Genomic DNA, 114,852 nt, shown 5'->3' on the forward strand with positions numbered 1-114,852 from the left:
TATTAGCATGATTCTGGCAGGATAGCATATTTCCAATGCAGCCCATTAATTTGCAGGTCTGAGAGCACCATCATCAGCCATGTGGTTACCTGATGATCAAGCCTCCCTAGACATAACGAGCAGCTATTGGAAAGCAAAGCCTTTGCATGTTTAGCATCCCCACTGTCTTTAATTTTTTAAAACTGAGTTTCTTGACTATTCAAGGTCCTTACTCAACATTTACAACTCTCAGGACAAAGTCTGCAGGTAATGTGTGACCACATGCAGGGTTATAATGGTGTAACTGGATATATTATTTCTTTGCTGTTCTTGAAACTGGGCACAGCACTACAGACACAGTCCCACAAGTGCCAGGTGGATGATCCAGCATTAAAAGATTGCAAAGAACTGGAAAAACAACACTTTCCAATCAGCTGCACTTGCTGGTCATCAACAGTCAGTAATACCCAAGAGTACAGCTGATTTTGGTGCCTTCCTCAGGATCTATGAGAAGATTACAGAGCTGAAGTAGCGATTTCCAACACTGTATTCATACCTTAGCTCAAGAAGGTTGTTGCTCTTCCTTACTGGTAGAACCACCTTCTTGTTTCCTGCAGCAGAAGAAGGCAATGGCTCCAGCCTTTTGGCCCACTGTTGACTTGCCTCAAGCAGGTTTTGGTCTCAGGTCATGTGCTCTGGCCATGGAGGCTGTGACTGTTCTCTTGCCACATATGGACAATTACATGTCATTCCTGCTCTAAAAGCCTGTCAGTCACCACAGAACAGTGAAGTTCCCTGAGGGTTACACTCCTCTGCACTTACTCAGAACTGCCTGTTAAAGGATGCAGCCCCAGGTCCTCCATTTCTGGGCAGGCCCATTGTTTATGTCAGCAGGGCTCTTGCACAGCAGCATTTCTGGGGCATCTCTTCATTGCTACCGAACACACAGTCTGAGCCACCCTTTCCCTCTTCAGCCAGAAGACAACCTTGCCATTTTAGCAAAGCAGACGTGTCCTCCCTGTTTTTCTGAATAGTTCCAAAGAAAACCACCTTCAAACCATGAAAGTCGATAACTGAAGAGACAAAGGCAGGGCTACAAATCATTTTTCTTAACCTGGTCAGCAGTGGGCACTTTATCACCCAGACCTTACTCATCAGCAGGGAAGTCCTTTGTATCCTCCATCCCTGCTCTGTCTGCTCCCATTGCCTTTTGTTTTCCCTAGCAGAGATTTTTTTACCCCCTGGAAAATGCAGATTATCTTCAACAAAGTGGACACCTCTCACCACCAGACTTCCTGGTGTATCCTGGCGTTCCTACCCCAAAAAATCACCTAGTCAAATTGGTGTGAAAGGACTGAGAAAGCATCCTGCCTCCCACCTTTGAGATAGTACAACATTTTGGCCCTGTTCTGCTCCAGATGCCCATCACATGGGCATTCATGCAGCAGGGCAGAGAAAACAGGGAGACTTATCATTGCACTCTTCTGGTGGCATCTGCCAGACACTTCCCTGTAGAGCATGAGAAGGTTCAATATTTGTCAGGGTTCAATTACAATTAAGCCAAAGAAGAGACAGGGAAACCCAGGTTCCTTCCATGCCCTGTCCTGTTGCTCTGCCAGGGCAAATTCCACTGTGGGGTCTAGCAGTAACCCCATGGTGACAGGACAGGGTGCAAGGGCCTCTTTGCCTGGTCAGTCCCTGTGCACAATGACACAGCAGTAGAAAAGATCCCAAATGCATTCAAGTAAGTGAAAGATGAGATAGGAATATATCTACATACGAAGGCAGTAATCAACCCTAGGAGTTGTAACCGGGGAAAAAGGAGGTATAATGGAAATAAGAAAAACAGAGAGAGACAAGTGTCTGCAGCACTCATGGAACCATGAAAACACAGCAAAGTGGGTTTGTGTTGAACTTTTATTCAAGAGGATAACCACAGGTGGATAAATTGATGCAGGTCTGATATTAAATGGCATAGAGGCCTGTATGGGAATGTAGGTGACAAAAAAAGATTGGCATATATTATGCTTTCAGCAGTACAGACAGACTGATAATAAAGTCTCTTTCTTGATAAAGGCACATTTGATTCACTGCTTTGTGGCATTGAGAGGATTAAAACTGGTTAACTGATTGATTTTAGAAAGTCACTGTAGGGGCATATCATTACCAGCTCATTATCCTGGGGTGTCTGCAAAGTTCTCCCATGGTAGATGTTGTGGGTGGTAAATAGTGAGTGTAAAAGTGGCCTGTCTCACTCTGCCCTTGGTATTAATGAGCCTAAATGCAAGATCATTCACTAGGGAAGAAAACTGAAGATCACATTTTTGAAATGCTGGACTGGGCCTGCAGAGAGGGTCTCCTGGGTGATGATTCATAGCAGCTCCATCAGCAGCTTCCTAGGCTAATCCATGGTCAGCAGAGCAAACCAGGTCCTCTGCTCCATCAGCAGAGGCATCACAGCTGGAGACATGATTTCTTCCCTCAGCATTTTGTGGGAGACCATCCATGGGGCACCCCTCGGGGAGCTCAGCTCAAGATTCAGCCACCCAAAGGCGGGTGTCTACCCATGGGTGGGGTGTGTAGGCAGCACTGAGGGTACCTGAGACATTCTGAAGCATCCTGCCTGACCTTGCTGATCCCTAAAGACCAGTCATTCCCCCTGGGCCACTCCTGCCAGCCACACATCTAGGTCCCCCTGAAGCCTCTCAAATGGCACCAATATCCATACTTAGATAACTGAGTCAAGCCATTCAATATGAGATGTCTGGATATCTAAATGCATTGCCATTATCTCAAACCAAAAACACTCACTGTGCACAGTCCCATCAAAAAAGGGTAGAAAGGATGTTGACGATGTTGGAGCAGTTCAGAAGACAGCTCCAGGGCAGAACAGAGGCTTACAAGCCTGCCCTGGAGGAAGAAACTGGAGCAAACTGTCCAATTCGCTGCTACTGAGAAAGAGTTGGGGAGCAGCCAGGTAACCACCCTGACCAAGTAGTGCTATAATCAGCCAAGGGGTAAAAAGTCATAAGATCTTACAGCTTTGAGCAGTCATCAGAACATGGGTTTCAGAATGAATATATTTCTCACCAGTTGTAATTATGCACTGAGCCAGCTCTCCTGGGCATACAGTAGATTCCTCAATTCCCAGTCATGATTTCAAGACTTCACGTGACAGTTTTACTCAGGCACATTATGTTTTGCTCAGCAGTTACTGGCAAGTTTCACTGAGCATAAAAGGATTACAATGAATTATTTTTTTAGTCCTTTTGCCTGGCATCCAACAAGATGGTCTTTCTTTGGACAGCAGGCTCAAGGGCTTGCCAGGAGCTAAGTCCCCCCTAGCTATGCCTGTTGGCACACACAACTAAAAAAAAAGGGGGGGAAAATCTTCAAGATAAAGTTTTAACACTGAAAACATCAATAAATAAATCCCTGATATTTTGTGTACAGCAAAACACTCTGATTTCATGTAAGTCCAGCAGAAAAAAAAATTAAAACAGGAGACAACTCTTACCAAGAGAGACCCACAGTACCTGCTCCACCACATATTGCCACGACTCCCTCTTGGGGGTTCAGTGACCTCTAGCATTATCAGTGAATGCTGAGACATAAACAATTCCTTTAAAGGATACAGCATTTTCCACACTCCCTTCCTTCTAAAACCCTTAAACAGATCGATTCTCTCCTTTCCCACACCAGCCCCCAGGGAAGAAGAGGGATTATTTTGTTTTATTAACAGATATGTTTCTGTGTTTCTGCAGCTGAATTACTACTGGTGTTTCCTTCCTAACAGAAACTGGGAAAGCTTCCACTATGTAAGCATCCTAGATCAATGACAGATGGATAGAACAAGGCATTATATGACCACTCTTTGCTTACACTGCATTGTGGAATTGCATCTCCTCTACCATTTTCTACGATAGCTGCCTTCCCTGTGACTGGTCCCATCTCTTCTTTATCTTTTTCTGTTATTTTTTAGTGTTAGTTTTGAGTTCCCATCTATTTGCTTTTCTCCAGTGCTGCCACATAAATTTCTCAGGACAAGAAAATTTGCATGCTCTTTCCACTGGAATCCTGCTCCCTCCGCACCTTGGCCATGAGGGGGACCCGCTGAGCACCAGACTTGCTCATCCACTTCCATTCTCATCTGCCACAACTGCCCCATATCCAGGGCCCAGTGCCTCAGCTCCCAGCCCATCAGGGATCCCAGCTCAAAAGCAGCTTTGGAAAGCAACATGTACCCCATGCATGACATATTCCTTCCCTGGCCACAGTCCTGACATCCCAGCTACATATATCCAATGATAACACCTAATGTCTCCAACTCTATGCAGTGACAACACAGGTACATGACAACCTGGGAATGAAGTGATTTCCTAAGGTCACAGTGCACAAAGGAGATGAGAGTGCTCCACAGCTACTATTCTGTCTATCATCTCTTCTCTGTGGTGCTCAGAGATGCTCTGCTGCAAAGTTAATGAGCACAGGCAGAGACCTCAGAGCAGCAAGGCTGCACAAGGTAAAGGAGAGATGGTGCAGATGATCCACACTGTTTGGACTTTGTATGCTGGTCTAATAAAGCCATAATCCTTCTTGGAAATGTCTGGGTGCTGCTTGAAGGGAGAACAAGACTTCACATGGGTTAGCAGACCCGACACACCCAAACTGGGGAGGAGTAAAAGAGACCAGAGCTCCTTTCCTTCTTCCTTCTGATTTTCCTGAAATTCAGGCACCCTGGTGCCTTTTTTTTTTCTGTTAAGATGGTCCGAGCTCCTTCCAATAGGTGCTCTGGCTCTAAGCAGAACACACACTTCCTCTGTCTTGTGCTGGCAGTTATCAAAACACTTTGCAAAGGAAATACTAGAGGTGGAAGGCAGGTAAATGCCACCCTGACACTCGATCCCATCACATCTTGGCTCCTTCACAGGCAACATAATTTTCAACTACTGAGGGAGAAGAAAAATGTTTCAGACCATGGTAATACACCAAAGAGAAGTCTCTGCTGACAGCTCTGCCTTTTCCAGCTTATGCAAGACCAGTCTCTCTCCTGTGTCTTCAAAGAGCACCACTGTTAGTTTGACTCTTCTGACTATGTTTTGATTCCTTTTCTGCAGTTCTTACCCTTATTTTCCTCAAACAAATAATGTACTGCAATACTGTATACAGGTGCATGCCAGGGCTCCTAGGACAGTGTCTGCCAGCAGGTTCTGGGGGAGGCTGTGGGACATGGTGATATGTGGGAGCAGGGCTAGGATCAGTACCATTGTTCCCAAGCAATTCCCCGTTATCACAGTTGTTGCTATTGGGAGATAATAAGTGAAGGAAAGCAAGAAACTGATAATAAAGCTAAAATATCTTGGGAGCCAAAGCTCAGGCAGTGCCCTTGTAGGGCTGAGCCATCAGAAAAGCAAAGAGCAAAGCATGGAGTTGCACACCTTTCACAACTCCTGGAGGTTAGACACAGACATGGGTCTACTGAGGATGAGGATCTCCTCCATCTCACCCTGCATGGTACCTGCTATGCTGCTGAACCCCAGCACAAGCACTTGTCACCCACTCTGAGCCTGCTTATATCTTGTATTTTCAAAGCCATTCACTTGGCACCAGGGTAGAAGAAAGGCTCTGCTCATGCCCCACATGTCCCATTGCGCTGCTTCTACAAAATTTCTCTCAATACCCTGTAAATAATCTATAGCAATAACCTTAAAAGCAGCCCATGCTGGTTTCACATGGAAGCACTAATAAAATTGGAAGATGCTAGGAATTGTGAGGAACATATACCCACAACTGCTTCATTTTTCAAGTCAGTCTAACTGATTGCAGCCACAAGTCATGCAACATTTTGTTAAATAAGGAAGACAGATGTATTGAGCTTGCCTGGCAAGCCCAGAAAGAGTAAGTATGGCCCTTTCAGGGGGGATAAGCTGGCCCTGCTCCCATTCAGTGTGGAGTGAGGTGAACAGCTATCATCTGCTCTGATGTGGCCAAACAGAAATAGAGCAAAACCAGACATATTCAGCAGTTGGGCATTTATACAAGTATCTGACGATGTAAAGAGTAACCACCACCCTGCTCTCAAACCAGAAAAAGCATTTGGCTGCCTGCCATGGCTGTGGTCCAGGCCTGGAGGGGCACAGTGCAGCCACTGATACCTCCCTCCACAGCTCTTACTCATCCTCCAGAGCCAGCTGGGGCTTTTGATGCTAACTTTGTGGGGTGAGCCCAGACTCCAGTGGGTGATGTGCAGTCCCCCTGCAAGCTACAGCTTCAAGGTCAAGGTGAGAGCCGTGAACATTGTTAACTTCCAGAGGCAGTGAGGTGAGATGTGGGCATCTCCAGAAAATGCTTCAAAGCACCATTCCTTTGGCTATTAACTACTCTGAGCCAGGTAAATTTAGGGCAGGGACTAAGAGCGGCCCCGTGCACTGCTGAGGCAGGAGGAGGCACATCCCCACTGTGTCAGGTGCACAGCAATGCTGTGCTTACACCACATAGCCTGTGTGTGCACACAACAAAACCCATGTCAGCAGCAGCAGGTGGGCTGCAAACCTCTGAGTTCCTTCTGAAGTGCCAGGCAATGGCATGTCTCATGGGCTGGGAATTCTGTACCCTGGTGCAGAAGCAGCAGCTGGCCCCTCAAAGACTCTGGCCCAGCTGTCCAGTTGGCAGAGCTGAGTAGCAACCTCTCAATCTGAGAGCCTGATCCTTTATCTCCTGTCACTGCCCAGGCTGCAGCAACAGAATCCTCAGGGGTAACAAGTAGCACAGAGGAGGGCAGCCTTCAAAACTGGTCAGGCACAGCCAAACCACCCAACAACAGCAGTCAGCAGTGGTGTTTACTCCCAGGTGATCAGGACCTGGCAGGGAGGACAGTCACGCAAAAGGAAGTACTACTGAGCTGGGCAGCCCTCTCCATCCCTCTTTTGAGCTTCTCCTGGATCTGATCCAGGCTCTGTGTCAGGTTCAGCACTGGGCAACAGCCACCCTTGGTACCATCAGTGACATGTCCTGGTGGTAAACACAGGATTTCTCAGACATGCACCACTGTCATGTTTTCATCCTCCCTCAGTGCCTGACACTGACTGAAGCAGTAGCCCATTTCCATGTACATCTGTGTTTCAAACTGTGTAGTGCCAGAAATGAAAGTCCTGATGGCTGCACCCCTGGGGGTCTACTCCTGACTCCAAAAGGTGACACACTTTAGATGCTCAGTGTCTGAGAGGTGCTCATCTACTGAGGTGATAGAAAACGGTGACTTCTGTCACAAAATTGGACAAACATTTCCCTGCTCCTTGCTATCTCCTTTTCACAGGCTTCCAGAAGTCACATTTTATGAGCATATTTTCAGATAGCTTCTTCTCATTGTTTGCTCAAGCCAGCTTAATTTCTTGTAACATTGTACAACCAGTTAGGGTTGATTTACATTTAGCATTGTAAGAAAAAACTACTCCTGACAGACTGAGTTTAGCAAGAGGAAAAGCATGATGAAGTTGGGATTTTTGTTGGGTTTTTTGTACCTAAAGCCTATTTAGCCTCTAGGTAGTGAGATAGAAAAAAAAAAGTTTCTAATACAGAAAAGCTCTCTGGTCTCTATTAAGCATTAAATGGCTGATTTATTCACTAGAGGGAGGGGTAAGGGTTTTTCACTTGCAATCCTTTCCAGATGATTATTATTCTACTTAAAATGCCTTCAAAAATCAGCTTTTGGTTCTAATCCATGTTAAACAAGAGCTTGGGGAAAACTTTGTCTGGTGAGCTAACAGAAGCTTCATTTCAAACTCAAATAACCTCTTCGTGGGAAGCTCTTCTGGAAACAGTATAAAAACAAACATTGAGGGGGAAAAACAAAAGGGAAGAAGAAATCATATCCTACTTCTTCCCCCAACTGACCTCTGCTATTGATACCCTCCATGTTGTGAAGAGTCCTTTTTGTGATCCCCCTTAGCTCAGATCATGTGCAAATCCCAAGCCTATGTGCATTTATTAGCAAGCTCAGGTATCTAAAGATTAAAAGACTTATTTATAACACGAAAATTAAATACATTGAGACTGCAAGAAAGCAACAACTTTCTTACAAATGACTATACCAACAGTCAAAACTAGTAGGAATAAGCCATCATACAACTGTTTTAAAAGACCAGACTTTTCCTTTTGTTTTCCTGTTTTTTAAATGGAACAAGAGGAAAAGCAGTAGAAATCTTCAGTAAGATGCCTGTCAATGCCAGCTTGTGTTTGTAACACAATTTAGGTTCCTATGATGTTGTTTCAGTGTGACTAATAGTATTTAAAATAAAGTCTGTGCAATAGCCACATCTGAAATTCATACAGAAATCTGAGTATTACCAAAATAGCCAAAGAAAGCTAAGTAACAAACCAAAACCCTGAGAATATCTCATGTCTCAGCAGGTGATATAAAAGTAGTTCTTTAGAAGAAGTTATTGAATCCAACTTTAAAAAGGTCTTTGTTCCCCTCATGTCTTGAACAACATTTTAAGGATCATCTATAAAGCAGCACACTCTAAAAGTCAGTGGATAATTCTTGTAGCTAATAAAACCAAGGCAACTTTGGTACAATATTAAAGCAGTCACTGTTAATGGATTACAGGATTTGTAAACTGTCCTGCTGCAAAGGCATCCAAAGCACTGCAGGAATGTGGCAGTGTTCCCCAGCATGGGCCTGCGGGTTTCAGTCCAGGATTTCCCCATCTCACTAGGTGGTAGATCATTCAGATTATGACCTCAGATTGGTTTGCTCTTTCTTTTTGCTAGAAACACTGCAAAAAGCAGGCCAGAGACAGTGGCTGAGGCTGTAAGTGTCTCTCTTTGACTAAGTGTCCAGCTCCCTTGCTGGGGTAGGGCACTCCATGCCAGTCACACCACAGAGTAACCCAAGGATGAGAAAGTTCCTCTGAGGTGGATAGAGAAGGCATCACCACTCATACACATAGGGATGGCCACAGGAGCACAGGAGGATCTGATGCTTGGCACATTTTGCCTATAATTTGGACAGCATGGTCTAGCATTGTGTGCATCCCCAAGGCACCAGTGTTGGGATGTGGACATTTCTCAGATGACTGAGTGACCAGGAGCTGTAGAACTGTGTCTTCAGCAGGCACAGCAGGACCAACTTTGCTGGGTACTGCATTCACGTACAAGGGGCACGTACCTGAAAGAAAGAAAGATAAATTCAGTCATAGAACACGAATGAAGAATAAAAACTAATCTTCTCGCCCCAAGGCAGAGACCCAGTTCTGTGGTTCTCGCTGTATGTTTCCCATAGACCCCAAGAATCTCCATGCTATTTCAATAGATCTTCAAAAATCAACAAAACCTATTGCCACAACAGCTGAGGCTCACATCTCTAAGATAAGCATCCTTTGGGGACCCATCACCTCAAAACCTGCATGAAGGTCTGCTGCATCCAACCCAACAGCTTCTGAATTGCTGCCAACTGTTGAGCAGTCTCTTTCCAAGCACTGACTCAGCTGAAGGCAGCACTGCATTAGACTGCCTTATGGGCAGGGAAATACACCACCATCAGCACAAAGGGAGTCCACGCACAAGGTTTTATAGCACACAATTTATTATTTCCATCCTCATTACACCAAGGTGTCAAGCGAGATCCTGAAGTTAAAACGGCAGCAGTTAGCATGCTAATGGCTATGCTCATTTTCAGCCCCGCACCCAACTCCACAGCACACAAACCACTCAGACTGGGAAAAAAAATGCAGCCTGCTGCTCCAGTGTTAGCACTTTGCAATTAAATCCTCACCTTGCCATCTCTCGCTTAGAGCAGTGTTGCCAGAAATAGTGCAGCCAGGCCTGGCTTCCCACTTTTCTCACATCTTTACTCTTCCAGCAGGCTGCGACCACTTGGTGTGTCAGTGCCAGCAGTTCATAAACCCTTGCTCTATGGGGAGCCATATCCTAATAGCACAAACCCACACTGACAATGCTCTGTTATACACAGGCTTTGAAAGCTTTGTGGTTAAATCCATTAACCATGTGCATTTAGAAGAGATGCAATTACTCTGCCTGTAACTACAACTCAGTGAGCCATCAGGCAGAAAGAAACACTGTGGACATTCACCAACAATCACCATTCCAGGCCTCCCATAAGAAAAAATGTACTGTCTCATCTGTACCTTGGGCAGCACATTGCCAGCAAAGAAAAGTGAAGGCAGCTTCTTCCATGACCTTTGTTACTGCAGTTTTAAAGGGGGAAAAAAACCACATAAAACTTTTAATTAAGCAAGCCTATACTTACTTCAAAACCAAACCCTACCCACATTAGCAGGAGATTTAGCATTAAGTTCTTCTGGGGATGAGGGAAGCATTTGTACCAGCCAACAAAGCATCTCTGCACTCTCTGCTTTGCCATTTACAGAGTTGAGGTAACCACATCCACCCTGAGAGGGGCAGGGAATATTCATTAACTGATGGTTATGCAATGCTTTCAAAGGAAAGTCATGTGTTTACAGTTTCCTTTTGTCATAATTAGTGTCACATACTACAGAAACATCTCCAGCACTTTAATACCCAATTTGTGTAAGGGGCATTTCAAAAAGCTCAGCAAAAAAAAATTCCTTGTTATTAAACTATTCCCACATAAATATGCTTGGCTCCTACAGGTGCCCTGACATGTCTCAGAGGAAGCAGGTAGTAGGCAAAAGTTTGACTTGCTCATGACTCAGTGATATTAAATCAACTCACTTTAACTAACTGTCTCTGACTCAGAGAGCACTATTTATCACACTGCTAAAAAAAATTAAGAAACTAAAAGAATATCTTCTGCCTTCACTGAAAGCAAGCCTGGTTCAGGTGGCTATCTGAGCACAGGAGGGGAGGAAATACAAATTTATTGGTGTCCTCTGTGCTAAAAATTCCAATATATTTTTCAGGACTGATCAACGGAGGTGCCAAAGTTGTGCTGTTTATTGTGAGACCTGAGCTGTAACTTCACTGCAATGTGTCACTGGCCCCAGGGCAAGGCACTGGTCCGTCTTGGGCTCAAGGCTCCTGAGCAGATATGACAATGAGCTTCCATATGGCCTGTTAATGAAGGTCACTAAAAGTTCTCAGCAGAAATATCTTTTGATATCTCCTGGACAAAACCATGTTTCTGTTTGATCACTGTCAGATGTCATTTGAGTACTAATCCTTAGAAATACCTGAGGCACTTGACCTTCTTATGGGAACTTCTCCCCATGTTTTGCAAACACAGACTTGACTGCAAGCACTGCTGAAGTGTTGCTGACATTTCATGCCATCCTGGAACTGACTAAACAGGGACAAAAGTTCTAGAGGAAGAAAAGGAAGGATTTTTGCAGAGATGATGTCCAGGTGGTATTGTACAGGTATTAACCAAGGGCATAAAGAGTTATTTAAGGTCATGATGGGGACCAAAGTAATAAACAGTTCAGACCTACAGAAAAGCAGATTAATGGTAGAAGAAAAACACATGTGAAAATAAAGGCAAGGAGTACATAATGTGACAGGTCCTATCATTTTGTTTGAAAATATTTTTTATGCAGAGCATTTCTGTCCCTATACAGTACTCCCCAGAGATACTCAAAACTGGACAAGACCCTGAGCTTGCCCTGCATTGAGCAGAGAGTTGTCCAGAGAACCTTTCAGGTGGGACACCTCTAGGACATCTCAAATGGTTCTGTTTTTCCATGTGGAGATTCAGTTGAGCCACAGTTTGCCGGAGTCTCTGCTCCTCCGTGAGCTGGAGAAGCAAAAATCTTCCTTGCCAGCAGTACTGATTTGCCAATCACCTCTGTTCCCAGTCAAGTTACTTCATGTTTTCAGATTTGCAGTCACTGAGTTTACAAGAGCCAAACCCTTGGATCTGTGACCCACAGTTCTGGGAGTTCACAGAGAAATCCTGTCTTTCCTCCTTCCCCTTTTGTAACTTTCCAGCAGCATGAAGGTGAAGGCAATGCCAGTCTTTGGGCTCCGATACCTCAGGTCTGCCTTCTGGAAAAGCACAGCTTGACATTTTTAGGTACATGCTGGAAGGTACATTGCACGTTAGCTACCTGCTGTGGAGGTCAACTTTTTTATAAAATAAATACTTTTCAAATCTTCCTTGACACTAATGCCTTCAGGTGTGAAATACCAAAAATTGTACAAGTTCTTTCAATTAGAAGAATGCAAAGGCTTCCTCTGGAGGTAAAACCCCATGATTTTGCGCATTAAAGCCAGGGTAGATAAAAGGAAGGTCTCTTCACAAGCAATCTGATCCTGTTCACCCCACCCTTTGCAGATAAAACTCCAGGAAATCCTGTCCTGCCTCTCCCTCAGTTCACCCAGCTCGGGTCCCCCCTTCACTCCATCCAGGAGACGGCTACGCTCTATCACAGCCCAGCTTCAGAGATCTTCCTTACAAACCTACTTCATCTCTGCAGCTGGTTAGGTGACACAGGTTTGCTACCACCAGGATAGGTCCTGCAAATCCTGAAGGCACCAGAAAGTATCCCCTTACAGCCACTGAGTGAGTTATTTCATGGCCTGGGCCATAACACCCAACCTTACCCAACTGCATGCACTTAGGTCATCTGTGAGGCATGGACACAGCTCAGGCCTGATGTGGGCTAAGGGCAGAGGGACAGCCAGGGAGCAACCGTGCCAGCTTCCATAACTCAGGTAGGTGTATGCCTGAATACCAGGTCAGTTTTATTACTTGCTGGTAAGGCATTAACCTCAGCTGTTTTCTTCCTTCCTGCAAGTTAAACCAGTTTGAGTGCATCTATATTTGGTGGTCTTTATCAGGCTTCCCTGCACAACCAGGGCTTGGCCCTGACTCTTCAGAGCTGAGTATTTATTTAATAACAGGAGTCCCAGTTTGGTGGTGATAAAGGGTGCAGAGATGGAGGCCACCCAACCTAACAGGGTCTCAAGTCACAGTAGTTGACATTTGCCCATGATCCTCTATGACCCCTCTTGCAGGGCTCCAGGCTACCAGGCTGGAACAGAAAACAGAGGTGGAGGTGTCAGAGAAGAGATGTCCCTGGCCAGAGACATCTACAATAGCTCAGATTTGCAAAGGTGACCAACAACAATGTCAGACATCACTGCTGCCTTTTGCTCCCTGGACAAAACATCACCAGACTGCAGCATCTCTGCGCTGGGCAGGCAGCCAGGGAAGTGTCCCTGTAGCCCCTTGCCCTCTTCCAAGTGGGAACAGGGCAAGAGTCACAGGACAATTGAATGTTGTCCAGGCAGCACAGCAGTTTCTGCCATACAAAGCCAAGCCTGGTGTCACCTGCCTGCTTCCTTACACCATGCCTGATGTCACCCCAGGCTTGTGCAGGTCTGCTGAGGCCCAGGCCCAGCAGCTCTGCAGCATCTGTAACTGTTGAACTCTGGGACATAGTGCCTTAGTTAAAATCCCACAGCCTGCTGAACACTGGGGATGTTGGCCTGTCCGAGGTCAGCCAGTCTTCAGAGACTTCAACCCTGCCCACTGAGGATGAGAAATAGTTTTCACAAAACTGGAACAAGAACAAAGTTTCTGCTGGAATGGGAGGTTCATCTCTTGCTGATTAGCTTCACACACCCACAGGATCTCTGCAGATCTTTCTGCTTCCCTACACCCTCATGTTTACGCAACAGAGTTAGAAACAACCATCTCTAAAAGCCACCCACAAAGTCCTACTGTGAGTATCAGGACAAAGAGAGGAGATTTACATGGCTTGGGAGCTTCAGCAGGAAGCCCAGCAGGGCTCTGCAGGAGGGCATCCCGCTTGGGATGGGGCAGAAGTGCAGGGTCCACAGGGCATTCCTGTTTGGAGACACAGTGGGGTTGGGAGTCACAGTGGGAAAGGCCAGGGGAAGCCAGGATTGAAACAAGAAAGCTGAAACAAACTCAGAGGGGCTAAGTGGGGCCAAGGGAGACAGTTATGCTACTGATAAGGCAAGTATACCACGCAGAGAGCTTGAGTCATCCCCACTTTGGTACTGCATCCATACTGTGGTCAGTGACTAGAATCTGCAGTTTGAGATTTAAGTTACTGATGAGAACACAGCACTACCAGGTGGACACCAGGTCATCTGCATGGTATTCTACCTTACCTGCCAGAGTTTCCCTGCCCTGCTGCAGATGACAATGGGATTTTGGCCTTTTTTCGTTGTCTGGACATAGTTTGAGCCTCACACAGGGACTCAAAAGAAAGGGCTTGTCTTATAAGCACACAAGATGCTCATAGAGGACATACCATCATACTCCAGCTGTCTGACAGCTGCCTCTCCTGGGTGTGGGGATGCTCAGGCAGAAGCCAGCTGCAGCTGCCACTGGCAGAACCACTTCCATGGCCTGAGTCCTCTGTGCTCCCAGAGGAAAATCTGCAGAAAGACAGCATGATGGGAGATATGAAATGCAACTCTTTGCTGGGACAGATCTTTATTCCTGTGTTTTTGAACAAAGCAGAGCCCTTCCATTAAAATGTGGGAAGCTGAGAGAAAAAAAGTGTTTACTGGCAATGTAGTAAAATTCAACATATCTTGAAAGGACACTCCTAAAAAACATGCTTTTATATTTAAATATCTGTTCTCAGCAGCTTTTTGCAAATTAGATGAGTCAAAGCCCTGGGCCAAAGCACAGCTCCACTAATAACACAGAGGTAACCTCTGTCCCTCCTCTAGCTGTGTTTTCTCCACTTTGTCCTGGTCCCATCCTGCTGTAGGATGGCTCTGTAGCAAGCGAACTGGTGTTCCCTGCTGTGAAGCACCCATCTTTCCACCTCATCTCAGCTGGTGAAAGGTACATTCAGCACAAGGCAGCATCTTGAGCAGCAACAGAGAAGAAGCAGGAACATTAACTCCCGACCATCACCTTCCAACTCAGCCTCTTGGACCTTTCCCCTCTGTGTCTCACTGGGCTCTCTCTTGCAGTTACTTTTCTCTGGACAGCATTTGACAGCATAGCCAATTTCCACCTCCTGCTCCCCCTTTGGCTCCCCAAGGAGACAGCTCTGGATCTGTGTTCTCTTCTCAAGCCCAGCTTTTTCTATACGCTGCATTTTACAGCACATCAGGTCAGGATGGGGCTCAGACCTCATAGGACATGAGGTCTCTGCATCAAAGCAAACACCTGAAAAACCATAAACATTAGAAATAAATTTTTCAGGAGGTTTTGAGTCAGAACTGTAGAAAAACCCAAGTGAAGATAATATCTGGGAAAAGGTTTGGAAAACCAAATGATGGAGGCTGGCTCTGCAATGTTCACATTGCCTTTGCCAGACACAAGTTAATGCTAGAAAGGCAGATTAATATATAAACCTGTTTACTGAAGGGTAACACCATGCCAGCAGTTCGCAGTGGGGAAGATGAAGGTTATCCTGCTTGCTCCATGGAAGCCAAATCTTACTATATTTTTTTTGGAGTGTGGCAAAAGCTGTTTAAGCTACTTTGAAATCTAAACAAACTTCTGATGGACATTCACTGCTTCTAACAAATCCACAGTACCAAGATCACTAGGCTCTCTCCAGATGTGCCAGGGCGTGCTCACAGTGCAGGAGTGGCCAGGTCCTGGCAGTGGCCGGCCAGCATCTGTGCCACTGTGGAAGACAGCCAAGAAGATGCAGCATCTCCCCATGCCACATCCCAGGGAAGCAGATACCCTGTGAGGGGATCTTGGGATGCCTGGGAAGCACATGAGAAGTCACTCTTTTAGTCAGCAAGCAAGAGGGAGAGATGCATTTTGATATTATGTATTTTAACTTTGACTTTTAATCCTTTTTGTGGTTAATAAAGGTGACCACAAAAACCCCTGGTAGAACTATTATGCCAGGGATCCTACCTCTCTCTGTTGAAGCCTTAATGAAAATACACCAAGTATTAGGAAAGAAAACAAAACCTAAACACATGCTATGATACTGTTACAAGACCAGCTTCTTCAGTGAACTACCTACAAATAGCCTAGAAAATTTCTGGTGGGAACAAAAACCTGAAAAAAGAGCTTGTCCTCTGTTCTGATTTGGTTACTGTATCACATGGAGCCCGTTATTTTACCCAGCAAGAAAACGCTTCACGTGTTTGGCTCTCTGCAGCTGCCCATCATGCCTCGCCGAGGTGAACAGCAATACAGCCCAACACACATCCCTCCCAAATGCTGGTGCTGGGACCCTCTTGGGGTGTTGCCCCTCCCAGGGGAACCTATCTGTGGGGCACAGGATGTGTTGGTGTCTGTCTTCCATCCTCCCTGCCCCTTCCTTGCACTAATGCTGCTGAGTGCAAGGGCTGGGCTGGGCTGGTCCTTGCACTGGCTGTAGCAGTGAAGCGTTGCTTCAGGGGCTGGAGCCAGAGAGCTAGACCTGAGGAAGCAAAAAGCTCTGGCTCTGCATCAGAGGGGAACAATTCCCTGGTTTCAGTAGAGAAAAAGCCTGGACTATGGGGTGTCACTTTGAGTTTGAGATAAGGGATAGGATAGGGCCTCTGTGACCATCCCACAGCAACCACGGGCTGGGGACAAAGCAGTGAACAAACAACTTCACTGGAACTGGCTGCAGTTTTTCACATGCCCTGTCCCTTCACAGATGAAAGATTGTCAGGAGAGAAAAGTGTGATCAGAGCTAGTGGCTTGAATGAATAATGATGATCTTAAAATAATCTCACATTCCTCAAATAAATGTGATGGTTTGGACAAGACTTGGGTGTTAATATGTACAAGTATAAAGATATGTGCATATGCATGCATGCATTTATATCTCCGTAATTGAGTCTTTTATAAGAAGGCGTGATTGCCAGGTTTGAAGAGTGCTGTCTAACAGAGGTAGGCATCCTTTCGCACAGAGCATACATCCTTTTCTTTCCCGAAGCAATGGCTGAGGGTGCCAGCACAGCTGGAGTCAGGAGAGGCCACCCACAATGTAACTCCAGCATCATCATCCAGAAGAGCTCCTGGGCTCTCACAGGATTCAGAAGCCAAAAGCCAGCAATGCTGGCTCTATCAAGACTGTGCTTTGGATGCAAAGGCTTCTGGCTCATTGCTGGCTTGGCTGGGTGCCATCCAAAATTGATCCACATGCTGTACTTGGCACTTGCACTACACACTTCCAACCCTTGCTCTGGAAGATCAGCCAAGATATTACCCAATGGCCCTGCTAGTTAAAAGCCACCAGTCCATCATAAAGAGGAATCTGATAGCTGATTTTCATTGATTTTCCTGAGGAGTCATGTATTTATCAGGCCTTTAGCTTTTGGAAGATCTTCTCTTTAATTTTCAGCAGTCCTTTAGAAGCAGAAAAATATCACTGAATGACCTCAGAGTCCTTTGGTGTCACTGCTAAACCACAGCAGCATTTGAGGTCACTGTCAAACACTTTCCTGGCTTCAGCAGTGATCTGCTTCAAAACACAAGGCGTTTGGCTCGTTTTGACAGCTGGTTTATGGAGCCAAGTGAATTCACTTCCAAGTGAATCTGAGGGACTGTCCTGGAATGAACTGTTTCCATGGGGGCAGCCAGGAAACTTTCCAGGAGGCTCCAGTCCTTCAGAGACAGCCTGTAGGGATGGAGGAGGAGGAGAAATTTGATCACTTCTTGTTGTGAACAATTTTTGTCTCTGATGCTTGCAGAGCCTGTCCCCTTGGGACATTTTGTTTGGGGCTATTTAATCCTACATTCAGCTTCACCATCTACTCCTCAACAACCAGGCCTTATCACTTCTCCTTTCTCAGGACCTGCCTCAGATCCAAAACAACTTTATGACCACCCTGGCCATGGACCCAGGCCCTGTATGTGACATCACACCTGCAAACTCCCAGATGATCTACTCTTCCTGCAAAACATCCTTCACAGAGTCACCGAATGGCTTGGTTGGGAAGGGACCTTTAAAGGTCATCTAGTCCAACCCCCCTGCCATAAGCAAGGATACCTTCCAGCTGACCTGGTCTCTCAGAGCCCCCATTCAATCTGACCTTGAATGTTTCCAGGGATGAGGGCATCTGTCACCTCTCTGAGCAACTAGCACCAGTGTTTCACCATCCTCATTGTAAAAAATCTCTATATTTAGTCAGAATCTTCCTTCTTTTAGTTTAAAACCATTACTCCTTGTTCTGTTGCTGAGGGTCTTGCTAAAAGGTCTGTCCCCCAGGTCTTTCTTAGAAGCCCCTGTTCTCAAGAGATCATCTCCTCATTGCCTTCCCTCCTCCAGTCCCTCCATTGTGAACTCGTGGTGATTTAGGAAGAACCATTAGAAGGAAAGGCTGGTAGACACAATCATTGCAGTCGGAGCTGAGGAGCAGCAAGAACAGTCACACCTCTGCCCTTCCTGCGTTTCTCAGCCTCTGGTTTGGAAGGAGGGGAGCAGCAGCCCTGCGGGACCTGCTCTCCCTCCCACGCACCTGCGTTCTGCAAACAGGGGCTGGATGGAAACCAAGCAGCCTCTGTATCCCCCTGCTCTATCCTCTTGGGGGGAATGAGAGTCTTGCCTTTAATAGGTGCTGTTTAATTTGAGTGATACCTTTCAGAGTGCCCAGCAATCGCACAGATATTTTACTGCTGAAAGCAGAGAGAGAAAGGAGCAGTCGGGGATGGTTGGGGGATCAGTTCCCCAAGCGCGACAGTCTGTTGGGAAGCAGAGTGACTCCGTCTGTGCGAATGGGCTAAAGGGGTGTCTGGCTAAGCCACCCTTTGGATGGGGGCTTCACCGAAACCCCACTCCTTTCACTGCTTAGTTCCTCGACCCAGGAACACTGTGCCCCAAACCTGACCCAAATGGCATCTCCCGGGATGTGTTATTTTCCGTAGATCTGCAAGACTCGTCTGCGAGAGGTGTGCTTGAGTTCAGACCCGGACTGCTGTTCCTACTGCATGATCCCCGAAGATATCAATGTCTTCTCCCCAGCTCCGGCAGATGTCTGTAAGCATCTGGAACTAGGGAGGGCCGAGCTAACGGGCTGGGCCGGAAAGTTTTGGAAGGAAAAGGGGAGCGCGGCACCCTGCCCAAAAAGCTTGATCAGAAACTGCGGTACATCCCTCCCCTGCGCCGCCGGCTCCCTCCCCCGGCCTTAGGGCACTCCGGGGTGGGATTCTCCCACCTCAAGGTTCCCAGAGCGCTGCCGCCGGCACAGCCCCGGCCATGGGCAGCGGCAGCAGCCGCCGGCGGGGCGCGGCGGGGCCCGCGGGCAGAGCGGCGGAGAACCGGGAGCTGCCGGAGCCCGCGCCGGCCGGGAGCGAGGGAGCGGCGGCGCCGCCCGCCCCCGCCCGCACAGCCCCGGCCGCCGGCGGCATTCCCGAGCCCCGGGCCGCCGGCAGCTGCGGGGAGCTGCGGGGATGCGGCGGCGGGGCCCCGCTCCAGCAGGCGGTAAGTGCCCGCCCCGGCCGCGACCGGGACCCCGGACTCCCCTGGCGGCGGCCCCGGGACCCCCGAGCCCAGCCCAGCCCAGCCCAGCCCCGGGTCCCCGCCGGCCGTGGCCGGCGCCACCCACCGCGGCTTCCTCCGAACATAAACGGGACTACGTTCTTTTGATCTTCGCTGCGAGCACGCCTCGATGCTTTCTTTGCGTTCCCTCTTCGCGTCTCTCTTCGTGTTTTCTGTTTCTTGCTCAAGGGAAACACTGTCCTGAGAGGGGCCATCCCGTTCTCCAGTCTACTGGTGCTATTGAAGTTTCTTTTCCTTCCTTATGGAAATAGCTCGACTTTATAGTTCGGCTCCTGCTTTTCCCTGGGTCAGGCTTGTAAACAGAAGTTTAAAAATGTGAACATAAAACTGCCCTTTAATGTTTGCTAGTCAACTGCAGCTGCAGTCTGGCTCTTCCTAAAGGTGCATTTCAGTCTGTTTCTCTTTAACAAATAACGGATTTGCCACCGATGGAGTTGAGATTTATATTTTGTGGATTTTTTCCAATCCAAAAATAACAGCAGCATCTACATCATCTGGTGATGAGGCCAAAAATCACCAGCTTCTTTCATCTGAGCTTGGCTTTGGAAATTGTGTGTTGTTTCTAAGATAAACACTGCTCTCCACAGATGCACAAAAGTCATCAGATTAAATTAATAAATTTAAAACAGAAAGGAGTATTTAGGACCCAGAAACTTTCTGTCTTGCATGCCTCTGTTTTGCTTTTCAAAAGTGTATCCCTTCCATCACTGAATGTTTGTCCATGGGGTAAGGATAACTTTTATACAAAATAATTTTTCCATTAGGAAACTTGGCAGGGTTCAGTATGAGAAGCCTTTTTTTACACAAGTTTTAAAGAAAAGCCTCAAAGGAAATAAGGTTTAGAAATGGGAAGAAATGGAAGAAAAAAATAGACATCTTGTATTGACATATTTTTTCTTTGCTCTTTTTTGTGCTCCAAACCCTCCTGCAGTATGAACAGAAGCTCACTGTTTTCTCCTCTGAGGGACTCATTTGTGAGCAATCCTCCTAACTTCTCCCATTTATCTTTATTTATGGGAACAGAGGTTGGTGGTATCCATTTTCCCTCTGTGTCCACATATGACTATCATGGCTGGATCTTTAAAAATAATAATGATATAAGCTCTGAGTTTTACTGTGAATAAAGCAGTATTTTAGCTCTATTCTGAAGCAATATATATTCTAAGTATTTACACAGAAAGGCAATGGAGGTGTCCTCATCTTTCTTTACTAGTATCAGCAGAGAGACAGTCCACTTAAGCAGTAGATACTAGTGAACTAATGACAAAGAGCAAACCAGAAAGGCTGAGGAATTCAGGATGTGGCCCTTGGGGAGGTGGGGGGGGGGTCACTGTTCCCGCTCCCTCCTGCAGACCTCTTCCTCTGGCAGAAATGATGGTGAGAAACCTGTTGCATCCCCTCAGCCACCCTTGGTTGTGGTCACCCCTGGTACAGCACAGAGATGTCTGTGAGGGTCCTCAAAACCCATCCTGGAGCAGGCATGTGGCACCGTGGTCATCCATTGACGTCAAGTGGGTGTAGCACACAGTTGTGCCACCCATGAGCCATTCCTTGGGACCTAAAACGTCAATAGCCTGAGAAAAGGAAGGATGAAACTGTTTGCAGCACCAGGTTTTTGTTGTTTACTGGGTGCAATTTAGTCTTTTAGGTCATGCAAACTACAGTCCCACCCTTCCCATGAGACTGGTGAAGGAGGTTTCTGGAAAGGGCTATCAGCTTCATTATGTCACTGGTTCCTCGCTAGAAATTTTGAGGCCAATTTCTCTCAGGCTCACCAGCTTCACAAGCAGTCATTTGTAGTTTCTGTCTTGAAATTGGAACTTGCTTGCTTTGCGCTGTTCAGCTGTGGAAAATAGAGGATGAGCAAAGAAATTTCAGAGAAAAAAGGATGAGTTGATTCAATAGGGTCAATGAGGGAAAGGTCAGGCATTAGGAGGAAAGGCAACAAGGAGGTATTACAGCAGAAAGGTCTGATGAGAAATAGCCCATGGAGAAGCAGATTTGGGGCAGTGGAAGTAGAGGAGAGGTTTGACACCAGCCAGAAGTGAGCAGAATTGCAAGCAGGACTCACTATCTGATATCATGGTTGGATTTCTCCTGGACATGATGTGCATCAATGTGTTTTGCACCTGAGCCCCAGCAGTTTCTCATCCAGCAATAAGCTAGCAGCACCTATGGGCAGTCAGGCCAGGTGGCAAGGCCTGGTGGAGAGGGATGGAGCTGCATTTAAAGGCTTGAGCCATCTCTATTACATTCAAATAGTGCTTGGCAGTGAGAAGTGTGAAAACACATCACTGCAGTGGGCTGGGAGCCAAATCCTGATGGGGAACCAGCACCTGGCTTGGAGCAGACCCCAACACCTCTTATCTGTGTCAAATGTCCATTTCCAGCTTTGCCCTCAATTCTGGATGGTTTTGCATGGTTTTTCCTTGTCTCTTTGCTCAAGACAGAAAAATGTATTTGTGGTTTTGCAGTTGCAGTAGAGGCAGTTAAATGCCTCCCTGACATCTGATCCCATCAGATCTTGGAAGCTAAGCAGGGTCAGCCCTGGATTAGTACTTGGATGGGAGACCTCCTGGGAAATGCCGGGTGCTGTAGGTTCTAGTCCTGAGGACTTCACTGGCACCGTCCAAGCTCGCTCGGCCGTGGCAGATGAACCTCAGGACTGAAACGGTGGGGCCAGTTCTGCGCACGCTGAGCCTCACCTAAAATCCACTGCGCAGGCTGGAAGGGCACACCCACGTGGGGAGAGCCCTTCCCACATCTTCGTTTGCGAAGCTGAGCCACACACACACACACACAGGGCAGGGTGTCAGGTCTTGTGGCCTCAGGTATTTCCCCATTGAAATGGAAGAATCATGAAGACATGTTCAGGTCTTGCTTTTAACAGCTTTTTCCATGGTGCCATCACTCCTCCTGACTGGAGGCAGGATGTGATTTCAGTAAGCAAATCACCTCGGCTACAACATGGGAATAATACACGTAGAGGGTGTATTCACCAACTTCTAGAAGGACTATCATATACTTTTAAAACACCCAAGTCTTCAAAGCTTTGCCTGATTTTTTCAGCCAAATAAATGTTTTTCTGCAGTTTGGTGTGGCACAGCGTCATCTCGTGGCTGGCTGGTCCCAGCTGCAGACATGTAAGGGTCCTGCAGGGACATTTAATGTCATGGCCCGTTAGTTTCTTACAGGAACTCAGGTTTATTTTTCTACTCATATTACAATGTGCTTCCCTCAAACAGAAATTTGATCTTCTAATTCAGTGTTGTTAGCATTATTTCAGCAGTTTCTTCCTGGTTGTATTAATAGTCAAAAATGCCATCAAGGCAAGACATTCTGCTACAGTTGCATAAGGAGCCAGGGGCTTTCTGAAAAGGTCTTTTCCAGCTGAACATCTGGGACACCTTGAACTTCCAAAGGTCAGGTTATTTCAGATTCTGCAGTTAATGTCCAGGTGTGGATCTGGCAGGTACTGAGTTAAAGGTCTCTCTCTCACACACATTATGTTCCTTGTCTTGTTAAAAGCACCTGAAACTTCACCAGAGAGGAGAAACAAGCGAGCTGTGCCGTCCTCTCATCACAGCTGTGTTGCAGCTGGACTTGGGAAACTGCTGAATAGATACTTTCCACAACTCCCCTCCTTCACTTGGCAGAGAATGGGTTGCTTTTGCCCTGAAACTGTTCTTGATCTAAACCCTAAGCTCAGGGCATGCGCAGAATAGCTGGGAGTTGGTGGTTAGTTGGCAGGAGAGAAGCGTGAGAACTCCCCACATCCTTGCCCACTTCCCGTTCACCGCCTGCTCCTAATTCCTTTGCTGGCCAGTGGATGTTGCTGCAGACCAGAGCAAGGCTGGCAGCGCTTTGCTTGGGGTGCAGCTGGGGCCACACGTCCCATTTGGCATCTGCTGACACTTTAGGTAAGCTCCTTTTTTTGTCAGCAGTAACTGTCTGGGGGTTGGTGGGAGGCTGATTTTGGCAGTGAGGACTGGCTTGGCCCCCACATCGTGTGCTGGTATTGCTGGAGGGTGCTGCCCTGCTACTGGACCAGCTCATCCATCCGCGCTCTGCTGCAAATTGCAGCCGTGATGTTTCTCCAGTTGACAGCGCCTCCCTCTCCGCCAAGGCAGGGGGTTTGCATTTCAGCTCGGATCAGTTCCCTGCTCTAGTTCACGGGGTGTTAGTGAAGAGGAATTTGGGAGGAGCAGAGTCCGGGAAGGAGGCACTGGCTTACATGCTGCAGAAAAGCTGCTCTCTGAAACCACAGCACAGTAGGTCAGCACTGGCAGGGACCACACTGCTGCCATGTAGATGTTTTAGGTGGCATAGTCACTCTCCAGGCTCCCCTGGTTGTGACTGGACCACTCAGTGCCTGTATCTCCACTGCATCTCAGGGCTGTATCTCTACTAGTAAAAATACATAGCAGCTGCTTGGCACTGGATCATGATGGTCTGCCCCACTGCCCCATGGTTGGGCAGGACCAACTTGTAGTCTCCCAAATAACTGGGCATGGCTCAGGGGCCTGTACAGGGGCCATGTCTAAGACAGCTTGAATTTGGCCTCCCAGTTTTGGAAACAGTGTGATTTCAAGACTGTGGTTGACTAGTTTCAATGCAGCTCAGGGGCAGCTCAGAGCCTCTAAAGGTGCTTGGTTCCAAATTGCCCTGTGGGTCCTGGGAGAGGGTGTTCTCCCCCAGCTCACTCACAGCTGCTGGATGGCAGGACCATGAAGAACTTGCACTGGGGTGGGGGGAGTGGCAACCTCATCCAGGAGTGCTGGTTCATGCAAGCAGCACAGAGAAATAGCTGTTGCTTCCAGCTCTCCACTCTGCCTTGATCCCAGGAGCCACTGCCCTAAAACAAAGGACAGCTAAACTGCATGTGCAATGACTGTCAAACCACTCCACCTTACATTTCATTACATTAAATTAAACCTACATGCAGTGTACATGCTGGGTGAGCTTAATATCCAAACCTTTAAATTTGGAAGAGAGGGAGATGTGGGGCTCTGTGGCACAGCAGACCCCAGCACAAGATGCCTACACTGAGGACAGGGTGGAAAACAGGGAGACACGCTGTGGTCTGGATGAGTAATAAAAAGATGACTGCAAGCTGCAGAAAGGAGAAGCTGACTTCATTTATCTCTTAACAGGGCACAGGCCAACCAGGCCAGCAATTAGTTATTTAGCTCTAGGATAGGAACCCATAATGTTAAAGTGTCGTGATGTGCGCATCATCCTAACCCACATGAAGGGCTAACACCAATTATCTGCTGAACTTAACTTGCAACATACATATTACAGCAATCCTGAGCAGGCTGGGTGGGGTCGGTTTTTATTGTGTCTCACAGCCTGTGACAGCCTGTGCTCTGCATCCCGCCTGTTGCCTGGCACATAGTGTCACCTGCGCATCAGGAAACCATGTGTCCTTTGTCCAGAGGAGTTAGAAGCAGTTCCCAGAGCATGGAGGCTCTGATGGCAGGGAAAGGGCAAGGGGTGGAGATGCTTTTTGTTTTCACTCACCACCATTTTTGACTCGTGCACTGGATTAAATGTCGGTCGAGATCTACCTGCGCCAATGCCAAATTCTCTTGGGAAATAAGTATTGCTGCTGACAGATTCCTTGGAGAAGGTGGGAGCAGGTTTTGCACAGAGAAGCAAATTTTGCTAACCAGAGCTGCTCTGTCCTGATGACTAATTAATTCTGTCTTCCACCCACACAACACGTACAACTCGTAAAATGAAGTAGTCAGCCACAAGGAAAAAAACCCAGACAACTTACTGTACAGTTCAAACCCCTCCCAAAAATGATCCAAACCCATCTTTTGCCCAGAAGTGTTGGCAGCTGGGTTCTCACTATGGGAAGAACAGCATCAAAGCACTCCTGAAGGACTGTATTTCCCTTGGTGCTGAGGATGAATAGTATTATTTGCCTGGTGGAAGGAAAATAGGATGGCAGCAGTAGCCCAGTGGATGGATGAGGAGCTGCATTGTGGGATGGATTTCCAGGAGAAGTCAGCCCTTGGAGCTCAGCATGGTATTCTCCTGGCACTGCTTCTTGCCCCTGTTGCTTGTGGGAGATTGCCAAGAAATGATGCTAAATAACCAGGCAGGAACTATCTTCCCTCACTGTCAGCTTTCTCACATACCCTTGTCTCTGCTTGGACCCAGGAGCTGCTTCTAGAGTAATTCAGTCTCTTCCAGAGCAAGCAAAGTGTTGCCAAAGAGTTGCCAAAGTCTCCTGAAAGGACACGGAGTGCCTTTTGACAGGTATCAAACTAAAACTCTTTGGAAGACTGGTGATGTCTTATGTCATTTTAAGCAAGCAGCTAGGATATAAAATACCATGGATGACAGAAATCTTTCCCAGCTCCAGAAATGGAAGCTACTAAGGGCTCACCTGGAAGAGGTGTTGATCTGGTTCCATGAGCGAGGTGTCCTTGCTGCAGCCCTCCTCACTGGCTCAAGCATGGGAGCCAAAGGTGACCACAGCAGCACAAAGCCCATGCAAGAGGCAGGGAAGAGCTAAGCAGTTCTCTGCCAAGCACCTCTCTATCTGCCTGACAGTGTGTGAGACTGTAGAATTTAAACCTCAGCTCCTGTCCATCCCCATGAGAAGCAGCTGAGGAAGAAGTGTAGTGAAAGCATCTTCTTTGAAATTAAAATCAGGTGCCATTCAGTAATTGCAGACACCCAGCTGGACATTTCTACCCAGCAGATGGCACATACAAGCCTGGCCAATACCAACCAATTTAAATCAGCCCAAAATTGAGCATAAAGCCATTGCTGCTGTACCAGTGCTGCCTGTAGAGAGGTATCTCCCCTCCATAGCTCCCACTCTTACCAACAGCAGTCCCAGGCATTGCTGGACCTTGAGAAAGTGCAGGTTTGAGCTATGCAAGATCAGATACATGATCTTACTGAGGAATCAACTGATCCCATTGAGCCCTGCAGAAACACCACACAGCAGAGGTGTAGGCAATGGCCCTGAATTGCAAGCTTTTCCACACCTCTCCCTGGTTTCTTTCCTTCCATTTCTTGTACAGAAAAATATTTTCCTCTTTTCCACACTGGTGAAACAACTTTTCATTTCTATTTTCTGGAAGCCAAATCCTGACTTTGGTTTGGTGTACTACCCATTTAACATGTTAGTGTTGTTAAGAGAATCATGGTAGCTTGTACAAATGAGAGGCACCAGCTTTAGGACTGCAGCTCAGAAAAAGTAATGGCAAGCCAAGATGAATGTGTGTTTTGCAAAACCATGTCCTTGTCCCACTTCCTTTGCAGATAAGAGTACAATGAAAAAGTAGAAAAAGATGAGTTATATTCTCCACAGTAGCATCTGCATGCAGGGGATGCATTTTGTTACCAGATGCCCCATTGGAAGTCTGTGGATTCCAGCATAGGGAACATGGATGTTTCACTACAGATAGATCATTTCCAGGAAACATCTCTGTCAGGTGAAAAGAATTGGGCCCATATTGTAGTAACTTCTTTCCTTAGCAGGTATTTTCATAGGGCAACCTGTGAGCCAGTGGGGCAGTGCTCATTCATGAAAAAACTGGGAGTTTTAACAAGTCAATGTTTGGTGATTTCAGTTCTGTAGCCTGCAGATGCCCAGCCACCCTGAATGCTGGAACAGAGCTGGAGAACAGGGCTAGTAAAGGGGAGTCACTTGTACCTGCATTGTCTCCAAAGAGGTTGTCCAGGGGTTTAAACCAGGACAAGCACAGCCCACTATAGGCAGAGATAGGTTTCATAGAAAGAAATAGTGGTTTAGGTTGGAAGGGACTGTGGAAGATTATGGGCAGGGACATCTTCAACTAGACCAGGCTGCTCAAAGCCCCATCCAACCTGACTTTGAACATTTCCAGGTGTGGGGCATCCACAGCTCTGCTGGGCAACCAGTTTCAGTGCCTCAGCACCCTGATAGTAAAGAGTTTCTTCCTAAGTTCTAATCTAAACCTGCCCTCTTTCAGTTTAAAACCATTGCCCCTTGTCCTGCCACCACAGGTCCCAGTAAAAAGCCTCTCTCTATCTTTCTTATAGGCCCCTTATAAGTACTGAAAGGTTGCAATAAGGTGTCCCCAGAATCTTCTCTTCTTCAGACTGAACACCACCAACTCTCTCAGCCTGCCTTCATTGGAAAGGCTCTCCCTCATGATGAATTCATTCCAGCAGGTCCATGCCTTTCCTGTGGTGGGGGTCCCAGAGCAGAACACAGCACTCCAGGTGTGGTTCTCTCATGAGCAGAATAGAGGGGCGGAATCACCTCCCTTGAATTTAAAGTGTTATAACTGAAATATATGTCTTTTCTTGTTTCCCAGACTTTGTCAACCAGAAGCTCAGCAGCCCTAGAGAACAACAACGCTGACCATCAGTGAGTATCTCCTGCTTTCACTGTATCTTCAGGGGGAGAAGGGACCATAAAGGGAAAAGTTATTTCTGCATCCCTCACACTGTGCAAAAGAGAGGCAGGAATGCTGTGAAACAGTTTATAGCCTTAAATATTCTACTGTCTTTCATGTTTGCCAATTTAACAACAGTTAGGAGCCTGAAAAAATCCAGGCTGCAGCTCAAGTACAACCTAGAGATTCATTCCTGGTCATGAGCAATGCAGAATTTAGGATGTCCCCATGTCAGAGAGGCACCTTGGAAGAGCTGGTGAAAAGCTGTGGAGGATAGCTCCAAGTACCCTGGTTCACCCACGGATATCCTGTGGGCTCTGCAGCATGTGGAAAAGGAGAATAACATCTCTCTACTCAGGAATCATAAGACAGAGCTATAAGATGCTCCCATGCTACTCCAATTAAAGACATGAATGTCCTTTAAAGACAGGGAAATTATGGTACCTGCTGCACGGGGTGCCAAAGGAAAGAAATCCAAAATCTTCCACAGGCAAAAGTTAGCAAGCAGAGTGTGCCTCTGAGTCTGCCTGCACCAAGAGCCATGGGGACAGTTTAACATGTGTTAAAGAAACCCAGATGAAATGAAGAGGCTTGAAAAAAAAATCTTAAAATATCACCTCCTTATGCTAACGAGTGATTATTTTGAACATTAAGCTGTGGCTGTTATCTAGCCTCTCTGCTCCTGCAGCGCCCAAGGGCAGACTAATCTGCAGATCCTGGCCATCAGGCTGTGACCTGCTAATGCTGAGTCGTGCTAGTGGATGTGTCAGGAGAGCTCAGGCACCAGCCACTGTCCTCCCTGCCCCTCCTCTTCCCCCTCCCAGCTGGCAGGAAGCTCATCTGGGGCAAGGCTTGTCTAACAGCAAGGCTTGTACAGGTGCTCTTGTGGGGACTTTAACCTCTCCTGGGCTTTCCAGCATCCTCAATGCGCCTTGGTCTGTGATGGCAACTGAGCAGTCTCCTCTGGAAGTGCACAGCCAGCCCTGCCACAGCCCCACACTGAGCTCCCTCACACCCAAGGCTTTTCTTTTCCCTCCCTCTTTGAGACACAAAGGCAAGACTCAAGACAGCAGACATTGTTTTCTGATCTGAGATGACAGAGCTCATTTTCAGTTAGATAACCTTTACTTTATACCCATTTCAGAGCCCCATAGAGCACAGCTCATGTGTGAAGTGCCTGTACTGCCTAAGATAAGCAGGGCTGCAATTTCTGCTGGCAAGAACTATGCAAACATTTTTTGGGAAATGGCCCAGCACCCAGCAAAACTGTATTTTGAAGAAACCAAATCAAATCTAATCAAGCCCCAGAAACAGAGGTTAATGTGCGTAGGTGTCTCATCCTTCACATTTCTGTGGCTGGAATCATTCCAGATAAACACACATGTTACAGACAGCAAAAGTCATTCTCGTCTTGATAGAGTTACTGACTGAAGAAATTCCCATATAGCCAATTAAAGGAGAAATAAATGTCAAGCAAGGAGAAGAAAAACTAAGTACAGAGACTTCATAGTATCTGTCAAGAGAGCAGTCATGTGAGATAGATGTAGGTGTGCACCTCCTGTGTAACACACATGCCTGTGAGACACTACATAAGCACCTAAGTCAGTCCCTGATAAATACCTTGGATGCTCATGGGAACACAGCTGGATGTGTTCCTGATTGGGCTATGTTACTTCTCACCCCCCACTTCCCACCCAGATCTTTTGGGAACTGCTCTCTAGCATCTGGCAGTCCATGGATGGATGACACAGCCCAGGAGCATTGTAATGGTTTTATAATTTCTGCCAAGGCTCGTGTCACTGGCACAGCTACCAGGGTGTTATTTTGACCCATTTTTCAGCTGCAAGGTCTCACAGAAGGCATTTTAATTATTAACCCTGGACTTCTCCATCCTCAGCAAAATTATAAAAAACACTGGCCTAGATTCACCTCAACCTAGTTTTCAGCCACTTAGCTCAACTTTCTGCCTGGGAGCTTGTCACCCTTGTCACCCATCAGGGACACTGTCACTGGAGGCTGCAGGCAGCTCTTCCCCACACCAGACAGCTGCCTGACACCAGGGATGTGACACTGCCAGCCATCCCCACTGCTGGGACCTCGCTCAGAGGTGCTTTTGGTCTAATTTTGCCCTTTGCATTTCCTTCTCCACATTGCATAGTTGATTGTCTTTCCATTTAACAAAAAAATATTGATAATTCCTGCTTCCCTTAAGAATCTTTAAACACCGAGAGACCTGGTTGAAATTGAACACTTTTCTTGCTTTCCTCTTTCCTAAATTGCTTTGCTCTAGCTTCTTAAATAACTTTTACTGCTTCTTTCTAAATTCCCTCTAAGCTGTTAATAACTTTTTAGCAATGAGACACCCAGAAGCCTGCCCAGTAATGCTGATGGAGCTGCATTAGCCTTCTTTTTCCTTGCTGTCCTACCATGCTGCAAATTCCCCTCTTGTACGCTTTTCAGGTAGGTCTTTCTCAGCTTTGCCCCTTCCTGGGTTTCTCACCTTCCCCAGAACATCTGGGGTTTGAAAATTTTGCCCCTCAAAGTGCTGACCTGTTATTTTCCAAATCTGAAGGTGTAACAGCCCTCAGCTCGACTCAGTGTGTTTGAAGCCCTGACCTGAAGTCCTTGCACATGGTGATGAGACCACCAAGGTGCCTCTTCTGCTGCTGGAGCAGCTGGAGGGGCACGGGAGCAGGCTGGTGGTCCACCAGCTTTTGTCCTGTGCACATCCCAAGCTCGGGATTTCCCTGCCACAACCTCTCACTAAATTCCAGGATCAGCAGAAAAAGCTCCACCAACATGCCTTTGAGATTGAGGTTTAGGTTGGGATGGCCTCAGGAGTTCTCTAATCAGAAGTCCAAGCTCTAGCTCCAAGCTGGATCATCTGTGAAGTCAAAGCAGAATACTCCAGGCTTTGTCCCATCAGGTCTTGAAAGCCTCCAAGGACAGAGCCTGTGCCATCACAACCTGTTCCTCTGCTTGCTGTCCTCAGGGTGCAGAAATTTCTCCTTTTATCCAGATTAAAGCTCTCATTTTTCAAACTTATTTCAATTTTCCCATATTAAATGATACAGAACTTTGCCACAAATACAGAAAGAATATGAACAGAATTTGTTTTTCTGTTGCTCTTGAAAGAAACACAGCCCTCTCTTTTTCTCTCAAATTCTGGTCTGTGCATGATGAGTGGAGTTTCCTTTTGTGTTTTTAAAATCGCCTCTATGTCTCAACGAATTCCAGTTTTACCTGGAAATTTTCTTCATGCAAACTAAAGCATCAAGAATAATTAACATTGGGAAATTATGTAACTGCTAAGAGAAACAATAGCTCTTCTGTGGGTCTGCAAGCAGGCTGCCAAGAGCTCTGCCTCTTATTCATCACGTAACATAAAATTAGTTTGAGCATTGTCACAGTGCAGAGTTTAAATCAGTAAATCATGCGTTTAAGTCAGATTTCTGCACTTCCTTTTCCCATTCTTGCTTTCTAACTGCTGTTGTACAGTTCAGGTTCTTGCACTTGCAGCTTTCTTCTTGGGTCTTATTTACTGCAAAGGAAATCAGGCTGCTTGCAGCCCCTCAGAAGGAAAATTAATAAAAGGAAAGAGCAGAAGACTCCAGTTGCTAAATCCTACTTGGTGCCAGTAAAACTTGACATGAAGCGCATGGTGCAGTGTAAATAAGTGTAGAACACCCACACTACACAGAGGCCACAGCAGCTGGTCATCAGATGACTCCAGAGAAAACATCAAACTGTTTCTGACATGCAAGGGACATGGCATGAGCACAGCTTGGTCAGAGTAGCTGGGCTGGGCAGGAACCTCTCTGACCAAGGCAGATAAGAGCAGAGGAAGGAGCAGGACAGGAGCAGGAAGCTTTTGGAGGAACACTGATGAGCATGCTCCCTGGCCCAAGGAGAGCAGTATGAAAGCACATCCTCTGTATGACAAAGTGTCCTTAGAAAAGCATTTCAGGATTCTTTTCTTCAACTCTGATTCTACATTTACTTACCTGCTTTGGGTCAGCTTCTGTGATTTCATGTAAACAGGTCCTCACTTTTTTCACTAAAGGATGTTAGTGACAAAATCAATTCCAGATGCAAGACTAAGCGTGGGATAGATTTCATCCTTAGAGAAATAGTAATTCAATAGATGCTACATGATGAGTCTAGGACAGATCTGGAGCCATGCTATTGCATATGAAAATCTCCCTTCTCTGGCAATCAACTAACCAACACACAAAACCATTTATTTCTTGCTTACTTGGTCTCCACCAGTGGATGGTCACAAAGTCACATGGCATGGCAGAGCACTTCACAGTTTGGATTTACCAACTCGTCTCCACTTAGCTCTGCACCTCACCATGACCTTCATTTCACGAAGCCATGTGCTCCAACTTCCAGAGATGACAAGCCTGACAGCCTAGCTTGCTCACCTCCCATTTCCCTACTGGGCCAAGGAAGAGCACTGGCTTGCCAGCTGCTGGCTCCTCTCTTGAGATCCAAAGGGCAAGATCAAGTGCAGTTAATTGGTAGTGTTGAGGTACAGTGGTCAAAGCTTGCAGAAGTCTTTTCCCTGTTCTCCCTCATGCAGGTAGGGAGAGATTTCTCTTGTACCCAACATAAACTACCTCTGATAACACTAATAAACCCCATACCAGCTCCTTTTGAATCATACATCAGCTCCCACTCATGGGAGAGTTGTGCTGATGTGAAAATAAATAAAAGCTGTAAGAGCAATTTGAGGGAGCTGCATTCATATTTCCGTTGAAACTCAAATCCCTTATAAATACAAACAAAAACAATCTCGTTCTGCAAAAAGCCTTAAAACTGGTAACTAGTCCTTTAGCTTGCCCTCGAACCTGACTGACTGGAAGATTCTGGGAGTTTGATCTGGAGCATTGTAAGGGCTGTGCTGTAATGAACTCGCAGACTAAAATAGGTGCCAAGTGATAGCAAATGTCAAAAGGCAATGTGCCAGTGGTGTATGGGAACTAGACGTGACAGAGTATCTGTGTCTCAGCAGGCCACATGCAGCTCGAACTTTCCATTCACAAAAAAAAAGGGTCTTCTCGTGTCTTCAGAGCCTGATTCTCTCTCACACCACCAATAACTCGTTCCCTTTCATGACAGGTGCCCAGAAAGCAACAGCAAGAAGCCATCAGGACAGTCCACAATATCATATGATTACTCAGAGGAGGAGCTCATGGCAAGCATCGAGCGGGAGTACTGCCGCTGAGTCCAATCCCTTGCCACAGGAACTTCAGGCATGATCCTGGAAGCCTCACTGGAGCAAAACTGCTCCTGACAAAATAACCCCTCGCACAGAGAGATGGCATGGGAGAGGTGGGTGGTGAAGGCTCGTGGAGCATGAGAGACAGCCTGGCTGCTTGGGAAGCATGGACCAACTCTGAGTGAGAGCTTGAAGATCCTAACCAACTGCTGATTTCTCATCTGTGCCACTGGAAGAGGGACCAATTCATCCTGAAAATCAATGTTTAGAAGCTCATTTCTAAATGCTGTTTAAAAATGAACATGTAGTACAATTGAAGTGTCATACTAGAAGTGTTGAAATATGCTGCTTTGAAGGAAGATCTTGCTTTGACTTAGTAGAAGAAAAATGCAGCTGTATCATTTGATCCAGAAGTTCCTTAAGGGGATGTTGCATGAAATTCCGATTCCTATCACTTAAAACGTGCCAAATGTACCCCTTGTGCTGTGCAAGCCTCAGGTCCAGGTTTAAATTTGGCACTGTCTCTTTCAATGTGGCCCCAAGTATGGGGGATAAGAGGAAAAGGGGACTGAAACCACCTACCAGTATATAGGCAGTGTAATCCCAGAGCTTAGATCCTCCACCACATAGACAAATGAGGCTCCTGGGGGCCATCAGAGAACACAGGATTTGTACTACCCCGTTGGGGCACAGTCCCAGCATGGGTGTCATATCTGGGGCTACTTGGTGTGGATCCTCCAGTGAAAGCAGGATGCGCATCCCAGTTTCAATCATCCACCTCAAGAGGGACTTGCATGCTTTTGTAGAGCAGCTGTTTGCAATAAGTTTTCAGAATTACCACTCCTGGCCTTTCTGTGTATTTTATCTCCTTGGTAGGTAATCTAGAAGAAAAATCATTACATTTTACTGTTAGGTAACTGCAAAGTAAAACAGAAGGTCATCTCTCAAAAGGAAACAGTACATTTTCAGTACTCCCAGCCAGGGAAGCCTGGTATTTTGGGGCTCCTGCTTTTATTTTACCTGCATCTTAACAGCTACTTATTATCAGAAATACCTGATTTCTATCCTAAGCTGAAGCATAAAATACATTGGATGAAATCTTCAGTATGTGTAAATGCAAGACGAAACAGCAGGACACCCCGTAAGATGCTCTGTTTTAAGTACTTTTTGATTTCTGGTACCTGTGCAACAAAAATAAATTCATTTGTACTCTATATAGCCCTCAGTAAAGGCATCATATGTTCAGAAAATGGCTGTCTTACTTACATGGTGAATAACCTTACAGTACCTGCAGAGACTAAGCAGAATGTATCCTTGGAGGATGGCAGGAGGGAGGCCATGAGGCAGGCACTAGGATGACACCCCTGGTACACATACAGCCCAGTTGTCTTTCCTGCAGCAGCCTTCAGTGAGGCTGGAGGTTGTGCTCTGCCTGGGAACTGGCAGCCAGCAGAGCTGGGCAACAGGAAGGGAGCCAACTTCCCGCAAAGCTATGCGGGCTTAGAGGCAAGAGCTCACAGCACGCCATCCAGGGATTTTGGTAGGACAGGAGGTAATTATTTTCAACTGAAAAAGGGTAGATTTAAGTTGGACATAAGCAAGAGGGTGATGAGGCACTGAACAGACTGTGGATGCCCCTTCCCTGGAAGTGTTCAAAGCCAGGTTGGATGGGGCTCTGAGCAACCTGGTCTAGTGCAAGGTGTCCCAACCCATGGCAGGGGCATGGGACTAGATTATCTTAAAAGGTTCCTTCAAACCCAGGCCATTCCATGAGTCTGTGATACCTCAGTGACCCAGAAATAGCCAGAGTAGAGAGCAGATGTCCTTGCATTGCTTTGAGGGAAGTTGGGTGGGTCTTCTGGAGCAAGGGCTATCCAAACTCCTGAAAAAAAATCAATTTTGAATGATAGCACTTTTTTTTTTTTTACAGAAACAGTCATTTTTAGACCTATTAATGCCTGGCTGTGGCAGGAACAGAGTTTCTCTGCAACGTGTCAAGAGTCAGTGACCATATGTCCCTGAACATGTTTTAGTTCTCAGCAGCTCTCAAAGACCTACTGGGATGAGCAGAATCTGCCTGCAGAGAGTAGAAAAAACATGGGAAGCCAGCTGACCCCAGCACTATAGGGGATCACAGTACTCTATATTCTGCTTTTGCAACCGGACTTGTCTATCCCACATCAGCCTTTTAGCCACCAGCACGCTGGCAGCAAGTGTGGGCAGAGCCCCTTCCAAATCTTAGTTCATGAAGCTTAGCCATGATACTCTTTTCTAATCACTGTAGTGGTTTAGATTTTCCTTCAATTTGGATTTCATTCTTTGAACTAAGACCTTCCTTCTGCCAAGGTCCCCAGAGTCTCTGGCACATGTGGGGAAGATGCTTCAGGCAGTTCAGGCACATATCCCCATCATGAGGGCAGGGCCAGCAGATTGCTGCTCTTTTGGGTGGCCTCCAGTGACACGGCACACCAGAAGGAAAGCCCTGCTGCTGTCAGGAGGTAAAGTTTTCAGCACCACCAACAGAAAAGGAGTGACACAGGAAGGTCCAGAAAGGATTGATGTAGCTGGGGACAGTCACTGCACCACAGAAAAGATGAGATAAAGAAGTTTGTGGATGCAAGGAGGGGCCTCAAACTGTGCCGTGGTCTTGCAGGCTTTCTCTGTGCCATGAAATTATGTATGCTCAGCACTGTGTTCTGATCATAGAGCTTTCCAGGACATAGCAGCTCACAAACATCTGTCTTAATTTCATACCATGCGGAACAGAATGGTGGTACCCAGCCAGCTTGCCAGTCTGCCCAAGAACTGATGGGACTGTGCTTCTCCCACTGTGTCAAACCTGCACCCAGCAGCACACCAGAACAGGATGGTGGCAGTGGGACTGGTACCTAGGAAGGCACAACTGCAGTTAAATTACCTGGTGTCAGTGTAATTCTACCTCTGATCCATCCTTTTCTCAGGGAAAATAGGACACTAGATCATTTGCAGCTAAATAATCATACTGAAGCAGTAGCTGAGCCCTTGACTAATTTCAAGAGAAACTTCTTGAATTAATGGCTTTTTAAAAAAATGGACAATTGCACTATGGTGATCACTTTGCCACATCCCAGGGAATGAATACTGACATCCCACCAGCTGAATTATCAGAAAGTTCATTTTCTTTTCAATGTATTTCTCTATAACCATCATCAAATCACAACTGCTTGAAGGACAAAAAATTACTCAGCTTGCCAGTACTTCCTGCTCCTGAAACAGTTTGCTGGAATTAAGCAGGATTCTGGACAGTCTCTCATTCATAATTTTAGAAACTACTCTCCTGTTTAATACATGCAGCATAAGACAGGGTAGCTGACTATGGCTTTTCAGCTAACATTATTCATCTCCATTAACAGAACAGCAAAAGGCCAGTGTTTTAACCAAACCACTACATTATTCACTTAACAAAGACAAATGCTACTTGCTGCATTTCACTCTAGTGCAAAAGGAGTAAGAGAGCCTTGCTGGCCAGCTGGCTCTCTCTACATACCTCCTATTACCACAGTAGCTGAGAGGCCTGAGAGGCTAATTTTTTCAACTAATCATGAAAATTACTCTTTAATGCATCAGAAGATCCTGGCACTTCTGAGCTTCATGACTTCCACAAGTTCACAAGTTTTCTTCCCTAGCCATGCAACAAGATGCCAGCTGAAAGGTTCTGGTAGTGAAAACATGAAATCATATTTTCTAAATTACTAAACCCAAGATCTTAAAACCAACAAACCTGAAACTACAGAACCAGTTTGCACACTGACTGAGACTCTCAATTTCTATCAAATTGGGTTTTCATGTACAAACACTTTGATTCCTTTCTTCATAGATGCCTTTCCTTTGTGACAGCTGCTTTTTTTTTTGCCAGAGCTCTGCCTTTCCAGTAGCACAGTAAATGGGCAGAATGCCTGCTCCCAGAGAGCACCTAAGAAAACAGATCAGTGGCAGAGCAGTTTTAGGAAATGAGTTATCTTTTACCTGTTCTGTAGTCATCCAGTTAAATCTCCCCCACACTACAAGAATTCATTCGGGAGCTGTAACTAAACTTGAGTAGGGAGTGTATCTGTCAGCATCCCATTGCCAAAACCTCCAAGAGCAGAGCAGCTACTGGTTCCCTGATGCACCTTGTCTGGCACCCTGCTGTCATCTACTCACCTTCATATTAGAGGAAAAAGGAAGGTGGCATCCTCACTCACCATCCCAAGGATGCTTTCCCCCAGTCCTCTTCCTCTGAGGGTCAAACCCCAACACGCTTTCAGCCAAATTACTCACACAAACAAGCCTGAGACCCAAAACAGAACCTCCCCTCTGGCAAGGTGCAGGCCTGGAATGGTGGCATAGGAACACTGTGGAGCTCCCCACCACATTTGGCAGGGAGGTGGAACACTGGTTGCCTGGAACAGACCACATCCACAACAGAGCTCCTTCTCAGCTCACTCTGGACACAGGACATGGCAATTATTTGCAAAGGGTGAAGCAGATTTATCTGGACAACGATAAGAAAAAGAAGTCGTTCTGAACTCAAGAGACACTACAAGGGAGACAATTAAACCTAAGGTATTCTTCCCATCTGGGGAAAACTCTGCTGGGAAAGGTTATGCTTCAGCTTCCTGAAGTTTTCTGCATGTCTAAGATGTGTCCATGGCCTTTGGCACACATTAGATCATGAGTGTCACCAATTTTCTTCTCCTACACCCAAGGACTGAAGCAGAAAACAAGGAAGGCTGTATTTGACAGAGGGTGGAAACAATCTGTGAAGAAAATGGCTCAGTGCTAACATACTCATTGCAGGGAAGTGAACCCCAGGACTGCGTGGACTGTGAGCTGTGTCTAAGGCTTTGCACCTTCCTCCTGGACTGTCTTGACATTTCCTCAGCTGCAGGTTGCTGTGTTTTGAGTCATGATTTGCTCTTCCTGCATGCATGGAAGTAGTTTATCTTCCCACAGGCAGAGGCTGCCTGCCTCAGGCTGCCTTGCCAGACACCAACAGAAGGCAAACAGGCAGATGGGCTCACAGATTAAACTTCAGAACAGTTAGACTTAACCTAGCTGATGAACTCCAGACAGATGCAGCCCTGAGGCAGGTCTCATCACAAGATGACAGATGAAGGGCCACCTTCATTAGTCACAGGATGTTGAGTGCAGCTTTCATAGATGGAAAGGGAGAGGTAGCAAGAGCTGTGGCCTCAGCCAGAGGAGCACACCAAGCGTTCAACCACCCGGCACCACTGGCCACCTTTGCCCACCCTGTTCTGTAGCTGCAGAATGAATTCACTCTTCCAGTACCCCAACTGCAAGCAGAGCAGTGCTCATCAGTTCGCAAGACAAGAACCTGCTGCTAAGCTGAAGGTTTGGCTGCACAATGACACACCAAAAGCAATGTCAGTTTTAAGTGCAAAATGTAGCATTAAGCCAACAGATATGTTTGAGCACAAGTGCATTTTCCTTTAGAAAATTACTCTTTTTTGTGGATTTGGAGCTGCTACAGAAGGACTTGTCCTCAATGCCTATGCCAGCAGAGGGATAGCTGGGAAGGCTTCCTTGTATGTGAGATGTTTCTCTCACAGGGTGAAGCTGTTCCAGACTCTAGCCCTATCAGCATGTGTACTTAGTAGACCTTCTGGCTGCATGGAACAGCTGACCACAGCTTGGTTCTAAGGAAAACCAGAAAGATGAGCAAAGAACTGTGAAACCCACTGCCATGTTTCACAAAACAAAGCCACGGATACAATTTAATAGGCAAAAACATCCCACAAGTATTTTAGGATACGATTTGATGCTCAGAAAAATCTCCCTTGAAAAATAATAGTAAAGACAGGTAGGACATCAGCCCCTGTGAGACAAAAGCATTGTGGAGACCTGCAGAGCTGAAGAGTTTGTGCCCGAGCACTGATCCTGCAGCAAAGCCTTCCCTTACAGTTGTTCTCCTGAGGGGAAAGCAGAACCATCCGTGAAATCTTCTTTTCACCTTCCTCACACTTGTGAGAATGATATGCTCTTTTGCAAACAAAGCCTTGAGTCTCAGCTCCAAGGCCACTCTCCAAGGGCGCTGACTGCAGAGACTGAGCTACCTTGCAGGGAAAGGCCGTGACAGAAAGCTGGAATTATTACACCCTCTCCCTGCTGGAAATAAACATTTCTGCAGTTCAGGAACTGGTCAGAGGGAAAGAAAAGCAGAGATGTGTGAAAATTTATAGTTGCTGCTGCTGTCACTGGACACCTCCTTCCCACCTGAGACTTGGAGGTGACGTGTAGCCTGCCAGAGCCACTTCCCTGCCAGAGTGCAGGTATGCAGGAACAGGAGCAACTGGGTTTAATGTAACTTTGCAGTTACATGCTCATCTCTTCTTTATTTCCAGCATTCACTCCACGCACAGCTTGCAACACTAACGGAGTAGCACCCGGCCCATCCCTTCTGCTGACCATGGAGACCATGCTGGAACAGAGGTACAAACCACAGGACTGTTGTTCCCAGTCTTCCACTTGCCTAGACATATAACCTAATCCAGACTGGATTTACATAGTTCTGGAATGAACATCTACGAATGCTGAAAATTCACAATTTTTTTACGATTTAAACCAGTCACATCACATACATTTTATTTAATAAAAGTTAAAAACAGGTACAAAAAAACGCGATTCCATTTTCTTAAAATAGAGGTTCAAAATAAAAAGACTGAACAAGAGTTCAGGCAGTAAAGTGCAAAGAGATCAGCTATCCCAGTCATGCGTACTCCATAAATAACCCTTACACAGCAGGAAGGAACAGAGCACACGGAGCAGACACAGCCACACCACAGCACAACTACTCATGCACATCCACAAGAGAACACTGCGTGTCCTGAACACGGGTGGTGGGAAGCAGTGTACACCTGGCTGGAACAGGCTGCAAGGAATGGCAGGCCATGTAAACCCAGCAAGGAGGGAGCCACTGCTTTTCTGCATCATGACACACATACATGACATACTTTTCAAAATTCTGTACTCTACAGTCCACTATTTTACTCCTGTGATGCAACAAACATGACAATTTGCTTAATTATGACATGAGTTTCCAAACTCTTTTGCTCAGGTGAATACCACAGATGGTTAGTCTGTAAAAAAAAAAAAGAAGTACTAAACTGGCTACTGAATGGAGACAGGACACGCTTCTCCTGGCTAAAAGCACGTGAAGACAGCATCCAAAAGCCAAACTTCTTGTTCTATGGGATTTCCGAGGAAAAAAACAAACAATCCCACAAAAAAGCAAGAGCAGCAATATCTCTTTGTTCACCACACAAATTTGGAAAACCAGGTATCAAGAGAGAACACTACAAGCATCCACATTGCTGGAAAAGGGGTTCCATCTGAGCCCTTTGGAAAGTACACACACACACACTCTCACCGGCACGTACACTGGGGGCAGTGGGATTACAGCATGTGTCCGTGTGGGCGTTATAAAGGTCAGGCACAAGAACTTGAGTACACTTAGCACAATACTCCAGTTTAGCGAGTTTGAAAACTTACTACTGTTAATTGTAACTATAAACTTTAGTGTAAAAAATAATGACATAATCTGCTTTAAACTTAAACAGGTCTCTGCTGATCTCAAGGGAGTGCTAGCTGAGATCAGCAAGTCTGCACTTACATAGAAGAGATCTTTGCTTTGCCCACACTGGGAAGCAAGACCAGGATTTCAGAACAAAGCCATGCAAGAGACAATGCATTCCTAGCTATCCACATCTGATGCATCCACGAAAAAAAATTCTCCTCAGTGCTCAACTAAGCTTCAGTCCAGAAGTAGCTGAAGGGAGAAGAGTCCAGAAGGAATAAACAATAGAGAAATATTTCATTCAGTGGGGGGGCTGTCTTGCAGCAAAACACCTGGTGCTTTTCTCTGCTGTCAGCTCTGCTACAACAGTACATTTGTACATCCTTCCGCACCATGAAAACTGAGCAGTCCAATTGTGCTATGGGCATTTTATTACCCATACCATGCCAACACAACACTCCTGCAACCAGTGGTTCCATTTCTCAACCATGATAACACTTTGTGTAAAAGAAAATCCATTCAACAGGAAGAGTGTATCATTTAATAGAAAAGGGTGATTTTATACAAAGTACTATGGAGAAGTATAAGGCCACATGAAGAGCATCATCAAGTTGACATGGTGGCTATTTCTTAAGACACAATTTGTACTTCCTCTGGTGCATTGATACAGGTAAATGAAAGCCTTGAACAATTTCCTATAAGGTGCACAAGCATCCACAATACATAAAATCCCTTAATTTTCTATTTCTCCTGCACTTTAAAAAAAACCCAAAACAAAACAAAGACCCAGCTAATTCTTTATGGGCTATCTTGCCCTTTTTGCATTTTTCAGTTGATTTTGATATGCTGATTTAGTAGGAACAAAAATAAAGCACTATTTTTAGTGTCAAAGCTTCTAAACAATGTTTGTGCTTCTACCTCCATCTAAGCAGTCTGGCTCCTCCAAACTTTGTTCCAGTGGAGTGTGGACTCAGAAATGCCCAGTATGTCAAACTTCTAGCAAAAGCCACATCAGCTTCCACTTGCAAAGGGCATGAATTCATAAAATGTTGAGGATTTCAACACTTCTGTCCTCAAAGAAAGTAATTCCTGTTTGGTTTGTTTTAAAAAATGACTGACTCACTTTAATCTTCAATGTCACCTGCATAAGGAGGGTGTAACAGCATTAGTCCACTGCAGGCTCAGGATTTGCAAAGTGTGAAAACATCAACCCATATGAGTTATCAAATATTATGTGTTTACAAAATGGTCTGAATGCAATTGTTTAGGTTTACTGAAAAGGAGTTTCCAAAACTCTGGGTCTCATCCAGCACACCACTACTAATGCAGGTCAAGCAATTTGCCTGCATAACAAGACCAAAATGAACAAATACAAAATATATTTGGTATAGAAAATAGTAGTATAAAAATTAAAAACCACCCTGTTTTACTGTCCATCAAAATATTAACAGCAACCATTACAAGTGAATTTTTTTAACCTATTGTCAAAATAATTTCCAAAGAGTTCTGCTTTCCTGAAGTGCTGGTGATTGCAATTGCCCAAGTATTGAAAAAAACAAACAGGGAAGGGACAAGGAAATACAGGATAGATTTCTCACATAGCACTATCAACTGAAGACCTAAACTGCAGGAAACTAAAGTATGCACAAACAAGGGGAAAACAAAAGCCATTGCCAGTTCTGTTGTAGCCATCGGAGCTCCTCCTGGTCTTCAGAATTTGCAGAGAAGGTGCCTCCTCACTCTAGCCCTGACAGACAGGTGATGGCATGGGGATGAGCATGCTCAGAGCACTGCTGCTTTTTGGTTTCTCCCCTGTGGCAATTCTGCCGAGTTTGCCAACCTCTGTCTGCCAGCTGGGGGCCTTCTTTGTGGTCATGTGGCGGCGGGTGTGCTTTGTCAGGTGGTCGCTGCGCATGAAGCGACGCTCACACACAGGACACACAAACTTCTTCTCTCCCGTGTGAGTTCTGCGGTGGCGTGACAGTTCATCTGAGCGGGCAAACTTCTTGTCACAGCCTTCCCAGTTGCAGCTGAAAGGTTTTTCTCCTGCAGGACATAAAGGAAGCATGAGTTATTTTTGAGAAGATGTGTTGCAGTTTTATCAAAGAACTAACTTAAAACCCACCTTGCAAAAACAGTGAGTTTCACAGAACTGCTCATCTGTGCAGTCAACATGAGCTTAAGCTCAAGATCTGCTCCAGAGACAAATTATAAGTATCGTTTCTACTTATTCCCTCTTATCTCTTCAAACATTCTTTGATCAAGTCTGGTTTTTCAATTGTCCAAAATCCTACTTTAAAGAAAAAGATCCTTCGTAAAGCTACCTTATCCACTGGTGAAACCAGAAGCAGCCCCCTGCATCCATATGGCATCACGAAATATTGCGGGCAAACAAGAAGCCTGGAACAAAGCCTCAGGGTTCTGCTGCTCCAGTGATCCAGTCCTACACACAAACACCCTTCCCACAGCAAGCACTCCCAAGGCATGGCCTGTCCTTCCACCTCCACACAGCTGGAGGTTCCCCAAATGGCATGGGGAGTTCCTTCTGCATGCCCAGGAATGGCAGCAGTCAGCAAGGCTGCCCATGTCATCTGTGCTCATCCTAGGCCACTGCTTAACATAAGACCTATTCTGAACAACATGATCTACTGCCTGCAACTCTCAGACATCTCCAGGTAAACATCCACCATGTGGCTCAAATTTATGGGGAAATTTCGGATCAGACCATAAGTGTCCTGCAGAAAGGAAGCCCCACAGGAGTGCTGTTCTTATTTCATACATTGAGCGTAAAGTTCTATGTTTAGTGTACATGGTATCATCGAGCTAGTCAGTGTGCAGGTAAAAGGTGGGTAAAGACAGCTGAACTACTCTTCCTGATCCTATAATGTGAAGTGGCTAGTGAGGGGTCAGTGTGTTTCACCTCCCACTGATGTCGAAGTCCTAAATCATGATAAAGGGACACACATGACTTCCCTATGGATCAGCAGCTGCATGTGCTCAAAGCCAGACACTTGCTGCTAGTCTACATTTATTCTGTAGCGCCAGGTTAACTGAGCAGCCTCTCAAGCCAGAAGCACAACCATCATTCTACCTTTGAGCTATGGTTTACAAGGATTATCAGCTTCATGTAGAGGTTAAGCTCTTTCCCCAAAGGAACTGTAAAGACAAGCTGGCAAACTAATGCAAATCCCATCACAGAAGTTGACCTCTAATAAAATGGTGTCTGTGGGATAAGGGCAGGTGGGGAAAAAAAGTCAAGGTAAACCAAAAATAGACAGAGCTATTCTGTACCAATCTCCCACTATGCCTATCCTTCACCGTAAAAATAATCCCTGAGAACTCACAGGTAGTTTTAATTTAACAGGATCCTGGAGCCAGAAAAAGGGTAAGTAAAAGACATGTCTCCACACTGACCAGATTTTATGGAGCAAATCAGCTCATATTAATCACAGTTAATTTTCATTTACCTTTTAAATCCTCCCTATGTGACTGAATAAACAGTTATGTTTCTGTGGTGGCTTTAGTTCCTAACACAGCAACCCCAAAATCTCAATGCATTCCCATTTAGCCTGAACAAAACTCAGGGAAAAAACCAAAACACTTTCTGAGTTTCTCCTTTCTTTTACTCATGTAATAATTAAGAACAGCTACCTGTACTATGCTTTGCTGGCACCAGATCTCTCCATGCCCCAAACCAAGGGACTTGCACAATTCTTTTCAATCTAGTCCAGATGGCAGGATTCCACTCAGATCTAAACATGTGCACTCAGACAGCAAAGCTTCACTCCAACTACAGACTGCAAAATTCAACTAACACTATAGGGTCAGCTGAGGTCTCAGAACAAAGTCTGTCTTGTTTTGCTTGCCCATGGAGAATGCACATTCCCCAAGACAAGCACAAGTTTCCTGATCACCTGCCTCTTCCCTTTCCCACCCTCCTCCCTCCAGAATCCCAACACAAGCCAGTGCCAGCACTCTCATACACACCAGTGTGGGTGCGAAGATGGGCCTTGAGGTGGGAACTTTTGAAATAGGTTTTCTTGCACCCAGGGAAGTCACAAACATAATTCCTCCGTCTAGAAAAGTCCATCTGGGGAGTGCAGGTTTGACCAGAAGCAATGAACACAGGAGCAGGGGCAAGGGGCAGTAACTTGGTGTTCCCAACAGTCATCACGGGCTGCGGGCACTGCGGTGTCTGTGTGACAGCAGGCTGGGGAAGAACCAACATGACAGTCCCCTGAGGCACAGAAGGTCCCATGAGCACAGGCTGAGAGAGCGGGGCTGTCTGCGGTAAAATAGGTTTCATGGGAGTTGAAGGCTTGACATAGGCATTGATCATACTGCTTTGTCTATTTAAAGGGATCATTTGACAGAGAACCTGGGGGCTTGAAACAGGGGCAGGTGTCACTGGGGTAGCTCTTTTTTGCAAGTCATTCTCACAATTCTTTGGTAAGTGGGTCTGCGGTGAAACAGGACAGACTGGTAATTGCCCTTTATTGGTCACAATATCACTGGAGTCATGTGCATATGGCAGATGTACTGGAGAGGTTTTGTTGATTAAATCATCTGCAGCACACGTGTCCTGTGGCAGTCTGGAATGTCTTCGTTCATCCACTCCACACCAGTCTCTGGAAGTGCCGTAGCCTGAAGTTACCTTTGCTTTCTCTTGCACAGCAGGAATGTGATGGTAAGCAGAACTATCACCTGTGTGACGTATGACACTTGTTGCCATGGCCCTGCAAGGCTGAGGGCCAGAGGATTCAGAGATCGCTGCCTTCTGGCTGCACCGTCGCTCCAGGTTGAGAACAGATGGATTGGTTGTGGGAGAGGCACCGGTTGCTGCTGTGACTGAGCAGGCAGCTGTATTTGCCATGACAGTCCTTGGTTTGGAATAAGTGACTTGTGAGGAGAGGAGTGTAGTTGCTGATATGTCAACAAAGTCAGGGCTGTGCGGAGGGGTCATGCACTGTGAAAAAAGAAAACACCACTGGACATCAGTGTAATTCCACAGCACATTTTTGCACTATCTTTACTGTGAAAAATAAAATTACACGCCCTCCCCAGAATCTGCCTCATAAGACAAAGTGATTAAAGCATACTGCTGTGGTTTAATCACAGAAAGCAAACAAGTACCATGTGGCCACTCACTCGCTCATCCCCCACCCCCAATGGGATGGGGAGAAGAATAGGGAAAAGGTAAAACCTATTGGCTGAGATAAGAACAAGTTAATAATTCCAATAAAAGGAAATATAATAATAACTGTAATGAAAAGGCAGATAACAAAAAGAGAAAAATAAAGACCAAGAGAAACAAGTGATGCACAATACAATTGCTCACCACCCACCTGACCTGACCTCAAGCAGCGATCAGCCCCTCCTGGCCAACTCACCCAAGTTTATACAATGACTGTGATACTCTATTGTATGGAATATCCCTTTGGACAGTTTGGTCAGTAGTGTCCTGGCCATGCTCCCTCATGGCTTCCTGTGCATGTTCTTACTGGCAGAGCAGAAGACACTGTGAAGTGCTTGACTTGGGGTAAGCACAGCTCGGCAACAATGAAAACAGTGTGTTATCAACATTTTTCTCATCCTAAATCCCAAACCTACTAGGAAGAAAATTAACTCTATTCCAGCTGAAAACACGACAATATCCACTCCATATTCTATGCCATTTAAGTCATGCCCATACTTCTCAATACATCCCAATTAACCACCATTACCTTTCCTGTCTCTTGATACATACACACAGTATGATTCCCTTAGTCTATGAGCCATCCCTCTAAATCATCTGTTGAGTTCATTTTTCCATGACTTTGGGCTCCATCTCAGAGTAGTCCTTTAGGGCAGGATAGATGGTGTGTGGTGTTGGATTGTTGCCTGCTGAAGTCAGTTCTGATTCGGTCTGTGTTCCACTTGTCCAGTTTCATCAAAGTTCATTCTTCATTAATCTGGGTGATTCTTACCCTAATAGCCTTGATGTTGCATGTAGCCATCACAGCAGTGATTGCATACAGTTCTATATGGCAGTTAACATCATACAATCCAAACCACTAGCTATTCTCATGCAGAACCAGATTCCCTTGCACACAGGTCCTTGAGCAAAAGCAATCCCATGGATGGGTTTGTCATTGCCTGAGGATAGAATAACTCAGACTCTTTTCCTCAGCATATTTTTATGAGCATTACAGGGACTTTATCCCCTTCTGTGGTACATAAAAATTTTCATTTGGCACAACCGGCTCAACTGGCAGATCCTCTAGTGTTGACTGACTAGGTAGCCTTTGCTAAATGTGTATCCCATTGATTGAAGGTTCCATTACCCACTGCTCTCAGTGTTGGCTTCAACAGTCTGTTGTAATTTTGATTTTCACAGATATGGATGTGATACACCCATTCAATGCCATGTTCTTCAGCCCACGTGTCTATGAAGTTGTTTCAGAGATGAGTCCTGTTGAATCTTAATGGGATTTCATGTTGCAATAAGACTTAGATTCCAAAGCCCAGGACAGTGTTACAGGTGGTAGCATGGAGACTGGAATATGTTTCCAGACATCCAGTGGCTGCTTTCACCATCACAGGCACATGGTATTTGCCTTGGCAGGTTTGGGGCAGCGTGATAGTCAATCTGCCACATGTCCCCATATTTTTATTTGAGCCTCCACACCAAAGCAGCTTTACCCACGTGGCTTGCCTAACTGCTGTGCATGTTTCACACTCATGGATAACCCTTGCAATAATGTCCATGGTCAAGTCCACCCCTTGATCATGAGCCCACCTAAATGTTGCATTTCTTCCTTGATGGCCTGGGGTGCCATGAGCTCACCAAGCAATAAATAATTCACTCTCACGTTGCCAATCCAGATCCACCTGAGCTACTTCAATCTTAGCAGCCTGATCCACCTGTTGGTTGTGTTGATGTTCTTCAGTGGCCGGACTCTTGGGCACATGAGCATCTACGTGACATACCTTCACAACCAGGTTCTCCACCCGGGCAGCAATATCTTTCCACAATGTGGCAGCCCAGACAGGTTTACCTCTGCACTGCCAATTGCTCTGCTTCCATCACTGCAACTACCACCACAGGGCACCCATGAATCAGTACAGAGGTACAGTATTGGTAAATTTCCTAATTCAGCAATGTCTAAAGCTAGCTTTTACCTCTGCAAACTCACTAGATTCAACTTCTCCTTCAGCAGTTCCTGTAATTTGTTGTAGGGGACTCCATACAGCTGCTTTCCATCCTACAATACAGCAGGACCCATCAGTAAACAAGGCACATTGTTTCTCATTTTTTGGTAATTTTTGATACAGTAAGGCCTCTCCAGCACATGTCACTGCCTCTTCAGGTGACATCCTGGAATCTCTGCCCTCTAGCCAGTCCACAATCACTTCCAAGATTCCTGGACAACTGGGATTTCCTGTTTGAGCTCCTTGTGTGAGCAGCAAGACCCACTTAGCATCAGCTGCATGATACATAAGAGACTCACCCTTTGAACACCCCACTTAGCAGTGGCAGTCAGGGGTCAGAAGGAGCTGTGCTTCAATACCAACCACTTCTGAAGGGGTTCAAACCCCTTTCTGAGCTTGCCAGTATCCCTTTTTCAGCTGGGAGTACAGTGGGCTTCAGATCCTCTGTACCCCAACTCCAAAACCCTAAAGGCTGATTCAAATCTCCCTTGGTGCTTTCTGACAGAGGTTCCAGGTAGGGCAATTCTCCTCTGCTGTGATGTAGAGCACATTTTTTATATCTTGCTCTGTCTGGATTGGCCCAAGAGCTGGGACAGAGTTAATTTTCTGCATGAATTGTCTCCTGTTTTATTTGTTCAAAAGATTGTTGTTGTTCAGGGCCCCATTTGAAATCATTCTTCTTCCAGGTCACTTGACAGAGAGGGCTGACAATCAGACTGTAATTTGGAATGTGCATCCTCCAAAAACCCACAATGCCTAAGCTTGTGCTTCTTTCTTTCTTGTTGGTGGAAACATAGCTGTTATTTTGCTGATCAAATGATTTGGGATCTTACAACATCCAGCTTGCTATTTGATTCTTAAAAACTCGATCTCCCATGCAGGTACCTTAGGCTCACTTTGGTTTTGGCAAAACTGTTTTCTACTTCTGCTGCTGTATTGCCCCACACAGTATCATCCCTGTACTGCAGGTGTTAAAGAGCTTCACCCTGTCCCAGTGCAGTCTGGATCAGTCCATGGCAAATGGTTCAAATTTCTGCCCCATGGGTTGTATGCACAGGACTTTGTCTGGATCTGCAGGGGACGGTGCCTTGTTTGTGTCATAATAAATCACCTCCAGTACAGCTAGTTCCCTCACGTAGTAGGTTTCTCCATGGTAGCCCACCTGCCCAGGTGAAATATCTTTCCTGAAGGGATACCTTTCCTTCATGTTTGACAGCAGTGGCGTCCAGACGCTGAGGACTTGTGCTGCTTTTCCAGTCACCTTGTCACAATCCCCTTCCCTAGGAAGTCATCTCAGATGCTTGGCTTCCATACCTTCTAATTCCAGGCTACAAACCCCATTGGGGCAGCCAGGTGATAATGTGCACACCTGAACGAAGGCTGAAACCTTTTCACACATCTCACTGCTCCATCAGGGATATGGGTCAAGTGGTTATCTCTTGTTCTGTCTCATCCTCCAGTTCCTGTGATACCCCTGCTTCATCCACCCTTTACTAAACAACCTGACTTTCATGTCCATTTCTTCGTATGTACAGGGAAAACTGATACCAGCACCAGCTCATCCTCTGGTTCAGATGTATCATCCATCACCAGGGTCTAATTAGTCACAGTGCTTGCCACCAGGGTCTGAGTAGCCTCAAGTAGCTGCTCAACCCTAAATTAGACCTGAACCACATTCACAGTTCCTGGTCATTCACAACCATGCTGGTTTCAATATCCCAAGGATATTCAGAATTTTCAAAATTCTCCAACACAATTAATTAGCCTGGAGCAGAAGGAGAAGATGTGGGAATATGTCTTCTCCACAGGTTGGCTCTCCGAAGAGAAAAGGTAAAAGATGTAATTATTACAAGTTTCTAATAGAGGGTTCCCCAAGTACAGAGGTGATGACAATGCTGAATATGAAAACCAGATTAGTTTCAATTAAGACCAGCAATTCTATGGTATCATAATCCAGTTACAAAGTACAATAAAATTATAACCTTAGCCCAAACCCCACGGATGATAAACACTACAAAATGGAACATATACAGCAAGTAAGGTGTCATATAACACAACAGCTCTGATAGAAAATAATTCAGCACTGTCATCAAGAACTATTAAACTATTAAAAAGAATGCTGATAATGAATTTGTTTCAACATGCTCTGGTCAGATCTGTCATGGAGGAAAGTAAGAAAGATAAAACTCATGGGTTGAGATAAGAACAAGTTAGTAACTGAAATAAAGTGAAATATAATAACAACAATAATAATTGTAATGAAATGGGAGATAACAAAAAGAGAGAGATAAATAAAACCCAAGAGAAACAAGGGATGCACAGTACAATGGCTTGCCACCCACTGACCGATGCCCAGACTGTCCCCAAGCAGCACTGGTCCCCCCCAGTTTTTATGCTTTATGAGTCTATGGTGTGGAATATCCCTTTGGCCAGCTTGGATCACCTACCCTGGCTACGCTTCCTCCCAGCTTCTTGTGCACCTCCTCAGTGGCAGCACACAGGAAACAGAAAAGTCCTTAACTTGGGGTAAGCACTTCTCAGAAACAACTAGAACATCAGTGTGTTACTAACATTATTCTCACCCTAAATCCCAAACACAGTACCTTGCCAGCGATCAGGAAGAAAATTAACTCTATCCCAGCTGAAACCAGGACATGTACATTGCCTCATCTCATGGCCACTTTGATTTTGCTCAAAACCATATTAAAAGGAAGGCAATGAGGCAGCTTTACACCTGCATAAAACATTGCAAGTCTACTTACTGCACTACAAAAAAAGTCCCATTCGTTTGTCCTCAGCAGTGGGCATGGCTGTGAGAAGCTATGAGCATTGTGCTGTTCATAGAAAACAGACCATCATTAGTAGATGTACTACAGTAGTAGATATACTATAGTAGTAGATGTACAATACTGTACCTTTCCATTTAAAGTTCCCAGCAAGCCCTAGATCTTTTCTCAATGATCACCTTGTCAGCTTGTGGCTACTTCTGAGATAGACAAATGGAACTGCTCTCTTCCTTCTTATTCATCCATTTCTCTCTATGCTCTCTTCCTGCACCACCTCTCCTTCCTCCTTTACCACTGAAAACTGTCTCCTGTGCTGCTCAAGAGACAGTGCTAACACTGAGCAGCAGATGAGAGCAGCCTGTCATGAGACCTGCCATACTATGTCAGCCTCTTTCCTCTATTATTCCCTTTTTTCTTGACATAACTGCATACTAGAAGCCTACTGGCTGAAAAGGGCCTTAATCACCTAAAACCTGAATGACACCTAGCCCTTTTTTAATATCTACTTTTGTTGCAACATAAATTCCAGCAAAAGAAAAAAAATCTGATTCAACCAACATTAGTCAGCTAGAGTAGACCAGTGTCTGGAGAAGTAACAGACTACATGTACAAACACATAGCACAGAAACTAATTAAATTGTGTATTTCATAATGGTAACATGTACTTTCTTTTGTAAGGACTGAAGCCAAATGCCTTTTTTCATCCAGCGCTTGCAGATAGGCTGGTGTCAAATCACCGAGGCTCACTCTGCCATTCTTACTCAAAATGCTCAAAGAAACCTACAACAGCCATCCTGACATCCCTGTCAAGTCAAATAAATAACCTGTCAGCAAGTGCTTTCACATCTAGCGTTAACACGGGATAAACCCCTGTATTTGCCAAACCAAAGTAGAAAAACCCAGGCTCAACACGGTCACCTCACTACTCTGCGCACACAGCACAGAGCACAGGCCCTGCTGCAGCTGTGACACAGGGACACCTGAGCAAGCCTGTCTTTTCAAGAAGCTAAAGTACTGAAGAGATGTACCATCCAGGTATTGGGCTTATTTATTCATGTGTTCATATTTTTCTTACCAGTGTTGATAGGTAGTCCTTTGGTAATTCAGACGTAGCCTCGGTGTGCATTGTGCAATCCCCAGAATCCGAGAAGGGCGTGAGTGGCCTTATCTTTAATATGTCACCTTTCTGTGATCTTTGACCCCAGGAGCTCATACAAACAAGCGCTTCAACGGCTTCAATGTCGTTCTGCTCCAAGGTGCTGCAGGTAGACCTTTCACTGTCATGACGCTGCCTTTCACGGATAGACTCATAGATGTCCACAATGTCAACCTGAACATAATCAGATTACTGGCCATCAGGACAAGTCAGAATACAAAGCCGACACCACCCACACATTGTCTGCTCATGATGAAGGTCATCTGAAACAGATCCCATGCCAGTGGCAAGACTTTTACCAACTGGCTCCACTCTCACTCTCTCTGCATCAGCTCATCTCCACCCCCCTTTCTTTAAAAAAAAACAAATTATAAGAATGAAGTGTGATTTGCAGTAAAGGAATAGATATGTGTGCGCTTTACATTTCCAAAGTTACTTTCCTGGATTATACTGCCCTGAATAAACACATCCCATGCTTGGATACAAGCAAAAAGAGGAAAATCCTGACTTCCAAACTTGTTTAGACAAGGCTGTTTGCTGGACCCAAAAGACAACTGCTATTCAGCACTAGTAACATTCTAGTAACATTCAGAAGATAAATTTCAGCTGAGAGTAATACGCTTGAAGGTATGATCATTGACTTGGAGCACCACACCTTGCAAAAGCATATTTATCTTATTTGTACCAGTAGGGAAGCCAGGATGGGGGAAAGGATGGAAGGAAAAATAGTCTTCGATGCGCAGTGTGAACTGTTTGCATTGTACTTCAGAAAAGTCTGATACTACAAAGTGCTAGGCATCCAAAATGCACTATGAGTAACATGAAGATAAATATAATTGTCAAATATAATTATTGATTTGTTTCCAATTGCAAGTATCACAGAAACTTCTTGTGTGCACATGCATGCTCGCATGCAAAACACCTGACTTCTCTGCGAAAGCATATCCAAACTTCACAAAGCTCTCACAGGGCTTGGCAGTGGCTCCAAAAGCTGCACTGCACTGATGGTTCATCACTCACGTGGCCAGCTCATTCTCAACTAGGCTTCCAAACTCTTCCAGTCTTTAGACACAACAACTAACTTGCAGGCTGAGTTCAGAAGCATGGACCAAGACTCCGGAGCCTACTGCTGTTATACAGTGTCTGTATACTGCAACAACAAGATTTTAACTCAGAAAGCACCACCACACCATCAGCATGGCCTTGAGCCCTAGAAGGAGCTCTTCTCATTGGGTGACGGCACTTACACACCTAAGTCAGTCAGTTTTGTTATTTCTTATTCAACAGCATCTCAAAGATGCCACTGTCTCCACTATAAGGGATGTGTAGGCAAACATGCTGAATGTAAGGGGTCCAAAATGCCAGTGCTGCACTCATAAAGAATTTTCACCTAAAACATGAGGTAACAAGCATGGAGATGTCAAGACTGGAGGGCAGAAAGGGGTTAAAGTACTCTAAAGCAATTAACTCCTCAGAGAGAGACTTCTAAGAATTTCCACTGAAAAACAATGAGGGTGAGAATGAAGCAAAACACGATGTGTTGGAGCCTGGAGCTCCACAGGCTGTCACACCAGGGCCACACCAGGTGAGGCTCTGCACTGAGCAGACACAGAGCCTGCAAATGTTCCTCAAAGTGGGACTGAAGCCAGCAGGGATTACTTTTTCCAACCCTGCGTTTTCCCTAAAGAAACATAGAAAAATATATACCTCGTTAAAAAAAAACCCACTAAAAAGTCCTTTCTGCAGGCAGGCGCTGCAGCCCAGGCTGCTGCCAGGGAAATGGCCAACCGCGCCGCTGCCTGTCCTCACATCACCCCGCCGGGAACGACGTGCGCGGGCTGCGGGCGGGCAGGATGGGCAGCGGGAGGAGATGCAGGCAAGGAGGATGGGGAGGCAGCGGGCAGGAATTGCAGCCAGAGAAGATGCGGAGCGGGCAGGGAGGTGCGGGCAGGGAGGATGGGGAGCGGGGGAGTGCGGGCACAGGATGGGGAGCGGGCAGGGAGCATGGGGAGGGCGCAGACAGGATGGGGAGCGGGGCAGTGCGGGCACAGGATGGGGAGCGGGCAGGGAGCATGGGGAGGGCGCAGACAAGATGGGAGCGGGCAGTGCGGGCAGACAGGATAGGGAGCTGGTAGGAGATGGGGGGAGAGCAGGAGACGCGGGCAGGCAGGATGGGGAGAAGGCGGGAGATGCAGGCAGTGCGGACTGCGGGCAGCATGGAGCCGGCGGGCAGGCAGGGTGGTGCGAGCAGCGCGGGTTCCCCCGCCGGGCAGCATCTCCTCCCGCCCGGAGGGGCCGCACCGCCCCCGCCGCTCCCCGCCCCACGGCGGGTGCCCCGGGCCGGGCGGCGCCGCCGAAGAGCGGATGGCGGGACGGGAAGCAGGCGGAGGGGGGCAGCTCCCACCCCGCCACCGCCCCCGCACGGCCGCTGCGGGAGGGCCGCCCCCCCTTTTCCCCGCAGGTGACCAGGTCAGCCCCCACCTCCGAGTGCGCTGCCCTAGCACGGCCGCTCCATCCCCGCCGAGGCGGCGGCGGTCCCCGCTCCCTGCCCGCCGCCGAGCACGTGCCGAGCCCGACCCGGCTGCCACCCCCGGTCGCTCCCTCCTCCCTTCTCTCCCTCCCTTCGCTCGCCCGGTGCTCACCGCGGGCGCATCTCCCATGTCCGAGCAGGGGGAGCCGTGCATGGCGCGGCTGCAGCGGGCGGTGCTGGCGGCGGTTCGCCCGGGGAGCGGGTGCGGCGGCAGCGGGTGCGGCGGGATCAGCGCGCACACGGCGGCGTGAGCGGCCCCGCCGGCCCCGCCTCCTCCCGCCCCGCCCCGCCCCTGCCGCCGGGAGCGGCCACGCCGGGGGAGCTCCCGGAGCGCTCCCGGAGCCAGGCAGCGCGGGCGGGGGGGAACGCCGGCTTCCAGCCAATCAGCGCCCGCCGCGGCCCGCGCCCGGCCAATCAGCGGCGGCGGGCGGCGTGATCGCGGCGTGCCCGCGGGAAGGGCGGTGCGTGGGCTCGGCCGGTGGGAGGGCGGTGCGGGGGCGGGGCCGGCGCGGGGGAGCGCGCGCTGGAAACTGGGGGAAAGGTCGGGGGCGGGGCCGCGGCCGGGAATGCCGCGCTGCGTGCGGGGCGGCACGCGCGCTCCCGCCAGACCCCACCGCGTGCGCGGGGAACTTCCCGTGCGTTCCCGACACCCGCCTGCTGCTCTCCTGTCCTGGGGAGCCCTCCCTGTTCCCGCGCGTTCCCGACACCCGCCTGCTGCTCTCCTGTCCTGGGGAGCCCTCCCTGTTCCCGCGCGTTCCCGACACCCGCCTGCTGCTCTCCTGTCCTGGGGAGCCCTCCCTGTTCCCGCGCGTTCCCGACACCCGCCTGCTGCTCTCCTGGCCTGGGGAGCCCTCCCTGTTCCCGCGCGTTCCCGATATCCGCCTGCTGCTCTCTTGTTCCGGGGAGCCCTCCCTGTTCCTGCCCGTTCCCGACACCCGCCTGCTGCTTTCCTGTCCTGGGGTGCCCTCCCTGTTCCCGCGCGTTCCCGACATCCGCCTGCTGCTCTCCCGTTCTGGGGAGCCCTCTCTGTTCCCGCAGGTTACCGTCTGCAGTTGTCCCATCGAGGTCCTGCAGGCCACGTGCGGTGGGGAGGGTCCTGCTCTGCCAGTTGGACGATTCGGGGTTAAAAATAACCCTAAGCTCCCTTCCCAAAGCCCACGAAGGGTCGTTGTTGTGGATTATTGGATCCAGCCCAGCAAGCACTTAAAAGGTCACAACATATATTCTATCAAACAATGTATATTCTTTAGTATTTCACCTTCCCTTCCCCTAGCCCCTTGTTTTCATTTTCCAATGGCAGCTGGATTTCCCGACAGGGTTTGTGGTTGTACAGGCAGCACTGAGTGCTGCACTGAGTGCTGGCAGTGGGTTGTACAGGCTGCAGTGAGTGCTGTGCTGTGGTTGTACAGGCAGCACTGAGTGCAGCACTGAGTGCTGGCAGTGGGACACCGACCCAGTGGGACACCGGCCACAGACAGGGCAGCACTGCTCCTGCAGAGCCTGGGATGGGGCTGACCTGGGTACCCTGGGATGGGGCAGAGCTTTGTCCCCTGGGACAGGACAGACCTGGGGTCCTGCAAGCCTCTCTTGGCTGCTGGTCATGCCAGCACTTTCCCTGCCCTGCACCCCCAAGTGTCTCCCTGACAGAGAATGTGCACAGCAAAAAGCATCTTATCCTGCTCAATTATCTCTACTTATTCCTTCCCCAGTTTCTCAAGATGTGACATCCTCAGTGTCTGTGTGGAGGACGTGGGAAGGACCATCTTGAATCTCCCCACTCCTTTTGCTGTCAGCTTCACTTGGCCACTGAAGTTTATCTTTTCCATTACAGCTCTTCTGAATCACCATCCTTCCCTGCTGTCCAATTAGTTTCCAAAGCTCCATTGTACTGAACTGTCTTGGTTTGAGGGGAAAAAAACCAAAATGTTTACCCACAAGCGGAAGAGGGGGTTTCCTCCACAATAATCACGCCACTCTTTATCGAATTTAAGAAAAGGAACTTTAATCACACAATGGATACAAGAAGGATAACTGTTCTTAACTCATATATATATATATATATCTCTGTGTGTGTGTGTGTGTGTGTATATATATATATATATATATATATATAGGTAGGTATAGATATAACTGTAAACAGACCAGAGCAAACCACTTCCCCAACACCACAAGAAAAAAAAACAACAAAAAACCCCCAAACCAGCAGGTTTCCTCCTGGAGAAAAGTTATACTTATGGGCAGTGTCTGTGTCACAGCCCGGCTGTCTGGAGGGTGAGCTCCCAGATGAATTCTGTCTCTCCCTCTGTGTCCGTTGTCCCAAACGAAGAAGGAAAACTGGAAGCGGAGAACCGCCGCGTGTCCTGGAAAGCAGCTGAACTTCTCTCTCCCGGGTCGCTGCCCCAGCTGGGGCGGGCAGGCCATGATGCTGCAAGTGGTGGTGAGACTGGAGCAGAGACCAGGACCCCAAATGCAGGAACAAGGAGAACAGCCGTGGCAAGGAGAAAGGAACTAGCTCACCAAGAAGCAGCAGCAGCAGCCAATAGCAACGAGGAGCAGGAGAAAAAGCTTCCTTCCTCAGCAGCACACACACCCCGCTCCTTCGTTCAGCCGAGCTAAAAAATGGAAAAATGTCCCCCCCCAAAAAAAGAGACAGCCTGCCCCCACCCAAGCTATCAAGAAGAAGATGGTAGCAGTTAACTACTTCTTTTGTTAACTAATGGCATGGGTAGTTAGTGGCGGGGAGAGAATTTACATAATAATTCCAAACTACAACACTGGCCTCTAGTAGTCCACATTTCATGTACTTCAGCTTTCCCAGTGCAACCACTTCCTAGCCCATCAAACACCAAAATGAAAGTATCTCCCTGGCTGGCACCTCATGCTGTGTGTAGGTTACCAGCAGCTTTCTCACACTATTTGTGTGGTACCTACTGTGTTCGAGCCCCAGCCTCTGCTGTATGATGGTAAGGAAAATGGTGATAATTGAAACTGCAAATCGAGCTCCAAAGAGTTGTGTTCACAAAAGGGACTCTGTTGTGTGACATGGAATGAAACAAATTTGGGGGAAATGCTGTTAGTGATTAAAAAACTCAATGAGGACACAGGGTTTGTGCCTCTCCCATAAACCACTAGCAGTTCCTTGTCAAACCAGAGCCGACCACATAGACCCATTTCAAGGAAAACTTTTAGGGAATTGTAAAACCAGGAAAATACTGTGCCATTCTATTTTGCACGTTCTCCAGTTCCACTGCAGTTGAGAAGTGACCTGTGTTTGTCTCTTTGCTTCTTGTTGTAACAGGTGCGGTTTCTGCTCAGAGCACAGCCTTAGTCACTGACAGCACAGCATTTTAATTGAGTAGTAGCATCTGAAGGCAGCACAGCAACCTTGCCAGGGAAGAAGCAGTTGCAGGGAAGCAGAGTGGATCACTTCTCTTCCCAACTCCCAGCAGGATGTTTTCCCATGTCATGTACCACAGAGTCTGCCAACATGTTCCAAGTCCCCTGGGAGTCCTCACAGAATCACAGAGTCACAGAATGTGTGGAGTTGGAAGGGGCCCACAAGTATCATCAAGTCTACCTCCTGGCCCTGTGCAGGACTATCCCCAAAAGCTCACGCCATGTGCCCAAGAGTGTTCTCCAAATGCTTCTTGAACTCTGTCAGACTTGTGCTGTGACCACTTCCCTGGGGAGCCTGTTCCAGTGCCCAAACACCCTCTGGATAAAGAACCTTTTTCTAATGTCCAACCTAAACCTCCCCTGACACAACTTCAGACCATTCCTTTGGGTTTTGTCACTGATCACCACAGAGAAGAGATAAATGTCTGCCCCCCCTCTTCCCCTCATGAGGAACTTGTAACTGCAATGAGGTCTCCCCTCAGTCTCCTCTTCTCCAGACTGAACAGACCAAGTGATTTCAGCTGTTCCTCATATGGTTTCACCACCTTCATTTCCCTTCTTGGGATTCTCTCTGAGAGCTTCATATCTTTCTTATATCATGGTGCCCAAAACTGCACACAATATTCAAGGTGAGGCTGCCCCAGAGCAGAGCAGAGTGGGACAATCCCCTCCCTCGACTGGCTGGTGATCCTTTGCCTGATGCCCCCCAGGACACAGCTAGGCCTCCTGGCTGCCAGGGCACTGCTGACTCATATTCACCTTGCCATCGACCAAGACCTCCAGGTCCCTTTCCATGACAATGCTTTCCAGCATCTCATTCCCCAGTCTGTATGACAGGCAGAATTGCCCCATCCTGGGTGCAGAATATGGCACTTCCCCTTGTTGTACTTCATGTGGTTGGTGATTGCCCAGCCCTCTTATTTGTCAAGGTCTCTCTGCAGCACCTCCCTGCCTTCAAAGGAGTCAACAGCTCCTCCCAGTTTTGTGTCATCTGCAAACTTGCTTAGTTAGAGGTTTTTAAAGAAAAAAGCGACTCTTCTATGCGGCGTGGAGGGAAAGGGAGAAGGGTTTCCCTGCTATCCCCTTTGTTCCATGGGGGCAGAGAAGAGAGGGAGAGACAAAGAGTTCCAAGCAGTTGCAAGGCAGAGAATCATCTGTTTAATCAAAAAACCACGAAGTAATATCCAGTCCTGGGGGCAGTCCCCAGGTTTGGCAGGATTGGGTGAAAACTGAGGAAAAGGCAGGGTCAAAGGTCCCTTAACCAATAGAACTGGGACAGGGGCAGGGCTGGCTGGGGCCCTGGCCTGGCCCCCCACCCCAGCCACGAGGGATAACAGAAGAGAAAGGGGAGAAGGGCCAAGGAGATCTTACCAGAGCTCCTGGGTGCGGACGAACAGTGCCCAATAGCTGACCCATCAACAGAACAAAAGGCCTCTGGGCGACACAAAGAGAACTGGCAGGGTGCGGACAACGATCCATCACAACTGAAACGCAGGCAGAGTAACAGAACCAGAAACTGCTTTTTAAAACTTCAACTGAGTCTCTGAGTTAAGGTGTTTGTCCAGTGCTGGTTTTGGAATTCATTTCAGCATCTTCCTACACTTAGTATCCCTTCTAGTCCTGCATCAAAGTCATTTATGAAGATGTTGAACAGCACAGGGCTTAAGATGGATCCCTGTGGAACCCCACTAGTGACAGGTCACTAGTCTGATGTCACCCCACTCACTATTACCCTTTGTGGTCCGTGAGCCAATTGCTCACCCAGCACATGATGTGTTTATCCAGCTGTGGGATGGACCTTTTTTCCAGAAGGATCCTGTGAGGGACAGTATCAAAAGCTTTACTGAAATCCAAAAAGATGATATCAACTGGCTTCCCTTGATCTACCAGGTAGGTTACCTCCTCATAAAAGGAAATCAGGTTTGATAAGCAGGACTTTATTCTCATGAAGCTGTGCTGGCTGTGACCGATGACAGTGTTGTCTTTCAGGTGTTTTTCAATACCTCCCAGAATAATCGTCCTCATAACTTTACCAGGCACGGAAGCTCATGGATGCAAGATTAGTTAAAAGAAGTGATGTTACACGTCTGTACTCTGACTTGTGCTATAGGAAAAATGTGTTTCATTATGTTTCCCTTGCTGACCTAAAAATGGCAACTAAAGCTTTTAAAATAAATCCTCTTAACTCTTACCAAAATCACCTGGTCTGCCTTGTTCTGTTCCTGTTAGCTGAGGCAGTGTTAGATAAGGAAAGGCACCTTCATCCTTACATCGGATGTCCATGGCAGAGCACAAGTCTGAACCCCATGGAGCCTGAACCTCCAGCCTAGATCTTTTCCTCCCCTTCCCAGTCTTAATTCTCCCCCGCTCTCTTTCCCTTCCTGAGGCTGCACCAGAGTGAATAATAAAACAGGTAACATTATCCTGCTTCTTTGTACTTATGCCTACACCCACTGACTTCCCCATAGGTTTCAACCAGCAGCACAGCTTCCTGAGCAATGCACAAGTGAGCTCATTGGGATGATCCATGGTGTCTGTGGTTTCCCTCCTAAAGCTAGTAACCTGGAACAAGGCCCAGATATCCTCAGTATTCCTTCCAAATTGCTCAGATGAGCCTAGCCATGTCGGTGTCTGGACGATGCTGGTGTCCCTGCCCTGCCTGGCTGTGACAGTGTGGTCCCCATCCCAGCAGAACCACCCTGCACCATCCTGCCCCTCCAGTGCTGCTGCTGCTCTGGTATCCTCTGTGTTGGGCTCTCTGGGGACCATTTGATTTTATAAAGGTCTGTTTAACTCAGACTGTTGGCAAACACTTCAAAGGAAAGACTTCTTTGTTGGAGATAGACGATGTCTTTGTTCCGACCTAAGAAGAAGCAGATGGAAGAGGCTTCAGTGAAGGGTTGAGAAGGCTCTGCTCTGGTTATCTTATCCTTTGAGCTGAGATGACAAGAAAGAATCAAATGTGTGTGAGTAGGAGGGAAAATATTTAATACTGTAGACTGAAAACAAAAGGTCATGCAGGCAGCTCTCCCCATTCCCTTTTTGCAGCTAATTATGCCATAAACAACTCAAAAGAGAATGGAGGGAGAACATTACCAGCTCAGACAGTTTCTCTAATATTTACCAGCAGTTAAAAATAGACCAAAGCAGTTGTCTGGGGTGCAGCTCTGCAGTTCGTGCAATTTGGCAGCAGCATCTGGTCTGCTGAATACAGCAGTAGGCTACTGTAGCAAACACATAGAGCCTAGCAAATAGGAAGAGATTAAATAAATAAATAAAATTACAATCAGAGTCCTGTGCAGGGAATGTGAGAAGATGCATGGGAAGAAATGAAAGATTGTGAACCTGTGTGAGGATGCATCTCTGTCCCCTCTCCCTCCTCTGTTGTGAAGGTCAGAGCTGTCAGAGCTGCCACAAACCCAGATCGTCCCAAAACATGCTCGCTTGACTGAGTGCAGCAAAGGAGAAACTCCCCACCACGGAGGAAACTAAGGAGCTCTGCCACGTGATGTCTGTCACCAGCTGATGGAAACGGCTGCAGCAGCCTTCGGACAAGCGCAGGAGCAGGACTGGAGGCATTCATCCCAGGGGACGAATGCACTGACCTCAGTGGGAACAGCAAAGATACAGAAGGCATTTATAGTCAAAGAGTTATATACAGAGTATTTGTGAAGAATAGCGCTGGGAAAGGGATATAAGGGATAACTATGAAGAAGAGAGGTGGGAAGAAAAAAGAGAATAAAAGAAAGCAGACAGACCAACAAGGAATATGTCTTGGAAGCATAACTTCTGAAAGCAAAAGCGATGATAAATCCATGGGCTTTTACACAGACATTGGCCCAGCTGACATTGTGTGTGTGTGTGTGTGAGGGATTGCCTGTTTCCCATCGAGCGAGCGGGTACAGCCGTACAGACCACGCAGCCCTTGCTGCTCCTGCCCGGGCCGTGCCCGGCAGCATCGCGGAGCTGGCGGGACACGCTTCGTGCTGGACAGCGTGTCAGGGGGAAGGGAGTGCAGACGTGCCGTCCCCCTCCCTGTCACGCTGCATGTGGGCCAGCTGCCCAAGGGGACATCTCATTTATCATTGTAGGCTATCGGATAGCACAGCAAATCCCCCCCCTCCCCCCCACCAGTCCTACGTGTCTGCTGGCAGGGACAGGCTGTGACACAGCAGCCTTTGCCCAAAGGGAGGACAAACCCCACGGTCCTCACGTGCCAGCCCCAACCGGTTTGAGTCAAAAGTCAAATTCTTCCTTGCCTGCGTCTTTCATATGCACTTTCAGAAACAGACTGAGATTTTGGTGTGTGGATAAGCATCGAAGGAGTGGCTAAGCAGCCAGCACAGCATATGTTTCTGTAGCCAGGTTACAACAAAAGGAAAGGCTTTAAGAGAAGAGACACCGAAACTATTTCCCACACTGTTTTGGACCTGGAGTGCTTATAGAATAAACACACGTTGCCAATTTTTTTTTCACTCTCAAAAATATTGAAAAAATACTGACTGCATCAAACACTCTATGAGACCCAGCAGTACTACAGGGCGAAATCACTTGTTACAAAGTATGTGCAACATAGCGTTTATTGAATTAAAAAAGATCCAATCCACCAATATTGATTACAGGTGTGGACTGTCCACAGATCCATTGTAATAGAAATAATAAAATGACAGTAATAAGTATGACATGCCAGTACACCATCTGCTCGCTTGAGTGCACCATCTGGTTTTTCTACTGCTATTCGTGCCCTGATCCTATTTTAGTGGCACCAGGAGATGGATTCAAATACCAGCAAAAATTAAAATTACATGCTATGTATTTATTGTTCTGCTTAAGTGGATGTCTTCATTGTTTTCACTGTTCTCTTGACCTCAGTATTACTGTTAGCTAGGCCCACACATGTTTTCTGACACACAGTATATTAAAGCATTAGCAATGCTGATGGATGTTCCCCTCTTTTGGTCATCTCAGGACTTGCTGGGACAGGTACCAAGCCTGTGTGCAAATATGTGTCTCATCTTGAATCATCTTGCACATGTTAACAACTGGAGCATTTTCGTGCGGCACTCAGGTGCTGGGAAGACAACCTGTGCTACCAGAGGCTGACTTCTGGACTATCGGATGTCATTCCCAGCTGGGGGTGACTGGCCCCACAGAGGGAGCAGTGGCCCACACACAGCGTTAGCAATAACTCCTCCAGCACCAACACTGGCATCTCCTCTGGGATGTTGTCTACGTGCACCTGAGTACTTGTGCAGCACCGAGCACAGAGTGCTGAAAAGCCCAAGGGAGGTCTGTAGGTGGTGCTGGGGATTTTGGCTGATCACAGGCATCCACCTGTCTTGTCATATGTGTTCAGTTTTCACTGGCTCTTGGCCAAGGTTCGTGTGTGGTCAGAAGAGCTGGTCATTTTGGTCTTACTGTTTGGCTGCTGTGGGCAGCTCACTAAGGGTCATATTCTTTTACACCAGGTGGGGTTTGTTTAAGATCCTAGCACTCCTTTCCATTCTTCACACTGCTTCTTGATTACCTGGCTTATGTGAGAGGGGCTCTCTGCATAGTTCAGATGCACGACCCCTGTACCCCATCATGTTTGATAATGTGAGACACTACTGAGCACCTTCAAAAGCTCACCCCAACACCCCTTTCTGGGTGTTCTTATGTGCCTGGGAAGGGCCAAGACATCCTGGCTGTTGGATGAAAGGTTGCTGCCACTTGAGCTCATGTCTCTAATCAGACCCTTAAAATAAGAGTCCATATAACTTCTGGGCTAGTGCTTTATCTATATCCCTGCTCCCCTACCAGCTTTGGGATGACTCATGACCCTGCACTTCCTGGGAAATTAATCACTCACATATCTCTGGTCCACATAGTCCATTCTGCAGCTTCCCCTCCTCCTCTTCCCTGGAGCTGCTTGTGTCTCCCAGCCCTGAAGAACGAACTTCTCCCTTCTTGGCCCTTTTCTGGCAAAATATTCAGAAAAAGGAACATCTCTGTAAAAATATAACTATCTTGGGTTGCAGTTAATGAGCATCACTGAAAATCAGACAGATAAAAGGGCTGAGGAGGGGCAGGAGATTAGCCAGAGCAACTTTGGACAGAAGTAAGCACAGAGTTTGTGTGAAAGAGAAGGGGATAGATGAGACAGCCACCTTCAAGGGACTGACCTGGGCACCAAACATGACTCTACTGCTGCACATGGATGTCCTCATGGACACCAATACTCAGCCCTACCTTCCTCCAGATGTGTTCTAGCTGGGGGTGAAGAACCTGGCTGTGTGGCCAACAGCACAGTGGAGCATAGTCCACCTCACCTGGCAGCTCACAGATGCACAGGGTCTGCAGGCGTAGATAAGCAAGAGACAAAAGCTGAGGTACCCCTGTTCTGCATACTCAGCTTTGCTTACTGCTTCCTGTAACAACATAAATGTCTGAAATTATGTCAGAGTGAGTGCCACTGTGGATTTTGCTGTATAAAATCCTCCCCATGACAGCTAGCTGTCACACTACACACATCCCAACAGAGACAGGATTGCTAACCCATCAGTTTATAAATAAACTCCCAACCAACCACTGTGGCTATAACATCACTTTCTCACAGTTTTCTTGGGCTGTGCTGTGCCCCCTTCCATCTCTGCTCCTTGTTGCAGGTCTCCATCCACGCTCACCTGACACCTTCCTTTGCCTCCCCAGATGCTGCTGGATGGGCACAACAGTGATGCACTTAAAAGCACGTTGTCTCCAGCTGAGTCAGCCCATGCTCCCTCATGCGTGACAGGGTTTCTGTGTCCCTCTCCAATGCCACATATTTCTGCTGGAGGGCCAGAGACAGACAGCAAAGCCAGGGACAAGGATACGTCCCTAGTAAGTGACAGCCAAAGAAAAGGAGCTGAGGAGATTGCTTGCAAAGGTAATTTCCCTACCCAGTGCTTTAACTCACTATGCCACTAATAATTATATACCCTGAGTACCCTTCCTCTATATGTTAAAAGGACATAGTCAAGTACAGGATTTTACTACTGACTGACGAATACATTTTCCACTAAGAACTAAATAAATAAGAAAGACACTTATGTTCTTCTGAGCCTTTGGAGGTTTAGGGGGAAAGTCAGTAGCAACTGAGTTGCTTAACATTTTAAATCCTTTTGCCTAAGCAGGGAGAGGAGGTATCTTACCCAGTGATGCCCACATTTCATCCCCGCTCCAGCTACAGAGAGGGAAAACTGCAATTCCTGCTGTTGTGATACTTCCTTGGCAGTTTTGCTGGTCATATATGACTCAGTCAACTCCACACACTCGCTCAGAAGCAGAGCAGACCCTGCTTTTTGTTTGGATAAAGTATCCCACCAGGCTGGGCTGCTGAACATAGCTTGATGCTTTTCATCATAACTGGTGCTTGCCTGGACTTACTCCCTCTGCACAGTGGAGATCCTAATGCCTCCCTTCAAAGGCACTTTCCCACTTAGTTTTACGTTATTTATATGAAAAGGACGAGTCTTCATTTTTTTTGCCCAGCATGTGTAAATCCTTACATCAGCTTTGGGTGTGCCCTTCCTCTCCACCACTGCAGTTCTTCAGGATGTTAAGAGGTGCAACAAGATGACTAATGTGAAATAAACTCAGATTCCAGTTCTGGGCTGCAGCTCTTCTGGTTCGAAGCTGTGCTATTTTCCCTTCATGAATACAGGCAATGCTGTTTACGCTTAATTTCTTTCCTCTTGGGCATTCTTCCATGGTGCCGACAGAGAAGAGAAATGAGCTGGTGCCATGCCTTGCAGTGCTTTTCCAAGGGGTAGGGGTTGGCCAGGGATACCCCCAGCTGCACGCACCACTTTCGGCTGCTATGCCTCTTTTCTCCATGGCTGCAGCTCAGCTGAAGCAGCCAAAAGTCACCACTTCATCTCTCCGATCTCTTGGTACCATTTCCTTCAGGAGACCCACCACATACCTTCACAAGACAAAAAGCACAAACTGGAAACATCTGATGTTTCTGAACACCAGGAAATACTTGTCCACTGTGAGGGTGACCCAGCCCTGGCACAGGTTGCCCAGGGAAGCTGTGGAGTCTCTGTCCTTGGGAATATTCCAAAGCCATATGGAAAGGGTGCTGGGCTGTGTGTGGCCCTGCTTGAGCAAAGAGGTTGGACCAGATGTCCTTGGGACATTCCTTCGAACCCCAACCATGTGAAGAGCAATTTGAGGCTGAACTTTCACAGTTCTGCTGAATGGGAAAGGCCATGGACTGGAGAGAAACACTGCTTTTACCCCAAAACCTTTCCCATGCACCCACTGATTTCCAGCCTCATGGCTGAGCCCTGGCCACAGATCCTTCTGCTCCACAAGCACCACCCCTCCTTTTCTCCCGAGTGATTGGCTGAAGTAAGCTGAGCTATGAATGCCCTGCCTGAATACCTTAACCTGAAGGTTTGGGCTTCCATTCAGTGCCAGGCTTGCCCAGCTGACTCCTTATTTTTTGCCTCAGCTCAGGTCAGGTCCTCCTTCCTTCATCAGGGGATGACATCCCAGTGCTGCTGCAGCCAGGCAGGTCCCCCCTGGCCAGATTTCCACCTGCTATCTCTGCATTTTATGGCATTCACATGGTCTGTCATGCTGTATTACATCTGCCTGAGTGCTGTCACCAGGGAGCTCAAATATGCTTCATAAAAGCCTCAAGATGTACCTTTGGAGCAAAATAACAGCAGGGTAATGGATAGATGTAATGCAGCGTGAAGAAAACCCTCAGGATCAGAGAAAGGAGGTTTTCAAAACAGGGCAATGGGAGGGAAATTCTGCCAAGGAATTAAATATAGCACAATTTGATGGTGTTGAGCATCGTTAACCCCAAGCACTTAAGAATTGAAAGATGGACCTGAAGAGAAAAAAAAAAGGCAAAGAAGAGTGATTTAGGGTCAAAACCATCATTATTTTTCTTCCTCTTAAGGCGTATTTCAAATTTCCTCTGCAGTTCCTGGAGGAAGGCTTAAAATTTTCCTTTTAAAAAGCCATGAAAGTCAGCATGGGCTCTTGGGTGTGCTGCTGGCCTCAGATGGGGCCCTGTTGTGGTCCCTGACCCCACAGCACATACAGATGAGCAGGGACAAGGTATGTTTCTACAGAGGTGTGATGGATTTGGGCCCTTCTGTCATCAAAACCATCACCCTGCTGAGCCTGAACTGCCACAGGCAACATCCCCCCACCCCTGCCAAGGCTGGGCTGGGGTGGGGGTCACTTACAGGCAAAGCTCTGAACAGGACTGCCAAGAGGTGCCAGCTCATTTTGGAATGGCCACATAGCACAGCAAGAGGTGATTTAAGCAGCAACAGACTTTTTTAGGCTTGGCATCACTGATTTTATAACTATCTCCTTTAGTCTCACGCATTACCCTGACCTGGGGCTTTGTAGGCAACAAGTCTCAACCAGCCTCTTCCCTGGAGCCTGGGCTCTTTTTTAAGCACACAGAGCAGAAGCAAGTGGGAGAGAAAGGGTTGGTTTAGGGCCCTTTGGGACACCCAAAAGATGGGGGACCCAGCACTGCTGCCTCTCAAAAGCCCTTGGCTAGTGCTGGTCAAAGCATTTCAAGCGGGAAGGAGCAGAGATTGCAGGGAGATGACCTGCAGAGCTGCCCACTGTGTTACTGCCCATTCCTGCACTCCTGTGCCCTGATCCCAGGCACCTGTCACCCCCAGGTAGGGCTGAGCATTGATTCTAGAGCAGTCCCTGTGACCAGCAGCTGCTCCAGTCAACACATCTCTCCAGGCAGGGGACTGGGTCTGCCTGGGCACATGCCAAAGGCTGGAGCAGGCAAGTTGGCTCAATCCAAACTCCTGGGAAGTGGCAGCAGGACTGCAACCTCTTTGCCCCAAACCACTGAGCTCAGAATCTGGGGATGAAGATTCAACAGTTTGGCAGGGTCAGTGCTGCCCAGCTGGGGCTCCACCCAGCTCTCCTCACCTGCGAGGCACTGACGAAACATAGGACTTGATTTCCCTGCTGCAGGGAACCATAGGATTCTATTCACCTGCCTCTGCCCATGTCATGCCACCCATCTCCAAATTTCACTCCTATTTACAGTGACTTTTCCAGCCTGCTGGCAGCAGCCACCCACACAGCACGTTCCATCACCCCTCGCTGCCATCAATCTATGAGCCCAGGGCTGTCTCTATCTCCAGGTATCAAATTCCCATGAGATACAGTTTTCCACTGTGATTCCACTCTTCAGAGCTGCTGGCAGGCTCAGTCATGCACCTTTCCTCTGCCTGGTGGTAGTGACTGACACAGGCCAGTGCCAGGCACGGGATGCTGCCCAAGATGACCGGCGCTGCAGCAGGGCCACACAAGTTCAGTGTTGCTGACGCTGGTCATCAGCTGGTATTTGCATGTTCAGCTGCAGCCTGCAGGATGACCATTCTGGAGAAATGGCAAAATAAATAATGCTCGAACCAGCAGGTGCACCAGCCATCCCATGAGCTGTGCGTGCAGGCAAATAGATCCATGGGGCAGTGGAGCACTGCCCTGAACAAACAGGAAACTGCAAGATGTGCCAAAAAACCTGCAATGCCACAGCAGCTACTGAAATATCGCAGGGAAAAAAAGAGAAAAAGCCAAAATACAGTCCTGTGAATGGTGCAAGGATGCCCCATGAAGAGCACAATGGTAAGGTAAGGCAGTCCGAGGACAAACAGCAAAACAAGTCTAAGTACTCATATATTGGACCAATTCATCTAATTGAGGTATTGCCTAAATATTGCTTAATATATAATGATTTAATAATAAGTCAAATAAAGTACAAACAAACCAAATAGATGACCATCTAGGTTCCATGCTCTTGCAAACCTCTGAGAAAAAGATTTTGCAATTAATAGATAAAAGCTTCCTCAAAAAGCTGGAGACTAATGCAGAATTAGGCTCTCCCATAAGAAAAGTCAGATTTTAAAATCTTAACCAAATGTTTGCAATATTAGAGCCCCAAGTAACACTCCAGGAAAGAAGCACAGATCTCCATGTAAGTCTGCCTGCCTTGGGAGTTCAAAGCAGCATCTTTGGGGACTCATCTTCGCTTCCTTTAAACTCACTTGAATAGAAAAGAGCTGACAGTGTGTCAAGAGGAGAAGGTGGGGGTGGTGCAGACATACATGTGCACACCACATAAAGGCTGAGGGCAATGATGGTATCACACGCCCAGGGGAGAGGGTAGCAGCCGTTTCAGTTGGCCCTGCAGCACATCCAGCCTCATGCTGAGGTTTGCTGTGAGATGCCACCATGCCACACGCGAGCTGTACTGGTGGAAAACCCCATTCAGTCTTTCAGTGAGCACCAACTCAGGTGGAAAAGACACAGGACATGGCCCAGAACTTGTGCATCACCCAAGGCACACCATGACTCACCAGATGACACACTGCAGCAGGTTCCTACATCTGGAACACAAACTTAGCAAGCTCAGTCCGCACAAGAACTACAAATAAATAAGGAAATAAATAAAAGTTTTACTGGCCTTTTCCTACCCTAGAAATCTTCTGCCACCCACACTGCTCCCCACCCAGCCCTGGGCATGTGGATGCAAGCCCAGTGTCTGGGAAGGTGCTGGCACAGAATCTGCCTCAGGACAGCACCCTACAACCGCTGCTGGGAAGCCAGCTACGAAAGCTTGTTGAGACATCTTCTGACAGGGAAAAAGAGATGAACATCCCTTCAAACACCATAACAGTAGGGTTATCCTGGAGATGCTAGTATGAATTTTGTTTTCAGCTTGGGAAAGTCAGTCTCTGCAGCTTCACCAGTGGTCCCCACACCACCCAGGAAGTGCCCATTAGGAGCAGTTCCTCCTGGAAAGACATCCACTACTCCTTGTAGCAATTGTGGGCTGGAAGTTACATGAAGCCTCGTGGACTGACAGCCAGGGACAGCTGCTGGCACCACTGTGAGCCCACACCTCCCCCTGCACATCTGCAGAGATGGCAGAGCCCATCCACAGCTGCACAGGGCCCAACAGACATCTCAGAAGGTGGCAATACCTCTCCAGCAGCGGCCATCAGGCATCACCAACTCCCTGCACACCTGAGCTTACCAATGGATGCTTTGCTTTCCTGACAAAGGGTCCTATGGAAACAAAATGCTGCACAGCTTCCGCACATGGAAAACAGTGTGTTGAAATAAAGCAGGGAGTGAGAATGGGACTGACCATTTCTTATAGGGCAATAACAGCAAGGCCAATGCTGGGATTTTTTTTTTTTTGCAAAGAAACACTAAGATATCATCACTGGGGTTTTAGATTCTCTGTCAAAGGAAAAAGGGATAAGAGCAGATGTGTTTGTTATATAAAAGACTCATCATTAGAAATGAACATAAAAAAATTTAATAGCTTGGTTTAAAATACATTTTCAATTAAAAAACAGCAGGCAAAACAAAAAAATCAGTTTCATAAAACATACATGACATTGCTGCTACTGTTTTAAGACCCGTGTCCCAGAATACCTTATAGTGGAAAACAATCGTCAGATTTAGTTCACATACTTCATTAAGCAGTAAAAAGAAATAACATTCATGTCAATCTTACCTCTATGGAGACTCTAAATCTACTTCCCTGACCCTAGACCAAGTTTCTGTAATAAAATTTCCATTTTCAATAAAAATGTGTAAATATATATGTATTCTATATATCAGGTTTAAAAAAAAATTCCCTTGCCATAGTAACATTATTCCCGTGACTGATGAAGGGAAGCCCAAGCGGCAGGTTGGTGTTGGCTGGGTACGAGTCCCGTGGCTGCTCTGCAGGTGGTGGATTCCTGTATGGGGTGGCATGTGTTGGCCAAGTCTCTTCAGTGTCGTGCTGCATTATCAGCCTCTCTCCTTTGAGCCCACGGGTACCGTCCACATGCCCAGTTATAAATGCATCCATGCGGAGTTTGCTCAACTCCAGCCACAGAGCAAAGAGGGGAGTACGTGGCACCCAGAGCATCATCAACCCTCTGCTGGGGCCCATCAATGGAGGAGGAGAAGGAAGGAGGGGGGAATGGAGTGGTCTATGAACCAGACCAGGATTGATTTGAATACAAAACCCAAAATACTGTATTTCATATAAATCATGAAAAAATAAGGTGGGGAGGGACTTCAAGTGGTCACCTAGTCTCCAGGACCAAGGGAGAATCATCTGTGACAGTACAAAGACACCCTTGCCCAGCCTGGCTCTGAAGACCTCCAATGCCAAACCACCACCTCCCTGGACAACCTGCTCTTCTCACTAGAGAAAACTGCCTCAACACTTGACCTGAAGTTCTGCAATTTACATTCACTACTACTGCGTGCCATGGATGGGGTCAACATTTTCACAGGCTGTTCCCATCAACCTTCCCTTCTGAACATAACCCATCACCAGCCAAATCATCCAGCCTTTCCTCTTCAGAAGCCACAAGCTCTGGCTGAAGGCCCAGATGGTCTGGCCTCTCTGAGACATCCAGTGGGGCCAGGCTCTGCTGGCAGGGTCCTGCACTCCAGTGGAGGCCTCAGCAACACAAAGTAGGGCAAAAGGTGGATCTCCAATTTCTTGCAGACCATGCTGCTGTTGATCAACTCAACATGACATTTGCCTCCCTCTTCCAAACAGCACCATGACAAAGCTGAACATCAGGTTATGATTTGTTAACCATCAAGTAGAATCATTAATTACTAAGTAGAATCATATCCTACTTTTCCAGACTATTTCTCCAGGCTTTTCAGGCTGTCCTTCATGTCCTAGCTGAGGCATGTGCAGCTTTGTGCTATCTAAAAACACTATAAAACCTCTTTCATGACCCAGATCCCAAGCAAAAGGTCTGACACTGGACCTAGCACTGGTGTTCATCTGCTCACCATGTAATGCAGGTTTTTGCCTTAGAGCAAAGTGCTGCTGTTTAAGTGCTCCTCTCTCACTTGCTACTAACCAGAGGGTGCCTTTCCTTCATAAGCATATTCACACAATGAGTAAATAGTGCAGAACAGTATTTTTTGAGGTGTGTGGCACTCCCAGCTGGGGCTAGGCTCAGGATGCCTGCTACCAGCAGAGTTTGGTCTTTCCAGTTCAGAAGCAGGTCTATGCAATGTACATATACCAAGAATGCACAACCTGCTTGAAGGCTCTACTCCCCACTAACACCTGGCCTGCTGAGCCAAGATGCCACCTTTCTCCCTCAAAAGTCTTGCCTTGCTTTCCAGTTGCTGACATCCTAGGATTGTGCAGGCTGGCACCAGCCCATGGGTTCATCCAGCCTGAGCTGCTGGTGTGGGCAGCATCTAGCTGAGCCTTAAGTACACTGCTACAGAAAAAAAATCCACTCTCCAGGAGACCTTCTTCCTGATCCCTAGAAGTAAGACTTCAAGGGAACTGCATCTGCTCAGCTCCTCTTGAGATCCAACTCTCAGACTTGGCGCAAATTACCTCCCAGAGTACAAAAACCTCAGCTGTTTCAAAGCGGCAGTTTGTAAGTGAAGCCAGGATTGCCATTGCCTGGCTGTGCAGGAGGGTTTAGGAGACAGCCAGTACCTTTTTACTACCACACAGGAAGATCCATGTTGAACAAGCAGGTCTCTTGTGCCTCCTGTGAACGTACAAACGTGTGCTCACCTTTGGTGCATGTTAAGGGTTTGTCCATTTTTAAATATTTATCTTAAATATGTTTTCTGTATATGGCATCCTTTTAGATGGGCTTCATTGCATATATTCACGGTATATACAGAACACCATATTTTATATATATTATATATCACTTGTATGTACACATTTACAAACCTTCAAAAATATATTGCACTTATATACAATATAGCTTCATCTGATGAGAGTTCACACAGTTACTAAGGTGAGTTCTTCATAAGCAAGGCAGTTTTACATTCCCCCCAAATGACACAAGTGATTTCAACAGTCTGCCCTGGTCACAAGTAAACATTATAATGACTTTTCTCCAACCTGGATGCAACTCCTACTAGTATCAATTAGTAGTTTTGCAGCTCTACCTAGCAGAAAACAGTCCAGTAAAATGGTATTAGCTGATAACGGGCTCAAACATGGTCACTGAATAGATAAATAAGGTATCACCAGTCTAAAAGGCCCCTCCCTGTTTACTAGTGTTTTATACACTAGCATAAATATATACATGTTCTCCATTTAATGGCAGATCTTTGCTTGCTCATTTCAAGTGCAAATAAGGTCATGAGCAAGAACAGAAACACAAATGTATTAAGCAAAACCACTGCTCTGCTCCCCAGAACAAGTCAACACATGGCTTTCTTCTGGAGAAAGTCATTAGTGTTTTGTCAATGCATTGAATTATGGGAAAATGTTCACTTGAGACCTTTGTTTAAAATCCACAGAGGATTTGTGATCTTAGATCTCGGTCAGAGTGAGCTTGTAAGATCCTCCAACTTCTTCAATCTGCAACTGGAAGGTATCTTCATTAGAATAGTGTTTCACAATGTTATCATCCATGTTGACCAGAATTCTGGAAAAATAGAATAGACCAGACATATTACAGTTCTAAATACCAAAGACAGCAAAGGCACCCTCAACTTCAGAAAGTCTGAACTATCCAGGGGTGACACAAGATCCTTGCTCACCTCTCTCTGACTCATTGCTTCCTATGGCAGATCTGGCTGTTCTTACCCAAAGTGCCATCAAGGCTTGCAGCTACACTTCTCAGGGTCTGAATGGAAAGGATAAATCTGGATCCTGGACCAGTGAGGGAACAAGATCTTGGAACTGGCAGAAATCCTTCTGAAGCTGCACACACTTGGGGCTCTGAATTGGTTTGCCTGACAGTTATGAACTATCAGGACAAAACCCTACGGAGCTAGTTGTGAAGAAACCACCGATACTTGGCCTCTTCTTCCATTGCCAAAAAGGTCAATACCAGCACGTTTGTGTGTGCGCGCGTACACACACACACACACACACACACACACACACACACACACACACACACACACACAGAGCTGTGCTTAGCAGTGGTTTAGGTACAATAAATTCTAAACTTTTGCAGCTATTCTGGTGGGGTAATTCTGCCATGAAAGCACAACCCTTGAAGAATGTAATTTTCTGGCCAGAGGGGCTTTGGTGAAGGAGCTGAGACACCAAAGAGACTTGAGAGAAAATTCAGGAGAATTACTAAGAAATTAAAAGGCAAGACAGAGGTGGATAATGTTCAGGAACTCAATTATTTATGCTACAGAATAAAAAAATGGTGGAGTGTGGTCTCTGCGAGAAACAGACACTCCACAACAAAGTTCTCTTCAATTTATCCCACAAAAAGACAACCAGAGCTTAGTAATTGTAGCCAAATGCAGATATAGTTGGCACAACCAGCAGAACAATTTAACATGGGTTGAAGGAGGTTCTTCATCACTGGGAGTCTTTAAACAAACTGAACTCATCTTCCTTTGACACGATCAGCTCCGGTTCAAGTAACAATTAGCTCAGAGAGGTTCCGTGACTTGTATTTACCCAGGAAGTCAGACATCTTTCTATAGGACTCTTCCTATAGTCTTCCAGTCTTTAGCTCTGTGAATGATGTTGGAGTGCACACATGTTGTGTGCACACACACATAACTGCAAAGGGCATTCATATACATGCAGTGTATGAGGAATAATAAAGCAGACCTGCCTACAGGTTTGAAAAAAGGTGTTCCCATTCTTAAGCAGTTGTTGCATAGGTACATACTCACCCTTTTTTACATTTTTTGAAGATTTTTCCTATTTTATCAAAAGGAACATCATACTTGTCAGATATCTACAACAAAAGAAAGCATTGGTGAGGCAAGGAGACTGCTGGCAACTGTCTTCCCCTTTCTATTTTACAGAAAGGAACAAAAAAACCCCAAAAAATCAAAGCCTGCAAATGAAGACATCTGCTCTGCAAAGCCAACACTAAATCCTGAACTGTAGTGTAAGCCTACAGATGAGAGTCCCTTCTCTGCAGTTTGCCAACTTCTGTGAAAAAAATTTAATTATGTTTGAAACCTGGCCACTGACTTCTCACACTGCAACCTCCTGCCCCCACACCCTAAAGCCAACACATTAAAACCCCACTCCACATCCTGACTCTCATTCTCTCTTTGCTGTCTGTTCTCTTAGCATACTGAAACCCATTTTTAAATTTAGTGTCAGAAGGATGAAGTGAAAACTAATCATGACAGTGGCTGGTGCAGGAAGAAAATAGCAGCAGAGTGAAGCTCTCTGCTGCTAAGGGCACAAGGTGATCAGAAACATTCCCCTTACCCAGCAAGGTGACGTCCATGTGAAACCACAGCCACTGATCATGGCACCTCACTGCACTCCAGAAAGTCAGGAGGTCAGTAACCTAAGCCTGGTTTACTTTGGCAAATTGCTCCAGCACACCAACATCAGTGCCAAACCAATATGCTGTGTCGGCATGCAAAAGCGCGGGAGTTTCCCCAAGCTACAGCTGTGAGCTCTTGGCTCCTTGTTTTAAGAAATCCAAGTGAAACAACAAAGGAACGCCTTCATTTCAGGACCATGGAGTAAGGGAGGACTTCACAGCCTTCAATCCCTCTCTCCATTAGTCCCCCACCTCCAGCTGCCTGTTCTGGCAAAGCCTTAAAGACAGGAAGAGATAAAGATTCTGGTTACAGAACTATCTCTACATCCCAAAGTTAATGGCAAGACCTGCCTGTACAGCCCCAAAGCTCCTGTTCTCTGAGCATCAAGGAGGCATTAGTCACAGAGACAGACAGAAACATCAGTTTTGAGCTCCTGCCAAACATCACACCATTCCTTGAACTTAAGTTCTGTATTTCCCTGGCACTGCAGCAGCAGGAATAGTGGAAGGCTGTTCTGGAAGTCTAGTACCAGAACAATTTCACACATGTACACAGATATATATGAGTCTTCAATCACACACAGAAGCTGGGACTCAGAGCTCTGCATTACTGGCTTACAAAATGAGAGGAGAGGACCCCAAAACAAGGCTTTGAAAGACTGAAACAAACCCAAGCCACTGAACACATTTTGGAAATCACTCCTTCGTCTAACTAAAACACCCACTCTGACAAGAGGAATATTCAGACATCAAGTCTGACATACCTGGATTTTCAGGAAGGCTTCTTACACCCAGACCCCACAGGTGTGGGGAAAGGTGCTTAGAAGAGAAGCTTCCTGAAGTCCCTTAATAATGAATTAAAATGTTACTTATGGTAGTTTCCATGTTATTGAAAGGAAACCAGCCTTATTCTTCCTATTCAGAAGAGTTGCAATATGTGGACGCAAGCTGCAATTGAGAGTCTGACTTCTGTGACTGTCCAGTGTGTCAGGATTGGGTAGCCAGGACTACACTTGCTCTTTCTACGTGGGAAACAAGGACTACAAAACAAACTCATCACTTACTGCTTCCATTAGGCCTTTCAGAGACGGTGTCTTTAACATTAGCGCATCAAAGACTTCCTCTGACTCTTTTCGGACATACAGCAACACTGAAAAGCAATTTGGAGAGAGAAGTTAACTGTGTAGTTGCTCCTCAGAAAAGATCTGTATCCCATAGTGGCTAAGCACATAGTGACACACTGAGGATCTTATGAAGAGATGGACAAACATACATTCAATATACGTTGAAGACTGCACCACAGACAGGCACAGCTAGGTTAGCTCAAAACATACTTTTTGCACATGAAGCTATTGCACGCTCAAGCATCTTTACTGTCAAAATACCTTCATATTTCCTCTATTTGGTTATTGTCTCTAGTATTGGAAAAAGGGTCATACTTGAAATACAGAAAGGAGGAAGACAAAACACAAACCTTTAAGACTCTTGGGTTCCTCCACATCTCACTGTAAGACTTTGCACAATCAATGATATGACAGATGCTACCACACCAGCTGAAGCCATCCTGGCCACCTTGTAATTTTTAAAAATTTATTTGTACACTCCTCTGCTCCTCCAAGCCGTCTCATCTCTCTTCTTACCCCTTGCTGTGTTTCAGTAATACTCATACCAGCACAGCTGACATACAATGCAGGCTTGGTCCCCTGCTAGGAGGGGAATGAAGGAGTGAGAAGCCCAATTAGGTAAGCACCTCTAGCGTTCTCAAGCTAGCTCGGAGTCACAGCACGTCACATCAGCCTCATTAAAAACTGAATTAAGGCAAGAAAGCTTGGACTTTTAACAGCTTTGCTGTCTTTAATCCATCTTCTAATGACTAGGTATTGCAGCCTGGATTCTTTGTAGGGGTTCATCAGCCACAGCTTTGACACACCTGCAACATGGAACAATTACTGGCATTTCTAATTGAACAAGGTGAACTCAGGACAGCACAGCACCTTGATGCATTTCCTCTGCTAAAGGCAGGTTTAAAAAAGAAGGCCTGTAGATGTAAAAAAAGAAGACAGCACACACGCTCTCAGTTATAGCACAGGTCAGATGACACCCAGTCAAAAAAATCCCATGGGTCTTGTTTTATGGCATACAGAAACACAAAAAAACAAGAAGTCTGACTTCCTTTTATAAAATCCATCCTTCCTTACTAGTTTATCCAGAATACATAAGCACAGCCCCATTATGGTCAGACTTGCTAGACTTAACCTTTGCTGCAACACAAGTTCAATCCTTCAAGCCTTGTTGTGGTCGTTCCACTTGCCATCAAGCAAGTACACCATCTGCACCACCCAAAAGGGACCTCATGTCCCCTTCCACAACACCACAGCAACATCCAGACCCACATGAAATTGCAAAGATTGAAACCCAGTTAAAATTAGCAGAATATTCTCTTAGCCCATTTTCTGGCACCATGAAAGATGCAACAGTCTTATACCCAGAACCAGTTCTTGGATATTGCTTGAAGTCCTGGAGCAGATTTCTGGAGTATTTTGTAGTAGATTACACAATAAATTCTGTTCCCCTACCCACTAGGGAGACTAGTAGACTGCTCACTTCCTCTTGACTTTCTTTCCATACAGGTTCAGAGCCAATTAGTGTCTGAGTTTACAGAAAACCCCAAAAATTCTGACATTGTAAAAGATATGCAGAGCTGAACGACACCCTGATAACACAAACTGTCACTACTCAAGGTCAGAAAAATCAAGCCAAAGTATACACCAATATAAATTAAAGCACTCTTTAACCTCAGATGTATCTCTCTATCATGATGGACAAATACTCAAACCTTTCAGCCTCTGAAAGAAGAAAATACCTCTTTTTGGCTCTTCTATTCTGGACATCTTATTCGGAGTAGCAATGAAGTCCTCTTCACCAATATAAGCTCCTCTCTTCAGGTTGGAGCTGTCATTGACAAGGCAAAAAGTCAGCAGTTGAACAACTATAGGGACTTAGCCCTCTCCTGGAGGGCAAGATGTCAGGAGGCTGAAGAAGGGCAGTTCTTACCTTTCCCCCTCCAGTTCTTCTGAAGCAACAGGAAGAACCTTTCAAAACCAAGGAGAAATTTTGTGAAAATTTAATCCAGAACTAGAACTAATTTCCTTTTATAATCTTTCAATCCTGTATCAAATACACACTTGCTCAATCTTCCAAAAGGCAGTAAGCATCTTCTGTACCTTTTTTCATAAAAAAGATTAAAGGATCTCAAATGAGAGAGACAGGAACGAAGAAGAGCTGACATGCTTTCTACCTGGACTGTTGTAAAGCCTTCTGACAGACCTCAGCACTAGGGCCTTTGTAGGAAAACATGCAGAAATGTCAGCCTTATGGATACAAGTTTATTCTCCATCCCTGCTAGTTTAGACAACACTCTTTAAAAAGTATGGTTTAGATTATGTCAGAGTGTGCCAGAACTCCCGGCACAGGAAAGCTCAAGATTTTGAAATCTGGCTGCACATTAATTTTTTCTCTTCTGGTTTCCTGTGAGCTGGAACTTTCCAGGAACACCGAGGCAGGGCACTCTGGCAGCAGATCAGAGAGCTCACACAGGTTCCACAGGATGGATTCTCACCCTGCAGCAGGAGGATGAAGGAGCCTGTGCTGTACAACAGCACACCAGGATCCCAATGGACATTACAAGGGAAAACCAACCTGCAGTTCAGTCAGTGGAGATGCTATGGAAAAATCCTTTCAAGTTCACAGAAACTGGACTTCTTAGGAAAATAATTTGATGAGAAAACATACCCAGTTAACTCCAGCCAATGCACCTTAGAGCAACAACCCCTGCTCACATGAGACTCAGCCTGTATCTGATTACAGCATTGATGCAGACAGTCTGACATTTCATATGTAGGTGTGCACACACAGCATCCCAGAGCGTCCTCATTCCCACGTCCACAAGCTTTACTTACATGAGCTCCACGCTGCAGGTTTGCAAAGTGAACGTCAGGAATAAACAGGACAGGCTGAGTGTCTAGATCCATGAACGGCTTGAAGATGGTGATGTCTGTACGTTTGTGTGAAGGAAGCATGGGCACTTTGACATCAGAAACTGCAGAGACAAACATCAGAAAAAAGGATGGTGAAGGTCCTGATGGGGCTGTGGCTTCTCTTCATCATTTAAAGGCATATATGCCATTGAACAAGGGTACTCAGTAGTTAGGGTGAAAGCAAGACGCTCCTGTAGTTAAGGGAGTTTGAACTTGGGTTGTCTCTCTCTCAACTGAGGGCCTGGGCCCTGAAGAAATAGCTGTTTCACAAAGTAGTAAAGGTTTTCTCTAGCTCTCCAACTGAGATGCTTGACTTTTTTCAGGTGTATTAAAGAGGATGGAGAATAATCCAGTCACTCAACCCAACAGAGGAATCCAGGTCTTCCATGTACCAAGCAAACCATGTAAACAGAAGGTAAAAGCTAGTCCAAGCTTCACCTTTTCCCTGTCCACTCCCTCAAAAGCCTGCTGGTGTTCCCATACCAGGAAGGAAGGACAACAAAGGGAGAACTTGCAACTCACATGGTCCCAGTGGCAGCCTCTCAAGAGAGAGAGCACCACAGAAGCACTACCTGTTACAGAGGTAGTGCAAATAGGGGGTTTTGCAAGTTGCTACATTTAGAGTTACATTTTGATTCCACACTTTCAGGTTTCACATTTTGGTTCATCTCAGTGTTCACCCTGGTCACCTCAAGCCGCCAAATCCTACTCCATGCCCTACAAGAACCAGGACTGTCCCCTGTGGAGCACTTTGGCTCTCAATTCACTAGCTGATGTGACACAAGCAACTAAGAGGACAGACTTCAACCACAAAGCCTCTCTTGGAAAAGAGTGAAGCAGGAGATGCCTTGAATTGCACTTCAGACATATTTATGTCAAAATACCACAGCTGAAAACTTCATTTTATCAAGCAGAAACATATTAATTTGGGGTCAAATCAACTGCAAAGAAAAAAGTGTTTTGCAAACAAAACCACTTCATTTCTCACATCCTCAGTAGCAAATACACTTTTTACTCCTTGAAAAACTAATTTTTTTAAAGATTAATCAATCCGTGTAAAAGTAACTTGACAAAAAGCCACCAACTATTTTTGCTGTTGATGAGTTTGTGCACACATGGCATTTGTGATCCTGCAGGTGGGTATAACAGCTTATGGCTTAAAGGAATCAAAAACTCCCCATACGAGAACTAAAGAGCAAAGGATCACACTTTCCAGGAAAATAAGAGTCACATCAGGCTAAGCCCAAGCCTAGAAAATTAATATTGGAAAGTAGTTTTTGTAAAATCACAAGATCCTGGAAACATGTACTGAAACTGCGCTCCCTTTCCAGCCGTTGCGCAAAGGGCTGTGGCAGCAATCCTTTGGGAGCCTCTGGGGATACTTCATTTGTGAAATGCTAACAGTGTGCTAAACCTACCTCTCACCATGTACTTTGGGGAAAAAACAAAAACCCAGCCCTTTCCACAACTGCCCTTGAGCAAATGGGTTCCCTTGTAACATTATCTTCTTCTGAAGCTGCTCCAGCAGCCTGTACCTGCTGCGTCAGGAATTTCCTGCCTGACAAGCTGTGAGGCGCCTGCTTGTTGAACCAGTCGGGCTGTTAATGGCACAGGGAGCAGAGCAAGTGAGAGCACGCACCTGCCCCGAGCAAACAAAGCACAGGGACATACATGTTCCTCTAAGCAGCTCTGCTGGTGAATAACTAGTCACCCAAACACAGTGTCTGTCATCTGCAGCAGCTGAAGGAAGAGGCTCAGCAGGATCAGCCTTTACATACCAAGGTGCCGAGGTCTCTACATCATCTATACTGAAGAAATTTGGAAACTACACTAAGGACCACTTTGCTCTAGAAGAGTGAGCATAGGGCCGAGAGGCTGGAGGCTCAGCCCCAAGGCTGCCAGTGCTTTGCTGAAGAGTCGTAAACACATTTGTAAAGTAAGTTAAAAGCCTAAGTTTAGGATAAAGCTGGAAACAATTGGACAGATACAGTTGTCATTGCCACCTGGATCTGTGGGGGCTCCAGCAGTGCCCAAAAATCCCTTCCTCACCCCATCACTTCAACTGCTACAACCCACACCTGACTGATTACACAGCAGGACCCTGTCTTGGACAGAAAGAACTATGCAGGATGAACTCCTAAGCCACCCGGTGTGTTGCAAAACACAACTCCATCCACAACTGCTTAAAACAAGCACTGCTCTGGATGGGAAAAATTGACTTAAAAGAGTTCTACTGCACAATCTATTTGTAGCCAAAATGAAATCTAATATTTAAAATACCAGTGGAATAATTTCTACTTACAGGCATTCAACTGAGAGCTGGGATCAGTGCACTTGCCTTTTCTTTTGCTTTGCTTTCGTTCTTCATCCCTGATCTTCCTCTCTGCCCCCTGTCAGACAAGAGAATAAGGGAAAGAGGGGAGAGAGATTGAGAGAGAGGGAGAAGGAGGGAAGGAGGGAGAGAGAGTTTTTAATTTTTTTTATGTTTTTTCAGCTGAAGTGCCAGGAACACCAGTTCTTCCAGAGCTATGTTTGTGGAGGTCAGCTCCACAGTACCTGAGCTCTAGGTTTGCCAGAATGCACCAGCTTTGAGATATGCTTACTTTTGAGTCCTGTCATCTATTGAAATCCAACAACCATACCTAAGATGCAAAGACTTACTTTTCTTTCAAGTCAGATGGAGATGTGATGACAAAAGATACCCACAGCTATAGTAATTGTATAAACTGTGAGATAAAAACATAGCTGAAGTGTTTAAAACAATATAAAATTGCAGGTTGCCTCAATTTAGGAGATCACTTGATTGATCCTATCCATAGAAGTCACACCATGCTTGGATCACCAAGTGCAAGTTACCTTCCTGCACGTCTCACACAGAGCCTGCAGCGGTTGTATCAGCCCCTCCACTGATCTTAAGCTGCAGACACGCATCCTCTTTTAAAGCAGGTATTACTTCTGCTCTTTTCATCAGGGCCAGGCCTTGGTGGAATGCAAAGATCCCTAACTTCATGCCTGTACTGCTCCTGGCCTTCAAACCAAGTAGCAGTGGGGACAGTGCCATATTTTCTGTAAGGTACAGACAGCTAGGATAGAGATGGAGAAGGAAGAAGATTTGTGCTGGAATGGCATTATTTCATCCAGCTTGTCTCAGACCTCACATGTGACTGTGGGTTAAGGCAGGGATGTCACATTGCCAGTTCCACAAGGTGATAAGCCCACAGTAGATCCCCAACATTCAGTCCTGGTGCTACCACCAGATTACTGCCCAAACTGGTATACTCGAGTTCTACCTGTCTCCCAACAACCTCCTGCAAAGCAGGGTAAAAGGTAACAGTTATCTGGCCACAGGAAGCCATTATTTCTCATTCCCACCCCTGCAAAGCTGACATAACACACCCACATCCTCACATGGTGCTGGAGGAAGAACGGATTAGCTATAGCAAACAAGATGGAAAAATGACAGGGCCATGGGATTGGGAATTGGTGCCTAACGGTGCACAGCATGGGAGAAGGGGAACAGCCCTCCTTACCTCCACTAAATCAAAGCTCTATAGGGTATCAGGTTGCCTATACCTGCTAGGTAGCAGGGGGCATATCTGCACTAGCAATAAGAAGGAAAGTTCATCAAGATATTTAATGAACATTAACATGTATCATCTTTTCTCCCACCTAATGACAGGGACACAAGCAGCTTCAGGCAGCTACTGTGAGAAATAAAAAGTTACACATGAACACACAGACATTGCCAGCTTTGCTTTACCCCATAAAGCTGATACAGCCCACTACAGTGAAGAAATCCCACCTAAACCTCAGTAGAGCTGGACCTGCACCGCTCTGTGACTGCCCCTACCAGAATAGTCACAACATCTCAGCTTGGAAGATCAAATTTGCCTCCAGACTTGATTTTTACCTTTCATGTGGAAATAATAAAGTTCTGCTACTCACACACTGTACTACAGGACAGCACCTGCTTCCTTGGAGAGAACATGCTGATCCAACAAGAGCACATGTTTTGAGAAAACCTCTACTCTCTCATTGCCTGCTTGAAAGCCAACTGGATCCAGGCTACTGGGGCTCATGTAAACACATCTCAAATTCCACATTAAAAACCAAGTTATGTCTTGGTAACAGGCTTTTCTGCCTTGCCAGGAGAGATGCTTTTAAACTGAAAGGGGGAAATTTATTCTGGAAAGAAGGAAGAAAACTTTTTATGACAAGAATGATGACACTGTAACAGAAGCTGGGGATGCCTCAACCCTAGAAGTGTTCAAGGCCAGGTTAGATGGGGCTTTGAGCAACAACCTGGTCTAGTGGAAGGTATCCCTGCCAATAGCAGAGGTGTGGACTACAAGACCTATAAGGTCCAACCCAAACTATTCTGTGATCATGCAACTGAAGGAACAGCCTCCATGTTGCTGCCCACCCTATCTCCAGCTGCCTTGCACGCAACTCCCTCCTTCCAACAGCATCTCATTCACTTGTTCCTACCATCCCATAAAAGCCTTCCCACAGCACTGCCCATCACTCCCAGAGTAACAGCAAATCCCAGAGGGCAACATGAGCTGTAGCCTTTGAAACTCTGTATTTAGTTTTCCTCCTGTGGATGCATTTTACAGCAGCAAAGGTCTTCTTCCTCTAGGACAGGTCAGCCCCATCCCTGCACAGCCTAAATATTGCTGATACAAGCCTGAGTGATGCTTGTACCATCACATGGAACAGGATGATGTCTTGACACTCATAAGGCTTTACTCGGGTCTTGAAACCACACAGGATTAGATGAAAACCAAACATCTCGGGCAGCTGTGGAGACCCTTTCCACAGAGAGAACGCAAAGGAGAAGATCGAAACACATGAAGAAACTCGTCTCAGACACAGCAGACAATAAGTAGAAATATGTACCAACAGCTTTCCCTTACACCCAAGCATGGGAACTCTCCTCCTTCACTGCTTCCCTGTGTAAAGCCCCCCCCCTTAACATTAACTAAACTGTCTGACCTTCCATAGGGTATCTATCGATTTGTGCACATAGAGACAGCAGAGGATTGCCACACTGCTGTCTGGTTCAAAGTCAGTTCAGGTGTGAAGTACAAGCACGACCTTGACAAAGGAGTTGAGGACACAGACACAGAGCTGTCCCTGTAAGGCGGCAACAGCATCACCATTTTCTGCTGCTTTTTTTCCCAATAGACCTCCACACTATAGGCTTGGACCTACATAGAATGAACATGGATAACAGAATTTCTGTGGGTAAGAGTGGCCACATGAGGACAAACGTATTCAAGACTGCAACAGGTGTAGATACTACAGTAACAGTGGTCCTGTAAGCATTCAAAACCAGCTTACTTACTACCTAAATTCAATGCAGGGCAGAAAATAGGTGCTCCTTCTGAAATGCCAATGCTTTTACAGGAGCCTGGAGCAAGCAGCAGTGTTGAGAATGTTGGGTTTGTGTGGCAAGACTTTGGTGTGGCAGTTTGGGGGGCAGCTTTTGAGAGACGTTTATTCTAAGAAGCAATTTCCCTCATGCCCAACAGAACTGATGCCAGTTGGCTCCAAGACAGACCTGCCACTGGCCAAGGCCCATCAGCAACAGTGACAGTGCCTCTGGACTCGTGAATTTAAGAAAGGAAAAACCCCTCTGTGCAGCAGCAGTCAGAAGAGACAAGTGAGAATAAATAAGAGAAACCATCCTGCAGACACAATGGTCAGTGAAGGAGGGGCAGGAGGTGCTCCAGGTGTCAGAGCTGACACTTCCCTGCAGCCTGCAATGTAGACAAGGGTAAGACAGGCTGTACCCCTGCAGACCATGGAGGTGCATGGAGGAGCAGAGACCTACCTGCAGCCCATGGGGGAGCCGATGCCAGAGCAGGTGTATGCCCAGAACAGGCTGTGAATTTGTGGGAAGCCCCTGCTGGAGCAGGATCCTGTCAAGACCTGTGGCCCCATGGAGAAAGAAGCTCACGCTGGAACAGGTTTGTTGGCAGAACTCATGACGCTGTGGGGGACCCACACTGGAGCAGCCTGTTCCTGAAGGACTGTACCCCTTGGAAGGGACCTACACTGAAGCTGTTTGTGAAGAACGGCATTCTTTGGGATGAACTCACTCTGGAGAAGTTTGTGGAGGGTTGTCTCCCATGTGAGGGACCCACACTGAAGCAGCAGGGGAATAGTGAGGAATCCTCCCACAAGGAGGAAGGAGCAGCAGAGATGTCATGAACTAATTGCATCCTCCATTTCCCATTCCCCTGCAATGCTGCTGGGGGAGGAGGGAGAGAATTTGGGGGTGAAGTTGAGCCCAGGAAGAAGGGAAGCGTGTGTGGGGTGAAGGTACATTTAGATTCAGTGTTAATTTTTATTATCTTGTTCAGATTTTGATTGGTATTTCTCCTTCATTCCTTCCTCTTTTAACTCATGTATGATTCACAAAGTGCCTAGAGGAATAAATCAGGAGAATAAGTCAAAAATTCCCAAAGAAAATAAAAAGATGCACTGGCATTACTGTACTACTAGATTTGCTGAAATTTCTGGTGGACTCCACTGGTTTTCTTCAAGCTATGTACTGACTACACATCTGCCTTTTTATTAACTGATTTGTCTTACTAGCAGTAGCACAAGCCTGTCAGTTCTTTTAGCATGGTGCCAGTAACTGACTGGACAAGTCATGAGCAGCAGATCCCCCCTTCTCTACAGCAAGGTTATATTCACTGTATTGCAGAGAATAGAGGCTGTAACACACAAGACTCCAAGATTACTTTGATGAAAGAACTTTAGATGACACTTGTGCCTCAGACTTATCTTAAAGAAAATAAAAAAGAAGGGGAAAAAAGGCCTGAAGAAAGCCCATGAGACTCAAGCTTCTTAGGCTTACTGGCAAGTCTTTAGGATGGCTGTGGAAAAGTCTTTGCTACCTCCCTGTAAATTCTTTGCTGAAAGCATCACAATGGAGGCAGCTGCAGGCAGCTCTCCCAGCCATGCAGGAAAGCAGAGGGGCCTATTTAAAGGCTTTATAGATGGACATGGCAGGGTGAGTCCATAGGATGCTACAGCGGGGGCACAGTGCAGAGGGCTCTGCAGCTCTGTATATTTTGGGAGGTAGATGGAGGCAGAAAAGTGGTGCACAAAGTGAATCACTGGGTCAGTATCCTAGGGGATCACCAGACAACACCACTCAGTGGGACCAGGGCAAAACCAGCACAGGACTGGAGAGTGGGGGTTACAAACTGCCTGTCAGACCCCCAGCTGCACAGAGGTGTTTGAGATAACCACTTGCAAGAGTTCATCCTAAGAAGACAGAGTTTGGATTCAAAGAATGAGAGGCCATAATCAAGCAGGATACCAGCAAAACAGGAAGTCAACATGGTTCACAGCAATCAAAAGAAGGACTGGGGAAGTCCAGGAAGCATTTATCTCAGCCTAAAACAATCTTAGTCACTCTGGAAATAGCAACATCGCACACTACTTGCCCTGATCCTTCAAAAGACTGCTCAGGCAGCTACAAGTTAGTGAGAAATATCCTTTCTTTGCAAACTCAATTAAGCTTTTACAGCTACTTCCAGCTCATTTCCTACTGTTTTTTTCACAGCTTCTGGTGAACAGTGGCTTTGGGAATGGCGTCAATTGTCTGTGCACTGAAGGGGTCAGGCAGAGCAGTCAAATTTCAGGACTCATCCAGCTTGTAAAGGGGCTTTGCTATGCTGCTGTATCTCACAGTGATACATTTTCTGTTCACAACATCTGCAAGTTACTGATTTGGGGTTCTTTTTATAAAAAATGCAGTAAGAACACACAAAAATTTAATAGGATCAACACAACACAGCTTGGGCAAAAAGACAACCATTGGCAGTGATTCCTCCTAATGAAGGTACTCCACAGGACTCCCCAGTGTCAGTCTGCCACTGACTGACCTTTCGCCAAGGTCAGTGCTCAGGAACACTTCTCAGCACTCCAGCATTTTAAGAGCAGCAAATTTATAACATCTATGAGCCAAGTAGAAGGGGTTGAAATTTTTTCCTTGCAAAGGCTAAACACAGACAGGACTTTTCAGTGAGCCAAAATAGGAAGCAACAAAATTAGGGAGAGATTAAAAAGAAAAGCTGCTAAGCTGTGGAACAGCCTTTCCCAAACGGTCACTAGCACGTTGACCCAACCTTACCTTGTCGCAGAATACTTTAATTTGGCAGTAGGCTCTGTGGACAGGTTTGTTACTCCTGTTATTGTAGCTGTAGGTGTCAATCTGCAGATTCAAGGGCAGGCCTTTAACTCCCTTCTGAGAGGAGAAGTCTGTGCTGAGGCAGTTCACAGAAATGAAAACCTGCAGAAGAGGAAAGCAGCACCCATGAGTAGTGACACACAGGTTCCTGGCTGACCACCAAGCAAGGGACTACTGAGAGTGCTAAGACCTAAATGCTGGTCCTTGCCACTACAAGCAGGATCTTCTTTCTTCCGAGGCACCACATAAAATTCCCAAGAACCAGCACAACATTCTTAAGTCTTTATATAAGCCATTAGAGAGGGAAAAGCCACTTTGTTCAGAATAGATTTCAACGAACTCTCCAAACTTTAGGAAGATGCCACCCATCTTTCCTAGATTCTTCCATCCAAGGCATCTCAAATATCATAAAATTTTTAGCAGAAGGAATCCTCCTATACTCAATCCTCACTGCTCTGTGTTTATTACCCTGTTAAGGACACAACCATGCTCTGAAAAATTTGTTACTTTGTGCAAGTTAAAACAAATCTTTTCCTGAGTTTTACATAAGCTGTTGCTACCACAGCTTATGCTTGAAACTACTTGGTTGGAGTTTTTTTGTTGTTTCTTGTAAATGTTACTAAAAGGTTTTAAAAATAGTAGGCAATATGTTATCCTTAAATGCAGGAATAATGCCATTATTTCAGTGAAAGTTTCTGGGCTTCATACTAAGAAGTTGAACACTACTTTGAATATTCCTGACTAAGACCCTGTTAACATTCAGATTTAAATGGAAAGAAATATTTCCATTATTCTTATTAAAAAATTAATTATAGAAAAAGTGAATTGTGATTTTTAACATAACTAATTTAATTTTCATAATGGCCTTAAAAACAAACAAAAAACCCATAAAACCCCCAAACTGCACACACAGACAAAACAAGTCCAATGCTGCTTAACAGAAGGAAGGAATATCCTTATGTGGATATGAACAGATAGACCAGACTATTTTGTATCCAGAACATGGGCTTGCAGTGTGCCAGGCTCTTCTACAGACACATTATCTCCATTACGGCACGTCTCAGAAGTTGCAAGGATTAATTACCAGGAATTTACGAGCCACAGAGACCTGTAATGACTCCTCTCCACTCTGCCTCAAGAATATAGGCTGGGAGCTCACTGCTTCACATAATAATCAAACCTTGGGGATCAGAAGCACTTTCCCAGAGATTTTGCAGGAGCAGCATCCCACCTATGGTGGTGCTTCCACGAAGTGCCACTCAAGTCTCTGCAGTGAGCTGGTGCCACCTCCCGGAGCTGCAAAGGCTCAAGGCAGGCTTGGAAAAGCCTACGGGCTCTGGTTTTGCTGAGTGCTGCTTATCATGGTCCTCTCCGCACCAGTTCTGCAACATCCTTCACCGTTTTTAACAAAAGAGGGGAAAGGGAAATCTAGCAACTATTACCAGATTAGGGTTGCAAAGGAATTGGTTTTTTTTCTCCAGCATGTATAACACAGCTGTATAAAAACACAGTGCAAGGAGGAAAAATAATGCAAGTAAGTGATTCTCTTGTAACAACTTGTCTGAATGTGAGATTCCCACACACTCCTCGCAGCCCCCAAGCTCACCAGCAGCCCCAGCACAGCAGTCTGGCCAGCAGCCCCCTGTTCCCCTGCGCACACACCGTCCCAGAGCCAGCAATGCCCCTGCCAAGCCCCACTGTGCCAAGGGACATTGGAATGTGTGAAACAACACTCAGCCCAGGCCAGCACAGCCCCCTGACCTCTGCACTGCTCCACCTGGGGGGGCTGCTCAAGCCAGGACAACACACAGCACTGAAGCTGAGACAGCACTCAATTCCTGCTCACCCTCCCACCTGTGTTGCAGCATCACAGATCTGTATTGTCCCATGGCAACTTCTTGTGAAAATGTAATTATATCTCAAATCACAGCTAGGAAAATTATTTTACAATAAGCTCTTCTCAATCTTCTCCAGACCAACTCAAAGGATGGCTCTGCCAGCTTTTATCCACCCTACTTCCCCTTTTGCCACCTTTGGTTTTACAAGGGCATTTTGTCTGCAGCACTGGCACATCCCAGGGCAAAGCTTCAAGGAATTTGGAAGAGCTGCTTTCACCAGCCTGGGAGCTACGTAATCAGATGTATGCACAGCCTGAATAATTGCCTTCCCTGAACAGGGGTTTTGTTTTTTAAAAGACCCTCAGCTGGGGTGTTTGCATATTTTTACATTTTAAATTTTAATTTTAAATTTACCTACACTGAATATTCACACATAACTCATTTCTGTATGATAAAATTACTTCATTCTTTAAGGAAAACATGTCCAAGGAGCCATGTCAGCAGGTCTACCACTGCCTCAAAATTTCTGTGAAAAACTGAGTTTCACACTACTGCACAGCAGCAGGCTTGGTGTTCAACATCAGTTACCAGTTCTCCAGCACATATTGTCACTTCTCTTCTGAGATTCAGGTCTATGTTTTCAGTTTTTATGGCTTACCAGCCTTGCAAAGCTTATGCAGCACATTGGGCTGAAGTTAGAATAGTCTCAGCATGACAGATGTTTGCTACTACAGTGGTCCTGTATGGTGTCCCATGGGAATTCAGGATTGCCTGTCAGATGACAAAGATTATTCTTCTGCTTTAGAGTCTCCTCATTTGATTAGCTTTGGCTTTAACCAGCTGACTTAATTTTCGTACCTTTTAAGTCTTCAGGACTCCAGGCAAGAGATGACAGCTAAAGCCTAATCACCTCTCTGAAGTAACAGAGCGCCAGCCTGTCTTCTGTTTGTACTAAGCCAGTACAAAAGGACTCACTTCTTCCTACTCATCCTGTAACTACTATTTTTGAGCAACTTCAGGTCTCCTCAAGTTTCACAAAACAGAGTTTTAGCAAACAGCTTTTCCAGTTTGGGCTAAAACAGTTTCAGCCAGGTGCTTTTAGTTTAGGAAGAGCTGACTTGCATTCAAAAAGAAACATAAGGCAAAGTGACTGCACCAGCTACATCCCCACCCCAAAATTGCCAGAAGAAAGAAAAACATAACCGCAGAAGTTGCTCTGCACCTTCAGCCTGCTGAGCAAGATTCCTTTTCATGTGTTCAACCTATTTTTCTAAGGGCAGTTCCGCATTCTCAGCTATATTAAGATTTGTTGTTACTTAAAAAAAAAAAGAAATTAATCTTGCCTCCCAAGATTCAACATAAAGACAGCACTTAAAAATAGAGCACCATCAAGCCTGGGCACTTACAAACATGAGTCAAGCTCTCAAAAGTTACTCGGGTTTTCTTTAAAACTGAGATTTCTAAAAGGATTAGAAACCTGTTCTCAAGTTACTTTGCTTGCTTGGCAGTTAAGACTTTAGTCTATATTTGAATCATATATCTAGGCTTTTCTCTCCAACTAACTTGGGATTTATTTTCCTATTCTTTTTTGTTCATTTTTGTCCCATGCTTTTCTAACTTTCGCTAACAAAAGCTGAGATACAGCTCCACAACGATGGGGTCTCAGGTAAAACACCTAACAGCAGGAAATCTGAGCTGGTATGAACTGCTAACCCCCCACACACACACCTGGCATTCACCCCAAAACACTAGAACCTCCTTCCCTCAACACCAGGCTGGGATTCCTCCAGGCTTTGGGGCAGAGGCAGTGCCCCAGCTGCACACAACAAAAGATAGAAGGCAGAAGGATTAAAGCACCTCCTCTGGGATCATGCTGGAAGTTAACATGGGAAGAAATCAGACCTCATGACTTCCCAGTTTGCTTTAACCACCTGACCCCTCACGCCTCTCCTCACCTAAGCTGGGAGGAACACACTGTGCCCATGTTCAAATCTACAAGAAACAAACTTCCATATTAATAACAGAGAAAAAAAAAGTAATCCAACAGCTCTGCTGTGTGCCCTCAAGGAAGGGCAGCAGAGACAGCCAAGTTCTTTCCACACAGCACCTTTTTCTAACAAGATCTGCCTTTTAAACAAACCAGGAAAACCAGGCATAATTAAAGGGCAATCAAAGCGCTGCAGGAACCTCACTGTCAGTGAGATGAAAGATGCCTTTTCTAAATGAAGGCTTGCATACCCAGATCTCCTCTCCTTGGTTTATCTTGGACGCCGTACCCTTTTGTCACACAAAAAGCACCAGCAATTTTGATTAGTCCAAAGGCTACATATGCAGCAGCTTTAGATGAAATGTCACTCTGTACAGCCTCATCTGACTCACTGCAAAGCACAGTTGAAAAGGAGCGGTACGTACGTACGTACACACCGGTGACACTTGGGGCTGCCACAGGCAATGGTGAGCTCTGACTAGTCTCCAGCAAACACAGGCATGGGCAGGAGTACTGTGCAAAGTCTTGTACACCCTTCTGGATAAGGCTCTACACTGGCAGACTTGGGACTTTTCCAGTCTGACCACCTTGCTCCTCATGGCTCTCATTTCAAGAGAAGACAGGTAAATTGGAGTTGCCTCCTCCTATTTATGCTCCTTTATATTTTTGTACCCAAAGGATTAAGCCATTACTCACCAATCCAAGTCTATTGGGTACTTCTTTCTCTTTTAAGAATTCAGATAAAAACTTTAACTCTTTTCTAGGCAAAAACCTCTCATTTTAAGCACAGAATGGCTTGGGTTGGAAGTGACTCAAGATCATCTGGTTCCAACATCCCTGCCATGGGCAGGGACACTTTCCACTAGATCAGCTTGCTCAAAACCCCATCAAATCTGGCCTTGAACATTTGCAGGGATGGAACATACACAACTTTTCCGGGAAACCTGTTCCAGTCTCTCGCCACCCTCACAGTAAAGAATTTCTTCCTAATATCTAATCTAAATCTGTCAGTTTAAAGCCATTCCCCCTTGCTCTGCCTAACTACAAGCCCCTGTAAAAAGCCCCTCTCCAGCTTTCCTTTAGGCCTCCTTCAGGTCACCCCAGTGCCATGTCTTCTCTAGGCTGTACAACCCCAACTCTTCAGCCTGTCTTCATTGGACAGATGCTCCAGCCTACGTTATATTCAACTTGTATTATATCCAGTCTATGTTACATTCAACTTTAAATCGTCAGGATGCTTTTGATTTTGGATTACTGTGTTTGTAAGGACTACAGAGTTTGGAGCCTACAACACAACCAGAGACAGGTTGAACTGCTGTGAGTTTCTTTCCAGGGAATCCATTTGGATACTGTTTTTCTTGAGCCTGGCTAAATAGTTTCCATGTTCTGCCCAAAACACAGTAGACAAAGTGATTCCAGGGGGTTCTGAGACCATTTTTCTGACACAAAGGCAGTGTCTCCCACTCCTGGAAAGAAAAGTTACCCAGAAGCCTGAGGTTGATTATTTCAATGCCGACAGCTGAAACAATATGGGTTCTCTATATTCTTGGACAAAAATAAACATAAAAGATAAAAATAAAGGGTCTTTTCTAAAGATTTGTCCTTGTATGTTTCATCTATGCTGTGAGCTGGCTGGATACAAAACATCTTCGGTCCCAAACCCTTGTAAGTTACACCAGCACAGTTCCAGGCCCTTCCAAGAGGCAAAGCTGTCAGCCTGGGCACTGCCTTGTGCCAATCCAGCTACGTGGCTTCCAGGATTGGCTCTGGGTCAGAGCCAGGGAGCTTGGAGTACAGGCAGGGCAAGCACAGGTCTGCCTGCACACATCCACGAAGGCATGTTCTAGGAAAGCAGTGCTGGGAAGACTGTTCTGTCTTTAAAAGAAAAAAACCCAAACCCACACTTAGGTGCAGATCACCTGAGAGGTGCCTGATCTTAGTGCTCCCACATTCATTTCTTCACCTCCCACATGCACCACAGGTTTTGCATCAGCAGGAGGTGAGCCAGAAAAGGCAGATAAAATTGGGCAATTCATGCACCTGTGGGCTCCTCAGCCGCCTCCTGCCTTTGGGATCGGACGCTCCAAATAAGGCTTGTCTGGCAGATGTGCAACAGGGCTGCATCCGCTCCAGCTCCACTCAGAACCATCCTGCTCACAGCTCAGGAGAGTTAGTTTGCATTCAAACCTACTAAGACCAGCCTGGGTGACTGACACAGAACCCATAGCAGGTCCCATACTACTCCAGGGAATGACACTTGGGAAATACAATCCAGCTCCAGATAAGAGAACATTCTCCTAGCGAGTTCACTCCATCAACAAAACAAAAAATTAATGGTAATGAAAGGAAAATACATATTCCTGCTCACAAAGAGCAATGCTGATTGTTATTCCAACCTGTTCTGAGGCATAGGAATATCTCTGCTTGCAACATGTGGGAAACGTGGGGACAGAGGTTCCCAGTCATACTGATGCTTCCTCCCACCCCATACTTTGGTAAGATAAAGAAATGGGGCCAGGCTTTCTAGGTTGGTTGAAAAGAAACTAAAAACAGCAGTTTGGCAAGAAAAAAAGGAGCAATATCTTAAAAAAAAATAAAACTGAGCAAAAAAAACCAGAAAAAAAACCCACAAAAAAGCAACCCACCTTCCCAAACCACCACCAACAGAAAACCCCAGAAAACAGAAAAAAAAAGAAATAAAAAACTCCCTGACAAAACCAAGAATTAAGTCTACAAAGGCACAAAAATGGCTGAAAATGAAGAGCTGCCATCAGGCATAAAATGAATGGAGAAAAGGAAGAAATATAAACGAAAAAAATTGCGTCCTAATTTTCTCTGTAGAGAAACTAATGCCAGAAGATTCTTCTTTCAGCTTTAGGAAATACACTGTGAGCTCAATAGTTGGAAGACCAGATGATGGCAGAACTTGGGACATCAAGTTCTGAAGAGATGCAGTGAGTTGAAAATGTGGTTCTAGTTGGCAATGCTTAAAATCAAGGGCAGCACATGCTTGTTTTCAGAAAACCCATGACAGAGCAGGGAGAGGTCTGTGTTAAGAGGCAGGTAAGTAATACTTGCTATGACTTTCCTATGTCACTGCTCCAAAGGCTGTGTGTACTTGTGCCTCAAAGTATTTGAGGTCTGCAGCCTTGGCTTCACACCAATCTCCTTCCTTTAAGTATGTTTGACTCATCACATTTCATAGTTTCATTTCCAACTCACCAAACCTGTACCTACTCAATGCTGCTGAAGGTGGCAACACCTTCTTTAATGAGGCATATGACTGCTGCTTCATTACAATGGCATCCATATAAATGTATGCAATATTCATCAATCAAAAAAGTTGAAATTCTTCCTACAGTGAATACCAAGGGAGGATTATGCTAGAATAAACTCTTAAAATAAATCAGTGGTGTACAGCCCAGCCTCATTTCAAGTTGTAGCAAGAGATCCACCCTCTCCAAAAACTGAGCTCATCTGAACAAAAAAATCCTGCCAACACACTGAGGATTGGCCAAGACCACCCTCATTGCCCAACTTGCTATTTTGAAAAGCCATCCCAAATTAGATGCACATTATCATAATGTATCATATCAATTCTTCCTGGACAAAAAAAAGTAGCATTGTTTAATTGCTCTGTCACTCTGGGCATCACTCAAGAGCTCATACCGCACCTTCCCTTGGCGAAAAGGCAGCAAAAAGCTCTACTATGATATTCTCCAGCTCCAAATGCTTGTTACACTCACACCCTTCTTAGTAGAAAGGGTTTTTTCACACAAAGCATCTGGCTTACAATGCCTTTTTTTTGGAGAGAAGGAGTAGGAGGACAATAGAACCCTTAATGTACAGTGACATCATTTTTGGCTACAGGCCCACCATCCAGACTTAAGCAAGCCAAACAGAAGACCTCCATGGGGGCCCTTCTCTGGGAGCAGCTGGAAGAAATGCTTTGTTTCAGAAGGGACACATTGGGAAGCACTGAAGGAGTGCCCCAGTACAACAGAGCAAGTTCCTTGCACTGCTAGAGCTACAAAAACAGGGCAAGGAGGCTCTTGCAATCACTGCACAGACAGGAGGCCCCAACCCTCCCTGCTCCACAGGGCAAGAGCTCAGACAGGATTTGGGCAAAGCAGGATCCAGCAAAGCCAGTTGACCCTGGGGAAACTGATCCATCCAGATTGTTCAACTGCCACTGACCTGCGAGCAGGCCATGTCCCCAGGCCAGAGTTAAGGGACAGAGAACTTGCTTCCCAGGCTAACGGGTAACACAACAGAGGTAACAGGACAACAGCCAACATCATGAAGAGCAGCACAAAATGTGTGTTTAACCATGCCCATAGCGGCAATTTTCATTAAGAGACCTGTAACTGGGAAGCAGGCATGTTGTACCTGGGAAGAGATGTCTCCCAGTCTCAAAAACTCATGATCTGAAACTATAAACCCTTCTCCTGAGTGACATGCAAAGGTCAAGGACACAAAAAGGGCTGCAAGGACATGATTTCGTTCCCTACCTTTAAAGTCCCAATTTTAAAGATGGCCAAGCCTGCTCAGTCCACAAGAAAGCGCGGGCACCTCCAGAGAAAGCTCCATCCCAGCTCTAACACCCTGTCCCTAATGAAGTCATAGATGCAGAAGATGATGAGCTTGTGCTCAGACATCTAAAAGCCTCTTTGCAGGAGAAGAACCCCACCTTGTCTGTCTGCCCAACACGGCAGACATCCAGGATGGGGTAGGAAACTGTTTGAAGTCTCCACAAGCCTCAGGGTAACTCCAGCAATACCTGTTGGATGCAAGTGAGTATCAGCTACATATCTTTGTCAGACTCATCGAAACACACTTCCACCCAAGCAGGATGGCTCCTAACTGAGTAGCTACACTGGCTTTCTTAAATATCTAATTCAACAACTCATCAGTTGATCAACTAATTTTCCAGCTCACCATCTTCCCTTTCTTTATCACAAAGCATGATTGCCTTCTCACCCAATTATTCCCCTCCCCAGTCTGTGAGGTGATGGGGTCAGGCCTCACCTCTAACACAGACACTTGAAAGCCCACCTAAATTACCACCTCCTTACTCCACAGTGTTTCCCAACAATCTTTCTAACCCTGGCCTCACTCTGCTTTCAATCTCAACAGCACCACTTCAGGGCACTTTGCCTTTCCCTCTTGAAGCCCGGCCTTCCTTCCCTCCCTTCACCATCTCAGAGCAAGCAGGCTTTGGGTCCTGGGCCGTTTTCCAGCTTGAACACACACTTGCAAAGGTCAGAGAATACTTAACCCAGCCTCTTCTATGAAACGACTGCTTCCAGCAGCTCCTGTGATGTCCCAAAACAACAGAAGAGGGCAGAGGGGAGCTGCCAGAGAAGCACATTTGCTATGAAATCCATGGACACGGTCTGGGTCCCAGAGTGGGAAGCATCTGTCATGCATGAAATACTCCTGGTTTCTACACCCATGGGCTCACAAACAGCACACCAACGCAGTCAGCTGTGTGACAATTCCACTCGAGCAGAGCCAGGCCCATCTGACAAATCCAGTCACCAAAGCCCTGGCCTTGCTCTTGGCTCTCCCAGCACAACCCAACTGGGAAATGGGAAATACTTGTCGCTGAGGGCATCTCGAGTTTCTTTTTTCAATTCTGTAACTCCACAGCTGCAAAATCCACATATATTCCTTGCTAAAGAGGAAGCACATGATTCCTACTGTGTGAAAAGAGCATTTCTTCACCAGAAAGATGTAGTTTACTAAATCTCCATAGTGCCCTAAGAGGACTGGCAAAGCACTCTCAGGCAGGTGACACCATGCTGAACAGACACAGTTGCAAAGGTGCAACAGCCTTGTACGTCCCCGCAGGAAGGCAAGAACCTGGTCCTGGAGTGCTAGGGGCAGCTCCTTGTGATAACATGGTATTTCTACATTAAATGTGACCCACACTGAGAGTCATGGGTACTTAAATAAATAACTACATCAGAAATCCCAGACATTGAGCCTCATTGTATCCCATCTGACACTGCTGCACAGAACCAAATCATTCCCACAGCAAACTGGAAGCAAAAGCAAGAGGCAAACAGGAGGAGCAGCACACCCAGAAGAATCACGTGCCTCTAGTCCAGGTAACTCCAGGGCTCAGGAAGCAAATTTCTAATAACTAAGGTTTGCTGACTGGGTAAGCATAACACCTATACAACACTTCTCCTATTATTAAACATAAAACACTCTGTTTATTACTGTGAAAGACTTTCTGTAGCATCAGAAACTCAGCTCTGTCTAATCCTTGCTCTCTTCACGTACTTTAAGACTGCTCTTGGGGGGGCAGCGGGGGAGGGAAAGGAAAGAAAGAGCAAGAGCATGCAAGGTAAATGAACCATGCAATAAAAATTGTTGAAATTGGCTCAGACAACTCCTGATAAGATCACAGAAGTTGAGAAAGAACTGCAGCTCTACTGGTGAGAAATTCAACCATTGACAAAACACATCCACTCAGGGAAAATAATGAAGTTTAACAGCCACTTAAGCACACAGAGTCCTTGCTAAAAGCGCCAATTCTTTAAACACTGAAATTGAGAGTATTTTTGTCTTAATATGATTCTGATACCAGGGGCCAACATTTGCACATTTGGTATCAACAGTCCCCTCTGCAGGTTCATACAAACTAGTACTCAAAGTGTATGGATCTCACACATTAAGACTGGAAGCAAGTTCACCTCTGTAGCTACAAAACCAGTCTGTCTCACACCTCCCCACACCACTTCAACCCATGAAGTTCAGCTCTGAGATAAAACATCACCATGAGGGTTCCTTAGATCTTTTCAAGATGTTATTGGCAACTTCACTTTAGACTGAAACTACCTCTTCAGGGGTCTGTAGAGTAACTGGGTAATAACCAGATGGTAGGAAGGGATGACTTTCCTTGTGCCAGCCACAGGGTTCTCAGCACCAGCTCTACGCCCTGCTCCTGGGTTAGAGACCCATCCCTACTGCTGCAGTGGCTCAGCCAGCAGAGAGGCAGTTGCAGAAAGTGCTTCCAGCTCCTTGAGGATTTGAATCGCTCTGTCACCACGATCTACCCCAGTGTGCAAATCCTAAGCCTTTGCTTGCAGACACTGACTACCCAGGTCTGTTCAATGCCTGACTGGCTATGGCAGCAGGATAACACTTCAGGAATACTTATGGACTCCTTTTGACAGCCCTTCTGAAGAATCATCTGTTTGTTCACATAGTGAAGTACTTCATGCTTCAGAAATAATGTCAGCCCTTTAGAATCCTCCAGCAGATAAGGCCTTCTGCCAGCCCTCTCAACCTGACTGAAGCCTAATCTGGTGAACAGGGAAGCCTGGCACCCAACACCAGCTTCACAAGTAATGTCACACATGTTGCAAGGCAGCACTTTCAGCAGCAGCACACACAGCTCCTCACTCCTGTCTGTCAAGCATCTCAAACTTCTCCCACAGAGCTGAAACCCAACAGCAGTCCCCATGCAACTGTTTCTCCACAGTCCTTGTGCAGCACAGAGAAAAGCCTGCAGTTATAGTGAGCTCTGTGCAGTGACACCAGCTCTTGTTCCTCTTGCAAAGCACATTGGCACACACAGCTCCAGGTAAGGACCCCTGTGTTCTCTGCTGAGACGTCCCATGTCCCCCAAGCCAGGTTCACCCTAGACACGTGGCACTCTGCAGCCATCAGTAGGTTTCCCTATGATGCTGGTAACTTGCACATAACGTGCTAGCAAGGGAACAGCCAGTCTCCAAAAACTGAAGGAAACCATTTCCAATTTTTAATGAAAATCCAACCACTAATGAAACTCTCCAAATAAAATTCCTGTGCTTTGCCTCCAACAACAAATCAGTGGGAAATGCCTTTAAGAACTGAGTTTACTCCATTCTGACCTGCAGTCCTTGCACCTGGAAGATACACGAGCCTTTTCCAAAAGCTGGAGTGGCTCAAACAGCTGCAGTTACCCATTAGCTAGGGAAGCTGCCTGTACTTAAGACATCTGCCACAGTGCCCACAGTTCTGAGAGAAGATCAAACGAGAGTTCACCAGGAGGCTGCTCTAGTTTGAAATAGGTCACTGGGTGTTGGGATCTGTGGTTTAAACAACGCATGCTTTGGGAACTCGGAGGCAGCTGCTACTCCCTCTGCTGAAGGCAAGCCCATTGCTTGAGCCTTGACTCCCTCAGAAGCTGCCCCCCCCCCCCCCCCCCCCCCCCCCCCCCGCCCCGCCTCCCACAGGGATCCTGCAGGAGGCTGTGCTCACTGCCAAGCCCAGCTATGCTCCATCACACCTCCCGCACCACTTCATCAGCTCTGGAAACGCTCAGTGCTTCCTTTTGTCAGTACTTGTCTGTCAGGCAGGTGCTTCTGCCAAGAACCTTAAAGCAGTTGCAAAGCTCTCCCAGTTGCACATGCAAACCCTCTTAAGAAATAGCCAGAAGGTTTTGCCTAATGTAAGAGCGTAAACAAACTTGTTACATGCTAATCATCAGGTAGGCCACACACCCTTCTCCACCCCCAGCCCCTGAATCTGCTAAAAGGACAGGAAATGTAATTGTGGTCACATACCTTTGCTTCCTCGTTGATGTCCCAAGTGAAGGATATGGCATTGTACGCGATCTCCTCAATGTTACTGATGGTGTTAAAGCTCTCCTTGTAGTCAGCTGTCAGAAGGAAGGATTCATGAGGGAGGGGAAGAAGATATAGCATGTAGAGTCCTTATCACACAAAGCAGACAGGAACTGCAACCCTTCAGCATACCCTCGGGGGGTAAAGGAAGCTGAACTGTACTTAAGAACGGATCATTAAAAAGCCTGGAAATTGCTCATGTACAAAAAAACCCCAACAAGTATGAGGAAGGAGGAGAATGGGACTTGCAGAAATTCTAAACTAGAAACTCCAGGGAGAAAGGAAGACATCCCAAATATCAGGTGTTCTGTGATACAACCTCCTATGAGCAGGAAACTCTACCCTGGACGGCCACGACATAAGCTCTCAATAAAACTCCTTCAGTAACAAACAAAGATTTGCATGCGCGTCTGCTATAAGTGCCAAGTGATTAATCCCTGCTTTGATTCACAGAAGGAAGGGATGAGGAGTACAACCCAGCCTTCAGCCAGAGAAGGCTGGAAGTCAGCCAACCTCAGCCTTGTCTGGAGGCAAGTGGAAATTTGCAGTGTTTTCTTTTTTGCATGTACCAAAGACCAGTTATGAGTAAAGTTGTGGGAAGGAGGATCATTAGTGTTGAGGTATTTCTACAAGGATCTTGTCCTTTGAAAGAACACAGTATTTAGGACAGACACTGAGACTACAAGCTGTGATTTAGCTGCAAGCACCAGGGTACGCCAAGGCAACTGTTGTTTGGATGGGGGGTTAGATCACCTAATGTGAAACCCTAAAGCCTACCAACCAAAATCCTCCAAAGACCAGCCTCTTTAAGGAGTCCTAAAAACTACAGCAGTAGCTCCAAGCAATCAAACTCTCTCTGGGCTTTCAGCAAAGCTATGGATAGCAGAGAGTGTTCCTTAAAATAACAAAGCTTTAGCAGAAAATCAAACCTTGCCAAGGAATTAGATATGAAGTTTGATATCAGCAATGAGAGTGTTCCTTACCTATGTCAATGCATCTTTGTTTGGCTGTGTGCTGTCTTGAGTGCCAGTATTTCCAATGCCTGAGCTGATCTTCCCTTGTTTTGTCTTCAGCAAACACAACCATAATGACACTCTGAAAGGAGAGGGGGAAAAGATTTAAAAAAAAATTAAAATAATAAAAATGTGAAAGATAAAAGGCCAGAGAGTGCACTTTTTTTGGAAGTTCTCACTGGTATCAGGTTTTCTGCTTTAGGTTTTCCGACTAGAGGCACCACAGTATACCTGGCACACTGCTGCCAAACTGGAAAGCAGACAGCAGCACTTTCTGGGCCATAAACAGAGATGAGCAGAACTGCTCTCCCAACTAGAATTCAAGGATCTCATTCCAGGTGTTGCATCACCTTTATGCAAGTGCTGACACCACTTCTTAACAGACTGAGCCAGGCTGGGTTAGTCTGTAAGTAGGTGGACAGCAAAGGAACGAACACTGATGTAAGAGCGGGGGTAGGCTGGCCTTAGTACTGATGCTCTGGTTTAGATTACTGCACTTTGGGAGAGTTTAAGGCCACCATTGTATACACTCTCTTTCCCCAGAAACCACAAGAACTGCCACTCACTCGGACTTTACTGATGGGGTGATGGATTCCTTCACTGCTGCTGACTTCTTTCAGTGTGATGGGGTAAAACTGCCCTTTATTCAGGTAAGTCATTGTGCTGTCCCCAGGTTTCTGTCGGAGGGACTTGGAGGCTTCCAGAGTGTATTCAAAGTTATTCCTATAGAGCAAAGAGGGTAGTGATTGCTAAGGCATTTTCCTGGAAAGCCGACTAAACATTCCACATTTCATTTGGAGAAATTCCAAAGTTGTTAGTTGACTCATTAAGCCATCAACAGGCAAGGAAGTTGGAAAACAGGATGAGCCCCTTTTTCAATCATTTCCTTCATGAATGAACATTTAAGAGAAATTCTTGGCAAGCTAAGTCTCAAGACACCTCAGCAAGCAAAACTGGAAGGTTCCTATTCAGTCTGAGAGCAGCAAGCTGCCCTCATGGAACAGAAAAGTATCTATTAGCAATTTAATTAAATTCACAAGCTAATAAGCTATTCAGTGGCCATAGCCCCCTTGGTCAACTGCAACTAACCACCAATTTGCTCTGCTCCCTTGGAATTCTGATGAGCTTTATCCCACCCATTTCTGCTGTGGATTTTCAGCAGGGAGAGAGCAAGACAAGCTGACCATGGAGAAGGACACAGCTGGAAGCAAACTCCCAGACCACCAAAAACCTGACAGACAACATTGCATCTTCCCATGGGACAGGGAGTTGGTGCAAGGACAGTGACTGAAGCTGGGGGTATTTCCAACCTAGCAAGTAGTTTTCCTCAAAATAGTTTTCTTTAAAGATAAAAGTAGTATTTTCAACTGTGAAATTCAAATGAGCAGATACTGTTGTGGTTTTGTGATCCACAGCCCTTCCAGTGTCTGACAGACTTGGTACAGAATGGCATGAGCTGTACTGTTTGCTTGTGGACAACTGTAAGAGAATGGGATGATAGAGACAAATGGGGGCCTTAAAGCATTACCCAGAAATGCTGTCAAAAACATAATCTTCTGAATTCATGTTGGCCATCCGGAGATTCAGTTCAGTAGGAAAGAAAACCTGGGGTAGACAAAACAAAACACAACAATTAATAAAATACAACAAGAAAAGTCAAGATTAAACAGATACTCATTACCACACAACTTCTGGCAGGTAAACTGATCATCAGATAACTACTGATTTTTGGTCTGTACAAACAAGACAGTTGTGCATAGTTTTACCCAAAACTTTTGGGTGTCAACTAAGCACATCTCACAAGCCTTTTGAGTCAGCTGAGGGCAACATTTTAAAGCCTTCCCAAATCTCAAACAAAGTGCATAGCTACACACAGCTGCTTGGGGTTTGGCTTAAAAATCAAAACACAGTCACACTGTTGTTTTCAGTTGGTACCAATAAAACAAAACCCACGGGTTTTCATCCAGGTTTAACTCTCACTCAAGGCCCCTACATAATCCAACTGTTTTCCACTGATACACACACCTAGAAACTGGCAATAAGGAAGCTTACAGGCACAGTGACATCAGTTTGGTACTGCAAAGGCACCATGGAGTGCTAAACTCTTGCAAAACCTGGCTCAGGACTGTGGATCAAGATAACTATTTCCATACTCTGCAAGCCAAAGCCTATGTCACTAGTAAGATTCCTTATCTGCTTTTGATAATGATTTAATGTTGTGAAGGTTTTATTTTAAGTTACACTCACAAACCTTTCTGAAAAAGTCTTCTATTCCTAAACCACTGGACAGATTTCTGACTCACTTCACAAGAACAGTTAAAGATGGAACTGGATCTCTCCATCCAGATAAAGACGTGCACATACACAGACACACACACAGCAACTGTCTCTTTTAGTACCTCTTGCACACCCTCCTTGAAAGTCTCTGAGAAGGTGGAGTCTGGTGTTCTTCTCTGGGAGTTTTGGGGCTGGGTGTTGGAACTGAACTGGTCGGGATTGAGATTCCTGTCGAAGACCACCACTCGCTCTGGGGGCTCAGGGTGGTAGACACCTGGTGGGATGCCCACGGCAAAGCCATGGGGCTGTGTCTCCGTTTTGATGGAATGGGTGGGCATCGTGGCAATTGAAACGGTGACTGTTGTGTCAGGGGTTGTGAGGTGGCCTCGTTTGTCCATGCCCATCTGGGGGGTGTGTGGAAGGACAATATTGAAAGGCACATTTTTCAGAACCTGGACTCTGTTTTCTCCAGCAGAAATGAGTGACTGTTCTGTCACATTTGGGATGCTGTTCCTAAAAAGGGAAAAAAGAAATCACATGTAAGTTATACAGTTTATTTTCTCAATGAACAAGAGCTAGAAATACTTCTCAGCCTTTTGGACAAGGACAGCTGACACTGACTGTCCTGTTTGTGCAGAACTGCTCAATCATAACCTGAAAAGCTGAGAAACTCATTAAAAGAATCAAAACTCCTCACCCACTGCTAACCAGCCCACCTTGGAGATGAATTACGCTGGAGCGAATGGTGAGGGTTCACAGCCCAGATCCTCACTGTTTGGAAAGCTGTGGTCCAAAATTAAGTGCTCTGAGGCACTTCCCACCATGCATCGGCACACACAGGCCCCATGGAACTGCTCTTTGGCAGACAGAGAAGGACTGAGAGTGAGGCTGCTGCCCCAGGACTGTGTACCACCTGGGAAGCACTAATAGGGAAATTACACCTCTCTGTCACACACAAACCCCCAAGAAAATCCACACTGAGACTCCCAGGAGTGGTTTGCATAACCTGCCGCTCTCCACCCCACCACGCTCATTTCTGCCAGGATGACAATGAGATCTGTGGCTGAGCTGACCTCATAGCTAGCAGCCACTAAGTCAGCCTGCTCTCCCTTTCCCCCTTCTCACAAAGTGGTCCTTCCCACTCCCTTGCATCAATTCTGATGCTTCCCTGCCTCCTTGGTGATCCAGTTCAGCTTGTTGCTGGAATGAGCCACCTTTTTTATCCTGCCTGGTGCTGGGTCAGTGTAAGACCAGAGCTGGTAAAAGGGGAACAGTGGGAACCAGACTGCTCTTCTCAACAACAAGCCAGTCAATCAGCTCAGCCAGACCACAAAACCTCACCTCAGGTCCTTAAAGCATTCTAGTCTGTCCAAAGGAAGAGGGTGGTAGGAGTGGAAGCCCAGCTTGAGTGAACTTCACATTTGTAATGTTCACTTCATCACTACCATTTTCTGCTTGGGGGGCAGAAGAGAGGTGGGGAAGGAAGGCAAAGAAAGCAAGAATTTCCAGAGGATACAAAGGAAGTCCAAACAACACAAACCCAAAACTGAACTACAAACACTTTGAAGTTCTTCCCTACTGGCCCACACATGAACCAGCAATGCTGCTGGTACCTGAGAACAACATCAGCAGAGAGTAACTGAAGCAACCTCACTCAAAAATAAAAGGGTCACCAGTGACCTCCATAGCCTGGGGAAGGGGTGTCTGTGCTACCAGACTGTGCCTAGTGTTAGACAGAGAAGCTTTTGCTATGCTGACTGTATGACACTAGTACATAGAAAGCAGGTGAATAGCAGCAAAAGGTAGTTTGAGCCTCAGCTGTCCACACCATGGTCTAATCCCCATCCTCTTCCTGGGACAATGCAGGAATCTGAGGCTAGGAGCAAAAGTAAACAGTCTCTCTCTTCCAGTACAACATAATAGTGCAGCAAGTTACTTTCCTTCTGCAGTTTTGGTGGTCTAGGAGGGAAGAGCTGTAAGTAGAGAAGCAGTAATAAAAAGTAATACCTTTTGCTGTGGTCTTGTTCAGGATGTTCTACCTCTGGTTTCGCTGTTGAAGATCTCCTCTCCCTTGGAACCTGGGAAGTTTAAGACACACTATAATTCAATTCATACTCCCATACAAAAAAATTATCTTCTTAATATAGAGCCATTTGATCAAATTAAGAAAGCATTACTCTCTGATGCCATTCATTATTAGCACTACATCTTGACCAATATTTGCAAGGTTTTGGGACGCCAGGCCCATTCCAGGAGATGCCCTATGGATTCCCTTGCAGCCGACTCAGCCAACTGTGCCAGCCCTGAGCTCCTGCCAGCACCAGGTGGTGGGAAAACTAGTGCAGAAAACTATCCATCCCTGACTGGAGCACCAGCACCAGGGTGAGGAGGACCAGGAGAAGATTTCCCAAGGTCTGTGCTGGCGGTGCAGGTTTACTCCTCTGCATGCTGGCAGAGTTCAGCTTGCTGGAGGAGCTCAAGCTTGTAAAAGGATGCTGCTCCTTTGCCACTTCCCCAAGAACACGTGCTCTCTAGGCCATTGCCTCTAAGACCACTTAAGGCTCTCCCTTCTCAGAGACCAGGGGATTTGGGGAGGACCAGCTCCAATAGGTATACTGGGATGCTACAGCTCCTATTTGTTCATGGCCACACACAATATACGGGCCCAAACTATATTAAATATTTTATAAACAAAAGGTAACAACCAGAGCTCTGGATTTAGGAAAGCTCAGTATTGCTCCTCATATTTGCCCTGAACACACAAGTCACTGCATCCACAGACATGCACACCCTCTGAGCAGTGGTGGCCCAGTTCCTCGGACAGAGCACACAGCCAGTGCCCCAGCAACCCAAGCAGTTCCTGCACCCGCTGGCATAGGCCCGTGGTGCTCAGGTTCCCTCAGCCACACAGCAAGTCCACACAAGCTCCCCTGCCAACCCCCACACAGAGCCCAGGACTTTTGCCACCCTCAACACACCTCCTGAACAAGAAAAGCAAACACCTCCTGGTGTATGGATAAGTGAACTCCCACCACTTTCCTTTGCTGAAACCTGTTCAGATCCTGCCTCCATTTGCCAGCTTGGGTCCAACATGGGGAACCACCACTTTTGCACTAGCTCGAAGGCCGATGGAATGCCTGCATGAACAGCACACTGATCTAAAGAGCCCCCAAGTAAAAGCTAAGTCCTTATTCTTCCACATCACCATGAATCTCCAGTAACACCAGAATTGTATTTCCCATGGTAAACAGCGTAATTTGGAGAACCTCTAGCTGTAGACTGCTGGGAGGCCAACACTAGCTAGTCCGAAAAAACAAGGGTCTTCAAAGCTGTGTTTTGTCAATGCTCCCAAACAACAGATTTTTCTCAGAAATTTGTTTCCTATCAGGCCTTATTAACCACAGTTGAGCAATCAGGGTAGCCCAGCAGTCAAATGGAAAGAAATTACAGTTGTTTGGTTTTGCTGGTTTGGGGTTCTCATCAGCTGCCTTTAATATTGCAGAGAGGCATACTAGAACTGCCTAGACATCATCTCTCTGACATTGCCCCACAACAGCCCACAATAAATCTTTCAACCTCTCACCATTTTGCTTCACCCAGGTGTGCAGCATACCTGTTCTTCCACCAATTTTTTCTGTACACCCACTGATACCCAAACATAAGAGGAAACCCTGAATTAGGCATTAATGTACAGCAAATCCCTTCTGCTTTGCCGAGCGTGAAGGATCAACATCAACCTTCTTTTTGTAATCTACAGGTTTAGAAATCAAAATTGATTTTGTGGATTAAAATTGTTCTGGTGAAAGCATGTTGTTGTTTCCTCTTTACCCCCCCCTCCCCGCCAAAGCACAGCAAGCACAGGCACAAAGTAGAAAGCCTGTTTTTCTCACAAAACTAGCTGAGTAACATCCACATCAGTGAGTTTGTGGCATTTTGTCGTGTGTGTGCCGAGTGTTAATCTCCATATTAAGCATTACAAGGGTATTTTGATACATAAGACATGTTCAACTTCTGAAAAGGGCAAGCAAGGATTGTCTCCACCAGGCAACCTCTCTCCATGCTTGAAGAACATACTTAGGCTGGCAACTGCACTCACTACTCTGGAAAGGCACCAGCCAAAGTGCCAGCACAAGAGCCAAGTCAGACTCCTGGCCTTCCTGCATGCTCAGCAAAGAGAAAACAGGCATCTCCACCCGGTGAGCCAGGACACTGCAACACAGGCACTTTAACACAAGCAGGACCCCTCCCTGCCTGAAAATGCTTGCTGACCTATGCTGACCTGGACTAGAGGTAACTACTCAGGCTTATACTTCCAGTATTTAGGAAAGAAACTCAGCAAAATGCACCTCACAAAGACCAGGATCTGTTTGACTGCTCAATTCAGCTGTGAGGCACATGCTTCTGAGGGGGCCATGAACACTGGGGAAGACAACCACAGTTGCCAAAGGATTAACAGATTACAGCAGCTGAAGCTCACTGAGGGTTAGAGGGATGCAGACAGCAACTCCTTCAGGTGGACACTTCTGACTCACACAGCACCAAAAAAACTGTAGTTAGATCTTAGTACCAGCTGAGACTAAGGTAACACAAAAAAGCCCCAGCAAAAGCCAACAATCCACCAGAACAGGAATCACATGCACAAAAGAAGTTTCTTTCTCCATGCATATTTACATTCAGGCAGGGATATGGTCCCAAAGTGTTAATTCTTCATCACTACTAATTCATTGCCTCCTGTAGAATCCAGAGTCAACAGGCAATCAAAGTGCTACTGAAGCCAAAAAGTAGCAAAGTGCCACTGAACCTTTACATTAAGATTCAGAGGATCTTATTTTACTGAGCTAAAAATAAAACAAGTTTCAGAAAGAGAGGCGTGTAATTTTTCCCCTTTGAAAACCACAGCATTTAAAGTCCTTGTGAGCTATTCACAGGCTCTGTAAAATCCTCTGGCAAATGACACCTTTTCCACAGGTGGAACAAGAGCTCTGCCGGCTGCCAGAGCGTACCCACGCCAATCTACCTTGTAGTAATCATACAGCAGTCCCAGGGCAGCTGCACTGTCTTCATCCCCATTGATGCTCATCATAGCTTTGGTAGCTGCTGTAAGGGGATTTTCAAGAAAGGTTTTCCAGGCCTCATCTTCATTGGTGTAAGGACGTCTTTGAGAGTAGAGAGAGTCATTCTGAAGAACCAACACGGGTCTTTTACTTGAATCATAAAAAAGAAGAAATAAAAAAGCCACCTGTTAGAATACATGAAAAACAATTCTTAAGTTCTTCAAAATCAGCTGCCCCAGTTTCATAGGGTTCACATTCTGATTCAGTGTACTGCAAGGATTAGTCAACACAAAAAGCCCAGAAACCTAATTCTGATCTCACTCAAGCTCAGTGTAAATCAGGATTAATTTGAACAAACTCAGATGGATTACACCAGCCTATATAAAAAGGCAAAGCCATTTGAGACCACAGCCAACCTGCTCATGCTCTGAATCCAACCAAGAAAAGAGCTACACACTTAACTAGCTCACCACCTACAAAGCCTCCAGCACATCCTACTAACACTGCCAAGCTGCAAACTGTTCCAGTTACCATGTGGAACTAGAAAATGTGAATTAACAAAACATCTTTTTCCTCGAGAGCTTTCAAGTATCTTCACTCCCAGAATATACCTAAAAACACCACCTAGAAGTTACCCATTAGTTACAGGCTACACAGGGAAATTAGTCAATGGGACTTAAAAATCAGTGGGCAGTGGTCTTTTTCTGACAAGGGAAACCAGAAGACTTGCTGCCTCATTACTGTTAAAATAATCCGTGACACTACTTTGAGACAGCCTCAACAGATAAGTGAATTCAAAAAAGAAAAAATCTGAGTTATTCCCTTTATGTTGCAATATATAAAAACGAAATTATATTTAATCAGAACACTTTTGAGATTTCTGGGAACAAGAAAGCTCCAACACAACTTGGACTTCCTGCCCATAGCTAAAAGTGGGACATGTGTAACAAACGCTGTCCTGCCAGTCCAGAAAACTTACTATGTTTTTTTGTTCTATTGGTAAAATATATGCTTCATCTTACAAATCAACTCAAGTTAATTTTTAAATGTAACTTTCAAACCAGTTCAAACAGTTTTCTTTCCAGTGCAAGTGTAATATTCATTTACTGTAGGTTGGTGGGGCAAGAAGGGAGGGCTTTTCATTTTCTTAAACAATCTTAATTTGACATTTTTAATGAATTGGTAACAGCTTAAAATAAATAAATAACTATTTAAAAACAACTAACCCCACAAAAAGCAGTTCCCCACCACCATCACATCCTTTCCTCGGTAGATAAGCATTCTTTGCATCTATTTACCGAGATGCATTCAGAGACTGAAATATACTACAAGTACAAAAAGTTGTGAAATAGAAAGTTGTGAAACACTCTAATCACTATAATCAGCTTAGCAGTATCCTACATTTATCACCACCTTCTACCAAAAAGATTGCAAAGCAAACTCCGTGTTCGATTCTTTATCAGCTACACAAACCATCTCACTCAGGTTCCATAGGACAGCTTGGCTGAGCTGAAGACACTGAAAGCAAGTGGGAGTTTCCAGGACTTGTACGAGCACTTTGTGGCTATAAATCAGTATTATATCCTTGGAGAAAAAGCAAACAACAACGACAAAAGAGACAAGTTCTTGCATCAAACTCTTTCTTTAGGTCTCCATACATATTTGTGTACACAACACAATGCAAATACCTCTGGGATTGAGGGCATCATCTTTCTATCAAAGTAGAGGAAACAGCAGAAGACAAAGCAGAAATTTCTTTAGGGATATGATACAAGCTCCTATTTTTATAAAATGTGATATAGAAGCCTCAAATATCCACCACAAATGCATAAATCCTCCAGGTAAACTCTCATAGAGAAAAAAGTAACCTGCAAATACCCTGCGAGCAGTTCACTTGATCCATCCCTGCCAAGCTGAAGGGCTAAGTCAGCCTTGCTGGAACTCACAAGACCACTAAGCTGATTCCTTCCAGCAATGCAACACTCACATGAGAAGACAGAGCCAAGAAGAACCAAAAATACTGACTAAAGCACTTAGAAACCAGAAACACAGCAAATGCAAAACCTACATATTTTTGGGTGACTTCTTTGCCATTGAAACACACAAATATAATGCACATTGCCCTAGAGATAACCTACTCTCCTAAAAACAGCACAGAAAAAAATTAACTTCAGAATTATCAAGAGGAGTGCAGGGTTTGGCAGGAACTTAGTCCTTCCAGAGAACCGCAGCTTCTTTCAGGAAAATAAGAAGATATTAATAACAGAAGGCAAAAACATATTTTTCCTAAGTTTTAAAAGGTAACTGGCATACAGACCTGCTCACAAAGTAGTAAGCAGACACGTCCCGGAAAGGCTGGAATTAAGTTTCCTAATGCAGTTTTAATAACTTCTGAATTTTATTTTCTATGTGACTGCAGTGGAAGCAGAGGAGTATTACAAAAACAAGATACTCTCTCTTTGCCTATGAGGATCCCCAGCCCTGAAGATTTTGTGTTCAGATCAGAAAAACTATTCCTACCTACTTCGCTGATCCGGGATCCTGCCTTTCTCTCCCTCACCCTGCAATTTACCTGGCGACGTCGAGGGCTGCCCAGCCGCGCTGCAGCTGCTCCTGCACAGCGCACACCTTTAATGCTGAGGCAGCACCGGGGACTTCTTTCAGCGTCGCCTGCGTGCCAGAATAGCAAAGTGCACGCACCCAAATTGCTGTGGCCTCAACTACCAAGTGCCACTGGAAATAAAAACACCTATGAAAAATCCTAATCACAGAGCTGAGTTAATGAGCTGCTGCACTGGAGTCCTCTTTACAGAGCAGCATCTTGAAATAAAAACTTTGGTTAAAGCCCCATGGTTTTTCTAGGAAATTAGTGTGTTGAGACACCAATCATTCAAAGTATATAAATTTCATAATCGGTTCTTCAAATCAAATCAGTTCAGAGTTACCCTGTTTTCTGGCGCTTAAGCATCCACGGCCACCGGTTACAGACCGGCACAGTGACAAGTGCAGAACAGCCCCGAATCCCTGAACACCGCCCGGGATCCGCTTGAAGGCGCCGTCTCGCATTCACCACCACGGGGTTACAGAACATACACCTCGAGTAACTCTTTGCACACCCGATTTCGGCTGCTCCGGGGTGGCCGCAGCCGAGCTCGGGGCCACCGCCCGCCCTTACCTGCCGAAGTCCACCTTGCCGGAGGGATGCGCCTCGTAGAAGTCCATGGGGGCCGCAGTGGCCGCCGGGGAGCGGCGGGGGGGCTCGGCCCGGCTGGCTCGGCCCCGGCACTGAGGGCTCCCTCCCGGCGCTACTCCCACCCGCTGCTCCCGACGGCGCGGCCGCCGCCGCCACCGCCGCCCGCATTTAAGGCGCGGCCCCGCGGGGCGGGGGGCGGCCCCACGCCCCGCTGCGGGGATCGGGTTTCAAAGCCGGCCCGGCCTCGCCGCTGGCCCCGCGGGGCGGGGTGCCCGCCGGGACCGACCCGCGGCGCCGCCGCCCCCCTCGGGGCTCAGCCGCCCCCCTTCGCCCCCCGCCACTCCGCACCGCCCCACCGCCGTCCCCGGTTACTCCCCCGAGCGAGAGGACAGAGGGGGCGGCCCCCGGTACAGCGGCTCCCCTGGCCCGGCCCAGCCCGGCCCCGGGCGGCGAGCCCCTCTGGCCGCAGCCCCCCGGCGGGGCGGCCGCACCGGTCGGACCGGCCGCGGCAGTTCTTCCCCCACCCGGCTCACTCACTTGTCGTAGTCCTGTGTCATGTCTGGCGGAGGCAGCGGCGGCAGAACTGGCCGGGCGGGTCGGGAGGAGCAGCCGCGCTCCCGCCGCTCCCACGGGTTTTGTCGGCGGCGCTCCCCGCTCGGGCGCTCCCGCACCCGCAGGTGCACGCGCGCCGCGCCGCGCCCCCATTGGCTGCCGCGGGCCGAGGGGAGGGGCCGCCGCGCTCCCATTGGGCAGCCGGGCCCGGGGGGCGGGGCCGGCGCGCGTGCGGGGCGCTCCGGGGGGGGCGGACCGGGGACGATCCCTCGGGCCACGGGAGAGGGACCGCACCCCCGGCCCCCCCTCGGTACCTCCGGCACCCCCTGCACCCTCCGCACTCCCCGGTATCCCCCGGTACCCTCCGGCATGCCCCGGCACCCCCTCGGTACCTCTGGCACCCCCTGCACCCTCCGCACTCCCCGGTATCCCCCGGTACCCTCCGGCATCCCTGGGCACCCCCCGCACCCGCACCCTGTGCTCGGGCAAGACCCTGGGATCTTTCTCACGCTAAAAATGTGTTTCACTTCTCTGTCTCTCCCATCCCAGAAGACTTTATTTCTTTTTTCATGTACTACATCTACTTTTAGGAAAATCTAAACCAAGCACAGTTAATCTGCGGCAGGGGAGGTTTAGATTGGACATTTGGAGGAATTTCTTCACAGAAAGGGGCATTAGACATTGGCAGGGGCTGCCCAGGGAGGTGGTGGAGTCACCGCCCCTGGAGGTGCTCAGTGCCATGTCTGGTTGACAGGGTGGTGTTCAGCCATAGGTTGGACTCGATGACCTCAGAGGTCTTTTCCAGCCTGACTGATTCCGTGATTCTGTGCATTTGCACGAGCACTGCACCGGCTGCCCAAGGGCAGCAGATCCACGTGTCCTTCGGTGCCTCACAGATGAACGTGTGTTTGTGGAGAAGGTTTACAATGCAGTAACTGATGAAAATGCATGGAAATCCTCCAGTGTAACACCAGCAGCAACATCACAAACACATTGGATATATCCACAATGGCATGGATGAAGTAAAATCAAAAAGATCTTAAGTTTCTCCTTGAGAAATAGGGGTGGGAGGTTGCTTGTTTAAGTAACAAGTTGAATCAAACCCATATAGCAACGATGCTATCTATCATATGTCAAGATGCTTTAGATAGCTCCTGTAATTTGAAAGTATGCTCACTAATAAGAGGTCTCTCCTTCTAGGTCAAAATCTCTTCCCTATTTGTACAGGATATACTCCAATGCAAAATTATAGAAGGACAATTCAAGCAGTTGACTGAAGGAAATAAGAAACTGAAGAGAACAAACTTTATCTAAGGGTCTAATCCTGGAAGTTGCTTAATATCTTTTGACTGGATTACAACTAGCGTTCTAGAAACAAAATGCTTTGTTTGGATCTGCAAACATTGCCACTAGGATGGCAAAAGATAAATATCATTCATTACTGAAGTAGGATCTTGCTCTACAAAATGAAATTATGTAAATTGTTCTTTATGACATGTAGTAAAAGGTATTCTATATTTTTAAACCTTTAAAAAAATCTAATTCAAGGTTACACAGAAGAAAATTTATCTGCCCTCACATATGAAAAAATACCGTCATCTGATGAAGGTGTCAGAAAGTTACATTTTTCCAAACAAGCATAACTTGCTTTGTTTCCAATACAAATTACAAAACCAGTTCAAACTCACAAGTACTGGGAAGGACTGCTGACTTTCTCAGGTGTCATTCACTCCTCACGCTCCCTGTGCCTGTTCATAGAATTCTGGGATATGCAGACACAATTGCTGCTTTTTGGCACAGGTGCACACTTTTCATTAACAATAAAATATAATACTGCCCTGTAGCCGTGGGTGACCCAGATGCAGAGCGTGCTGGAGTTCAGTCACATGTTTACATTGCACCCAAATTGCTAAAATCTTAGTAATGTGCCACGCTTGGTATTCCTACTTGAGTTTACCATGACTGTATTCCAAGTAACTCAAAGCTGTTTGCCTCTGCAAAAGGGATGTCTTTTCCTGACAGCCTGATCCACTGATGAAAACTTGGCTATCGCCATAGCAATCACTTCCACATTCAGGAGACAATGATATAAACACCGGATTGTGACACCACTGACTAATCTGCCGGTCACAATCTAGACACTGCAACACCACTGGTAGGTGTATTTACGTGATGTCACTAACAGGGTTGCATCATCGCCAAGTAAAACCAGGCAAGAAGCACAAAGGGATTTAGCAGAGCTTTGACTGGGGTATAAAGCCATGTCAGCCTGGTGTGGCAGTGCTCTGGCAGGACTGCACTTGTGCTGCACTGGCTGGTGTTGCCTACAACTTCTTCCCTCACTCAGCCTTTTCACCTCGATCGCACTGCTCTCCTCCACCTCTCATGCCCTTCCCTTTTCCTTTCCCTCTGTCTGTCCTGCCTTCAGCATTCTTCTTCCCTTCTTCATGCATTCATTTCCTTTTAAATGGATCCCACTCAAACCACACAAGGAACCCCAACATAATATGGCATTAGAAAACACTCTCACCATGCTTGTCCCTTCCTAGTCTGTATTTTGACATTGCTGTCTAGAGAAACTGGGATTTATTCTGGACAAGAATTAGCTACTGTTATGACCTACCTAACAAATATGGTTTTAAAATCTCATACCTGATAATTACCATCTACGTGCACTGGTCATTCACACCTGCGTAATAAACAAACAAGTTGCATCAGGTTTGTAGCAGTACTTTTGATTTCACAAAACGTGGCAGGGAGTCAAAACAAGATAGTTTCTGCTTAATCTGAACCCTTAAGATACAAGGGCCAGGCTGTAGAGTTGGCTGTAAAGGGCAGCAAACCTTTACTTTCCACTACACAGCACACCAGGCAAGTTTTCCTTCTCTCCTACAGGCCTGTGGTCACTAAGAATAGAGAAGGAAAAGTGAGCCCAAAGCTAACTGCTGATCCCTGCAGAATAAACCTGAAGGCATCAAAGGGCTTAAAAAGAAAAAAAAAAGGGAAGAGCCCAGATAGAGTTTTAATGAACTCACTAGAAATTAAGGTGAAAGCAGACACAGTGGAAAGGAATAGAAAAGTGACAGCAGACAAGGAAGCTGGAAATGCCTTGTAGGAAAGGGATTGAGAAGCTAGGGGTGGAGGGAAGGATGAAG

The 114,852-nt window shown here is 46.4% G+C and overlaps 3 protein-coding genes across 5 annotated transcripts; 1 reads left to right on the forward strand and 2 right to left on the reverse strand.

Annotated features, from left to right (window-relative positions):
* Window positions 1-18,929: 18,929 nt before the first annotated feature.
* Window positions 18,930-34,216, forward strand: CYS1 (cystin 1). The gene is made up of 3 exons (XM_071547805.1): window positions 18,930-19,292; window positions 27,698-27,750; window positions 32,903-34,216. The coding sequence occupies exons 1-3, from the start codon at window positions 19,068-19,070 to the stop codon at window positions 33,006-33,008; spliced, it is 384 nt and encodes a 127-aa protein (XP_071403906.1). The 5' UTR covers window positions 18,930-19,067; the 3' UTR covers window positions 33,009-34,216.
* Window positions 34,217-39,612: 5,396 nt separating this feature from the next.
* KLF11 (KLF transcription factor 11) lies at window positions 39,613-54,496 on the reverse strand. The gene is made up of 4 exons (XM_071548349.1): window positions 54,336-54,496; window positions 51,613-51,867; window positions 44,548-45,526; window positions 39,613-42,606 (listed from the first exon to the last, which is right to left on the reverse strand). Exons 1-4 carry the CDS (start codon window positions 54,375-54,377, stop codon window positions 42,302-42,304), a joined length of 1,581 nt encoding a protein of 526 aa, XP_071404450.1. The 5' UTR covers window positions 54,378-54,496; the 3' UTR covers window positions 39,613-42,301.
* A 15,456-nt stretch (window positions 54,497-69,952) lies between these two features.
* On the reverse strand, window positions 69,953-111,784 carry GRHL1 (grainyhead like transcription factor 1). 3 transcript variants are annotated; one of them, XM_071548353.1, is made up of 16 exons: window positions 111,683-111,784; window positions 107,916-108,102; window positions 104,906-104,976; window positions 103,021-103,411; window positions 102,150-102,226; window positions 101,188-101,344; window positions 100,592-100,703; window positions 99,549-99,643; window positions 87,106-87,264; window positions 81,292-81,343; window positions 78,876-79,015; window positions 77,971-78,008; window positions 77,780-77,868; window positions 75,981-76,066; window positions 74,303-74,367; window positions 69,953-73,083 (listed from the first exon to the last, which is right to left on the reverse strand). In XM_071548353.1, the coding sequence occupies exons 1-16, from the start codon at window positions 111,700-111,702 to the stop codon at window positions 72,969-72,971; spliced, it is 1,854 nt and encodes a 617-aa protein (XP_071404454.1). In that variant the 5' UTR covers window positions 111,703-111,784; the 3' UTR covers window positions 69,953-72,968. The 3 variants fall into 3 exon arrangements, with proteins under 3 accessions (XP_071404454.1, XP_071404453.1, XP_071404452.1); XM_071548352.1 differs by having other exon boundaries at window positions 81,256-81,343; XM_071548351.1 differs by lacking the exon at window positions 111,683-111,784 and adding an exon at window positions 111,128-111,363 and having other exon boundaries at window positions 81,256-81,343.
* Between the last annotated feature and the right edge of the window lie 3,068 nt (window positions 111,785-114,852).

Source organism: Pithys albifrons, chromosome 2, assembly GCF_047495875.1.
Source record: "Pithys albifrons albifrons isolate INPA30051 chromosome 2, PitAlb_v1, whole genome shotgun sequence".
Taxonomy (NCBI): Eukaryota; Metazoa; Chordata; class Aves; order Passeriformes; family Thamnophilidae; genus Pithys; species Pithys albifrons.

Excerpts from the sequence above, each read along its gene's own strand:
- KLF11 (XM_071548349.1), bottom strand. The coding sequence starts at position 54,377 with ATGCACGGCTCCCCCTGCTCGGACATGGGAGATGCGCCCGCG. Across the intron at positions 51,868-54,335 it reads ACATGGGAGATGCGCCCGCG|GTTGACATTGTGGACATCTA; the intron begins GTGAGCACCGGG and ends GATTATGTTCAG. Across the intron at positions 45,527-51,612 it reads AGGACTACCTATCAACACTG|TGCATGACCCCTCCGCACAG; the intron begins GTAAGAAAAATA and ends CTTTTTTCACAG.
- CYS1 (XM_071547805.1), top strand. The coding sequence starts at position 19,068 with ATGGGCAGCGGCAGCAGCCGCCGGCGGGGCGCGGCGGGGCCCGCGGGC. Across the intron at positions 19,293-27,697 it reads GGGCCCCGCTCCAGCAGGCG|ACTTTGTCAACCAGAAGCTC; the intron begins GTAAGTGCCCGC and ends CTTGTTTCCCAG. Across the intron at positions 27,751-32,902 it reads AACAACAACGCTGACCATCA|GTGCCCAGAAAGCAACAGCA; the intron begins GTGAGTATCTCC and ends CTTTCATGACAG.
- GRHL1 (XM_071548351.1), bottom strand. The coding sequence starts at position 111,174 with ATGGACTTCTACGAGGCGCATCCCTCCGGCAAGGTGGACTTCGGCAG. Across the intron at positions 102,227-103,020 it reads TCAAGGAGGGTGTGCAAGAG|GTTTTCTTTCCTACTGAACT; the intron begins GTACTAAAAGAG and ends TGTCTACCCCAG. Across the intron at positions 78,009-78,875 it reads ACCTGCAGCGTGGAGCTCAT|GTTCTTCCTGTTGCTTCAGA; the intron begins GTAAGTAAAGCT and ends TGGTTTTGAAAG.